A 144179-nucleotide genomic window follows, 5' to 3' on the forward strand; every position below is an offset into this window, starting at 1 on the left:
CTACCTGCGCCGGGCGGCCGGGCCCGGTCCCCCCTCCCCGGCCGGCGGCAGCCGCCGCTTCCCTCCCATTGCATTCCCAGATTTCCTCTGCGGCAGCGGCATTGCTCCCGCCGAGCTTCCTTCCTTCTCGCTAAAAATAATAATAATTATTAATAATAATGTTAAAAGCGCTCCCTTCCCTTTCCAGTGTGGGAAAATCACGGGGGTGCGCTGCCTGCTCCCCTTCCACCGGCGCCGCTCCGGGGTGAGGGGAGGGAGCGCTCCCGCCGGGCCGGGCCGGCCCCGCTCCCGGGACAGCCTGTCTGCGCTGAGGCTCCCGATCACCTCCAGCGGGGGTTTCTCCCCGAAAAAGTAAGGGGGGGTGGGGGTGTGTGTCCTCCCTCCTGCCCGCCGATCCCCGGGGATGGCCCCGCACCCTCTGCCCGTGCCTTCATTGCATCCGATTTTCTGCTGCTCGGAGCAGGTTTTCTGGCAGTGTAAAATGCTGCGAGAGGTTTGCGGCAAAGAGTGCCTCTTTAAAAGAGGCGCCCTCCTGCAAATTACCCCTTCTTCTTGAGTTAAAAGCAACTTTAGTGCTCTTCAGCGCTGCTGCGGGTTGGTCTTTGCACATCTCACCGTAGATAGCAAAAATGAGGCAGGCAACCATCCCGCAAAAAATATACCACGGGCTGAATTTTATTACCCTGCTTACAGGGCCAGGGCTGGAGTTCCTGTTCGCTTCCAGTCAATTCAGTTGTCTTTTTTTTTTTTCTCGTGTGTGTGTGCCAGCGCATGTTGAAGTGTTTGCTATAAACAATGCAACTGAATGAGTGCGCAAACATTATTTAAAAAAAAAAAAAAGGCAGTTTTTAAGAATTAATACTGCTGCTGGGAGCTGCAGGAGTGATGGGCACTGCATGCCCGCAGAGCAGCTGGATGGATGAGGGATGTGGCCAAGCCTGCGAGCATGGGGCTGTGCTGCCCTGGGACGGCTCAGGGCGGGGGGGGTTTACCCAAAAAAGAGCCATAACCGGTGCTTCCTGGTCACTCAGGAGGCTCTCGGTGGGTGTTGGCCCATCTCTGCCAGACCCAGGATCCCCTCCCACAGCTGTGGCCCAAAGGCTTAATAGACCTAATTGGATATTCAATGTGGCTAAAACTGTTAGGATTTTATCATGTCTTTAATTAGCTTGCTTTCTTTCCCTCTCTTTTAAATTACTCATGCAGCCTTCCTAGGAATGACTCTTACCACGATGCCTTTCCCTCAGATGAGCCATGGCCACCATGTTCTTCTCCCCACGATGGGGCTGATGGGGAGAAGATGGCACCCATGGGGCCCCACAGCCAAGATGGCCGCTGGCGCGTGAGGCGGCCGGGCGGGACGGCGAGGCAGGGTGCAGAAAGGATGCAAAATAAAAGTCATGGGGGCACACGGGTGCCTGGCGGGTGGTTGTGCCGGAGCAGCAGCTCCCAGGTGGGAGAGCAGGCTGCCGCTGAGGGATGGGGGGAGAGCGGCCTTTCTGAGCCACATCTTGAACCCGACGCAACCAGAACTTGGAGATGAGACTTTTGGGATGGGGCTTGGGACAGAGATGCTTGGTGCTGGGGCCTGCAGAGCATGAGGCTGAAAATGTCGCCCGGGCTTGGTGGGCAGGTTGTGACATCCAGTGGCGATGGCGTCACTGGGAATCAGGAAATGCACACTTGGGCATCGTCAGCCTTCTCGGCTGATTTTGGTGTAGCAGAGGCCAGTTTGGCCAAGGCTGCATCTGATGGACCCTTGCAGGCATGGAGGAGGGAGGAAACACTTCCACAAGGGCTGCTCCTGGGAGCTGTGGCGAGGCACCGGTGGGGTTGCGCGACGTACGGGTTTCATGCAAGTGTGGGCGTGTGTGTGTTCGGGGAGATGGTAGATCAAATAGTGCTGTGGTACTTCTCGCTGGATTTGCTAGAAAACATTTAGAGCTTGATCGGGATGTTCTGGTCAGGATCTGTGAATGGGGTAAGGGAAGAACAATGCTGCGTTTGGAAGCCAAGTGTTTTCAGTGACATTCCCGTGCCCTGTGCTTGATCATTGAAGCATGCTAAGTATTGTGGTTTCAGTCAAAAGAGCTCCATGCTGAAAAGCCAGATGAGACTTGTATGGAAAGGAGTTTCTTGGCAGCCCTGAGCTCAGGGGTTGGTAGGAGTTGGTTGCCTCTGCCCAGTACAGTGGAGCTGTGGGGATTTCCCAGAACTGGATCAAGGGCTTCCAGCAGTGTAACCCAATTGAACTCAGCCTCCCTGGGGATAAGGGGCTGGTTTGAACTGTGTCCTGCCATGGGAAGAGGGGAAACACAGCCGGGGAAGGAATCCAGCCCGCTGCTTCCGCCACCACCAGAGGCAAGTGGGGAGCAGGGATGGCAACTGTTGCTTTTGGGCAACCGCCACCATTCTTCACTGCGTTCTGCAGCAGAAGCCATCGTTCCTTATCCCCTAATGAATGTGAGCATCACGCAGCAGCAGGAGCTGCCTGCCTGGCTTTCCAGGTGTCAGACCTACGCACAGTAGTGTGTGAGGATGTGGCCACTGTCACCGTGTGTCCTCACCTCGCATTTGCCCACCAGCAGTGGTGATGCCTGCAGGGCAGATGACTGCCTCTTCTCCTGAAGTCTGGTGCCATGTGTCCTTAGATGGTTTATTAATGGACTGTGAGCAGGTGGGGTGGGGTTAGAAAAAGCTGATTCTGTTCCAAGTTCCTTAACAAGGGCTGGATCATACCTGTGGCATCAAGCTGGATAGGTTCACACATCACATCTCAGTGACTTCACCTGTTGACAAACTTGTTTGAGGATGTTACACCTTGACACCTTGGGATGGAGAAGGGGAGTATATTCCCTAATGCACAGTGGAAGGTTAGAGTATATGCAAATATTGAGATTGCTTTAAGTGTACAGGTAGTTGCCTGCCTCCTGGGGTCGTGGGGTTGACAGCTCACTGCTAATGGGTGCTGTCTCTGGTTGGCTTCAGATAGTTGGCTTCCTTGCTGATGATTGCCATTTTCTCAGTTGTTGCTTTTTTGCCAGAGAGAAAACTCATTTTTTCCCATATTCGGTAGCCCAGTTAACTAAAGGGGGCTTATAAGAGCGGGAAGCCCACAGCTCCTCATGCATTTCACTTCTCAGCTATAACGTGTAGACAAGGCTTTGAGTGAAAGCCCTGAATCTGTGTGGCGATTGCTGAACGAGACAGAGAGGAAAGAGGGTGCCTTCAGACATATGGGGCAGTTACAGGATGTTAAATACATTTAGTTAAATTCACTCAGATTGAGTCTGCCCCAGAAACTGGTTGGAGTGAGGTGGGATATGCACCCAAAACAAGTGATGGTGTCTGGTAAGGGCTTGAAGTACTGTCACTGACATCCCCTTCAGCGTCTGGGTTTTTCCCATGGATGGTGCCTCAGAACGGTGAGCTGGCAACGAGAGGTCTTGATCAGTGGCCTAAAACCTGGGGATGGAAGAGGAAGGATTTTTGTCCTGAGAGGGCCAGGAAGAGGTTAGGACAATGTGGCTGGTTGTCTATTTGGAGGCTGCGGAGACCAGGAAGGTTTGCAAAGTTTCATTCCCTGCTAGCCTGGAGCTTCTCTACTCCTTCCCCTCTAAAGTCCTTCTGGCCAGTGCCTCTATTACCCATGGCTCGCACCACATCCTCCTCTTTCTAACTCCATGCAGTAACAAAAGACCAATCCGTCCATTCCTTAAATCAATACCGAGTGTAAGAACAAGTCTGCAGAGGAAGCAGCCTGGACCTTCAACCTTGTGTTACCAAAGCTTGTCTGCCAGTGTGCAGCATTTGGCATCCAGTCATCGTGCTGGCTCATCTTCTGGGAGTCCCGGCATTGTGGTCCCCGATTCCCAAGACCGTCACTCTTTGTTCAGGGTGGTGGCACCAAATACACTTAGCTCTCTTCCCGCTTCCTCACGTGCTTTGGCGAATCCTGTGCAGTTTGGTTTGGATGTCCTTTTGCACTGATGTATAAATAATTGATTCTGACCCTTTGAAATGCCGACTGTGATTTATAGCAGGATCACCTGAACCCACCCAGTACGCTTGCACAGTGATATCTGATTTTGCTTGTTCTGTCCGGCTGCCTTCGCAGTGAGTCAGACATCTCTGAGCAACTCCATCTGCCTCCTGGCTTTCACTCCCAGGAAGTGAGAGACCAAAGGAGGCTCCCCCCTGGCCCACACCAAGGCGTGGAGTGTGAAGTTAGCCTGAGGGGATGTCTGCTCTCATCTCCTTTCTTCTCCCCCATGTAATGCTCTGATGGAAGGGATGACCTTGCTTATTTGGACAAGAATAAGCCTTCTTGCAAAAACGCCGAGGGTTTTTTTTCAGTTTAAACAATGCAATGTTTAATGGTCCAAGTGTCAGTGTAGCTGCAGTGTTGGCTTTATAGATACCAACTGAATCAACTTGGCTGCCTCTCCCAAGAATTTGGTGGCCTTTTTTCTTCTCCTCCATCCCCTTTCCCTGTGTCCTGCTAATGAGAACTTCTGGGTGGACACTGAAAACTATATATAAATGCGTCTGTGCCACTAACCAAGTATTTCTCGACCTAATTTAGCAGAGCTTCCTTTGGCAAAAGCCCAGCTGGCAGTGGCGTGCCACTTTTGTGATAGTTTTCATAAACAGCTGTAATAAAACCAGCTGCATTTCTTTGATGCTCCATGTGAGGGCCTTGTAGGATCCTGCATGCTCGTTACAGAGAGCCTCAGAACTGGATTTCAGGGGCTGGTGCATCAAAATCTACGGAGGGGTTTCCCATTAGCCTCCGTGGGGTTTGGCTGAAGTTACATGGATGTTGCCCACAAGAAAAGACTGACTCGCTCTCTCTTAATTAGGTCTTTTGCTGTAATACTGGCTGGTGCTTTCACTGTTCAACAATTTTGGCCCACCAGTCTCAGGGCTTGTGGACTAGGCAGGTATTTCTCAAAGCACTCACCTGAGTAACTACTGCTTTTTTTGGGTTTTTTCCTTGCCCAGGGAAAGACTCTCCTGCATTTCTGTGATTCACTTACCCATGTGGTTAACTCAGGACAACTCACTTGCAGTGGCTAACACTGGTTTGCAGTGCGTGATCCCTCAACCCCTGTGACCCTAAATAATTTGAGCACAGAATGGGGTTTGCCCTGGCATGAAAATGAGCACGGAGAGAAGGGTATCACAATTCCCAGGGACAGGGAATACAGACAGGCGGCTGCTGCTGCTGGGAGCTTCGGAGAAAAGGGAAGAAGCATAGGGAGGACAGAGTCCTCCTATTTCCACGGCACCCCCTGCTTGGTACCTACTGACTTTCTGACAGCCAGCCTGGCTCTTCCAGGGGGGATTTCCATCGATCCTGTGGTCCCACAAGGGACAGGAGCTTTCTTCAGTGCATTCTCTGGGGAAATGCTGAGACCGAGACTCGCAGGTTGGATGCCTGAGCTGCAAACCCTCTGACCATGGACAAGAAGTTGGACCCTTCATAGCTGCCTGCCATCCTGCAAAACAGGCGCTGTGATACTTAGCGCCTTTTTAGTGCCTCAATGACTGCCGTGAGAATAAAAATATGTATAGTTTTAATCCTACAGCTGGCTCTGGCAATGCCACAGAGACCCATTATTTGCCTGGGAGAGGTGGGGACTCCAGGTCAAATGAGGTATAATCTCTTATCAAAGGAGTCCTGTATTTTCTCTGTGTATTCTCTTTGCTGTCCTGGTTTGTGATAGAGGCTCCTGGATGCTCGAATAAAAGTTCTCCTTGTGGGATGTGGTGCCTGTTTCTCTCTGACCGTACCAAATATACAATGTTCTCTTGAAGTTAGCTATCAGTTTTTGCATAAACCAGTGCTGTACTGCTGGTTAAAAAGTTCCAAACAAAGGAGAAAACTACAGAGTTTTAACCGAAATATAGAAGTATTCAGTCCACATGAAACCGGTTAACTGTATGCTTCAACACTGTCACTTTTAAACAGCCAAGTGACTTGGGTTTAGGTGTTTCTACTACATGGAGAATTTGAGTAAGCACGTATAGCTCCAGGAATTCTGCCAAAGCAGGTTTAATACTCCTACGTATGCAAAAAAGCTGTAGCTTTTTTTCTGTAGCTGTAGCAGAGCAGTCATGAGAGCAGGGTTAGGCTGCATCAGAGGTGTTAGTTCAATTTCAGTAACTGCCGGTTAAAACAGGTATTTGCAACATGGTGAAAAATACTGTTGTTTCTTTTTTCTTTTTATCAAGCTGATGTGATCTGGACCCCTGACTCGCTGAGGGTCTCTGAGGAATGCTGCTCTTGGGCCAACTTCAGGTTTTATCGTTTACTCTTGCTACCAATCGTGACTATGCCGTGAATTTGATATGATATAACATACAGGTTTTCTTCCTGATTAACCGAAAGGATGCATCTTGCTGTAATTATCATCCTTCATTTAGCATTTCGAGGCCATTTACCCATTTCCGCAGATGTTGGCTGTCTCGGGGCTGTGTGCAGTCACTCCACTGCCCTATCCCTCCAGGCAGTACAAGTGTCTCTCAGCCCTTGCTGTCATAGCGTTGATTCACCCATTGATGCCGCACCCATCCTGTCTCATCCTGGACCTTCTCACGCTTTCGTTAGTAGAACGCCTTTGCCCAGCTCCTGTTGTCATCCCACCTGGGAGTGGGGTTGGTGTAGCCCCTACCCCAGGTAGGTTTGTGATCCTGTGCCACAGGGATGGAGCTGGTGCAAGGCTGGAGCAGAGACCAAGCTGTGCTTGAGCTGTCTGCCCGTCAGCACGTGTTACGGGTGATTAACCACCACCATGGGAACATCTGCCCAGGTGGGAGGCAGGGTGCACGGCCAGAGGGAGGACAGCAGGGGGGCACAGGAGGGGACATACCTGGGTGAGGAACTGGAAGGAGGGGAGCAAGGCCTGTAACCCCAGTTGGGCTGTGGGGTGGGTTTCTGCAGTGCTGACCTACATGTCTATGGGGAAGAGAGAGCTGGGGTTTTACCTTGGGTTTAAGCTTTGTGTGGCATGTGTGCATGCTGCCTGCCGCACTCTGAGCAGCGCTAACTCTGCCATAGTGAACACAGACATTTTAATTGCTTAAGTTTTTCCGCTTTTTTGTTTCCTTTTTGAAGTTTGATTTCTTTTTAGGTGATTGCGAAATTAGCTATACTTTACAGGGAGGCCTGGAATGAAGGTTTTGCTGTGCATAATGGTGTCTTTTTATTATTATTATTATTTTTTAAAGATACCATTGGGTTCCCAAGGTGCTCCTTCTCCCTTCCCCCTCCCCTTCTCCCAGTATTTATAATCGAAAGAGTCATTATGGTTGTTTATTACATGGTGGTTACAGCAGCTTTGAGCGTGTGTGTGTGGATGTGTATGCTTTGTTTCTCCATGCCTCATCCCATTCTATTCTGCAATATGAAGCTGTTCTCACTCCCAAGCCCAACAAACCCTTTGAGCCTATTCCTGCCTTCTATTCCCTCCCTCCCCCTTTTAACCACTCATTTATAAAAAGTTGCTTATCTGTTTCTGCTGCCTTCTAGGTGAAGAGACCCATTGTCTATATGAAGGTGTCCAGTGCCATCATAGATGCCCTTCTGGAGTAGAAGGTAGAGGCTAGGCTGAGGCAAGCTCCTAGGGGGATGTTCATCTGCCCTGTCCAGGTGTCTTGGATGCTCAAGGATCTCTCAAGTGGCACCAGATACCTAAATAGGCAACAGGATCTGTTCCCAGCGTATGTGTCTGCATGAAAGTGTCTACACCTAAATAGAAGTGGTTTTAAACTGGGATGGTGTCTCCCCCATAGTCTTGCTGATGGAGTGTAGCTGCATGACTCTTGTGGGAGTATCCCTTCTTGAAGTGGATAGCGGGAGCTGTGCAGCACTTCACAGAAGTGGAGAGTGGGTGACCTTTAATGCCCTGATCAGATCTCTGGGCTTTTGGTTCCCCACACGTGGTGGGGGTGGCACACGGAGTAGGGCTGGATGAGACCCTTTCCCAGCAGGATGCGAGCTCGTATGACTCCCAAACTGGGAGTAATAATCAAACCCTTGGTTCCCGTGAGACACATGACATTTCAAGGAAATAGGAGACATCATGTGAATTTTGGAGTACTTAAGATAGTCAGTTTTCACACAAAAAGGCTTTTTAAGAGCCAAATGGCCCAGTTGAATGAGATCAGCATATAGCCTGGAGTTCTGACAGGGCTGAACTCTGCTCCATTCATCCCATCCCTCCATGGAGGGGGTTGGAATTGATTCTGTGGCTTGCATTGAGTTTGTCCCTCCTCAGCTTTTCAGCCCAGCTTCAGCCCTCTGTAATTCTTGCTTAACGAGTGATTGCTCTGATTGTTTTACCAGCCTCTGGAAGCCAGTTTATATACAAAGGTGTGGAGCAGGAAACAGCACTGAGGCAGACCCACCAGACCTGAGCCCAATGGGGAAGCAACTGGGCTGAATCTTTCCCCAAGATCCTAGCCTGTATGAGCAGATGGTCTTCTGAAACCTCTCCTCCTGGACTGATCCCGGGGCGGGGCAAGTTGCAAATACTTTCTGATGCTGTATTTCAGCTCTCTTAGAGAAAGGGAGATCAGGATTATATAGGGGAGGAAAGGGAGGTCTTCATTCCCACCAGGGAACCCCTACCTTCTGGTTCTCCCGAGGTAGACAAGGAATAGAGTGCCTGTATTTGCACTTGTGGGAGAAGAGAATATAGCTGTGAACGTGCTTTCTGTCATCGTCTCCCTTGTTGGCCAGGCCGGCTGGTGCTTTCTGCCACCACCTTCCCGTGTGTTGCCCTTGCCATAACACTCCCCCTTCTTGCAGTTTCCATTGGCCCTCAGGAAGCAGTTGTATATATTTGGGGATCTTACTATATTTTGAGACCTACTTTAAGTGACACCTGAAATGGCTGTGCTTCCGTAACACTGAAAAGCCCTTTGACAGGAGCAGACTGTGCTCTTGCAGCTTGAGATGGCACAGCAAACTTGACATGTAAGGAGGGGGACCTGAGCAGGCTTGGCCAATTCCTCACCAGTCCCCACTGGTGACACTCCTCTGCAGTGGTCGAGTACCACGGCACCTCCCTGCTGCTGTGGATACGATCTCTAGCCCGCAACCCAAGTGAGCGTTTGTGCAACCGTAGTGTGTGAACCTGCCTTGTGATCAGCAAGCAAGCAGGCTGCGTTCCCTAAACAGCCTCCACCACCTGAGCACTGTTGTGCCGGGGAAGATTTGTCTCTCTCCCTGCCCCCCTTAGGCTTGGCTGGGAAAAGATCTGGCAGCCGAGCTGGGGAAGGGCTGCGGTGCTGTGCGGCTGCCAGGAAATCTGAACCCTCCAGGTAGGTCTTAAGCTCAAACGAAGCTCATAAGGGCTGCTCAGCTCAGCTTAGGAAGGGGTTTCTCCCTGTCCTATGGTCTAGTACACCAGCTGTGTCACCTGCAATGTGCCCCTGACTCTTGTTTGCAGATCTAGATACTCTAGGGCTGGGTAGGTACTGTGCAAGCAGAGGAAGAGGCAGAAGGCGTCTTGTGCCCAGAGTACTAATGCTGGTGAGAGGGTGAACATTTTATTCCTATGTTTGTTCTTACTAATGAAATGAAGAACGTGTTTAGAATAGGTCTTCCTACATTTCAGCTGCTATATAAAAAGCCTCTGGAGTGTTTCCAATTTGTTAATGATGGGGGAATGCTGCTCCCAAGATATATTTTGCATTAAGTGAGTCTGGGAGAATCGAGGTGGAGACAAGGATCTCAAGAGCAGAACCTGCCCACTCCCACCTGCGTGCTTTAGGAGTCATGCTCCATCTTGTGCTGTTTGTGATGCAACGAACGGTTCAAGCCGTGCTAAAAGCCCAGCCCAAATTCAGGAGTAGAAAGTGAACCCGCCTAGCTCCTTGTGGTTAGGACATACTCCTGTGAAGTCAGGGAGGTGGGCTCAAAACCCTGAGGCTGATAAAGGAAACTAATTCCAGCATCTCATTTGCTAGGTGAGTTCCCTAACCACAGAGCTAGCATGCAAAAGGAGCAGGCTCCGTCCAAAGGGCTGATGGAGGAAACACTCCTGCACCACCTCACTGAGGAACACCAGCAGTTCAGTTAAACCCATAAGCTTGGTCTTCCCTACTAGCTCTCTGCCCCCGATGCAAGGTGGTAGCTTCCTGATAGCCTCTACGTTCTGAACCTTAATACGTACCACTGGGTTTTGGTTCACTCGCTTGGATGAAGCAGTTGCCTCCTTTCCTTAACACGGGCACTGCACTAGCAGGGAAAAGCCCATGTACCCTATCGGCTCTGGAGCGCTATCAACACTCGGCGGACATCCTTTCCGTGTGGGAGGAGGTGACCTATGACTGGTCTTTCCATGATAATAGTGCTGGTTTCTAACCCTTCTGATGATGGAGTGGGGGAGGCCGGAGCTGCTCTGCCACACCGGAGTGCTGACACCCCAGGCTCATTCTGCAGCATACTCAAATAGTCTCTTCCTCGTGGCAGGATCTACATTTGTGAAGTTCTCCCAAACCTCTCTAGCCCAATTCTGCACACTAGCCCTTGAAGAACCAAGCAGAGCCCTGAGAAGGATAGGCTATCCCTGACAGGAACCAAGTTTCTTCATCCCCAAGCGAAGAGGTGCTTGCATCAGCAATCTTTGGGCACAGATAGTGCCTGTGGGTGTTTCTGACGTTGTTTACAATCACAGGAAATACCTCAGATTGAAACTCTTGAGGCAGCGTAAAGCATTGCCTGTAACACACCCTCATCGAACATCAGTGTTGCCCATAGACTAATGAGACCTTGGGATCACAAGTGCTACCAGTAGCTTGGTACGATGTGAACCGTTGTGTTAAACTGACAGACGCTCCTACCCTGTTGTGGGCTGGGGACCAGGGCTGGGACAGCTGAGATCAGATACAGCATGTGGTTTTTCCCTTTCCTTCTTCAAGCAGCAACACAGAACTACGTCATCACTGCACAAAGCTACAAAACGATCTGCCACTTTCAGGATACACAATGACCAGCCACCACTCTCTGTATGAAACTCAGCATTAGAGCACTGCGGCTGACCTGACTGCAACCATTCAGTAGCAAATTGCTTTCTGTAGTTAGCACTGGGTTTTCTCCCCAGGCACATGCCTTAGATGCAATCTGCCATTTTAATGACCAGTCACTAGATCTTAAAATGCTTTTGCAATTGTTGTCTCAGCTTTACTTCCCTGAATGACATGGTGGGAGTTGTTGTCACCTCACTGTTTACCCATTTTCCTAGTTACTAATATGCTGAACATCAAACATTCTCATGAAACAAAACTGATTGACAGATCAACCTAATTACCATGCCACTACACAGTGAGTCATGAGCTTCTCTTCAAATGCCTGTTCCTTAGAGCAGAGGGAAGTGACTAAATCGGTTTCTGAATCTCCATCAGCACTCTAAAACATCTAGACATTATGACCCAGGAAACCTTAGTCTTCCCCATACTCTGATGAAAAAGTATCAGTGGGTCTAGCAGTCAGCAACGGAGGTAATAGTATTACGGTTGTTCTGTCCATAAGGGGCTGCTTAGGCGAGTTATTTTAACACCAAAAAGCAGGCTCACTTCCCCTGCAGTTAGCTGTCACTTCCCCTGCAGTTAGCTAGACCATTTCGCTCCACACCTTAAGCTAAAAACGGTCCTTTGAAAAAATTCTGGGCAGTAACAGAAACAAATGTGGATCCAATGATGCCACAGATGGCTAACAATCTTAGCCCTCTCAAATGCTCAAGAACTCGTCCTGCACGCACTGGTGTATGAAGCAACTGTCGTCAGGCTGTAGCCTTAACTATACGTCGGTAAAGATTTTTTGTAAGACAAGATGAAGATTTAGCTGCGCAGAACTGGCCTCTGGAAACTTCATGACCTGATACAGGGTTCTTCAATAATTGACTGATTCCCATCAGATCACTAGAAATGATTACCTTTTCAAAGCTGAGCTCCACAGAGAGCAGACAAGTCATGTAACTGCGAATATAAAGAATGGCTGGTTTCCTACAGGAAAAACACAAGACCAGATGTATTTCACACAGTGTTATTCACACATTTTCATTTTGATTTTTACAGTATATACATGTGAACATTACATTATTCAATATGAGCCACCTGGAGTCAAACCTAATCAAACTGGTCCATAAACAATCTATATCAAAAAGCAATACTTGAGCAAAAAGTCTAGTGGTTCTACCCAAAGCCTATAATACTTAAAACAGTTGAAAAACCAGTGATTTTCATGTTCCTGGATAGAATTTGTGCAAAATGATTTTAGGAGAGCAAGTGGAAGATTATGTTCAAGATACTGAAAGCACTGAGAATGATAGTTACAGGACTGTTTAAATTCAACCATGGCATGAGTGCTACAGGGACAAAGTACTGGGACATAATCAGCTTCTGCCTGGACATCCCTGAAAGCCTTAAATTACTGCCTCACATGTTGAAGAGAACATCGGCTCTGTGGATTATAACACACAGCATTTGTACACAGGGTAAAGATAGTCACTGAGGAGAATTAACGCGTCCAAGGAAATGGCTCAAAAGTCATCCTTTGTGTGACTATGGGAAAGCTCTGGCTCCAATGACAGGGCTTGTACCTCTCGAGAGGAATTTTGTGAACTGCCATGCAAAAACTACTTGGCAATTAGAATTGTGCTTACTAAAAATAATTAGGCCTACTACATCACTTAATGCACGCACTAAATGACAGATTCAGAAACTGGAAGTAGGCCAGAACAAAGTTTCCCATTTGCCTATTAATGAGTTAACGCTACCATTAAAAAAAGTAGCGCCTCAGATATATGCTTTAATAAGATTTATGTAAACCTGATATAAACAGTAATACGACAGAATTCCTCATACAAGTTTATACCACTACTATTTTCTTTCCTCATGATCAGACCCCTACCATAACAGCCTTTTATTTGATCAATGCTCAAGACGTTGTTTTCAAACTGTCTTGTTGATCAAAACTTTAAGCCATCCAAATGAATGTTTTACACAAAATACTTACTTCAACAACATACAAAGCACTTTCTTTATCTTTCAGAAACTGAATATACAAAGTAAGCTTTTTCCAAAATATTTCCATAGGCAAAGGATTAAAAAGGATTTTAATTATACATATATGGTCACAATTCTGCCTTAAAAAGATCATTGGGAAATGTACATAAGGCCGCTTGTAAATGTACATCATCTTTATGTTACTGTTACAATGTCATATGTCCAGAGAAAAAAATTGACAGTATCATACATATTTGCTTTATGCTGGGAGAAGGCTATTCAAAAATACAGTACTCTTCTGTACAAAAAAATCATGCCACATTTATTAAGATGGAAGAAGCATTGGTTTCTGTGATAACCAAATATTTCAGTCCATTTCTTACTATGCTTATTATCCCGACTTAAAATTTGAACAGACTGATTTCCCAAAGTGTCCATATTAACAGGATCAACAGCTATGTTATAAACAAAACATAATGTTTCTCACAATAGATAAAAAGAAAGCCAGTTCATATTTCTGAAACCATATAAAGATAGAATTTAAAAAAATCACTCTTGATTTGCTGAAATAAATTTACATTATACAACACTATATGCCAGGGGAAGAAAAGGGAGTGGGGATATGAATATACACTAAAATGCAAATTTCTGTCCCAAAAAGGGGTAAAACAAATTACATTTACAGCATGAAGGTTTACAAATGTACATCTGTACAACCAAGGTAAGCATCACTACTAAATTAGCAAGGCTTGTAATAAACATCGAAACGAGAGATTTGTTTTCAAACTGTAAACTTACATCTATTAACTACACGTATACAATGCATATATTTATAGGAAGCAAAAAAGCTATCTGAATATTTAATCAATCATGCTTAAATGTTGAGCTATCAAGTTTCCTTTTCAGTGGCCCCTTTTCTCTTCATCAATACCTATTTTTTGCATCTACAGTGAGAAAGCAAAATAAATGCTCAACACTTTCAATTGCTCAACCTTACAATTCTATATGCAAAATAAAAAAATACAAATCTCTACTCTTCCTGTGTTGTAAAACTGACTGTAAAGTTAATACAGGGTTCACTCCTTTTCCAACAGTGTACTTTACTGAGTGGAAGTACCACCATCATTTTAATCCCTCTACCTTGTACAACAATTAAATATATAAGTATATACAGCACTTTTATTTTTAATACATCGCTAGAGAAAACCTTAGGGCACCATTTTAAAAAAACTGTATCCACAGCAAGTGATGAAAGCTAGTCTTTTAAAGTTTCCATTGTTTTCTTATTCCCTACTTTAATTTGCTGTGCCCTGTTTATTATTTGGATAGTATGTTGTGAACCACCAAAATACAACTTAACTTTTCAACATATTAAATAATGTTTATGCAGCTGATCAATTTTAATCTGGTATAAAAGACTTCACACAAAAGGGAAAAATAAGGATTAATTCTATATACAACTCTATAAACCTGTTGTGCTATGATGCTGGGTAGACCTACCAGATTGCAAGCCAGTGTATTAAAAGAATACTGTACTTTTTCCCTTTAAAAACTATTTCAGTGACTTTACAAGGTAAAAATTTACAAAATATGTGACAGCTATTTTGATACAATTACATCATATACAGGCATTCTGTGCTTTGCCAGCCATCCAATCTGATAGGTCTCCGGATCAGGGCTGGAGATATTTTTTTCTTTTTTTTTTTTAATAATTCACTCCCCAAAAATATACACAAGAATAAAAATTTTACAAATGGATGAACAAAGTCAATAAATAGATTTAAAAAAATCAGAACATTTATAGTTAAGTTGTATGTTTTGATCATTCACAATTCAATTTTTCTTCTATTTCTTTTTGTCTTTTACAGCATCCCATTTGGTGGTCCACCAATTGGCCCCAGATCAGCACTGTTCTTCAGGTAATACTTTTCCAACTTGGCCAGAATGTGTTTGCCATAGGTATATTTACGCAGAGTTGTGATGTGGGGTCGAATCTGTAAGAAGAAACACGTTATTTTTTTTCTCTCCTCAAAAATTTTAAGTAGAGGTTACTACACTTTAAGAATATTATGTAAAAAAAAAGTCAGAAGCCTTTAGTTCAAAATTTTGGAAGTTTCTGGAAAGATGTAAAATTGGTGATTTTGACTCGCCAAACAACTGACATACCTGTCACAGGAAAAGGGAGGTAGGTGGGAGTGCCCTGTTGGTGACTGGGGGAAGCAGAGCTCCTCCAGGAATATATTGGGCCCTGCGCTAAATAGCCTAGGGCAATTATGGCAATAGCACTTTTGTCCATGTCTGGATATTCTCAAGTAGAAAATGTGCTCGTATGTTAGGAAGTGTGGGAATCTCTTTTGGGAGAACTGCAGAACAGATTTACACCAGCAACCAGCAAATAAAAAGAGAAACCTGTATTTCTTCTGTTATATTAATAAAGATGACAGATAGTACATATTCATATTAAAAGTATTTTCACAGAAAACCTGGCACAAAGAAAGGATATGAAATCCAACTTTTGAAACTTTTCTGTAGATTTAAATTTTTAGCTCAGTGCTCAGAGACCTGAATATATTCTGCTTTATCAAGCTCCACTGAATTTAATGCTTATACATCAAGTTCTAGATTACAGAACTTGTGAGTTTTACATCTAGAGGGATAGGTATTCTAGCAGAAAAATTAGTATAGATATTTTCTGAACCAATAAAAGTATATACAACTATACCTTGTGCATTATTATCTTCCGCTGAGCAGGTTCAGCCATATCAATCATCTTCTGAACAACATAGTTGGCATATTGGTCCTTCATCATGGTGTATAAGGCACTGTGAGGACCATCATTCTGGCAACAGACCTCATCAATAAGTAAAGCTCGCTCAGCACGAGAAGCATGAGTTACACATTTTTCTACCACATTGCTGAAAAGTAAGACAAATGCATCCTGTGACTTAAGATGTAACACTCTCAAGTAGCAATTTTAAATTTATCTGAATAGTTCAAGTGTCTTAATGCCACTAAAGAGTGCACTGTAAATGCATCAAGTCCTGATTTCCAAATCTTTAGTCTGTAATGATCGAGGAAGTTAAAGGATTATACATGCCTACTCATGTAAAAAAAGTAATTTTCTGATACTTACTATCTTGTAGGAGAGATTTTTCCACTGGACCTACAGTAGATATACTGGACCTCGTGTTGCAGATGTATTCTAGTACATCTATATTGGTTCTGGGCCCTTTTAACACACAACAGAGAAAGCCAGATACGAGGCTTCCTGCTTTTTGAATAAAGGCACTTTTCAGGAGCATGCCTAGATCAGAGATACTGTCAAATATTTCTTTTTGTAGAGGAAGTCTCTGACCTTCCAGATATCTCAGAAGCTGGAAAGGCCATCAATGCTTATAAGACAGCAAAGTGATTCTGGTCCTAAGTTTGTGCTTTAGAAATTAAGCAAGTTGCAAGGAGAGGATTATGAACAGCTCTATTTAGGCAAAAAAAATAAAATCCAGATAAACTTGCTAGTTTGCATACAATCAATTTTTAAAACAAATGTCCCCATAATGTCACAGTGCATTTCTACTTAATGTTGATGACAAGGTTAGTCTCACTAAATCATCCAGGATGTATTCCAAGGTGTGTTTTCCTTAGCAAAAGGCACATGATCTATATTTCAGCAAAAAGCACTGAAGAATGAGTTTTAGGTTCTAATTTTAGAGTAGTTCAGGACTCCTACAATAGTCTTTGAGACTTTGTAATGCATAAAATCCTTGTCAGGCTGAACCGCCACTTTTTAAGGCTGGCCTTTTTATACTTGTAAATCGCTTTGCTGGACTGACAGACAGTCGGGAAGTCCCAGCTTATCATCATCAGCGTATCAAGCAAGTTCTAGGAGAGCTTTTCACCTGGCTCTGGAGATCCTCACATGGAGACTTCGAACCCCTTCCTGCACTTGTACAAGGTGAACAAAAACTATCCCATAAACCCATGGAATCTTTGTTTTGCTACAGAACAGCATTTCTCCTTTCCCCTCCCCAAATCTAGTATAAAAATACCACTACCATTCATCTCTATAAAAATATGAAATTTCAGGAGGCAAGTTACACAACAGAAAAAACCCATCCTATCCTTTTTGTAACACAATAAATCCAATACTACAAGTTTAAAAGGTTAGTGAATCTTGAATATATGAAGGCTGTGCAATACCTGGCAAATTTGTGCTGACTCAGAGCTAGAACTTTTCCTCTTATTTCTGAAACTATTTTACTCTTGTCTTCAGGACGACCATGCTCCAGTACATGTTGAATAACGTAATTTCCGTATTGATCCTGAAAATAAGATTACTTCAATTTTCTTTTGTGTTCATACCAAGTAATCCATACAGCTTTTGTATATTTGCATAAACTTTCAAATTACTATTTGCACAGATATAAGAAAAAATGCAATAATGTCAACATTATAGAAACAAAGTGATGCAAGAAATATTGCATCAAGAATTATTTAATGGACCACAAAATTTACATGCAAAATGTAAATAATCTGTAAAACCAGCATTTTGCTAGAGTACCTTTTATCCTCTTAAAGAAAGAAGTCCTCAAAATTAAGATCATCATTCTTTAACAGCCACAATATCTCCCTGAACTTCGGTTCCCCAAGACAGTTATGTTTTAACTAGAGACTTGTATATACAAGAAACCACTAAGAAATAAACTAGACTGTGAATATATAGCAAAAGGCAATTCTTGCCTTTTTATGTGTGGAAATTCCTACTGAACACCAAGTCCCTTCCAGTATTTTAAACTGATTCAATTTCAAAGCCATCTGTAGCACTCATTTTGTTCGCCTGAGACCAAGACAGGAAATCATGTTGTATAAGGTCCTTTGCCTTCTTTTAGAAAAGATGCCCTTTTCGTGTAAGAATACGCAACATTTATATTTTTGACAATGTATTTGTGTTTAGACCTTATTAGAAGTTATCTGAAGGACACCTGAGTAAATCAAGATAAACTACAAAAAGGCAATCTTTGCAATAAAAAAATATACTAATTCTGTGCATTTACAATGTATATTCGAAGCTACAGCCAAAAGTGTAAGAAAAAGGCTTTTTATATCTTCTTTGCCTCCCAACTTCCAAATTCATTTTCATTAAAACTATGGAAGGAAAGAAAAACAAAAAATCAATGTCTACAAAACTAAAAAGAGGCAAATGCATTTAAACTATTTCTTAAAATAAGAAATAGGAATAAACTATGACAACAAAAAAAAGCTTTAAAATGCATTAAAAAAATGAATATACACACTAACCTGCACTAGCTGTTCTGTGTGTTGATGCAGTTCTTCTAAGATTGGCAAAGTCTGCTCAGCAGTACAGTGTTCCAGAATACGCTGAATTACTCTACAACCATATGGATGAGTTGAAAGCACAAATACCTTAAAATAGGATTGCAAACTGAAGTTAAACCAACCGAAGTTTACAGATATAGTAATATTACCATGTTCGAAATGGAATTGAACATGCCAACTACTTATATTAAAAAAAAGTTTTGCCTGCCAATATCAGAATTCCATCTCCAGCAGAAGTCAGGAAAAGATGAAAATGCAGTTTTTTGTGTGCGAAGGACTCCAGTAATTACACAGCTAAGAACCCAAGTTTTCATTACAATGTTTCTAGCCTACTTAGCTGCAAAGGAAAGCCTGGAAGTATGACCCTTAGTTAAGCACTGTTCACCTTTCAAGCTTTCCTTTTAATTTTGTACTTAATTTTCAAATTTTAAGATTTTGATATTTATAAAAAGGAGTTAAATTATTGTGGCTGATTTTCACTAATTTCACATTCCAGCATATACAACAGGCTCCTTGTTACAGATACAAAGTTTGTAAATAAGTATTCAAAACATACAGTCAAAATCTTGCTTATTCCTTTTGCTTGCTTCTCGGGAAGCCAGGTTTGTGTTTCGGGGATTAATTCAGAAGATTTAAGAGTCAGTGTTGGTCAGAACTGAACACAGAATCTTGTCTGATTAGACATCGATCCAAATGATGCAGGCAGGTGAAAAAGATACGTATTGTTACATGGCATGACTGAAGTGTGGTATTTTTCATTTGCCACTTCAGATTAGCTAATATTTTTTATATATAATTACTTGGAGCTGAGGATGGATGTCCAGTAAATAAACAGTCACGTTTTAGTCAAGGGGCTCTATTTACAGTTTAGAAACTGCATCTCATCTACCCCATACACACTTTTTGATGTAAAAAGACCCGACCCTAGAAACCTTGGTATGCCATTTACTACTACGTACAACAATAATTCAGGTATTGCTGTTGTGTAAAATGTGAGAAGGATATTGTAGATTTTGTTAAGAAATACATTTGGCCATCGATTAAAGTAAAGTTTAGTAACACAGCCAAGTTAGTAAGATTTTTACAATTCTTCTCAAGACTATAAAAATACACATTTGTTTCAGAGTATTAAAATCTTATTTAGCTGCAGCATATTCTCTAGCCTGCAGCACAATATCAATCTTATAACTTTTTTTGAAACAAAACAAAACCCCCAACCTTAAACAAACAAATACCACCCCCCTTCACTGAACACTAGCCCATATGCAGGGAACAGATTAGTGTATTTCTTTAAAGTATTTCCTTAATGATAGACATTAATTGGGAAACACTGACAGACAGACTTGCAACATAAGCAACAGAAGAAGAAAATGGAAATTTTAATGAAAAATATATACTAGAGAGCGGATACTTTATTATTACATCAAAAATGGCAATGTTAAAAGTTATAAAGGAAATTTTGAAATGGCATATCACAAAACTCAAACAGAAAGCCTGGCCTTAAGCCAAATACCTCTATTGGTATTTATAATACATCCAAACAGGTCTTTCTAGAGCCTCATCTCCAACAGATTCATCTTTTTACAGCACGTTAACTGTCTCTTCAACAGCTTTTCCACTTTATCATCCCTTTTTTATCCTACTTAAAACAAGCTGACTGCAATGTGTCAAACACTATCTCATATATGCAAATGATGGAAAAAGATCTGCAAATCAAAGCAACCCTACAGAAGGAATGAACTGTTGACACTACCTGTCCTTTGAATGCGTCAATGATGAACTGGAGCGACTGGGGCTGAACACACTCAATACATTTTTGTACAACATGATTTCCATTTTGATCTTTCACACACTTCAGAACATGACCATCCAACTCCTTCACCATTTCATTCTGGAAAAAAAGATTATCCTTGTCTTTACAATGATATTTTCCGCCCCCGCCCCCCCCCCCCCCCCCCCCCCCCCCAAGGAATATTCCATTTCATCCTAACTGTCCAATCTTTGTATTCAGTGGTGGTTTACTTGTGTACCTTGGCAATTTAATTTAAACAACTATTTTAGTCCCTAGGGCATTTCATAATGAAAGGAGCGATCAACAATTTAAGCAAGTAAAAAGATGGATGCAATAAAAAGAAATAAAATAAAAAAGAAGTATTGCTCTAACTTACAATTACCTGCTGGTCAGGTGAGATTGACTCAAGTGCTTTCTGAATAACACGACAACCATACATCTGTAGGGCTAACGGCAGAACATGACCACGTATGCGTGTTGCTAGGGCTAACTTTTGATCCAGGCTTCCAAACTAAAAGAAAACAAACATACTGTTAACAAATGAAGACATATTGCAGCACGCTGGAATTTACATGAGAGGAAGTACTTTCATAATGTATTACAGGTTTACTGAATGCCTTGAGTGATTCTTCCCTTTGTATTTTGGTGGATATATTTACCAGAAGCTTTTATACTCTAGATGCAACATTTTGTAATATTTCACAATTCAGTCACATACCTGCTATCAAATGCATGACCTTAAAAGACAACAGAAGAGATCAAAGTAGTTTATACTTGACTGTCTGTAGGAGTATGTAAGTGCAATAACTGACTTATTTAGACAAATTATACCAGGCAAATTAATTACAGATTACTGTAATGTATTAATTCAAATCAGATTTTCTCCGATATCTCAAATTCATACAGGTCAGTGTATCTTACATCTTGTATACAGTAAGCAAGCTGTAACAGGAGGGAGTGAGCGGGAAAGATTTCAACCCCTGAAGTAGCTCCTTGGTAACTTCACGTGACTTCAACGATCATTCCTACCATGGGCACTTTGGGAAATCTAGAAATACTTGGGCTTTGCAGAGCAAAATCAAAATGGTTTTGTACACTGGCAGTATTAGAGTGTAAGTCAACAAACATTTTTCAGCAGTAGCTAATTCCTGCCCATATTCTCTCCACGGTGCTACTACAACCTTCTGTGCTGCTTCATGTTGAACAGAGTAGAGGCCAGTCAAGCTTCATAATAATACACATAACCCTGTTCCCAGATCCCCACACAAGCTCCCGAGTTGGCACAGTACAAGAGACCACACAGAAGTGATCACCTGGACAATCAGCTGCGTGATACCAGCAATATTCATGCAGCACTGCTGAGAACTGTCAAACCCCATACCTGTAGTCACCTAAGGCTCTGAAAAAAGCTCAGACAACTTCGCCTTCCCACTTAAATAATGAACTATGTCCCTTACTACACCTAAGGCCTAGTGCACTTTTTTCTTGAGAACTCTTCTGCAGAATTAAGATGAAAACACACTCAATTGACAATGATTATCTATGTATCCATCCAACCTAACATTATGGAAAAAACCAGCAATTGATGACCCTTGAGCAAGATCAAGATCTTACATATGTCAGCCACGCTTTTCAGAAGATATTTTGATTTGTAAAAAAGAATATAAAGTAAAAAAAAAGTGAGCACATTGTTTCGTAGATTACTCATTAAAAACTATATTCCTGTTTACAGCAACCATCTTATTTCTTATTGGACATTTTCCAGCTTCACCTTCTATCCACCCAGATACTTTGATATGGACCTTGATTTAAAGTACACTATGCTAGATACCTTTCCTACATATAACTTTTTCCAGGACACAGGTATTGCTTTTTCTTCTGTCTGTAAGTCACAATCTTGTAACTCTTTGATAAAGCTTTTTTTTTTTTACCCCATAGCTTTTAACAAAAACCAAAGCTGTTTTAAATACTTGTTTTAGTAATATTGGATGTATCTTATGACATCCCTTCCTCAAAATTCTTCTGCCTCCATACATTTTATGTGAGTTTCTTCTTATACAGCACTGGATGAAGTTCACACAGCTGTTTATTTGGGTGCAAGAGCATTTTCCAGAGCCACTCTTTATCAAGATGCAGTAACCAATAAAAAGTGTTCTTCAAATCTTTGTTCCCCATCATCTGCTGAAAGTCTCTGTAAATTACACTAAAAGGCTTGCAAAGCCTGAGTGCGCAGCCTGTACATTCACCAATACTCACTAACATATGCACCACCAGTGTAAAGAGAAACTGGGCCTGTTATGAAAAGAAGCAGGGAATACAGAACAGAAAATGTATGCACTGTTATACGCTTGGGTTCTGTGGTAAAAGTGCAGTAGAATTCTGCTATGATGTTAAGAAAAAAGTTAAATTTATCAGATTTTACAGCATTTCATTTGCATTTCTGTTCATACGCTTAGTGTTATGCTTACCTCAAAGAACTTCTGTATTACATAGTTTCCAAACACATCAGTCATCAATTGATATGCTGCTTGCAGGATCTCATTAAATACCATCTGGCGCTCAGCTGGAGTAGCTCGTTCCAGCTTTTGCTGTATAAATCTAAGTGCAAAAAAAGGTACATTATGCTTTACATAAACAACAGGAAAACCTCACAAACACTGTTTCAATGAGACACCTCAAAATTCTAAAGCAAGTATTCAACGCTTATAAAACTTATTAAAACGAAAGTAGTGCCTTTGCATATAAAAGGATACATTTTAGTAAAAATATACTTAAAAACTTTCATTTGAAAGGGATTAAAGATGAAAAGAATAACAATAACTAAGTACCCGATGATGTATTGCTGAAAAATGGTTTTACATTCCAGATGCCAGATATTTTGTTTTCTTAATCAACGTCTTTTTGATACCTAAATACTAGAGTTTGCAAGTCTAGTTATGAGACTATTTCTACACTGAGAACTTCTACAAGCAGCTAAATTTATACTACTTTTATAACAAAATTTCCTAGAGAAGAAAAAGGTCAGTGTAAGAGCATGTGCTCCAATTAATGTCATGTTTTGTATTAAGATGACTAGCAGCTCATTCAAATGTTTCACGTTAATATAACAATATCAAAGCAGTAAAATATTATTAAGTTATTAACTTTACTATAATAATTACCTAGAACCATGCTGGTCTTGGGAAAATTCAACAATATGTCCAACAAGGTCTCTTAGTTGAAGATTAGGGAAACGATTGTTCCTGAAATCTTCCAGCAATCGACTACGTCCAGAAGGCATAATATCAGACCTACTGTAACGAAGGCGTGAAGGAGGGAAGAGCTGACTGGTGGAGCTAAAAAGACTGGAGGTACTTGCCGCACTGCGATACTTTGCTTCGGCTCCAGGTGCTGCAGAAATATAGCGACCACTACCATTTGTCAGTCCTCCTACAAGGAAGCAGTTCTGTCAGTAAAAGCCGTAAGGAAAATAAGCAACAGCAAAACAGTAAGTGTACTAGAACTATGGATACACCCTGGAGCCAAAGAAAACAACAGTGTGGTCTTGTATTTACCTCATTATGCTTGGAGGAGTTAGATAGCTTTATCTTCCAATAAATAAAACCATTCTCCTCCTCATTTTTACTTTATGTGAAGGGCACCAGGAAAAGAAATGTCATTAGAAGAATATAACAAAGCAGGTAAAGTGAGCACCCACTCAGACTTACAGAAACTTTAGAATTAGGTGGGCCTTAGCTTAGTGGGCAGATTTCCACTTCACAAGTAATACTGACTTATACCCTTGTTAGTAGTCTCAAAGTTAGCCAATTGTTTCAAAATAGACCATGAAATCTGAACTACCCTTCAGTCCCTACTGAGGTACCTTTCCAACTTACAGTGTGAAAGGGCGTTTTTGGGGAGGCACACATGCTGCCTCTTCTCATGCTGTACCTGTTCTGCAGGATACTTGATGACTTCAGATTCCCAGGCTTTCAATCTGGTACCTCTTCTAAGCACTAAGTATGTCAAATTTCAAACCAGGTAACTAAGAATGCTCTACTTAATTCTAAAACAACCAAAGATATATCAAATTGAAGTTCCTTTTAGAAACATGAAGTCCTTTTCCTGCAGCAAAAACATTCATCACTCTCACTACACTTTATCTTTCCTTACTTTCTAAGAACTGAATTGCCTTCCTATGTTTAGGTCCTACTCCTTTTTTGCCAGTAATTCCACCTACAGCTATCATCATCTCACAGTCCTGTGAATTTCTCCTCACATACGGCTCTCTAATCAGCTTATGTCACTCTGAACTCCTCCAGTAGGCCTCTCTCCCCTCCGCTTTACAACAGGCAGCAATTATCATAAGCAGCATGCAAACAAAGCACCTTTCCCAACTACAGCATGATTTTAAAAGGGATACTGCTACTATACTACAAGCAGAAATATCCAAAGACAATTCCCACCTAGAAATCTCAACTCTACTACTTAAAAAAACCTCAAACCTAAAATTATTGAGTATGAATTGGAAAAGGAAGGCATTTTCAGTTTCCCTATCTAGAAAGTGACACAGTAACTGAAAGCCCTTTCAAAGTCAACAGAAGAAATATCTACATTTGAATTTAAAACAAATTGCAGTATGTGCTGTTTGAATGGTGCTCTATTACAAAATTAATTAAAAAAAAAAAAAAAAAAAGAAATCAGCTGACAGTGCCCCAGCCAAGCCTTCTTTTGGTTCCAAGTATTTATAAGGCCAGGCAACAACAGTGTTACAGTGGGCTGGTAATGTATTAATGGTAAAGTATCTTTTTCCAAAAAGGTCAAACTGCAATACCAGAATCTGAGATGTTAGTGCTCTGCAAGACATATCAAGCATCACATTTATTGCACTGCATAGGATTATGCCCTAAAATAGAAATAATTAGTATTTATTTTACAATTAGTTTTCAAAATTCAGTGGTAAGAATCAGTAAAGGATCAGTAAATACTTTATGTCCCACAATACCTTTTAAAAACCACTAGGTTTTCTTTTAAATTAAAGCCTCTTAATTCTTTACAGCCAGAAAAATCAAGGTTTTTTTAACTATCATTTTTAGTTTCCATTGACAATCACTATTTCCAGAAAAGAGCCGACAGTGACATGATACTAACAGACAAAAAGAAACCCAACATTCTGCAGGTGAAGCAGTATGCAGAGTGATGTGCTACAGTCATTTCTCTTCTAGGAATGGCATTCTAAAGAACAAAAAGTTATGCACCTGAAATAATGGTATTTCTCATCTAGATTATTTAAATATATGAATGAAATCCTAGCTTCCCTGTAAATGCTGTGCAGTAACATTATTTAATGCCACGAGAGGGCAGCAAAGCCCGTTTAAAAGGAAGTCTTAAAGGCTACTTTCCTGTTCTAGCTTCTCTATTGCTCCACTGATCACATGTTCAATTCTGTGCCAGAAACTAGAAGGGTAGTTTTGACTATATGCTCACAAATTGCATGGCTCTAATTAGCATACACACTCATGGAATTGCAAATGTGAATCAGCAATTGTATCAGCCTTTTTTTTTTTTTTTAAACTGAGCCTTTATGTGAGAATAAATTGTGACAATTTATCCAGCAATTAAAACAGAAATTAAGAAACTTAGTAGCTTTTAACAAATATGCTATGTATGTGTAGTAGAACTGCACGTATACAATACGTTTCACACTTAGGATTATCAAGCCTTTCTTCAGTCTAATTTGGGAACTATCCCTTTTTAAGACTTGTAAGACGACGATGCTGCAACTGGGAGACTCCTGTCTAGCCTGTGAAACTACTTCAATCATGTTAAGCAGGACCGTAATACACGAAGGCTGAAAACATATCCATTGTGCCTAGAAGAACCTGTCATACTTCAAAAGCACACAGAAAGCTTAACCTTGTAAAACCCTGGACACTACTATAAAATCCAGTAATTTAATAGGTAATTAGCTTTTCTTCTTACGTAACCTTCTATTACAGCAGCAGTGTTATAGCTCAGTGGCAACTTTGCAGATTTGAAAAATAGTAAAATCCCCCAAATAAAAGCATATTATCATAGGTACTTTTTATATGCAGATGTACTCTTGTATACAATGGACTATTTTCTTAAATATTGTACTCATTACTTTCTCAGTCCAAAACCACCAAAGCATTAGTGTGGACATTAAGGACACCTGGTCTCCTTCCTGAAAACTTTGAGTGTGAACAGGTTAGAAATGGAAAACTGAAATCTGAATTCTAGTAACCCAAATCCTCCTGGTTAGCCTACTGCATCCCCATGCTCTTCAAGAACTCAGGACGCTTGTTTTACAGATTCTGATTCCAAACTAGAACGGTAACAGCCTAGGTCTTATAAATTATTTGGGGAACATACCCTACTCAATAAAGCACCTAGCCTAAACTGAAGTTTCAGTGCAAACACCAAAGTTTCAAAAGACTGTTATCAAGCATCAGTATAGCCACACAATTACAAACCATTGGGGAATAGTGTGCAGTCCATTCTTCAGATAATCACTTAGCTATCATTTCTGATCTCGTAAAACAAAGATCTCTGATGCAATGAATAATATTAAGTCGTTTTACAGTTTAATTGAACCTAAATCCCTGTGGGTAGTCCATAGGAAAGAAGAGGCACAGAGGTATAAAGGGGATATAGACCATCTAAAACAGAGCCTTACTAAGCTTCAAGGACAAAAAGCATGTTAAATTACTAACTCCTTAACATGGACAGCATATTTAATGTAAAGGAGAACATGAAAAAATATTAGAAACTGTATCTAGGCACATTTATTTTGATAGCATTAGTCTGTTAGTACTTATTACCAAAGTATTTCTTCAATCGTTTCTAACCAAGACATAAAACAGATCTACTGCACAGTAACTGTTGCTTAAATCAGTCAGCAGTATTTTCTAGTAAAATACAAGTATATAAACACTTTAAACACGATTTCTACAAAGTATTTGTTCATCTGTAAAAAAGTAGCTTCATCTCACCGTCAGCTAAAAATTTCATCTTCATATGGAAAACAGAATTACACATACTTAAGTACACATACATACATATATATATATGTGTATTTTATGAATCTATGCAAGTGCTTATTATGCCTGGTTTACCGAAGCCCTACAGAGTAGGTAAACAGCAGAGGCAATGCGAAGGTTCCCCATACTGTCTTGCCAAGGGGCCTTTACTCTTACCCAGAATGACCACTTTTGAAAATAAAACATCAGTCTAAACTACTAACAAGCTTGGCTTGCAACGCATAGAAAATAATTACCTCCAAAAGCCTAGATTTTAAAAATCCTACTCTACACCAAACCCTTAACATGCTACAATGCACCAGAGTAAGCACTACCAATCTAAAAGGATTTTTTTGTAACACAGGAAAAATACTTCCTCTTGCAGTTTTTTTGTCCCTGGGAGTGAAAGGGTAGTTCAAATTCATGACCTTACTGCTCCAACTGATTACAGTAAAGAAGCAGTTACAGACAACTGACAAATCCCTTCAAATACAGGAAAACTGACACTAGAACAAAGTAATTAGCACATTCCTATTTTAGGATGTTGGATAAGAGTTGGTGAGAAGAGAGAAAAACAGTAAAATACCACAAATTTCTTGTAAAAGGGAAATTGGTCTTTTAAGCCACAAATTGCAGCAGTGTCTGACAAAGGGGTTATAAAACCATGCACCCTTTCCCCAGTATTGTGCTCTAGTATTCTGGTGGCTGAAACAGGAGCAACCGAGTTTGATGCCCATTTTAAAATACGAGTTAAACTTAGCTGAACCTGTTGATATAAGCAGGCAGGACAAGTTTTGAAGGTGGAGGGAGAGCTGCATTTGACAGGCATTATCAGAATACCAATGGAAACTACATGCAGACATGAACTTACAATGTTGTTCTACTCTGAAAAGTGACTACATGGTAATCATACCCTTCTTAAAATATACTCCCTGTTTGATTTCAGGTATAACTTCTCATGTGGTGAGAAAGCTTTGCCTTTTTATTTTTTGTATGTGAGAACAAAACAAATGCTTCCAAGAGCGGCTGATGAACACACCAGAATAAATTTAACAGGACAGACAATTAACTGCAGAAATAGTCTTCAGTTTTTTGCAATGGTGCACCTTGGATGTAACTGCACAAAGATATGACACAGGGCAGAGTGCAGGAAATGCTAAAAAAAATTACTGCATTTTTGTGAAAGCAAAAATCCAAAAGACCTCAATTTCCAAATTTCAGATTGATTTGATAAGGTCGCAAAAAGTTTACCCATAATCAAGGTCCACTTCATTTGGAAGATGAAGAAGCAGTACACATGGAAGCCAACAAGGTTGTGTCAATTTTCAGAGTACAACTGTACATTCTGGCCTTTACACACTGATCTAGTACATGATTTTAACAAACTATTATGCTTAGTTCACACTGCCAAACAGTCTGAAATGGATTAAAATCAGTATTTAACAATTTCTGCTGATAGAGGTAATCCTCTATACTGATTGCAGCTTATTTTCTCAGAACTGAAAAAGTCTTTTAACATTTATCAAATGTGAAACAACACAAAACTTTAAATGTTTTGAATTTTAGATAATGCCTTCCAAAATTTGGTTTAAATATAGTTTTCAGTTACATGAAAACTATTGTGAGAGTACTTTGAAAAGAAAGAAAGACAAAGATTTCCATGATAACCCCATTGTCAGATGTTCAGAACTTTCTCAAAAGCCTCCATTTGGGCTGAAACTTTCCATGCTTGGTCTCAGCCCAAAGGTGCACTTTGTAGACCTGAAAAAGGAAAAAAGGTAAGTAAAAAAAAATAAAACGTGCTGAAACATCCCCTTGCCCAGTTTTACTTCGGGTATTCAGCACTTAACCGTGAAGGGGATACTGAACTGTAAATGTAATATATTTAAATTACTTTTAACCTTGTTATACAAATCACTCACACATTTCTCACTTAAAGTGTATTTTGGTAGGCACTTTTAAATTTTTTCCTGTTTTATTTGCATTAACAGAAGTACAGGGGATTAGGTTGCCTATTGCATGCAAAATTGTGCACTGAATAGTTACTGGAGCAACAGGCAACTCAATCTTGAAATTACATCCAGTTTCATTGTATGATTTTAGCATCCAAATTAAATGACCACAAATATTTGCAGTGAAAAAAGGGAAAAGTTTATCAAGTAACCTCAGGTTACAGGCATTATCTTCTAAATATACTGTAGGCTGTGGTGGGGTTTCTTCATCTTTTTAAATTTTATTTTATTTTTAATTTTTTTAAAAAGAGGTTGAGCTCCCATGTCATCTAACTAGCTCAAAAATTTTCTAAAAGATTACTATCATTGTTCATTAAAAAAATACATCTGATAACAGAGAGCCACCACTGACAAAGCCTTTGCTACTTCTTTCACAAGTGCATTTTCTTTTTTTCCACCAGCCTGGTGATAAACTACTGTCTTCCTGGCAAAGCATCTGGGCCATGAGGTAGTAGGCTCAGATTCAAAAAATCACCTTTCAATACATTTTACATTGAGAGCTTTGCTCACTTTTCCACTTTATCATAGTAAGGGGCAGTAGTGAAAGTCACTTAACTGTTAAACACAATATCTTAAAATGTCCTTAAAGTGACAATACACTGAAGTAGAAACAAAAGTAATGCACCTTTGCTTGTCATACTGTAGAAACATAATACAAAAAGGACCAGTAAGTCTTACTGGGCTCTCTATCGGGCTTCTGCAAGGGAAGAAAAATAAGTTGTTGACCCGATACTGCAAAAAGCTGAGTGCCCTCCACTGTCAAATCAATGAGCATTTGAGCATGCTCTTCACCTTTCAGGAATGGCCCCTCTTCATTACAAAACTGTTTAACAGCAAAGGTAATGTGACATCTCTTATGCAACATATATTTTACACATAGAAATACATACACACATACAAACAAAAAGTGGTTTTTTGGTTTTTTGTTTTTGTTTTTTTTACCTAAATGCAAACTGGATGAGGATCCATGTGATGAAAGTGATGGCGGTGGCGTAAGTGAATGTCCTGGCGTTTGGCTTGGCAGAGGCATGCCTATTGGACTTGGAGAGGAGGAAAATCCCAGACTATTGTAAAATGGCTGCCCTATGGGTGCTAGGCTGCTACTAGATCTTTTGTACAAGTCAGAGCTAGTAGATAGAGAATCTCTCCTTGTGGCACTACTACTTGCAGAACTGCCAACTGAAGAAGAAATAAAAAGACCCTAATTACACAGTGTCAACTGAATAAAACCTATCCCCAACTACAGCTGGGCAATAACAGATGCGATCACAATAATTACAGCAATCGTTATGACAAAGACAATTACTGTGATAACCACACATACTTTTAAGTAAATCTAAGTGGGTATAAATATACCACTGATAAGTAATTTCACCAATGCCCATGTCTTTCAACATTTCATTCTAGACTTCTCACAGTAATATTGCAGTACTCTGTTTTAACTGCCTGGCTTCAGGCTTTGGGACAAATACGGAATTTATGAGATTAGATTACACTGTCACTTTATAGAATAAATGATTCTAAAAATATTTCCACTAAACTCTTTGATAAAATCCTTTCCACTATAAATTATTAGTCAGACAGTGATACCTGATTTCAGGAAAAAGGCTAGAGACAATTGGTTGTTACTATTTAAGGGTTCAGAAAATAATCTATGTTGCTGTTCAGCTGTTTCTGAACTTCCTCTTGTTTGTGAACCCCTCACCTGTAGGAAAAAAAATGACTACTTAAAATTCCCTACAAGAATTATGGTTCTCAAAAGAAGTGTTTTGAAAAGATATTATGAAGAGGGAACAGGCTAAGATGAGAAGCAGAGCAGAGAGAGGAAAATTAAGGTGAGAATCTAAAAATGTAATTTTACTGCTACCAGTATTTCTGAAAGTCAAATTAGACTAGAAGCTTTGGATAACAGTGTATTAGTGAAGGACTGGTTATCCTGCACAGCATCATTCAGCAGGGCGATGAACAGTCTAGGATAAATTAGGAGAACAATAAAAAGTTTTTAGAAATGTTAAATTCTAGTATCTGTTGCATACTAGTGAAATAGTAAACTAGAGTGCCTGTTTTAAACACTGGAACATTATTATACTCATGAACAAAACCAAGATTATTAATATTTTGATAAAGATGCTTCTTAAGCTGAATTTGGAAAACTGATTTCTTCTTCAACTTAAAAAGGAAAAGGTCGGAATTTATACTTCCATAATCTTTATCCTTGTCAGGTACCTTCCTACTAAAGCCGGCAGCATGGCCCAATATAAAGGTCACCTGATACTTCCCATTTTAACATACTATTTGTTTTCTCATAACATTAGCAACTTGGCTAATACTTGTCATGGCAGGTACCTGCTTGGACCAAATTTTTCAAAGAAGTTCTGCCCAAACAACACTGCCATTTCAGAAAAACAGGCAAGGAAAGATGCTTTATCCTTAGCAAAATAATCCAGCTACCTATTATTTGAGAAGTTAATGCTTTCACGTACTCAGACCAATATGCTAGCAACAGGAGACCTTTATTTTCATGCTCTCTTTGATTGAGCTAAAAATCTTCGCAAAATCACAGTTTATACAAGTTCAGCACAGATCTGCTACAGACTCATAGCTGATAACTTAAAACTCCTGTCCATACATTGCACATCTGAGATGGCTGATAAAGGTTTTCCCTGCAGTTGAACTTCTAGGCTTCTGTGTGCCATACCAAAAAGGGACTCTGAAACTGCTGTCCAAGATCCCACCTTGTGTTCAGAAGGCCCATCAGGCAGTGTGGAAAGGAAGTTTTCTACTTCAAATGCAGAGGAGACAAAAGCCAAACACAAGAAATAGACCAGGGAAAAGAGGGGAAGGCGGGGGGGGGGGGGGAGAAACCAGAACCAGGAGGAGAGAAAGGACAGACAAAGGAGCAAAGAAGGACTGCAAGAAAAACTGGCAAGCACTTTCAAAAACAGTGGGACTGAGGATGAAAAGAAAGCAGATCTGAAGAAAAGTTAGGCTGTAGAAGGTATGTGTGACAGTGGGGCAAAAAGACTGGAATACTAAGCTGATGATGGGAACACCACAGTACAAGTAGAAACAGAAACATATTTGGGAGGGAGAGGGGAAGCAGGAGATAAATGTTGCCTGGAAACTGGGAAGGAAGAAGCCAGAAGGAAAAAGATACTGGACTAACTAGGCAAGGAGATTGAGAATAAGAAATCAGAAGAGCAAATTAAGGCAACAGTTGAAAGAAATCTCAAGATTTGAGACTAGCTCTACAGGTTCTGGCTCAGCTAGTGAACCATGTGAACGTTAATACAATGCTACATGATGGATTGTTATTTTTCCAACTATGAAAAAAGCTAAGCAAACTTTAGCTTTCTTTCAGGGTTTCTTACTCAGCTAAATTACTGCAGCTTAACAAGTCACCGTGAACCAGCTGAGCTGCATTTTTCACACACACACACACACACACACACACACGCAAGCTCACAAAACCCAGAAGATAATTTGAATTAGCTTACCCCTCTTCACCACTGTCTAAGCTAATGCAATTACTTTACACTTGTCATAAGCCAGAAGTAGGCATCTGGAAAGCTGCTGTAGCTGATCTAATTCTTAGCTACCTGTTAAGCTGCAGTAACTTATCATGTACCGAAACCTTTAAAATGGAGTATGAATATAATAAAAGAGCAGAGACTGTGAAGTACATACAGCCATTTATATGGTATGCCTACCTCTTCCTGTTTTTACTTTGTTGTTCAGTCATTCAGCTAGAACATGCTCACCTCTGTATTTTTTGCAGAGCTACTTTTTTTTTTTCCCCTTCAACAACTGAAAACGTAAGGGCAAGATCTGTATTGCCATCTGTCAGTCTTCATGGCTATATTTTAACTGAAATTCAATCTTTACAACACACTGAGGTGAGTCACAAAGAAGCTGAAACTTTGGCAGATAAAAAAATTAAACTTGTTTTTAATTTGCCTTAACACACGTTAACACCATTTGTATAAGTACTCATCTGTGTAATTCAATTCATATATACATACAGCTCAGGAACTCTTAAAAATAATCAATCAGGAAGCATTTTTTAAATGGCTATTACAGCAAGTACAATTTATACTTGGCAGAAGGGCACTTTCAATATACTTTTATTCCAATAATACTACTAAAAATATTTCAGGTTTAGGTAGCACCTTTCATCAGCACTTCTCAAACTGCAAAAGCATAGGCTTCCTGCTTCCCTGTGGAAACTACCAGGCTAATTAAATCACCTAGGACATCGCTGCAAGATTTCAGCATATGCTGTCTATGCTGAAGGCTTTGGACAAAGCTCTGGAACTGACCCTTGCTACAAGAAAAAGGCTTACTCTCCTGTGCCAGAAAGAACTATGCTGATTCTTCTTAAGTAGATACAAAACTAAAATTTGTATTCTATGGAGGTCCTTGTGATAATGCTGGATAAAGACTTTTATGAGTTAAAACTATTCTATCTAGAGACTTAAAATGGGTGCACTGCATTAAAGATGCAGATATACTTATCATCACTATCTATCAATGAAATGAAACTGTACCTAGAACAAAACACAGCTGATCAGGATTCACTGAAATCCTACAAGTAGCTCAGGACAAGTTATATTACAAAATACAGCACCTGGACAGCACAACTTTGCAAATAAGATTTACCTGCTGTGGTATTATGGAAAATTAAGAAACTCTGCATGACTGAGTAGCCTCTATCTTTTTTTTTTTTTTTTTTTAATTATTTTTTTAAAATTAAAGATGGTATGTTTAGAGTCTCCTACTCCACTCTTTAAAATCAGATATTAGAGAGGATCAGTGTAAAACTTGATTCTGGATTTCCTAGCATTAGTTTTGTTGAAGTAAATAACTTTTCAGATTATTTTATGAAAAACAACACTGAGAAAATCTCTGTGTTGGTACGCAGTATATTTGATGTCACTATTCACCTCCACTTAGTTACCAAATAACAGGTATCATGTTTTAACACTGAAGGGCATGTTTTTCCTTCTGTTTTTCCATATATTAAGCTATCTTGTAATAATCTTCACTTTTTACATTTCTTTCAACATTTAATTTTTTTTTAAAATTATTTCCCTTAGGGCATTTAATTTTGAAAAGAATACTGTTAGAGTACATAAATTTCCCCCAGTTTCTACCCATCTGCAAGATATGTAAGATTATAAACATGCTCCACTGATTTCATTAAAATAATAATAAAAATAGTAAAAAATAAGCAATTCAGTGCTGTAACTTAGAGATTAATAGCCAAAGGAAATATTCTTTAGAAAAGATATTTCACTTGCCTTACTAATACTGAATGTGAAACATAAGAAAACCTACCTTACATGTTTAAAAACTGTGCAAATAAGAAATTTCTGCTATAGAACAGAAACATGATGGCAACATTGATTTTTTAATTTTTTTTTTTTTTTTAAATACAAACAGGTTGATAATATTTAGGAGCATATGTTGAAATAATTTAAGGCCCCAAACTTGCATAGAACTATTTAGGCTTAACTGTATCTAAGATTAAACCTACTAGAGTTAACAAGGACTGTTCTTGGGTATTAAGTTTTTCTGTTTTATAAATTCTATAAAAAATGTTATGGAAACACAACAATTCAATATTAGATCAAATTTAGAAAGTCATATGCTATTTAATTTTTTAAAAAATTAGGAATTTTCCCTGACATGAAAATTACAACAAAAGAATGCATATCTCAAGTGTCATCAATTGTTATTTTAAGCACAGAATGAAGACTTCCTTGCAAATATAAAAAAGCTTACTAAAACCAAAAACTTCTAGGGCAGAGTACGGTGCTCAATATAGAAAAGTATTCTGGAGAGATCTACGACTACAGGATATTCTTCAAAAGTGCATCTTGTATACAGAACCCAAGTGAATTAAAAAAACCCTTTTTCTTCCCCTATGATTTGTTTTCAACTTGAATAACCTATTTTTGCATTCTTTTTAGAAATGTATGTGTATATAATATGTCTGGATACAGATACATTTTTTTGCTTAACACAAAAGTCTCACAGAATTTCCTCACTATATTAACAACCTACCTGATGAGCCAAATCCACCAAGTGCAGAGCCGATAGCTGCTCCTAAAGAGCTGCTACTTCCAAAGCCAAGAGATGTGCTTCCTGGTTGGCCAGGACCATGTGAAAAAAGGGAACTGCTCTGGGAGTTATTGGTCAAAGAGTTACTGCCATAAAATGAATTGGATTGTAGGCTACTATTTGTTTGCTGTTGCTGTTGCTGTGGCTGGGCACCAAGTGGCCGAAATAGACCGTTCGTGGCTCCCGCGAGATTGTTTGCTGTTCCTCCAGCTGAAGCAGCTGCAGCTGTAAAACACATGTTTTCAATCATAATTACTCTCTCAAACATTTCTGACTGAAAATGGTCTATTCAGATCTAAATCGTATTTTCTTGAAGCCCTCTTAAACAAGCAGAAATTCACATATTAAAAGACTAAAAGAGACTTTATAGTATTACACAGTCTTAATTACTCAGGGAAAAAAATGAAGACAGCATATGTTGTAGGCTAATCAAGGCTGTAGAATTGTTAATGTAATTGAGGGAATTTTCAGTGTAAACATGTAAGACATTACTGTTTACTGAACTGTACTTTTATATCCAAAGTCGCACTAGCAGAGTTGCAGCTACGAGTCAAAGACATCTTCAGCTACTAATGTCAGAAGCGAGCTCTGCATAGAGAAAGAAGCTTACAGATTAACTTAAAAATCTAATTTTCTGAACAGATTAATTTAATTAATCTGGTGTTAGTATTCTGGATTTTAACAAATGCAATAAATACAATGCTTCAGTAAAGTAGTACCAGACCTTATCACTGATAAAAAGAGAAAAAGAAAACTAGAGACTTTTGATGTAACTAATTCTCCTCTTCTGCTGTCCATTCTATAGTGTTTTTCCTCGCCACACTTTTCAGGAGAAAATACTTTCAGGAGAAAAGCATAGCAAGGCCCCAGAGCACTCCATCATCTTCTGCCAGGCCGAAGCAATGAAATGATGCTTCCTAAAGGACACCATTTAGGGGACTGATGAGAAGTGCATGTTATATGCATGGGGAAAGGAGAGGGGAAAGTGTTCCTACCTGACAAGCAACAACATTTGCAGAAACATGCCTGTATATGTATGGGGAGAGGACTGTAAATTTGAATTAAAAAATGAAAACTATATCTCTGAGAAACAGCAGTCTCTCTCAGAGAAAGGGAGGTGACAGAATAAGAAAGAGAGCATGTATGGTATTAACCTTCACAACTAGGAAACTTCACAGATGCATACAAAACACATATACAATATCAAATACTAATGAACCAGCATTACTGTTAAGATTCAGTACAAAAGTGGAAGAAACCTCCACGCAGGATCAAATACTTACCTGCTTGTGCTGCTGCAGAACTGATTATAACAGGAGTTGAGGCCACCAATCTGACTGGTGCTCCAAGGCCAGTTCTCGCTCCAGGGCCTACTACTAAGGCACCAGTCTGATCATAATAGGCAGTGGGAGCTAGTACTTGATAGCCTACACAACACACAATACAAGAATTAGTAGTACAGATAGTCTCATATAGTCAGCATTTCTTCTCTCCTTGACATATTCTGACAACAAACTACAAGGGGGAAAACAGCATTTCTGCCATATTGCCTTAGAACGTCAACTGGACATCAAAAGAAAAAACAGTCACCACTGTAAAACAGTGTGACAATCTTATTTAGGAATGCTATATGTAATTTTTTAAAACTAGAATAACAGCTAAATTTAGTAGTCTAAACTTGAATTTTATTTTCAAGGTTAACAAAGTAAGCTTCTAATACCATGGTGAAAAGGCACAGGAACAACACAACTGGCCATATTTGGATCATTATCGAATCAACTTCTTTCAGCAATTTAAAATATTTTACATTCCTCTTGTACTCCTTTGTACATGGAAAAGGTATTGAAATCTGTACAATTAAAGGACTGAACTAAATGGAAGTTTGGCAATTCCATACATTACCTAGCCACACTTAGAAGTCCATCTACAAAAACACATTAGGAAAGGAATGCTGTATGTGCAGGAATATCTTGGACCAGTCAGTTTTACAGAAAAAAAAAAAAAAAGACTGTAATCCAAGTATAATTTCATTCAGTTGACAATTAAGAGTTGGAACTGGGGGAGAAAAAGGAGGAGGAATTGAAAAAGGAGAAAAGCAAGTAGTAGGAAGGAAAACAGGACACAAGATATGAATGAAGGAAAGCAAAAGAGACAAAAAAAAGAGCAAAACAAAAAACCTTTATTTAGGACAAAAGCAAGAGAACTAATTTTAAAGCTCTGACACTTTATAATGAAGTAGAAGAATTGGAATAAGAATCCCTAAAAAATGGAAGAGCTAGGATAATCTAAGAAAGGGTGCTGACAACAAAAAGGTAACAGTAATTTTTAGGCTGACTATTCTTATAAAGCAATAAAACAAAACCCAAGAAAATGTCAATATTCCTCCCATGTTCAAATATATACTAATGCTATCAAGAAAAAAGTTAAGATTGCAAAAATCACACATCTATTTTTGTATGTGTAAGAACCAAGACTTTGCATACTATTAAGTCAGTTTCCATGTATGTTCAGAACTAGGTCTAGCAAAGTTCTCTCTGAAATACATATGGACCTGAACATAAAGACCTGGGCCTCCAATTCCAGGTGAGTACCTCAATCATCAGGCTTCCAAGTCTTATTTTCTCCTCCTCAATTTCTAAAACATCTGTGTAATCTCTTCTGCCTAGATGCCTTGCTCCAAAAACAGCTGGAAACACCATCTGCCTACTGGCCTGGTGGTTACAGTACTCTGCAGGGAAGCTGGAGACACAGGTCCAAATTCTCTCACACTAAGAAAATCTGAAGATATGAAGGAGACTCAGTAACTGAACAGGAGAGGAGTGATGAAAATCCAGATCTTTAGGTTCAATTCACAGTTCTGGAGATGAATGCACTATACTGGTTATGAAAACTTGTCATTACTATCATTCTAAACCTGTTTGTTCTCGCTGCTCACTACTTGTTTTGCATTCCAGGTGCATCTACCTTCTCTTTCCCAGCAACAGCAAAGGAAGACAGTTGTCCTCCACAGAGTTTGTCTGAAAGTTTGGCTAGTTAAAAACAACCAAAACAGGTTCTTACAATTGAATTGGTTAGGAAACCTTCGCTATAGGTGCCATTGCCTCTTCCACCTACAAAACTGTGCTGTGCTGCTCTACCACCTTCACCACTAAGAAAGGTTGCTACATTCCCAGGGTAGGGAAAGGTGAGAGTGACTGCTGTCTGTTTTACTGTAGTTCTGTAGAGAACACAGCATAGAATATTAGAAGATTAGTGACACAGTAGGAAAGCTCTTTGTAATACCACATATGTTCCTGCATACATTAGCAAAGTTTAATTACTGGTACCTACATCATTTCTACTTTTACTCATAGCATGTTCAATTGATAATACTATGTCGGTCCTGCCATTTGTTACTGCTGTATCATACAAAACCACTTTTTCAGAGCTCAGAATTGGCTAATACTTACCAGTATTTACTCTGACCACCTACCCTCTTCAAATGTTCAAAGATAAGATGGTGACTTGCCAGATCTCCTCTCTAATTCCCTCTCTCCTCCTGTTCCAGTTTTTATTACCTCTCCATCACATCATCATCTCCCTGCGGCTGTGCAATTTCCCCTCCAAATTAACAACTATCAAAGCTCATTTCAGTGCCTTCACATTCAAGCTTACTGTGGTCTTCCACTGCAACCAAAAAACTAAAACATACTCTTTGCTTCCTAATCACACCTTTTATTTTAGAATTCAACTGCTCTATCTACACTCACTGTCTGCAGATCAGCAGGGAATATGAAAGTAAACAACCTGGTTTACTAGTACTGTGCTTTGCTGAAATGATTTCTAAATGTCTCCAAAACCACAGATTCTGAAAACTTTCTGGATTCTTTTCACATAAACCTTAAATGTGCTTAAAGAATGAGAGAATGAGAGGAAATCTGTTCTCTTGGCTCATGCAGCCCATTCTTAGTGTTGCTCTTATCCATCCAATAATTTCTTCAGTGTCTTTCCCTGGATACTTCACACTCTCTTCTCACATTTTTGTATGTAATACCACAAAGCTCTGCCCAGATCTCCTACTCTCTTCCCTCTATGCAACTTCCCTCGCTGATGACACCCAAACGTATGTCAGAGTTTGTCACTTCTCTCTACTCAGTTTAAGTTAACAGATGTGACACTTCTTACTGCCAACTCAATTGTCTGCCCCTTTTAACACTACCATCCTGACACCCCTCTCTCCCCCCACTCAGGAGCATAACCTGCAAGTCACTGTACAGTCCTCTCTCCCTATGTAGAAAATTTACAGCTTCTCCCTTCTCAACATTCCCAAGATCCAATTATTTTCCTCTGCATACAGATTTGAAAATTTATTCAGCTCTTAATCTTTACTTAAACACTGCAGTCTTCACTTCAGTCTCCCAAGTTCACCAAAACCTGAACCACTGTAACCTTTCATTTGTTCTGACAAAAATATGCACAGCCTTATCTCTGCACTTGTCCTCTCACAAATCAAATTCAGAACTTACTATCCTACCAGTGATTTATACTTTGTATAACCATTGTAACTTTGCCAATACTGTAACTCCCTGTATGTCTGCCACAATTAAATTTGACTTCTATTTCATACTACCTGGAGGCACAGAATGCATGACCCACTGCAATGTGACACTTCAAATTCCTCTAGGTAATAAAAAATGCAATGCCAATAGACAGAATTGTTGATTTTAATGTTTTATACGTGTTTTTCAGACAACTCAATTTACGTGCCCACCTGCAGGCTAGATGCACCACTACAGTCAGTGCTAACAGATTCACTTGCGTGAGTTCAATAAAACTAAGTTGCATCTGATCTAGCCAATGCAGTCAATGAAGCCTCCTGGGGGATTCAGTTGACCCGCTGCTAGACATCTATTTTAGGGTAAGCTGAGCAGCTTTGCAGCCTCTGTGCAGCAACTGCACTAGGGAGATCTCCATTGAGCACAATGGCTCCTTAGACAACTGAGGTCACATGCAGATTCCTGAATTTGGATGACTAAGCCAAGTCCAACCGTTGCCTGTGACGAGGATTGGTTTTACTTGCAGAAAAGAATGTATACTGATCATATTATGATGAAATTGGGAGTACCCTCTGACTTTGTCTTGCACGTTTATTCCATCAGAAACTGTTTGGTTTTTAAGAATCCTTGTTACTGAAAGACTTGCTAAATTAGGACAGGAAGAATTTAAAATGCAATTACACAACTCCAATGCAAAATGTATTTCGCTTTTGATGGTTTTAAAAGATAACCTGAATTTTTCTGAAAAGAGACTTAACAAAAACATTACGCAAAAAGTAACCTGGATTTCAGACACTTTCTCTTCGCACTTAGGATGAGATATGTGCCTTAAGTGCTACACAAATACACCTCCCTGAATAATTAATGCAGAAATACTTGAAATACCAAGAAAAATAAAACAATCTCATAGTTGGGATAGCTCATTAATTTCATCCAACGTGAAGGCTGTGGCATGGAGAAAGCAGTATGGACAAGCTGAGTAATATACTCTCATTTATTAGCTCACAGTGGTAGCCAAACTACAAATATTCTCTCTGTAAAGAATATTCAAAAGCTTGAAACTCAATTTGGACCTACACTTTCTTGTAAAACACTTAAGTCCATTGAAACAAGAATTCCACACATTTTCTGCTTGTTTATTACGTTATTATGTGTTGTTCAGTGGTTACTACCTGGGATTCACTTGATCACATTTTGGTATCTAGATGTAATTTAGTGATCTTGACTCAATTTTATAGTAAGTGAATAGAAAAAGGCACCTCTAGAGCAAAACCCACTTTATCCTAAATCAGGTAACTAAAAAACCATCCTTTTTGTTTATATTTTGAGCCCCATTCCCTGTAAGAATGTGGTCAGTAAGGCTGAAAGCCAGTTGCACACAATTCCTATTATAGAACAGTCTGAAATACGTGCACATTAATGAAGTTTTTCTCTGGCCATCCAGGCATGCAGCAGATGGGACAAAGAAGCAACCCACAATGGAAACTGAATAAAAAGGTTCCTGCCCTCACAGAAAACCCCTTGGGGCTTGTGGAGGAAGAAAAAAAGTCTTCAATCTTCACAGGACAGGCTCTTGCATTACTGAATTTATGTATGAGACCACTCAATATTACTTTCAATCATCCGTTTGGAGAGGGGGCCTTTTTGTGGGTTTTAAGAACTACCCTTGAATTAAGATAGATATTTTTCTTTTTGAAAATAATGCTCTTTTTACGTCTTCCTATAATGAAGTCACAAATTTGGGCTGGGTCAAGGTCTTGGATATTGATCTGATTCAAGCTAAATGTCACAGGCTTTTTACAAGACATGGACCACTCCACAGTCAGAGCTCCACATCCAAAGCAAGAACTAGTAAGTAACTATAAACAAACACATACACCCCAAAACACACACAAAAAAGGTATAGCTAAGCCTTTGAGGCTTTTGCAAAGACGCTTATAGCATCTCTGATATGCCTCACTGTTTGCAGGCCTTCTCCACTGCTTTGGTGAGGCGCAGAGATACCACTTGACAGGTGCTGTGACAGCACACTTTGCTGATTCCTCATTTTAGGTGAAAGAGAAAGATGCTAAAAGCTGAAGATAGTACTGCATGAGAAGAAATAAAAATGGCATTTATAAAACAAAACAGACAAGAAAAACACAAGAGCCAGTCTGTTCTGCAGCTAGAGGTGTAAAATCTGATCGTGTGAGGCAAAGTGCACAATGCAGTCCCAGAGCATCCAGCAACAAACTAATTCTGACTTCTATAGGTTGTGAGGCATTTCACAGTAGTGCTGACAGAGGAGAGAACCTGTACAAGTCAAGTGCATTTGCAGCTACCATCAACGTTGTCTAACTTAACTATGTAAAATCTTAACTTTCATACTGAAGAATGGCCAAGTATACTTAAATTGTTCTTGCTCAGGTAATTGTACCAAACACTTAAAAGTGATGCTGAACTTCAAGATAACACGTTGTGCATTTATGACACATGTACTGAGACTCAGAATAACCATTCCCCGGCAAGTCAGAAGCCATGTACGCTAAAAGGATCTGAAGCTCCAAGTTTTGGAGTGCTTCCACTTCAAGCATGTTGTGATCTTCAGAGATGAAAGTAGTAATTTTCTTTTAAATTTCCTAATTTTGGATTCTGAATTTTAGGTTTTATTATTATTATTATATGCCACAAGTAAAAAATTACTTCAGAAAGACAAATTAATACTTCCTCTTGCAGAATAACCAGACAACTCATGACCTTTTAAAGACAGCATGTAGTTGCTTCATTATATACGAAATTATCCTGCAAAAATCTACAATACTCCTTGTGCATACATTTGTAACAACAAATACAGAGAAAATGCTCCAAATAAAAAATGCTAGAGGAATTTCTTGTGCTCTAAGAATCCCATGCCAGTATTTTAATCCAACTGAACAACATAAAACTATGTAAAACTCAATTCTAAGCAGCTTATCATAAACATAACAGGACTTTGATAATTGATCTGTTATCTAACACCACCAATATTTTAACTGTCAGTGATTCTCTTAATCCACTGATAACATACATACCTGGCATGCCTGTAGCAAGACCCTGACCAAAAGCCAAAGCTGGATTTGCTGCTGCAGCTGCTGCAAGTGACTCTGCCTGCTGCCCTTGCTGACCCTGATTGGGAGTAAGTGGGCGCTGAGTTGCTCCAGCACGCAGAACCTGGAAAAGACCAATATGACACCCTTACCTTAAAAGGTAAGAAAGCAAGCCCATTATACACTAAAAAAGGTCTAGAACAGTTGCTTTGCACATTTGATGCCACTTAGCTCTGAATTTCATTTTGGGAATACTCCACCTTATTGGTTTCGAGGATATATACATACAAAGAATAAAAGGCATAAACTATTTTGCTGACAAATGTGACGACAAAATATCTGCCCTGCTCTGGACAGCAGAACTCGTGTACGTTGCATCAATGGTAATAAGTATAAAGCAAGGAAGAAAATCTGTAAGAGTGATACATTTATGATCTGCATTATTTATTAACTGAACGCCTGTCCTTCCCTGATAAATGCATTTGTTAACATTATTTTCAGGCAATTGAATGATGCAAGTCTGAATACTTCAGAGCTTGTAGTAACTCTTCTAAATAATTAACACTACACTGCCAACAGTGCTGTAAAAAATGCACCCACCAAGTTTTAAGAATTCACATAACACTCCATCACAGGCTTATTTTATTATGTTCTGACAGCATATCTCTGGGAATCTGATTGAAAAGCAATCTAAATTCTTGCAACTACTCTGCTTCTCTTGGTTAAAATAATCTTTTCCAGGTCCAAATTAAGAGAGAAATACAATTTACAGTATATCCCCACAAAATATCTTACATGTGATTTGCATAAATTGGATATTAATTTTATAAAGAAAGCAAAAAAACACTGGAGAGATGATATACATTCAGTTATCAATGCAGTTCACTGATGATAACAATCAGTAGAGGAAAGATCCACCTGAATATTAAAACAGTGATTAAGCTACTCTGGAACTTCATGGTAATTCAAAGTCACTTCTCATATTAAATTTATAAGAATGGCATTGAAATTAACCATATTGCTAGTAAAAAAAAAATATTTACATTCATTCAAGCATAACATCATTTTAAGATTTGGGTTTTTCCTTTGTGGAAAAAGGCCCTTTGTTTATACTGAAAGATCGTATAATGGTTTTAAAAATGCATCCAGAGTAACGACAGAAAACTAGCATTTTTTTTTAAAGTTACTTAAAGAAATAGAAATTTCAACGAGTTCTTGTAACAATTGCTTACTCTTGATTTACCAAGGCAAAAATAACATATGGCACATGTTGACATTTGTATTAAAATTATTCTGTCACAGAAAAATATGCAGGGCAATCCTCCTTCCCCATGAAGCAACAAAACTACTGATAACACCTTTATTTCCCTACTTTTTAAAGAGACAAAGAAAAATGTGTAACACTCCATTTTCCAGCTAATTAATAAAAACGCAGATCATTTTTTTCCCAAGCTTAAAAGAAAAAATATCCTCCTAAAATTACTAAAATATCTCTTCATCTCCTTATGTTAGTTTTCTAGATTAGTTTTAAACTTTACATTAATTTTTTAATAACTGTACAGGCAGCATTATCTAGACATAAACATAACAGCATATTAACCTGGATTAAAGGAACTATTTTTAATTTTTTTTTATTTTAAAAATTTGGACTGCAAAATAAGCTGAATATTTAGTATGCAGTAAGTGAATTTTTAAAGACAATGACAATCAGTAACATAAGGAAACTGAGAATTTTTAATATTTATTATATAATATTTATTATTTGATACAACACAACATCTGAATTATGTAAAATTTTCTAGAAGCTGATCCTTATATACTGAAAATGTTAAGGTAAGGCTTTAAATGCGCATCTCCTTTTTACGAAGAACATACCGGTTGCTGTCCCTGTTGTGCCTGTGAAGCTGCTTGCTGATTTGCTGTGGTATTTGCTGCTGCAGCTTGCTGCTGAAATAAATTGGCTGGATACACCCCCCATGGAACACCATAATACTGAGGTGGAACCACAGCAGGACCTAAAACCAGAAAATATGATTATTCCATCTATTGCAGCTAGTTAAAATAATTGTTTATATTGTTTGTAGGATCGCTCATTGATCTATCTTCTAAATGTCAAAACAGAAATCAGTACTAAAAAGAAATGAATTCCCATATTAGCCAACATAATACATGAATACAAATGGGTTAAAGGATTCACATCAAACCATACCTTCTCTATGAAAAAATAAACACCCTTGTGAGACTCAGGTGACAAAGAAAAAACTTAAAGTAATCAAAGCCTGTATACCAAAGAACACTCAGAATCAGTTTCCATGGTTGGAAAAAAGATCGTTTCAGAACATCACAGAATGAACCAAATTCATCCTCCTGATAGTGATATACTGAGACTTTGATCATCTATTATTCTTCCTTTCTGTATGCTTCCTTTTCTTATAAACACAACTATTGCCTCTGCCTCCCCTGCCTACTACGTCACACTCTGAAGAGTGGGCACACTGACCTCTTCCAGTCCATTGATAAAAGAACCCATAGAAGAATGAGCTCCCTGTATCACTGTATTGTACATATAATGCATTATTTATACATATATTTTAGTTCTTTCTACTGCCTTTCCTGTGAAACCACCAACTGGAGATACAGGGTTTTTTTTCCAAAATGTTATGCTCAGGTCTGAGCACTAGCTGGGACTTAAATACTCAGTAGTGTTGTTTCACAGTGATATCTATTAACTTTTTAAGAGATTTTCCTGGGCTTGGGGTTTATGTGTTGTCTGGGCCTTTTAGCACGCTGGAGTTCATCTTTATTCTCATGCCCACTGGGAATGAGAAAACCTGGAATTAGAAAATTAATGCACTGAGTAAAAACATACAAGGAAAGGCTAGCTGTCTCATCTTTTGAAAATAATACATACTACTAATGTCAGATGAAACCTTATTAAGGATAAACATTTTTACAACAGAAGAAACCCAATTGTTGCATAAAAAAGTCCAGTGGAAATACTCAGAATCCATATATAACAGAAACCGAATCCCTTCACATTTTAGTGAAAATTTTCAAACCAGCAATATTAATTTTGCTACAAGTCCCTCCTTCCTAGAAATACATTTATAATGAATAAACAGGATGGATTTCAGCTTTTTTCCTAATTTCATTCCGTAAAATTATCAAGACAGACACTAGAAAGTGTTCAGTTACCTGCTAGGGTAGCTGCTGCAGCCAATCCAGCTGCAGTGTATGGGTCAGTACCTGGAGGAGCAGCACTGATAATGTATGGGTTTGGCACAAAAGCAGCTGGAGCCAAGCCTGCTGAGAATACGCCTGCTACAGTAATAAACAGAGTTTAATTATAGCTAACATACTTAGCAAGCATCATCATATTCAAACCAATCAAATCACGAAGCATATCTGTTAAAATCAGAACTGCTTGTACTTTGGCAGTTTCTACGAGCAGGTACACCATTACAGAAATCAACACTTCTGTGTCTTCTCACCAGTCCTTTCTTACTAATCCCAAGGCCTAACAACGTTGTTTTGCTGGATCTACAGACTCCAAGGAAATTTATCTGATATGTATCTACCCACCCTTATATAGAAGGGACTATTCTAAGTCAAATTTACCTTGCCCAACTTTAACTACCTAAAAGTTACACTAGTCTTACAACTAAACCTGTATCAGACAAATCATCTAGTGTCTGAACTGAATCAGCCAGATGGAATGAATCACCTGCTAGAGATACAAATCTCTTTTCATTGACAACAGGGAAAAATCTAACCAGACAGTTTAAATCAGATACCTGGCTTTTAAACAGCCAGTTATGAGATGCTAATCTTACTTTCAAGAATCCAAATTTGATACAAGGATTGTAATGGAAGGAGACAACTGAAGAAACTCAGCCAAACAAAGCATCGCTACCCCGAGTTTCCCCTGTAAGTCAGGTTCACATACTTTCTCCAACACTGAAGCAGCAACTAGTCCAGCAAGCACAGCACATCAAACTATGCTGCTCCTTCCAAATAGGAGGCTTCTTGCTAAATTTCTATTAATATGCACATCAGAAGAGGCTACATTTCAAAGGGGCAAGATACAGCTGACTGTTCAGTCAGCTCTTTATACAAAGTAGGGGCTTCTCTGCAGTTTAGAAGTTAAAGACAGGCAGGAGACAGGACTGGTGGACTCATACAAACTTCTCAATCTGCCACACTCCCAGCTCTAAGACTGTATTAGTCAGCTACATAACACTATAGAGCTGCCACTTTAAAACCCCAGCTACAGGCTGCTGATCCTTGTCTGAACAGACCTCACAATCTAGCTAAACAAGCCAGTGGGAAAACTTAACCGTCACCATATTGCAGGAAAACATGGACACATCCCTTTGGAGATGCTGCTTCCTATTTCTGTCTGGCCTTCTGATCCTGAGAACTCTTTTTCCCTTGCAGACGAAGGAGATACGTGCACACACCTCAACAGCCTAGTGGTGGAGAGTAGGAAGGGCAGGAATCTTTAAACCTGCCCTACAGCGTCAGAATTTGAGGAGCTCCCTTCCTTAAATAAGGAATTGCTTCCATGTGCATTCCAGCCTCCTTCACCCTAAACACACAGCTTCCCCACAGCGGCAGATAAAACTGCTGTCACTGAAATACAGCCTCCTTATTGAGTTGCCAGCACACCAAGAATTTTATGCATTTAATTAATTCACTGAATTACTTCAAAGGGACAGAAAACAATGCTTGCTAAAGAATTAATTCCGTCACAAAGAAAGGTACCCGCAAGAATAAAGACCTATCTGTTTAAAAGGTGCCATTAACATGGAAGAATGAATTAATCAACATAAGTTTCATTTCAAAATCCTAGTATACAATGGTTTTTAACTGGATTATAAAAGATACTAAACTGCAATAGAATAATAGAATTGCATATTTTTATTTTAGTTAAGCTAGTGTTTCTATCACTATGTATAGCAGAAAAGCTTTTTTAGTTTTTCCTCCCATCAAAATTCAACTATTGTGCTACACAAGCAAAAATAATTTTATTTCTTTGTATATAACAGTTCAAAGTAGGCAAAAATTTACACAACAAAAAACTTTCTCTAAGGACAGGACAGTCTTATGCAGTCATTCTGAGCAGTTTTCAGGAGAACCACTAAAATGGGCCAATTGATCAGTATCTATTTGAATTAGAATATTGGGGGTAAAACTGAAAGGATTATACCAAAGCAACACACCCACTTTTGTCAGGGATACCTGCTGTACTTTACAAAAACCTCACCTATGTGTGGCTGCTGAGCTGCAGCCAGTGCGTATTGCTGCTGCTGGGCTGCTGTTAACTGTTGAACGGTCAGAGCGTTAGTCCTCTGGAAAAGCTATTGGAAAAGAAAAAAAGATGCATTTCAGTTTTCAAAAGTCAGGGCTACAGTATACGGAGATTTACTTACAAAAGATTTTAAACTAAGCTTCTATCCTAATAAGTTACTGAACTAGAAAGTTATGCACCAATATTCTTCTAGATTAAATATACATTTATTTGCCTTTCACCAAGTCACAGACAAAAGAAAATTAAATGCATTATATGCTTAAATGTCTTATTATCAGAGAATAATGCACAGCTTAAACAATCAATCTGGCATGTTTTCAAGCCCAGTACTAACCTGCTGCTGAGAACTGTAGTCAAAAAGTCCTACAGTAGCTCCTGAAGAGTCCATTTGTACCTGATTGCCAGTATAGTCAAACTGCAGAGAATCAAGACCAACTTGTTCCATGGCATCTAGATTCTGATTTTCTGGATTTGAAAATTCTTCTACCAGAGGCTTGTGGGCTGCAGGATTGGGAAGTGGACCTAATCCTTCTGTGGTGCTGGGATTGGGGCCCAAGCGTTCAGCTACTTCTGTTGGGGAGGCTTGTCGACTTCCAGGGGTACGACTGTTTGAAAGAAATTCAAGATAGACTCTTCAGTCTTAAATAAAGCTGTCCAGCGACAGAGTACAGCATTTCTATTTTAAAAGGATCTCTGAACTCAAGAGACTTTACAAACGGAAGTGACAGACTGACTTTAACAATTTTAACCAGTATGCATTGATGGCTCAAGATAAAGGACACATTTCATTTCAAAGCATGATTTTATTTATTTTTTTAAACTTTAAGACTATACAGCTCTTCAAATCACTGTGAGAAAAACAAACTAATCTTTGAGGCTGTTTTGAATAAAATGGAGTGAACTGTGGTCACCTGTAACTTTTGGGATGGTTCTTTATTGCATTTTGGGAGTGACAGGAATTATTAGAAAATGTATTGAAGAGAACTTTAAAAAAAAAAAAAAGGAAATGGTTAAGTGCATCCCATGCCAAAGAAGAGAAAGAGACAATAAAAATTCAACTGGAGAAAGACAAACATACAATATAGCAAGTATATTTCACATCTCAAAAGCAAACAATACATTTTTTACCTTAAGTAAAATGGAATAGTAACTGCCTCATTTAACATTTGACTAAAACATTTCATTTCCTACACAACTCATTTAATAGACTACACTACACCAGACGATTGGTCAGGGGGAAAAAAGTGTTCCTAATATAATCCCATTGATTCCATCTCAGTTTTCCTAGGAATAAATATAGCCTGTTATTCCAGAAGAAAATCTTCAGGATGGAGCAAAACGTAGGTGTTTTTTCTGTTGACAGGTAAGACAGAGACATGGAGCTGGAAATCGTTTACTATGCCAAACCCCTGAAAGTTCAGTTTCCAAATATGAAGGGCTGGTGGCGATTGAGATGTAGATAGCTACACTTACACATCTCTAGGTGCACTAGTGTTTAAATTCCCATCAGAGGGGATGAAAATCTAGTCAATACCATTGACAGAGCCTAGACAGCAACTCAACTGACCGATCACTAGGTGTTTACTTTAGGGTAAAAGCTGAATTGTTCTCTCATCTCCACCAGCTGTATTGACTACATCCCCACTGACTACAGGGGAATTTCTGTGCACCTATAAACACCTACAGGGAAACACCTGAAGTGAGATGTCAACAGATTCACATTCTAAACAGACTCCCAACCCTATATATGGTTAGATTTAGGGTACCTTAATGTGGAGTGGTACCTCACCTTCTGTGTCAGGCCACATTGTTTAGACTACCAATTTTTACTGGCAAAAATCTAAGTCAGCTACTAGGAAGGAGTTGTGTGAGAGAATCTATGATCCCTTAAGAGCATTACTGTGTTGGCAGAACTCAATAATCATACATTGTTTCTCAGGAAACATACAACTCCCAGTTAAGTTTGCTTTATTTGTGAAAACTGGGCTCAAATACAAAATGCCATCTTGCAGGATGAAAGTATATTTATTCCAGCAGTACACTGCCAGATCAGTATGGTATACTGCTAATTCTAAGACACAGACACAGCCTTAGTACCACCTGTTCTCCTCCCTCTTCAGGGTTCCAAAGTTTAAGTATCTGTCCCTCACTGAAGCACAAGATTAATTCAAAGAAATCTGCTAGTACTTATGTATTTGCTGATACCAACTCTAAAGACTATAGCTAGAAAGCAGTCTTTTAGTGAGTTTATTCAACAATACTGTATGATCTATTACTTTGGACAAAATACTTCAAAGATAAAGGAGTTACACTAGATTTTTTTTTTAATGTAACAACCAACCTCATGACGATTGTCTGTAACATACTGGCTACCATCTAAGTACCCTAGCTAGCAACCATGTCTTGCTCAACGTACAAAACTTGAGTTTGAAGCCATTTAATATTCCTTATTCTTCCCAAGTGACATACGGTATCAATAAAGTGAAGAACAAAAGGAAAAAAGGCGGTTATTTCAGAACATGTTTTAGTTTAAAAAAAGCTGTAAGTACAATAAAAATACGAGGAGGACAGGACAAAGGTTTTTTGTTAATACTTATGTTTACCTAATACAGGTTGCTCCTTATATTGGTGCTGTTCTGTTGCTATAGTTAAAGTTGTGTCAATACTTCAATTACAAACCTCTGTTTGGAGGGCTTTATACCACCACTTTATATGGCCCATTTAAATTAGACGGCCTTTTTTTTTTTTTGACAGAGAGGTTTACTGGCTTTGGATGCTTTTTTGCACTTGTGTATTTTTTAATAATTTCTCTCTTTAAATAATACAAAAGGTACTTTGCAAGCCACTATTTCAAAATTGAAATAGATACTGGTAAAGAAAAGCAGGACAAAATTTATTCTGCCTTTTCTACATATAATATTGAAGGTAACTTTGTTTATTATGCGTATTGCAGCACGCATCCGAAAGGAGCTAATTTGAGCTCTCTAATATGCTTGGTATTATATTCTTTTCAATAATATGTCTGAAAAATAGACTTGAAGAATCCCTCCTTAGCCTCAGGTAAATATCTTTTTTTTTTTAAAGGGTAGGAAATACTTACGTATGGGATTCAAACATGCATTTTAATATACCTGTTCAGTTATGAAACTAATGAAACCACAACTATTCGGTCACGTTCATCACATTAATATAAATTTATGAGCAGCACTCTAGTTTTCTGATATTGTTAACTCTTCTGTATGACAGTTACAAATGCATCACAGTCATTTAAAAACAAAGATTAGTCCTTTAAAAATACCCAATTTAAAATGTAGTTTAGTATTAGGAAAAAACAAGCTGGCGGTGCTGTCATATAGTTCACAGTTCAAAAGCTTGAGCTTGGTCCACTTTTTTTTTTCCCCTAAGAAAACAACCAAACCAGAACACCATTCTATACTAGGAATAGGTGACATTTAACTATGTGAATAGGGAAATACATTGTTTCTCCTTAGTCAAATAAATGGTTTCTATAAAGACTTTTGTGGGGAACTAATTGTGTTAGGCTGTGGTATCCACTAGCAAAATTAGAAGGAAAATTAAAATTCTGTAGGATTTACTCTCTACAACAACAATCAGACGCAAAAGTTAGAGTGCTAAAAAGAAGCAGAGAAAGGAATTTAGTTTGAAATTAAAAGGGTTAAAGTTTTCATCCCTCTTTAATTCACCACATTTTTTAAGTTACCCATTTACTTTGAATAACTACTATATTAAGATGAATTTGTCTAATGAGAAGTGACACACACATTAATGACACCCTAAGAAACATGTGGCACAGTGGGAAAGGGAGGATGTGAGGTAGGAAGAATCAGTCTGCAGCTGGGTAATGTTTAAAGCTGACACACAAACCAGAACTGTAATAATGCCCTTAAGAGACATGCTCATCTTCTTGAGAAACAGTTAAAAGCTTACTTAAAATCTTTGCAATCGGCATCCATTCCATTTGGCAAACCTCTGCCATTTATTTTAGTAACATCCTCATCATCTCCTTGTTTAAGATCTCTGTTTTTGTCCTCCTCAAATGGAGAAGCTTTGCCTTTCTGATCTCCTTTCTCAGGTCCATCTGTTTCAGCATCTCTAGTGCCCTGAGGAAAAAGAATCTGTTTGATTCTGAATATTGAACAGAACACAATAGGAGCACCACAAGGTGACCTAATTCTACACTACAGTGCACGTAAACAACACAAACAGTTTGTTTTCAATGAAATTGCATTTGGTGGGTAACTTGGTCATCAAGTTTCAACCACATGCAATTACTAACTGCCAAAATGTGAAAAGGAATGCCAAGATTTATAATGGAAGAGCTAACTCAACCTTAACTATAGCGGTGCTGTTAAAGCAGTAACACTTTGAATTCGATAAAGTTTATTTTATACAGTTAAAACATCTAATACAAAACAAACCCGTACGGAAACACAGAATAGGAAGATCTAGAACAAAGCCCATCACGCATTTTAAATTAAGCTATTTGCAATCTTTTTCCTATCTTTATTTAAAAGTGTTAGGAAAGTACTTTTTTTAAGACAGCTATTTAGTCAAGATTCCTAAACCACTTTCCTCTTCTGCCCCCTCCAACCAAGGAAGACAGACAGATAGCAACTACACACTTCCTTCTGAAGTGAAGAGTTTAAAAAGGAAAATGGACAAATACAGTAGAAGATATAACCATATAAGACGTAAGACCATAGTAGGCAACTACGCAAGCTTAACACACCGCATTACTTACAAAAGCTCCTTTCCTAAACCGGGAATCCAATTTATCAGCTGGAGAGGAACTTAACACATATTCTACCATGCTCACTCCAAGGCCACCACTTTCTGATCGTGGAGACAATACAGCATTTACTTCACTGTTTCCATGAAAACCCTGTCCAGGCTTTCTCTGTACCATAATAGGCTGGGACATAGAATGGTCTGTTAAAAACAAACAAATAAATAAAACTATTGTATTTTTTAAAAATACTGCTTGTAATGTTTTTGCATTTCACTACAGAGGCAATATTAAACAAGATGAAAATTAAATTAAATAAAAAATTCAAAACCCCAGTTTAAAAAAGCATTATTGGCATACAACCACCAGTGCAGTACACATTCTCATAATTAAAGGAAAATCAAATTTAATACACAATTAAAATTTATAATACTAATTTACTTTGAAATAACATTTAGTAAACATGACTGATTTTTCAATACATATACGTCAGTCACTTACGAGGAGTTCCCCATGCAGTCTCTCTCCACTCATCACCAAGGAATATTCCTTTTTGTCCATCTTTTGCTGAATCATCAGGTTCCCAAAACTTTTTGGCAGGTAAAAGCTGTTCCAAAAGAGAAAATGGTTTTATTTAAAATATGCTTATAAATGGGCAAAAAATAGCAATACTCTTAAGAGGATATGCAAGTAATTAATTTTAGATACCAAAGTCAGCTTTACATAAGGAAGCACGTGTTGCCAAGGAATAATTATAAACACTTAGAAGTTACGTTCTGTTACTGAAGCTGATGCTGTATAAAGAAATTCCTCAAATGACCCCAACAAGACTGAGATTCTGAAGTTATGAGGGACAGATACAGAATATAGAAGCATTGTGAAAAAAGCCAACCAAATTAATCCCTGTGTTAAACCAAGTCAATCCTCTCCGAAACTTTAACACTGCTTTCATTCCATGTTGGCTCAAAAGCCTGGCCTTTAACTAATACTATCATGATAACCAGAAACAGCAGCAGTTCATCGTAAAGTTCTGTTCACTTAGAAATGCATCATGTTCCAAATTTTTGAAAGTGACTAACAGACATGGTGGCAAGTCAGCTCCTTTAGATCATAGGGATCTGCTGGTTACAAATCTGTGACATTCAAATTTGAAGTTCCACATACCAACGATTTCATTTAGCTGTATGATTTCTTTTTTCATTACTACTTCTAAAGCAGACGGTTTCAAGTTAGATCAGTATCACTTTTTGTACTGTCTTCAATGACAGAAAACTTAGCGCAACATGACAGAAGCACCTCACAAACAGAAACACCTCAAATGCCAGCATTCTTTTTACTTTTATTTTACTCCTCTAACTTTTCACATCAGTAGCAGTACAACAGCCAAACTCTGCATATCGCATTTTCTCTTGAACGTGTGCTTAAAAACCTGTATTCTCAGACTATATATTACATACTTTACAAGGTCCATCAACTGAAACTACAATGAAAACAACTTGCAAAAAAAATAGGGAAGAGCTCTGAAGACAGCATTGTAAGCCATCAAGTTTTGCAAAATGTAATGTTCAATTTAGAATTTTAATTTTTGTGAATTTAAAAAAACCCAAATGTAATCTGATAAATCTTTGTTTGCAATAAACGAATACATTCTGGAGCTTTGATTCTCTTGTTACTTAAGTGAGTAAAAAACCCTTCCGAATGTCACATCTGCTTAGTATGAGCTTTGACAAAACTACTAACAAGAGTATTTTTTTAGGTATTTCTCAATGTGGCATTGAAAGAGCTCGTGAAAACAGCTTAAAGAGGAGGATAAGATTACCATTAACAGGCCACAGTAACACTGAAACAGGTGACAAGAGCTCCTGTGGACTAACTTACGGAAAGAAAGTATTTTGGCTAGCTAACTGACTGAAATCCCTGGGTTCCTTACATAAATTCATTACCGCAGAAGGACTCAGGGTGGAGGATGATAAACAGCTAAAGCTCAATAAAACTATAGGAGAGTATTATGCTTGCAAGAGCATTAAAACTGTTATGACCTGCCCTGACAGAGGCGCCCACTTTCTCAATGCATGAGATAATCATCACGAGGTGTCAACCAAACATACTTTGGAAGCACCAGGATACTAAGTTTACCCCAAATTTAAGGGATGAAGTTAGCCATCAGAGGACAGAGAAACAGATTAATGGAATCTTACAACTGCGGTTCAATTGAAAACAAAAGATCATATATTTCAGATCAGCCTATGCAATCTACTCATCCTTTTTAGCTTTATATTGTAAGAAGTTTGCAATGCTACTTATTTTTCATTTTGTAGGATAGTGGTAGAACAGAAAGCAAGCATTTCATGGTATCTATGAAGCCTTGGTTTTGAGAAAGAGAATCACATTTTATTTTAAATGCAGTTTAAGACAAATTCAAATATGCGTCCAGCTGAGATGAGAGCTATGAGAAATACAGAACTGAAGGTGTCACAACCTAACACAACCTTGTCAGAATAAAACAAATCAAGTAATATCTTAGGTGTCATAAAATGATGATTAAAGTATGCTTACCCCGAAATTAGTAAATTCCACTATCAGACAGGTGTTCAGACAACACAATGGTAAGAACAACATGGAAAGTTAGAGCAGAACACACTGCAATACTGGTTTTGATTTCAAACTCATTTGTAGGATTTCTATCAGAGGAAAAAAAAACTGTCCACTGATAGAAAGCAGCAGTAATCCTCACTGCAACAGTAGAGGTTGTTTTGGGGGGATTTTGTTGTTGTTTGCAGGGGTTTTTGTTGTTGTTTGTGGGTTTTTGTTAGGTTTGCTTTGGTTTGTTGTTTTTTTTTTTTAAACTACATACTCTCAAATTCCAAACAGATATATTCAACTGCTTGTGGTCTTCATGTACTCTCGTACAAAAAGAATACAGAATATCTTTAACACAAAACATAATGCATCATCTATACCTCAAGAGGCTAAATTTAAACTGTATCCTATTGAAGATCAGACAGATTTACAGAAAAAAATTTCTTTAAAATTTCTACACAACAAAGAATTCCCTCAAATATTTAAATAAATGGAGTTTTTAAAAGTTTACAATTTTGCACCTCCCTGACGGCCACTGATTTAGATTATTTACTTATTTTTGACAGATGATGGATATGACATACACTATGCTCTTTTTAAAGGGATATTCTAGCTATTGGATTGCCATATAAATAAGCAGCCCTAGCAGCTGTTAACTATTTCACCGTGGAACTCAAAAAAAAAAAGTACTCTTCAGAAAAACAAAACACATGTGTTCCTCTTTAATAGACAAGGAAAAAAACAACCCAGTTGATTGGTTCTACTGAAAAAGACTTAATCAAGAAGTCATCACAAATTAATACAAGTAGCTAAAATCATCACGCTTTACCCTTTGATAACATGCATTTTGCTCAATCTTTCCTGCATTTAATCCAATGAAAAACAAACTTTACAAAGATACATCCAATCCTAATTCAAAATAATGGAAAAGATTGCTGTATTTCTTACTAAGCTCTTCCAACAGTATGCTTAAAAAGTGTCTTTTTCAGTATCAGCACGATCCCTATTATGTCTTTGCCAGATGAACAAAGCCCTTTTCTATGCATAGATAATAACCATTTATGCTAAAGCTGCCTCTTAACCAGCTCTCTGATAATTAACTGCACAGTCTCGATTACTGGCTCTTGAATTAAGGATTTTTTTTTTTTTTTTACTTATTTTTAAGATCAGAAGTTATTCCTACAATTTCTCTGAATGAAGTTTTGACCCCAGAAATGGATACGTTGTCCCTAAAATGAAATTTGTGTGTGCTTTGACCTTGCAAGTTTCTAGAAGAATAGACATTATCAAAAGATTTAGTTTTATATTCTGTTTGGCAATTCATTTTATGTATGCCTGTATTAGGTCACACTAAAGGTCCTGAAGCCCACTATGCTGGCCCTGAAATAGCAAACAACAGATGCCTATAGAAGAGAAACAGCACCATGTGTCAGTATTTCTTCAGAATATTATCACGACCTCAAGGGTCATGATAGCTTTTGGGAGCTGGAGCCAGAAGCATCATCTGTGTTGAACCAATCTAACAGCTAAAGTTTTAGGAGACATTTAGAGAAAGATGCCTGCAATACAGCAGATCTCTTGCTAATAAAACTTTAGTCTGTTTCTTTACAGAATAAATTAACAAAGAATTGCAAGACAGAAACAGATCAAGGAAACCGTACATCTGGCTCATGTTACGCTGTCGTATTCCCGATACTGATTGATACCAGGCTCCATCTGAATGCAGCTCAGATGGATACCTTAACAGAAGGATTTCCACTATGTATTATTTCCAAAATGTGTTATGGTACAATGAAAACAGATTTCATACTATATTCCTTTACATTAGCACATGGAAAAGATACTTGCTTGAGGATTCACAGACAGTCTTGACTTCAGTAATGATGTGAAAAGTAAGACTTAACAGCCTCCTAATGCCAAGTATTGATTCCCAGTCAAAAAAAAAGACCAAGAAGGATTAGAATTATGAACAAGAAATTAATTTCAGTTCAGAGAAAAATCTATCCAGACAGAGAAAATGAGGAAGAGAACAACTTCCCAATAGCTAGAAGCAGATCATTTGACATGACCTCCCTTTCACACCTTTCAAAAGTAGAAAGGGCAGCACGTAAGAATGTACAAATACCAATTCTAGCTTACAAGGATATTTATGAGGACATTTCCTTTAATATTTTGGAAGGTTATAATCAAAAAGAAGGTTAAAACAGCCAAGGAGTCTATTCCAGAACTACCTTATGTTGTGCAACACATTAACAAAATTACTGAGTAAGTCAACCTAGCTATATGAACCTGTATTACCTCAAGATACCTGGAAGACACCGTTGAAATGAAAGACATAATAACCTAATAAGTGCAGGGTCACAATATAGTATCAATTTCTGATGCTATATTACTGTACCAGAACTCTGGCTTGGGGGGGGGGGGGGGGGGGGTGTTTGTTGTGCCTTTTTTTTTTAAAAACATCTTTACAGATCCACAGAATACCATGAACACAAACAAACAAAATCATAATCATGCAGAAATATCTCCCTCAATCTGCGATAACCTAAAACGAAGATCTGTATGAGCAGTCATATATATCTCAATTTAATTCCCAGGCATTTGTGCCATCCTTCACTTTCACTGCTTTCAGTCTTTCAGAGTACTTCATGGGTGGCAAAAGAACAAACACCAATATGAATTTTACCCATCCACTCTATCACACTGCTGGTACTATCACAGATACCTTACTAACACCTTTACCTTTCAAAAGGAGTTTTAAGAGCTGGGGGGTGAGGGGGCAGGCGGAAGCAAGCATATCCAATGTGGCTACTCAGCTTTCTAAACAACAGGGCTTCATCTATTATTGCTTTTTCAAATGGGAGATGGTTCAAGAAAGTCAACATGGAACCCTGGATGAAGCAAAAATTGCTGAAAAGCCAACTGATTGGTTAAATGCTTCATTAAAGTAAAAAAATCAAGTAAGAATAGCCATGTGTCAGCCCAGAAATGTTCAGCAACTAGAACATGGCATTTGGTTTTCATCAATAAGTTATGGTTTCCATAGAGATCACAGTCCTATCATCATTTTAAGAAAGTTAAGCTGAAATACTGTCACTGGTTCAATTATCAACTGAATTAGGTAAATATCCAGCAAGACAAAAGGATCAGTATTTGAAATCTTAGTTCAACGTGAATTTATTTCATTACCATGTCCTATCAGGGCAAGTAACCCTAATGCACATTGATTAATTTCTGAACACTTCAGGAAACTGCTTTTGAAGGAGCTAAGTCATCCTCCATGATCTTACTCCCCCCCCACCCCAAAGTACACCGACTTAAACCCAAACAAACAAAACCAATCAAAAAAGTAGTACGTCCCTCTAAATTATATAAAGCACTCTTCACCCTGGTTAAAATCTTCTTTTAAGGAGTAATTACCACACATTTCTGCTAGGGTACGCCAGTTTCACTTTTTCTGGAGCCAAACCTTTTTCAGATCCTAGTCTCCTTGGCTTCTCAGAGGTAGTAAGCAATTGTTTCACTAGCTTAGATACAGTGACACTGAAAACATGCCGCACTTCATAGAGCTGCACAAACTTTCAAACAAATTACCCAGTCACTTCCCCAAGAGTATCAGTCATCTAATAAGACTGACATAATAACACAGTAGATCCAGTCAACAACCATCCCAGTGTTCTTGCAAAGTACTTAGTTTATCTTCATCTTAGAACAGAAATCTTCAGTTGCCTGAAAAATCAATTTGGTGTTAAGAGAAGCTCTTTGTTTCATGTCGTATTATTTAAGACTTCTTAAATTGTATCAACATTCCCAAACCAACTGGGTTTTCAGCCCTCAATAATTACCTCTCCCATTCCCCGAGATTCTAGGGCAAGAGCTTGAAACTCATGATTCATCTCATCCACAGATCGAACCTGTAGTGGGAAAACACAAAAGAGCAATCCATTAGTTAAATATATATTCAAAAGTTGAGTTTGTAATACTCCACAAGATTTTTGACAATTGAAAGCATACACAAAATTTGCTACTCAGTCTAGGCTGAACATGAGTTTAGATTTCATGAACAGATACAGTTAGTAACCAATTTAATGAACCATGCTAATATAATAACATGTAAGAAATTCCGAGAGACTTAGAAATTTTAATCTTCATATAGCCAGATGATTTTCACAAACTATGGAAACAATGACCAATATTACATTTGCAACAAATGCAAAACAAATGAAATTAAAGATTTGGACATACAATATCCTTTGGAAAGGAGATGAGCCGTTGCACACAATGTTACTGAGTACACTTAGCAGAAAACACAGAAAAGCTCACGACAGGTCACAAAGCTACTAGCAATGCATTGCTTTTAAAATCTAGTAACTGACTGCATTATCACAATTTCTCATGCTTTCTTCCAGGAAATGGCACTCTTCCTGCTCTGTGTGTTGTCTTTTTTTGTTTGTTGTAAATATGAAAGGTATATTACTAAAGCAAGAGCTGCTGCTGCAACAAACCACCTCCTTTTCCATGGCATGCAGACATAATGCACTGGTTGCATTCGTTCCTGAGAAAATGGTTTCCACAAGGAATTTTCAAAGCCATGACAAGCTTAGAAAAACAAATAAAAAAGGGAAATTGTTGTTTCTCCTCTTCCCTTCTTTCTCAACAGTGAGATGCAGCAGGGTAAAATGGTAAAGTTATTCAAGTTCAAAGTAAAATTAAAGCTTCCCTCCCAATACCAGTCTCTCCTGAGGAGTTAATTTCACCTAGTAAATCCATCTGTTTACACTAACAAATAAAACAAAATGAAGTTACTCCATACAGCTGACAACACATTAAGATCACTTTTCAAAAAAAGACTCAAATACTAGGCAAAGAAACAATCTTGTGCTTTTAATATTCTGGCGCAAACAACTTTTCCAATTCTTTCTTAGCATTGGTAAAGCGTTAATTACCTGTCAATAGATGCTCTATTCTCAAAATTCTACTCCCAAGATATTGTTATTGCCCCATAATCATTATAAGCCATTAACTTCTGAGGTTGAGTGTGTCTGTTCTTTTGAGGAAGAAATTTCACAGCTGAAAGAAATATTCCCTCAGAAAGAACAATATTTTAGTTAAGATGGATTCTCAAACCAATTCCCAACAATTTCAGTGAGCTACTGAAGAGCAAATTTAGTTTTACAGTGAATTATTGGGGGTGGTGGTGTGTGTGAAATCAGCACCTTGACCTTTTTTCCAGCGATGCTGACATTTAAGTCAATTAGGTTGATTTTATTCTTTCAAAAACTGAAAGCAGATTTTCATGGATTCTTAAAAAAGCGAAAGACATTTTTTCAAATGAATTAAAAAACAGATTGTTTATAATTTATGTGAAAGAAGCTCTTTTTTTATTAGCTCCAAGGGATAATCAAATCTTTTTGCATGCACATAGAAAAATCAACTGTAAAAGAGGAATTATTTAGAAAGAAAAATCAGAAATTCAAATTTTGAAGACTTCTGAATTTGGATATTACAGTTTCTGAAAACAGAATTTCTTCTATAGATGGTTGAGAGAGTTGATTATCTTACCATAAGCCACTCCTGATGCTGAAGTCATGCACTTCAGTTTCAATTACAGTCTAATAGTAAATTAGGTATTTCTGTCTCAAAAGGTGGTTTTGGTCTAACAGTATCTCTAAACAGAATTTGTAGCTAATGCTTGCCAAACTATATTTACCATAAACACTACCCAAATCACTATTAGATAAAAAACAACCAAGCTTGAAAGATGTTTAAGTTTTTTGGTTGTGGTTTTTAATTTTTGGTGGTGGTGGTTTTGTGTGGAGTTTTTTTTGGCTGCAAGACCTAATACAAAACGCTTATTTTTCACAATTCAGCAAAGTTCAAAAACATGGCCACACACACTTCCTAGTCTCTAAGAAAAGACAATCCAAGAATCAGAGTAATAGCACAGCTAACTCCTTTTTTTTTCCCTGAGCAGTTCAGAGTCAACTTTAAGAAACTGAAGTTTTCTGAAACTGTAAATAAACTTTAGCACACTGAACATTGATTTTGCTCACTGGCCTCTTTCTTACAAACATGAAATTTAAGTTAGTGTTATCTATTGCTATCAGCAGCAAGAGAAACAATACAGTCCTTCTACTGTAGCAAAGAGGGTCTCCATTTCTGTTTTCATCAAAAACAGCAGCCCACAAAATCCTGTCACATACCATGAATACATGTTTCACAGATCAGTTTACAGATTTGAGAAAATACAGGCAGCACTAATATCTTCTGAAGATCTGTTTTCTTCAATGCTAGCCCTATCACTACAACAAGAGAAGAAAACATCTAGAATAATGGCAATCAAACTAGATCTACTACATATAAAGACATGCCCTCTCCCCGAAGGAGAAACTTTGGTTAGGATCATCTGTATTACCAGGAAGTTTTATTTTCTCCAATTCAGTGCCAACACTCACCTAATTCATATACTCTAGAAACAAAAATTTTTAATATATACTTTTTCTACCTCAAATTCAGAACATTCAAAAAATAATTTCTCTATTTTTATACATTCCCTGTCATCTGGAATAATTCATAAATCAAAAAGGAGGCCTACAAAACATACTGCTCAACATTCACAATTTTTTCCTGGTTTTGGTTGATTACATCTTTTTTCCTGTTTTTCTTCCTCCCCCCACAATCTGAAGACTCCTCTTTCTCCATTTACCACCTACCTGCTTTTGGGATTAGTTGCTAGGTCTAATCTTAGTTTTCAGGAGTTGAAAGCTAATAAGCCTTTCCAACCACGAGAAGCTGGCAATGGTTCCACACTTCTGATACACATCAGATCATTCCACAGGGCCCCCAAATTATGCACAAATGGGTACTACACACCAAAGCAGTCTTTAGGTGTAACAATCCCTCACACACTGCTGTTAAATAGATAGAACAGTTTAAGCATATCCATGAACTTTTCCCCTTTGACATACCGATAGAAAATTCTGATCTTTCTCCCCTTCCACAGAAACTGGATACAACACACCAGCATGTATTAGTCCATCTTTCATCACAGCATCAGGAATGAGATTTTAACACAATTAACTAATGTAATTAACAAATTGTATTTTTTTTAGTAGACTCTTTCTTCCTAAAGTTTACACTCTTTCTCTCTCTCCCTGAAACTCACAAAATAATTTATTTTAAATCTGGAGTCCTACACAAAAACCTTCCTTCACACTGTCAAAACTCCTAGTAAGAGTAGTTATCTTGTTTCTTTCTGTATTTCACTATCTCACACTATGCCCACAAGACAATCCTCAATACTGAATGCTGCAACACTCAACTAATAAATTGAGTTCATGACAGAGCTGAGCACATCTAGCCAGCTACTGACGAATGGGACAGTCCTTCCATCCTTCCCCCAACAGCTTTTACCACTCCCCTTGCAATGAACTTGGTAATCATCAAGCAAAAGGTTTGATTCAGAAGGGTTTTTTCCTTCTTTTTCCATGCATGAGACTTTCACCAGATCAGAATCACAGAATCATTGAATGGTTTGGGTTGGAAGGGACCTTAAAGATCATCTAGTTCCAACCCCTCTGCCATGGGCAGGGACACCTTCCACCTGGCTAAAACACCACCACTGCAAGACCACTAGATTCGACATGGGGAAAGAAACAAGGAGAAACTGGTCTGGAGCAAGGTGGAGTAGGAGTATCTGCTTAGTGGCAGGTAGATGATAAACCAGTAACATGAAACCATGTCCTGACATAACCCAGGACAGAATTCAGGAGGCAGACTGTTGACTGGATAGTCATCTAGGATTACAACAAGAAACACTGCTTTAAATAATATTCATTTCTGGAATCCAGGCACCTAGATCCAGATCTATGGAGAAGTACTCTCTCCAATAACCCTGCATCCTGCCAGAAACAAGCTTCTAACCATTCTCTTGCAAAAGCAAAGATCAGCCCCTTCTCTGAAAAAAAGTGTCAGAGAAAAAAAATAGACCACCACCACCACCACAAAACAAAAAGAGACAGGAAGACTTCATTTTATAAATCAAAAATGGTTAAACCAGCTAACCAGAAAGTAGTAAAGACACTTTTCCTGCATGAAGAAATTCCAAATCTCATCCCACCCCTCCCAGGTGAATACTCTAACCACCCTGGCAAAGAAAAGAACGACGCATTTTGAAGTTACAGTACGAGGCCATAAATTCAACACAAAACACCTGGCAATTACAGTACTGTGACCGGAAAGAAAAGGAAGCTTCTGTTTGCACTGCAAATGCTTGAGCCTTTTATTTTGCTGAATACTTTAATGCAAAATACCTTTTTAGTAGTTTTCTACAGGAGTGGCTCTTCTGCAACATTTATCTTCTTATGTATGATATGCTTATGGCAGAGACTTAGAATTATTAGCAAGTTTAAAACTAATTTAAGAACACTAAAATGTCTATATTTTAAAATACAATACATAGTTAAACACTGTCTTGTAAAGCCATGCCAGACACTTGGCTACATATACAAAAAGCTCATTTAACATTTCAGATGGGTAGCCACCAAGAAAGTACTAGATAAAAATAATATTTTAATACAAATTAAAATGTTAGACACAAATCTAGTAGAGATTTGTAACAAAGGACAATGAGGGAAAACTATGCAACAAGCCTAAACTGCCAATCTTCACACCTCTATCATCAAATATTGTAGTTCAGTGCTGTATATTGAAATATAGAGATTTCTCCTCTAGAATATTTTACCAAATTATCTAAATTTTCCTTATTTTGGTTTAGAAGATGGTGCACCCAGATAAAAAAAGCTGCTCAGCAGCTGAACAGACAACTACTAGAGTCACAACTGAACTATGTTCTGTACACAAGTTAGTTACAAAATACTAAATATTTTGTGTAACATTTTAAGAAAACAAGGCATTTGGTTTGATTAAAACTGCCTTTAGCTAGATGCATCTTCCCATATCTCTTTGAGGCATCAAGGAACTAAAGGTTCGCTTACTGCCAAACTGGTTAATAAAAGTTGCTGCTCCTGAGTAATTCAAAGTCAACATGTATGTTGTGTTTTGAAAAGAGGTAACATTTTTTGAGTACCATATGTAACAGTAATGCAACTGCAGACTTAACTAAATACTCCAAAATGGAGCAGTCTAAGCTCCTTAAGCAGTCCAAATAAACAAGATGTTAGGCATTTCTGACAAAAACACTGAAGCAATCAATTTTAAGTCCTAACACACATTTCCATGGTTATAATCTCAAAAGCGTAACATCTTCCCTCAATAAGTATTTAACAATTTTCATTGCATTAAAATATAGTGTTCTAAAACCAACTCAAACTTTTTGCAGGCAAGTGAATAATTCTTCAATCCCTGTATTTTAGGCTTCTTAACTCATATTCTGAGATGGAGCTATAGTTTTGCACTATATGACCCTTAATACATTCAAATGCTCTAACAAAAACAAATTTAGTTTGTCAATTTAGTTGGCCTGGCTCAGCCAATCACTCTGGATCTTAATGCTCTTCTGTTTTATTTCCTTGTGAACTTTATACTGCAAGTTTGAGAAGCAATCCTACCAGTACTGAGGACACCAACAATGAAAAAAAAAAAAAAGAAACTAGGAGATTTCAAGGTAGGGTTTCTACAGCATGCAGCAAGGGAGGAGCGGGGGAATAAATATACCCAGCAAAAGCACTGTCCAGTCTGCTGAAAAAGCTAAGTCACAAAGGGGCAAGGTGATCTTAAGAACTGACACTTGCATACACAAGACTGACCAAATGTTTTGCTTGCTTTCTTTTCAACAGGAATATCAGTAATCTGGAAGCATGCACACAGGAGAAAGGAATTTCCTAGGTTTTTATCAACAGCATATATATGAAAATATATATCAAATTATGCTGGATAGCATCTCACAAGTCACTGCCAAGTTTGGAAATTACAGATCTACTTGCAACAGACCATACAGAGCAAGCATAACAGGACACCACCTCCCTCAAAGAAAAGCACACGAAAATGAAGCATATCTTGCCACCTGTTTCAGAGCTACATGATGGTTCATTGGCCTAACAAGAAACAAGAACTTTGGGTTCCGTTCCCAGCTATAGAATGAAACATGCTCTAAGAAACAGGTAATTGCACTCATTCCCCACATAAGAAACTTACCTCTTCCTTGCACAGGCTTTCATGCCTGTCTTCCCACCCAACAAGTTCAAGCTTTGCCCTGAGAGTGGCAGAACTGTTACCACAAGTTTTTCTAAACTACTGTCAGGTGTCCTCAAGCTCAGGATTTTAATCCCTACAGTCAAATACTGGCAGAACTACCAGCCTCACATAAATTAATAATAATGTGTCTGTACTGAAACCAGATTTTATAACTATTTATAACAGTTACACTGTTTGCTCCATTTGAAGAGCTAAAGTGATACATTCCAACATAAGTAGGGCACAAAGTTTATACTAAATAACTTAGCAGGTTTCTCAAAGTCTTTTAATCATGTAAGAAATTATCCACTCAAAAGTTTCTAAGAAATGTATAGAAGAGGAAGTCAGGGTGACAGATGCTGCAGAAGTTTGTAAAATAAAAGTGTAGAGAAGAGACAGGTGATAAAAATTTTATATACAATTTTACAAAATAGAAGAAAAATCCCATAAAAACTTGTCCAATGAGTGTTTTTATAAACAGGAAATCATTTTTAAAAATGTAATTAAAACAATGATTAAAATAATATTTATCCGTACATTTTTTAGCTTATTATTTAAATGAGCTACAAGAAAAGGTAATTCTTCAAAAAAGGGGCTGACTGGTCCTTTACTGCTTGTAAATCAAACAGAAGAACTGTCTTTCATACAAGAAAATGTACAGGTTTAATCTTCAATGTGAAATAGTTTAGGTGTAATCCCACCTAGTTCGGTGAGACTCTTAACCTTCCCCCTACTGCACTCTCAGACATGTGTACATTATTCTGCATCTCTCACTCCAATGTTCCTGCATAAATATACCACAAACAAAAAAGGAAGACACTAAATATATTCAGAATTTTGGAAACAAATCTGTGAAATGAAATTTGAATTGCAGTTCTTGTCTAAACATGCTTATTATTTAATTGGTGTCGATTACTTAATATATGTACATGACAAATCTCTCTTTTCTAATTTTAAAAATCTACACCGTTCTTGTTAAGCTAGTCAGTTAGCATCACCTTCCTTTAACAGAGTAATAAGTGCTACCGGTGGTGTAACAGAAGTTTAGAGGAATTCACGAGACAAATTTCTAACCATTATTGTTCCATTCTACACTGAAAGGCTTTGTCAGTGAGCAATAACACTATACAGCTACTTCTATAAGGAAGCATGACATTAATTTGCTGCATTGCTGTTTTGAGACATCAACCTTCGTTACTTCATCATTAGCTCTTATTCAAAAACTTTATTTAGTAAGTTAAAAAACTTAAAAAACTTTAGTGCTCTCTAGGCAATATGCTATAAAAAAAGGCTTAAAACTTTGCCTTTTCTGAAGATGAAAACTGTATAAACCCAAAATTTATCTACACACAAGCAGGAACTAGGGACAATTTATCTCAATATATATTGTAATGATCAATGAAACATGCAACTTTCATTCTAATAGAGAGTCAACAAGCTTTTCTTAAATGTCTTAACAAGAATTGGAACAATTAGAATGTACAGGCCTAGAATCAAGTAAAAATTTCCATAAATTAACTTTCTACATTGCAATTAAGACTTTTTTTGCTGATGTGTTTTCTTTAGATATCTAAATTGTTTTCACTTTTCTATTTGCTACCAGAGAATCTGAAACAGAACACCCCCCCCAAAGTAAAAAACAAGCTTTAAATTTGTTTCAAAAACTATGTAATTTTTAATACCACCTTAAAAAGAATGTGATTTTAAGGAATCTCACGGAAAATAACTGATCTATAAACCATATAACTTATACCAAGAAAAAGATTTTTGTACCTACGTATACACCCCCCCCACCCCACCCCCCCCCATTAAAAGTGGGGCTGAGGAAATGACAAAAGTCCCTCGGACAGAATTTCCAGGAAACAGTTTTATTTTGTGTTATTGTGGCACTGATATCAGAAAAGTTCCTCCCACCCCCAGCAATTCTGGATATATAGTAATCCCCTTCTTCAGAGCATTTACTTTCATTTTCTTTACTCCTGAATATGGCAGATGTGTTTACCATAAGATTCATTTTTCAAGGATACAGTTTTCAAGAACACTAGCTGCAAAAACTGAAGTTCCGCCAGTAATTCTCCTGCCCAGAAGTTTCTAGCATCATGACTTCTTCTCCCTCGCAGTCCAGTACCCTTTGAACAAGCTCTGTTGGGTTTTTAACTCCAGCAGGCAAGAGGAAACTAGGGAATACCAACACAGTCTGATCTTCTCAAAGTGGGTGCTAAAACCAGAGATGAAGAAATGGAACTACCTAGTCTTTAGGCAATGAATTGAACCGCAGGTAGTACAAAAAAGAAATTCAGAATTTTTAGACTTCTCACTCCACTATGAATAAATAGTTGTTCTGAAGAAAGCTGCTGATAAAACACACAACTTCTCTGTATCACCAGCATAAAATGCCAGTAAAAAACCCAAAAGTTTCAAATATATGTCAGTCTGCTTCAAAATCTACCTTGATTCTTCGAGCCTGTAAACTCTGCATCACCTCAAGGACAGTCAGAGAACAGTAAAGCATGTTTCTTTTAACATATTTTAAAAGAATTACTATAGGGAAGCATATGTGTTTTCTACTTTATCTGTCCACAGCAGGGGAATGGACACTTAAAGAAATTGCTGTTATCAATTTTTTTCAGCTGTTTTTTAAGGATGTTCTCTTTGGACAATATGCATATTTAAACTAAACATAGATTTCTACAATTGCCTAAGAGCTGAAAAAAACAGCCAACTGTAAAAAAAACCCTAAAGACACTACTTCTAATTCAATAAGCCTCATTTCTAATTCAGTAAGAGCAGCAGCTTAGCCTTAGACATTAATATCTCATTAAATGTTGGCCAGCATAGTCCTTCAAAGAAGCAAAAAAAAGTCTAAAATAACACCAAAGACTTTATACTGATGACAATTAAGCTACTGGAAATAAAGTACGCTATTTACAACTCAAATTGAAGTAATAAAAGCTTTGTAACAAAAATTAGTTCAAAGACTGGCATTAATACATCTGTGTTACGATGGATTTAAAGCCAAATTTTTCAACCTTTTCACTTAAGAAGCCAAAAATTTAAGAGCACTTACATGTAAAAGCAGCTATCAGCACATAAACAGCAGAACTTAGGGTAGGCAGAAGCAGTAACTGTGGACAAAAGAACCCCACGTTTGAATTACCGTCTAACAAAATATAAGGAGGTGATCTTACAAGCAAAATTTCTGATTAGATGTGTAAATTCCAGGTTATTCTTTCTCATCCAAAATAAAGTATTCCCTCAAATCATTTACCCGACTATGCCTTGCCCCCCTGTCTCCCTTCAGGTATTTACCCACCACTTTGCTTTGTTCCCTGTGCATTCCAACCTCCATTGTCTTCACTAAAGAGAAAAAAGCTTTCACGTAACCCTTCCATTACCTTCACAAAGATACACAAGGTCCCTCATCACCCTGACTTTAATGTTAACTGTACCAAACCAAGGTAGTTCAGAAAACTAAATGTAGCTCCTCCACACAATAAAGCAGTGTCATACTTTCATAAGCCTCAGTTTTAATCACATGAAAAAAAGAAAGCAAACTACATTCTAAACCTGCAGATAAGAACTCAGATTAAGCAAAATAAATAACACTAACCCAAATTTAAAATATTTTTATTTTCTTAACACCTTGAATAATAGAAGAAAATGAATAAGAAAATACGAAGAAACATACTGCAAATGCAAAATGCTGGATATATAGCTTTTTCCTGAGCTTACTGGCTCCCATCACCTTATCCTGGATGTCTATGCAAAACTCTCCTAGAATGCCTAAAACAAGTTTTAGCTTTGGGACAAAACTCCACAACCACATAATAATCACGTCTGGAATGAGGCCTCACTCATAATCCCACCTAGAACCTGGAGCACATGGGAATAAAATGCAAAGAAACTTCAACTGGCTCCGTAAGCAGCCAGCTCAGGCCTCTGGTTCCCATTACATCAGGCTCCAAGGTGCACGAATGTGCATCGGCTGCTTCCAGCCCACGTTACCTCCAGAAGCAGCGCTACCATTCAGATTTATGCTACTGGCAATAATTCCTCGCGACCTGAACCGATTCTGCACAGAGCTACTGCTGTACAAGTATACAGGATAAATAATCTATATGTAAATCAAAGATAATGCGCAGTTGACCACATGCTATTTGTTTCACTGTAGTATCAAACCAGAGTCTCTCTATGCTAATTACTGAATAAGCATGAAGGACTCCGCTTCAAAGAGCTCTCAGTCTAAGCGAAGACAAATTACAAAGATTGATACAAGAAGAAACTGAATTGGTAAAGTAAGACTAAAGTAGTCATTCACATTAAGACACTCAACAATGCATAAGTGCCAGGTATTTGGAGACATCAAAGCAGGTGAAAATGCAAAGACTAACTCAAGGAGTATGTCAGAAAGGGGGAAAATGTAAAGACTAACTTAAGTAGTATGTCAGAAAGCACAAAAAAGCTGAAGAAAGCACAAGCACACTTGTAAATACACTTAATAAAGACACAACTAATACTACAATCCACAAAGAGGAGGTAGCAGTTCACAGCTTGATAGCATATGAGACAATATGCAGTGGGTGGGAACTGGTCAAGTATCTCATGAGCTAAAACTACCAGCTGCAGTTCGAAATGTTGGTGAAAAGGTCAGAAACTATGCAGATGCATCAAAATGGCAAATGTGATTGGAAGGGGTGATTAAGGAAAAGAGTCTCTGAAGAACAAAAGTTACATGGAATAAACTTGTTTGCTCAAGTCAGGTGACTGCAATTACTCTCCTTGTCCTGACAACAGTTACCATTAAGATGTCTATTCCATGCACTACAGGCTTGAAACTAATAAAAATACAAATCAAGTATCTGCAAAATTCAACGCTGTAATTTTCTTCTTTCTAGCTAGGGAAGTGATTTAAAGTACATCACAGAAAATGGTTCAATGCTTTTCTTTCAGTTGAATTACATGAAAACACCCTGCAGTATGTCACAAAATATTCCTTTTTAGCTATTTCAAATCAGAGAGGGGAAAGACAGACAAGTTACCTCTTTCCAGCTATGTCTGCTGCCAGAACTGTGAGAGTCACAAGCAGGTAATAAGGTGATGTCTCAAGTATGCAGGTTCCAAGACATTTAGATTTTTTAAACACATAAAAAGCCACAACCTTAAAATTCACCTGAAAAAACTTATGATACTTGCTCCAAATTATACAGCACTAGTATGATGGAAAAACCTCACCAAGCACTTAAACAAGGCTGTTTTAACAGGGCATACAACATTTTCCAAAACAGAAATCAAATGCCCTCCTCCCAGCTCTCCCCTAACCACAATGGAAAATCCTTCCAGTCTAAGATTTCTTTTCTTAGTTTGTGAGGCTTGAAAAGTTTTACTAATTTGCAAGTTTGAGAAGCTGCTTAAATCACACATTTGACATTCATAATCTGGGTTTCTAGTTAAGTGGAGCTAAAAGCTACTGTAATTAATTGAAGAAAATAGCAAAATAAATTAAAACCACTGCAAACTTAAACACAGAAAGACAACACTTACAACAAAGTTGTTATAGAACCTGTTGATTGCAGAACAGAAATAAATGATCTTCAGAACAGCTTCAGATGGACATTAACTTTACAGGGAGAAGGAGCCACCTATCAGCTAAGATAAAACTTGAGCTTTTACTATGACAGACTAGCAATAAAAGGATAGTACTTATGTACTGCATAGTTGCTCAGCACTTGAAAAAGTCTTGAAGTATCTGTTTATGAAAGTTATTTTGAAAGCACTTTAAAATAGTTACATTTCACAATTATTACTTAAATTTAAAAATAAAGTTGCAAATAAAGTTAGGAAATAAAAAAAATGGACCACAAGCTCACTTAAGATTTCTAGAGTCAGTTTTAAGTAGCATCTATAAAAGGAAGAACTAATGATTCAGGAAATGCAACTCCCACTGTAAGGTCAGGAAACAGATTATGTTGTTCCCAATTTGAATGCTGAGATTATGTTCATTGTTCCAAGGGATGGCTACATGACTGTGAGGTCTCATATGGGAAAATTATTTCCCAATTTCCATTCCACAAACATATTAGCATATCTTATTTGAACAAACAAAACAATCTTATTGTTTAAAATCAAGACAAAATTTTCGCTAGAAATTGTCCATTTTATCCTGGAGGCAATGTTAAACATTTGCACATTTTAATAGTTTAATAACATCCACGCATTTTCTCATGGCTATATTAATTCTAATAGATCCCCATGGAAGTCATGCTGAATACTTGCGAAAAACTAATATACAGAGCTTCTCCTCCATACCACAGAAGTGTTAAAAAGCTCTTGAACTCAGTAAGACTCTTTCCTTTGTTCTCTTCATCCCCCCAAAAAAGGATTCTTCTTTGTTACAGCAGCTATTCACAAAACTTCTGGACAAGTTTGTAAATTCTAACACAAATGAGTTACAGCAACTGCAGCTCAACTAAAGCTTTGTGCAAAGACACAATTTATATTCTTTTGTTTACAGCACCACTATCCTTTGGATGCTTTGAAAAGGCTGCTACAATCATAGCATTTCTCTGGTATTCTTTTGCTTATCAACTCTTGCTTCTTCAGGATTTGACAAAGGCTCTGGTAGACCTAGCTGTAGGACTCTAATGTTTTCACCATCAGTTCCTATGTTTTTCCCCTCCACTGAAGGCAGAGAGAGCAGAAGCAGCAAACAACATGTTAAAATTCATAACTCAATGTGTTTAGCTTAAACTGCTGAAGTGCTTAAATACCTTTGCCATGAGGGAGGGAAGCAGATAGGGCAGGTAGGGGAAAAGAGAGGACAAATAGCTTGGGCAATATCACACTGCTGTAGCTCTTCACTTCAGCACGTGGGAAGAACTTTTGCAAGTACTCTGACATCCAAGAAAATATATCCTGAGCTTCCCAAAAACCTCATCTCCATAACTCCAAATATTACGGACTGACTATCACTAAGCCTTTGTATCCTAGACAATTCTTCATTACCGAAGTGATGTCAATGACAAACAGATCACTAACCTATCTGCAGCCCCATGGGGATGTTAACAAAAGGATGATGCCACAGTGGACAGTGGTCTTCCTCAGATGCTGTCCTATCAAAGAGCCTGAAGTGCTTTTTTGGTCTTGAGGGAAAGAAAAAACGTGTCAAAAACCCAAGCGAGGTAGTTTTTATACTTAGTTCATTATCTTTTATATCTCTTTTCAATATTAAATATTTTAAAGGAAGATCAATGAGACCCAGGGATGGTTATTTCTAGATTAAAAAGTTTAATCCTGTCAGTCAGTGACTAGATGCTCACTACTGTTTTAATACGAAAGGTGACAATGGCGGTCTCCTGACTGAAATTAACACTTCTGGCTTTGACATCTTGTATTGAGGAGTTGCACATGCATTACCTTTCAGCTGAGTGTCCAAAGATTTTTGGATACCACCTCCCATGCAAATGAGTGCTCCTCTAGCCTCTCTCCTCCCTTATGCTGCCACTTACTTTGTATAGCCTCTCCTTCTGCCAGCATAGTTCAACTTTCCAAAATTTTTGCCATATGAGTAACTGTTGTCCATCACGTCAATTTTCTGCTGCTACAGCTGAAGCAACCATAGAAGAACACAGACAGAATGTGAATGTTAACAATATTACACATTTCCGTGCCTCTTATTCTGAAACGTTCTATGAGCCACTGATATTAGTTTTGAGTCAGAGTGGCTAGTTAATTTAAATACCATGTCAAGTGTATACTTATCAAAAAGATTTTTCCATCTCAACCAAGTGTTGAATTCCATTCAACTGTGGTGTGAACTTCCTGCTCTTCTCTTATATGTGTGTGGCACCTGAAATTTTTCGATTGCAGTCTTGGTAATTTCCAAATCAGCCTCAGTACTACCATGGAACTCCAGGATAACCCACTTGATCTTTCCCTGTGCTATCAATGGCCTCTAATGCTACTGTGTATTAATATAGAATAGAGTATTTCAGTTGGAAGGGACTTCCAGTCCAACTGCTTGATCACTTCAGGGCTGACCAAAAGTTAAAGCATGTTATTAACAGCATGAACTGCCTTTCAACTACTGACTCTTCACTGATAATTCCCATAGTTCATTTCTCAATAATCCCTTATGAGAGACACTGACAAGCAATTCTTCAGTCTTTTAACTAGAGTAAAAATTAAATACCTTACTAGACAAATAATACTAAAGATGCTGTCTTGCCTTATGCTTAATAAGATGTTCAGTTCTTTTGAAGACATTTCAGATGGCTTTCAGAAGACCAAGATAATGTTTCCCTAGTCTTCCCAGGAATTTGTTTCTTGGAATTAATAAAGTATATTTATTAGCTTCTTATTCTGACTGTTACTCAACTTCTTTAGCACTTCAGCTAATTTGAGGATTCTTCAAAATCCATCAGTGATTCCAGCCAAGTTGATCTGTTCCTCTTAAAACCAAATTGCTCACAACAACTCCTCTTTCAACTCACTTCTATGTACCAGAGTCAGTCAAAAGTATCACGTATCTTCTGGTACAGAAGTGAATACAAGTTTTTCCACGTTCTGTATGTACTTGAATCCACCTGTTAAGGCCTCAGGCTTATGTAAGTTTCTTGCCAGAAGACTACTAGGGTTTCCCAAGATAATTTAAGCAATCCTTATTTTCAATATATGAAATTTTCTTACTTTTTGTGATTATCTTTGCTTGAAAAATCCCCGCTGAATTTACAATTTTCCATTTTTGTATTTCACTTTCTATATATTTTAAGTTCCTACTGAATCAGTGGGGCTAGAGCTCCACTGTCTTCACAAAAAAAAAAATGGTTCAGTCTTGCTATATTTATCTAAAATGCTTTATTACTTTGGCATTGTCTTACATTCTTTGACTGTACTATGACATACTAAAATTTATGTAAAATTCACAGTTTTAAGATATGCTTAGATAATGTACGTTGAATGAAAGATTACAGTATCTTAATTTCTACTTCTTTTATACGTAACTATATAACAATCTGGGCAACTGGCTCTAGGTGGTCCTTCTTGAGCAGGGGGGGCTGGACCAGATGACCTCCATAGGGCCCTTCCAACCTCAACCATTCTGAGATATTTATCTACTATATTTGCTTTTATTAATTTTCTTTCCGATTTTTCTCTAAACGCATAAAAAAATTCTTTCATATATTAATCTACACAGAGATTGTCTACCCAGTACTCACAGAACACAATCACAACTAAACTCCTTCCACAGTTTGCATGAATTTAGATTTTAGAAAACTCATTTCTTTAGTACTTCTAATTCAAGAGTTGCCCGTTCTTTAAAAAAACCAAAACAGTAACTTTTGTCTTAACAAAATCCCCCAAAACACTGGTACACTGAGAACACTCAAATCAAAGAACAGAAATGGAGAAGTCTCCTGGTCTGTACTTGATTTCTGTTAGTCCATACCGCTAAGGAAGAATGGGAGCAGTGAAAAATGGCAGAACATAAAGGCAGTACGGATTACAGTACACTGGAAAACACTATTTTCACACGGGTAACAATGCACAGCAAAGTAAAAGTAGTTTCCCCTTCACTAAATCTTCATAACGTGTAAAACCATTGAAGCACTTTAAAAAACAAAGAGTAGTTCCCCTGCATCCCCTATTCAAGTTACCAGAAAACACACATGAGGTTCATGACATTTACCTGCTGGAGGAATGCAGAAATATTTTGATGGACCTAACTGATTATTAAACAAAGCTGCTGATTAAGACATGGCTCTGATTCCCACTGGGGATGGAAAGCAGGTGGCAGAAGAGAAATGCAACTGTTACTCAGCATTTACTTATCTGTGAATAATTTTATCTACACAACTTATCAGCCTTGGGAAATGCTAGTGAAAATTGGCACTGTTGCCTGTATAACAGACTGAATACTGGCAAGGAAAAAATCCAGTGTTTTCATACTTAGGAAGTGTGTCCAAGCGGACAAGTAGAATATTGCAGAATTTTATATTTACAGAACTGCTTTACAGTTTCTGTATAAGTGTAATACAGGATGTGATACAGCATGAAGCAAGATGTCAGGGGAAAAGATTTTTTTATTTTGCTATGTAGATCAATTTAAGAGGAAGAAAAAAAGTAGCAGAGTAAAACCAGAAAAAAATGCCAAAAGAAATTAAAGTTCCTCATGGACTTAAGTGTGGCACATTACAAGAGTCCTGGGGAAAAAAGCTATTCCTATTTGGAATTCAGAATGAAGTTTTTGAAGAAAAATTAGGAAGCTGTATCAATTAAACGTTTGGGGGTAAAAGCTTAAAACTGGATTTTTTTCTTCTAGGTTACTATCTGCAAAAGTAGAAAGTTAAGTTTTGATCTACACTTAATTCTACTACTTCTATTTTACCTGAACAAATTTTTTTTACCTGCAAGTGTAACAAGTAAGACTGTGTGCTAAATCCGTATTACTTCTCATAAAGCCTACCAGAAGCTAGTCCATTTTCAAACTAAACCAATTGTTTTGCATAAATTCAAACCTAATGATTTGATGATATTCTGATAAAAAATAAGTACTCACAGAAATATGAAATGCTTATATAAGTTAAATGAATGGTTCAAACTGAACATTTCAAAATTATTTTATGCAGTTTCATTTATAACTGCTTTAACAAAATTATCTGGAAGTTTGGGTTGCTACATGCTTTGAAAAACTAGCTTAGGTCACACATATCTTTCTTAAAGATGTAGATTGAACAAAAAACACAGGAACTGTTTCAATGAAAAACAAATAAACTACCTACCAAACAATCTATATGAACGCTATCTCCTGTGGGCCAGCAACGTTTGCTGGAGTAGCCACTCAACTGCCCTCCAGCCTGCCTCTGGAAGAAATACCCAACTGTGGCATCATCCTGAGAACGTCCACTGAGGGGTACCTGGACATCAGAAGCACCTGACTGCAGTTGCAGGGATGGTGTGAGAAGTGTTTCCACCTGAATTGGGCCCTGACGTTGCTCCAACTACTGTTCCAGCTGAGGCAACCCCTACTCCAACCCCACTGGCTTCCTGACCAATGTTCACATGCATCATTCCTCTGGTCTCCTGCCAGGCCACTTCATTCATGCCTAGGACACATGGAATGCTCATTCCACATAGAAATCTAAAAAGAAAAAGTCTTGATAACATAAAAGGCTTTCCCACATATCTTTAAATATGCAGCTCTTAATTCATTAGGATTTTAAAAAAGTCCAAGCTATATAAGAACAATATTCATTGTCAAAATGTTTATTGATTTAAACTTTAAATTTTAAATACCATTACCAAACTACTCCTCTAAGAGAAACAAATAAAGTACCACAGATTTTTTTACAAGACAATATATTAATGTATGTTAGAGTTCCATATATTATAAATGCTTGCCCACATATTTCCTTGCTAAAAACAATCAAAATACGATTTTCAATCATAATGGCAGCAGTTTCTTTTACATTATTACTCAGCATGATGTGTAAAACCACTAATTCCATCATACTGCTATGTCTGATTTTAGACATTTGTAGACTATGTAACGAAGTAGCACAGAAAACTAACTTATCTACATCTCATTCTTACACCCCAACCTCAGTTTTTCTTCCAAATGTGTTAAGCTACGTAAGATTCTAACACAGCAATTGACATTAAACTTCTCTAACCCACATGGTAGTACATTTTGGGGTTTTCACAAAATAAAGATTGTAGGCTCAGATTAAAATGAAGTTTGCCAACTCATTTTTGAAGCATTTAAGTCTTGGCTTGAAACAAGTACAAATGACAACAGGAGAAATATCTCTCTCTCTGGTATTGACAAAATCCTCTGCAGGAAAAAATACCTGCCCCCGAACACATACGCTTAATGATCTCCACACATTCTTAATTTAGCATAACTGATGTATTATCAATCTTTTAGTATGTAAATGGACATATATAAAACCCAAAATACCCCCTACAACCTCAACTAAGTATTTTTTGAGAGGAAATTAAAAAAATTTAATTTTCAAGTCCAAGAAACATCTCACTTTTCATGCTAAACAAGAGTGTTAAGTCCAAACAATAAAACCTGACATATATGGAAAGATATTTAATCAGAATGGAACACTTAGGTGTGAAGATGTAGACAAAAAACCCCAGTCCTCTACCCAATTCTACCTTTTTCATCTAGCCTTACCGACTACTGAATGTCCAATCTTTAGGGAGATATGTAGAGACAGATATATGGTAGGAGGATTTTTTTTAATGATCTTGAACAATCTTGGTTTTGTGAGTAACACATAAGATCTAAAGCTACTTTGTCTTAACAGTACTGTTACAGTAGATATTTGCTTATTGTCAAAATACCCTACTAATATCAGTTCTGCAACTTCTTCAGACTACGTGACTAACTCCTCATTGTAGTATGCCCAGAACTAAAGTTTAAGCAATATATATCGTAATGGAGATAAACAGCAAACAGACAGACTGGTTATTCTTAGCTCAACTACACAAAGTCATCTCCAGCGAGTCTAGCTTTGTATTTAATCAATACGCACGTGTAAAGACTTACGGAACTAAACACACCAACCCAGCTTTTAAAAATTCACTTTTCCTTTGAAGAGATTTGTGAACAAATTCTATATGAAACTTCAGACCAGCCACACAAACAAAGAAAAAATGTATACAACTAGTTCAATACATCACTCAAAATTCTTCCTTGAAATAACATGGATGAAATCTAAGAGCAAAGTTATGAACATAGGTCTGACACAACCCTTGTTTCCATTAGGACTTACATGCCGAGAGCTTTATATGGAAAGACAGACAACCAGACCTATTACCTGTAACTGAGAGTTTTGCCAACACCTCAATAGCACTAATGAAGCAAGAGGTAACCTATCTTAGAATTGTATGAAAAATTAAAATTGGAAATAATCAAAATTACAAAATCTACACCAGATTACTTAGTCCAACATACACAAATATATGTTGTAAAAATCTGCCTGTTAGAAAGGCTGCAGATGTGATATTTAGCACAGCCAGCAGAGGACAGAGGATCATATCACCACTCTAAAGTTTAGTGGAAATAGATGCATATATAGCAAAAAAGTAATATGTGGATTATTACATAGATACTTTTGCTACATTTCAGAGTTTTACGTTTCTTTCTCAACTCCTAAGATGGTCGTCATAATCTCTTCAGACATATTTCTTCTACATGTCTACAACTGTTCTTAAATGGCCATGTTTAGGGAAAAAAAAAAAATCTGTTAACCAGTGATGAAATATAATCTTTAAAGATATTGCTAGAGATGACATCTGGTCTTTATTTGTAAGCTAAACATTTCAGATACCAGCTTGAAAAGTTCTTGCCTACTATTCTTAAAGCCACAGCAGGTATTCTGAGTGGGATTCAAACTAAATCTTGCCATAAAGTTTCAGTATGCAAGCCGTTACTATAAAACAAATTTTATACAACTTGTTTGAAATTATACCCAAGCAGCTAGAACTGAATAGGTTTACACGTTCTGATGTAGTTTAAAACTCTTTTCCACTATATGACTGTGAAGTGCCTCCAACTTCATTATTAGAAGCACTACATAACTGGTATTTGTTGTTATAGAAGGAGAAAACGAGCTTTTAAACGAAAGACTCCTTGTCCCATTTCTGAGACAAGAGCCTGGGCACTGGCTTTGTGACAACAGTGGAATGATTGCATTGTGTGGAATAATCAAGAAAACAGCTATGTTATGGGTGGGGAAAATTCACATTAAATGAGGTAAGCATTTTCAACTAAATTTATTGAAGAGAAAGAAGATTGATAACTCTCTCACATACCTATACATATAATACACACAATGAGAAGTACTTATAAAGCATGTCTACTCTACATTTTATGTTGTTTCCTTTGTAGAGTTTCCATTAGAAACTTTTTTAAAGAAAATGCAATGTATTAATGCTTGTTTCACAGGAGATTCCCAACACAGAAAGCATTTAACATTCAAGAGAATTTAGGTTTCTTTTTACTGCAATGGACAGTGAATTTTTTATATAATTCCACATTCAGAAAGAAGCATGAAGACATACAAGCAGGAATTCAAACCATCTACTGGATTACTTGCCTCCGTGTATAAAAACTTGGTCTAATCATTTTGGGGTTTTAGAAACCACTGTACAAAAAAAAAAAAAGAGATGAAGTTATCAAGGAGAATGCTTTTAGAAAATTCTACATATGCTGATTATTCAATGCACACTCACATATCATTAAATCAAGGGGGGGAAAAAAATATCTAAAAGTGAACTAGAAAGTGCTGTTGAACATCAGATCTAGTTCACAGTATTCAACAAGCTGATGTCCTGTCAACATACTTGCCCCAAACTCTGTAATATCTGGCCCAATGTGAATGCTGCAAAGAAATACTTGAGAGCAAATCTTGATGAAAACATGTACATAAAGCTTTCAATGTGCACTACAATCCTACATAAGATTTAATATATACTGTCATAATAAGAGGTATCTTCATATCAAAAGACAGGTGAGTCCAACTTTTTCAGCCAACTGCTTCTTGCACTATTAGCTCAATCATGATACCAGATACAATTATGCTTGCCTCAGCACTGTGCCAATATCCCTAACACAGAAGAAAAACATTAAGTACTACAGAGCGATACTATAGAAAAAAAGTACCACTCCCTACTAATGCAGAAAAAATACTATTCAAATAACATGGACTTTTCTACATGCAATATCCACATAATAAACTGCAGAATCTGCATTATCAAGCAGTTTCTCACATGCATTTGCCTACTAACCATTCTGCTGGGACAAATTCCAAATTTTCAACTCTCTGAGCACTTCAGAAAACTGTCAGGTGATTTAGTGTCATTTCTACACATTTAACCCAAAATACACCACCACTAAATTATCATTTCCCTTTTTATTCAAGTTTCCCTCTCCCACTTACCTAACATATTTATATTCGCATTGACACAAATTGAGTTGTAGACCAGAGAAAGGCAGACAATAATTCTCTCAGCTTCTCAACAAAACTGCGACTGTTGTTAACATTTGGTTTTAAACCTAGACATGACTAAATATAGCAAAATACTATGTTTTCTATGTAGAAATGGTAACATGGGGTAGTAATTATATTTCAAATGCATTCATATCCCACATACCTGAAGAGCAATACCATCAACTCATGGTAACTAAAAAGGCCTGATCTCTCAGTTGAGATACAACAAAGACTTCCGTAAAAGAGAAACTAAAATAAATCTGAAAGTACTTTGTTAACATGTAGCATATAAGTGACAAACAATTAGGCGATACAAGAAGTTTTACCGATTCTCATTTGCAATGACCTATATAGCTCATACACGCCTACATTACTCAGAAAAAAGCATCCCAAAATCAGCTGATATAATCTCTTTATCACATCACATATAAAACATGCTACACATTTTTGCGTTAAGCCATCTTGCTTCAAACAGTAAGCCAGAAGAACATAAAGCATCCCGAGTATATTAATCTTCTCTCAAGGAATTAGAGTCCGAGGTTATGAAATACATGAAAGAGAACAATGCCAAAAAAAAAAAAAAAAAAAATCTTTGCACAACGACTGCCAAGGAGATTAAAAACCAAACTGCTAGTTGTAAGCACGATCCACTCAGGGCAGCTGGCATTTTTCTCAACTTTTTGTTATTGTAGTCTGCGCAGACACGTTTGAAGAAAAATTAAAACCTAACACTTCATTGTGTGGTATCAACTACCAAAAGCATTGGGCCTTCTCGCTCCACCCTCAGAAAGCAATCATTATCCTTAAGACCACTAAAAAAAAAAAAATAATACAAGTTTTCACGCTTTCGGTACATTTAAACAAAGCCCATTTTATCCAAATTCCGCACGCAATTGTCCGTGGGGTTGCCGAAACGACGCCCCCACGTCCGCCGGCTCCCTCAGCGCCCCACAGCACTTCGTACCGAAGCCTATTATAACACCGGGCGCTGCGTGCCTGCCCCCCGCGGCCTGCCCCGAACTCCCGTCACCCTCACGCGTGTACGCGCCCCGCTACGTCTCCCCACCTGAACCCCGACCGCCTCCCCGCCTCCCCCCCCCCCCCCCCGACTTCTCTCAGGCAACAACTTCGACCCCCAAACCCCGCTGGGATGGAAACTGTTCCCCAAGTCCCCGTTCCCCGCGGCTCGCCGAGAGCACAATGCCGGCTCCCCCCCCCCCAGCATCGCCGCCGCCCGCCCCCCTCACACCGACGGCGCCGCCGCCGCCTCCCTTCACGGCGCTCCCTCCCCACCTCGGCGCCGCTCCCCGGCGCGCCGGGAGGACACAAAGGCGGCGAGGCGCGGGCGGCCGCCGAGCAGGCCCCGCGCCGCCCGGTGACCTGCCACAACATGGCCCCCTCCCGCCCTCCTTCTCCCCTCCCTCTCCCTTCCCCTCCCTCGGCGCGCAGCCGAGGCCGGAGACAAAAGGGGGCTGGAGGAAGGGGGGCCCGCCTGCCCGCTCCGCCCGCCCGCGGCCTAGCCAGCGCGGCCCCGGCCCCCGAGGATACTCACGGGCTGGCTGGCGGCGCTGCTCGCTGCGACGGAGCCGGAGCGGGCCCTGGGACACCCCTGCCCGCCCGCCGGCCCACCGCCCCCCTCCTCCTCCTCCTCCTCCCTCTCGGCGCCTCTCCTTCCTGCCTCCCCTCCCCCCCTTCGGCCGCGAGGGGCTCACAGCAACATGGCGGGAGGGCGAGCCCGGCGCGCACGGAGGGAGAGGGACAGCGAGAGCGCGGCAAACCTCCCCCCTCCGCCGCCGCCGCCGCCGCCGCCGCCGCTCGCCCCTGCCGCCGCCACAGCGCATGCGCGCCCCAGCCCGGGAGGGAGGCAGCGAGGGAGAGGGAGGCGGTGGCCCCCAGCCCCTTCCGCCGCGCACTGCGCATGCGCCGCCGGCCGGCTGGCGCGCGCCTTCCCTCCCTCCGCCCCTCCGCGCGGCCGCGCCGGGCGGGCACCGAGGCCGGGGCTGTCCCCTGCCCTCCCGCCAAACAAACCGGTCAAAACAGGGCTTTTGTGGTTGGGTTTTTTTTTTTCTCATTTTCGTTTTTCGCCTTCGGGGAGGGGTGGCGGCGGGAGGCGGTGCCCACCCGAAGGCCTGGGGTTACGAGACAAAGGGGAAGGCGAGGCCCGTTTTTAGGGGTACCCGGTGGCTCCTGAGGGCCTGGCTCTCAGCGCTGCCCGCAGGGGAGATTACCTTGTTTTTAGAATAAACAGAAACGCATCACCATAGTTATTAATTAACTACTGTGCCGATAGTTGCTGCGTGATGATTTTGGGAAAAGAATCAATTATTTCCTTCCCTCGAGTGAGTGAAATACGGGATCTCTGATACAGCTGGGTGGTTGCCGTTGGTAAATACGGTACTGGATGCTAGTAAACACTGCTAGTGATGGTTTTTAATAGCCTCACCCAATACGAGCATAAATTCTGCTTACTTAGCAGCCCCTGAAAAAAGAGAGGGAGCTCTGCCTCTCAGTGACATTTTAAAATAATGGATTTCACAGGAAAATCCACTGTTTTGCCTTTTTTACCAGTTCTTAAAGGAGTCTGGTTAGTGAGTACTCCATTTCAGGAAACGGCATGCAGATGCCATCCACAGATGAAACCTTCAGACGAAACACGGTTATCAGTCCTGCGGCAGCTGCTCAAAACACTGCTACCGGCCGTTTTTTCTGTAGGCAGAAAGGAGGCAGGCTCTGCCAGTCCCAGGGACTTGTTCTGGGTACAGCAGGGCGAGAGCAGGCGAGTTCGGGTGCAGGAATACCACGTGTACTGGTGCTACTGCTGGCGGCGGCAGCAGTTGTGGGGATGAGATGTCTGTGACTACCAACTGCGTTCTTAAAAATAGAGATGTCTCAAAGGAAGAAACCCTTACTGTTTTCAGTATTTATAGGCATGGTTAAAAACATGAAAGTTCCCAGCTCCTGATAAAGATAGAAACATTTTCCCAAGAAATGAAAATGATTTCTTTGGCTTAATACTAGTCAGCTAAGTACCCAGATGTCTGCAGTCTGCTGCTGCTCGCGTGGCTAATCCCTGTGATCCCCAGTGTCCTGTCCCACTGCCACCTTTGGGCTGTCTCCAGGGAGGCTGCAGGGCTGAAAAGCCAATTCCTGTGCTTACTTGAGGAGAGAAGGCCTCTAAGTCACAGCCTCCAAGTCAGCCCTTCCCTTCACGCAGACTGGCTGGGACTGAAGAAAACCTTGTTACGCTCTTGGCATCCCGAACACTTAGAGCAGCTGGTCTACATTACACCAGCTCTCCAGCTCAGATCCTTTTGGGGACCCTATTTGTCCTGGATAGTTCTGATCAGTGTTTGTATAAAACATTAAATGCTCAGGAAGAACTCAACATGCATTTGATAAGCATAAGCTTGAACGACTTCTACATTGGTCTGCTTCTCAGTACTGAAAAACCCAACCTGATCACAAAACAAAAAAATGTTTAAGCACAATCAGTTTGGGATTTGATCTGAGAAATACAATTACTTAGATATTTTCTGAAGTATTTTTCTAAAAAAAGACAAACCAAAAAAATTCCACCACCACACACCTCACAATTTAATAATGGCACTAAAGTTTTTGGCTCATGCTAAACTAGTTCAAGAAAAGTCATTCTCTCCTACCTTTGTTCTGAGTGGAAACTTTAAAAGTACTTAATGCTTTAGATAGTTTAACTTGGTATCACTCCATTACAAAATGCTTTTCCTAGCTATTCCTGTTTTTAAGGAGGTGTTAACAGCGGACTGGGCTCTGCTTACACTCCAAACGTTTCAGCTAAACTCCATTAACACAGTTATGCTTTGTTTTTTCTGTGAATAAGCATCCTCAATGAAAAATACTAAACAAATACACAGTCTACAGTTTAGAAAAGTAGCCAAGGATATGGAAAGCCTGGATGCTGTTGTCTTCCTCCACAGTCTTCCTATGAGACCTTGGGCAAGGTACTTAATTGAAGAGCACTCACAGAAATTGAAAGCTGCAGTCCTAACCACCCCCACTCAGCTAGTGGCTAATCCTGAAGATGTCTACATTTTCTAAAGCCACAAACTTCAGGACCTAAAACTCTGTACACGAACAAAATTTGTCCTGCTGTGCCACAACGTCCACGTCCCCCAGCAGTTTTGACAGACAGTGCTGTTAGATCTAGCAGGGTAGCAAATAATTAACCTGTATTAATTAAAACCAAGGTATTCCTCCATGAAAATGAAACAACTAGATGTGGTAGAACTTCTCAAACCATCTCCAGAAAAGACGCAGGTCCCTACAAAAGCTTGCATTCTTTTAAAACAAAAAGTGTGCAACACCCTTCACTCCCAGGACTGGGGAGCACCCAGATTTGATTCCTTTGCTCAAGATTCACAGGTCTGACTTCCTTAGAGAGAGTCCCAAAAATCAGCAGACTACTTTGGCTGCCCTCTGCTGCAGCTGGGCTGTTCTGCAGGGAAGAATTCAAGATCTTCATCTCAGATCTTCTACTTAATGGCCTTGCTGGCCTTACAGTCATAGAATCATAGAATGGGTTGCATTGGAAGGGACCTTTAACGATCCTCTAGTCCAACCCCCAAGTCTAACTACCATCTCACTGCATAAGAGGAGCAGTCATAAATGGGTGAGCCTCAGTCGGTTCTCTGAAATAACAGCTGCAGTTAACTACCTACCGCCTTCACAGAAGGACAGCACTGCAGCTTGGAAGCGATTAGAACTATCTGTCCATGTTGCAGAGTAGGGCCCTGGAATGGTGGTTTATATCCTTAGCACGTCCCTTTTTAGCTACGTCTCTGTAAGATATGCTGATCTGGATGTATGTTTTGTGCATTTACAGGAGCAGATCCCATTCTGAAGTTATTAATTTTCCCACATACTGCGTAACAAGTCTAGACACCCAATGCACAATTCTGGATTCCACTTTGTCAACAGACATACAATTAATTAATTAAAAAATCAATGAGTCTGAAATCGTACATTCACAAGACTTGCTGCTAAATGCATTGCTATAGGAATCTGTCGGTATTTCATGTTTTAGGCCAGCAGTGACCATAATATGTAGGAGGGTTTATTGAGATAAGAACTCTGGCCCAGTGGGCCAAGCATCCCCTTTGGCTAGCCTCTCCCCAGGGCCTCAGAGAAATATGCTTATGAGCCACAGACTCTTCATACAGAGTGACTTTCCCATCCACGCGTCCTTTTGCCCCACCATTGCTTCACAAACACAGCCTTTCCCTGCCATAACCATTCACCATGCTAACTCAGGGTTGACTCTTCTGTTCTATTGCTTTTGACCATGTAACCTGTTCATTAACTCAGCTCCTGCTGCATCTCATTGTTCTGATACTGTTGCCTTAATTCCTACAAGCTTCACAGCCTATTCCTGTCTCAACCCTCTCTCTTCTGATACAGAAACATTTGGCCCACTATATGCAACTGAATCCATTTTCCAATTTTAATGTTTGAAACCACACATCTTTAAGCTTTTTTCCCATGTGTGGAAAGAACTCTTCTGAGTTACCTTAGCATCCTTCAAATTTCCCATTTAACACAAAAAGTGGTACAAAAAGGCCTTCCTTTAGTATGATTCCTGTAAACCCATTTGACAACAGCCAGGATCTCAGTGCACTGAAAAGCCCAGTCTGCTCTATTGCTCAAAATTGTGGTAGTATTTCCATTTGTTTCCCCTACCTATCTGTGCAACTAAGTTTCTTCAAGGAAGACCATCTATTCTGGTTTTGTTTTGGACTAGCTAGCAACTGGCATAACATACTGAGCTAGTGCAAATAAGAACACTTCAATTTAGGACCAACAGAAAATTCACAGCTGAATTATAAAAAATTTTGTCGCTAATCCCATTTTTGATCTTACTCATTACTATACTACTGTTCTAAAATGCGGAGATACTGACTTGCCATTCAGTTACATGATCATTGCTCCTGTAGACACGATCAGCTTGCAGAAGCTGTTCTGCAAGAGGTTTAAAGGAAATGCATGAGAGGAGGTGTCAGCGAATGGAATGCACAGCCCTGCAGCACAGATCTTCATGAGCTTGTCCCAAGAAAGAAGTGTCTCTCATGGAATTGCTTTGCTAAGTAAGTTTTATGCTAGAATGGCCAAGAAGGTGTCAGCTGAAGACTCCTTTCACAGGCAAGACAGCTTTTGTCCCTGAGTCATTCACCCCCTCATAATTGGCTGAGGTATAAACAAGCTTCATAAACATACCTCAGAGTCACAACCACAAGAGACAGTCATTGTAACACAACAAGAGTAACTAATGGCATCACTTCATGTACATGAATGTGAATAGCTTTGGAGTGGCAAAGCCAGAGATAACGCCAGCTGTTTCTTAGATTCACATTCACTTTGTTCACAACAGAGTGGCTATCAATGCTTATCTTAAGAAAAAAGCCTGCATGTCTCAATAGAAGTATGTTTTTCTTTCCAGTGGAGAATTAAGTTCCAGCAACTCTTCACACTGAATGCAGGCTGTGGCTCTTAGAACTGAAGATCGCATATTATACTCAGTACAAAGAATGAAACCTCGAAGATGAGCATCAAATTGATTCTCATTCATTTCATATATTAAGTAGTAATGAGTAAACACTCTAATTTCTAAAAAGGGAAAAAAGTTCAAAGAAATATCTCAGGCAATGGAAGCAATCACAAGAGCTCTGAATAAGAAGCAGTATTTTTTTTGCACACTTAGAATAAGATAGTTCAGCCATATCAGAACAAGGAAGAGTGGGAAGAATGCAGGGTTTTTTTTTCTCTCCTAAGGAAAAACATTCTAAGAATGCTAAAAGCATATCCATAAGTTTTAATTTTGTTGCATAAAGTCTCACCAACTTAACTCACATGAACTAGAAATTCTCTAGATCTTCAAAATGAGAAGCCATAGTACAGAGGATAAACTGGAAGAAAGATCTGCAACAGTACTTTGGCTTATATAATTTCTCTTGTCTACCTATTGCCGTATCAAATACCGATCCTCCCAACTGCAGTAGATTCTTCTGACAGGGCTCTAAACAAGCAGCCCAACACCAAGTGGACTTTTCTTAGGGTAACATTGGACATCTGTGGTCATCTCTGCTCTTGTGGTGTAATCACTAGACTGTTTTTCTTCTATATTAAGCATACCTGAAGCTCCCCAGAATTTCCTGTTCTTACACAGTGTCAAGGGGGCTGACCACAAGCAACAAGATATTACACATGACTGGACACATCATTCGAATACCAAAATGCAGCACAGCCATATTAGCTCAGAGCTAGTTAAGACCCCCATTCTGACTCACCATTATAGCATGAAGACATACCCAGTGGCCCCCATTTCCACACAGAGAACCCAAACCTTATTCTGTGCCAAACACGCCTTCAGAGCAACAAGACGTAGCGCAGTGAATATACAATGCCAGAGATATATTCAGGAAGGGAAATCCTAGCTTGCTTCCTGAGCATAAACAAAATGGTTGAGCACTGTAATACTGAAAAGTAGGTGTCAATGTTATGCATGTATTGCATAAAGTATTACATAAATAGCGACAGTGTATTCATACATATGTGGGCTTACCTTTAATTATATCTGCAGGTTTTACAGACTTCTAAAGTACCTCTTCTGCTTCCAGTACATCCCTCTTCCTAGGCAGTTAGTCAAACACAGAACAAAACAAAAAATTAATCGAGCTGAAATAATGTATTTCTTAATATTGCAAAATTCAAGTTCTTTTTCTGAGTCAGCTCTCCTTCTCTTGCTGTACAGGACCCCTGTCTTCAGCTAATCTCCTATCAGGGCCCAACAGCCGTTTGTGCATCCGCACCCTGCAGTGCTGGAGTGGGGGCCCAAGGGTGAGCCTGTGTCTGTAGCAGAAAATGGAGAAGGCAGGGCAAGAAGGAAGAGCAGCACTTTGTTTTTCTGCAGGAGCTGCTGGGGGAGGAACCCGCCACCCACCCAGCTATACCTTTGCTGTTCCTGTAACACTGGGAGCAAAGAGCTTTGCAAGTGGGAAGCAGAGATTAGCTGTTCAAATGGGAATAATCAATTCCCATTTCCCTGGCACAGGAAAAGTAGGCACCAGACCACACCCCGCAGCCTGTGGCTTGCTTTGCCTGCTGGCTTGAGCTGGTTCCAGACGGAAATCCAGTTCAGCTGGAAAACTTCTTCCCTCCTGATATATCCTGTTAGTGGACTGCAAAACAGGAAGTTTATATGTGTAAATACGAGTGCCTTTCCACTCATTTTGGCTAAGGGCTAAGAATTAGAAGACAACATCTGTAGATTCATCCAGTTTGCATTCAAGAGAACAATACTACTTCAGAGTGATTCTTGGACATCCTCATTACGTCATGAATTTATCAGCTGACTGCATCACTGACAAGGGCAATTAGGAAGCTATGATCTGGGACCAGAAAGAGTCCTCCACGCCTTTAAGCACAATTCTAGCACAATTCTTTTCTTCATACAATCTCAAATGAAAATTTACCAAATGGAATTAAAACCTGGTCCACATCTCCCACACATACTTCCCCTGGAAGGCCAGGAAAAGATGTGTAATCCATTTCATCCTTCCTTTTATTCATATCTATTTCATACTTTAACCAAAGCATACAGATAGGAATAATTACAATCTCAACACATCACTAGCTTCTCGAGAGCGTTAGTTTTTCTATAGGTAAAATTGTGCAAGATGAAGCATTAGCTGCAGAATACGTTTGTTACAACTTCATAAAGCACCAGCCAGAGATAAAAAGTGTCATAACCTATGTGACTTTTCCAGGCAAACTTTTTTTTCCTTGATATTTGGCAGAGTCAAAGTGAGGTTATAATTAAACAGAGCGTTAAAATTAATCCCTTGTCCTAGCTTTTTGAGAAGCTAGGCAGTAACTGGCACGGAGACAGGCTGAGCCTCCTTTGTCCCTGACTAAGCTTATCCCAGGAGATCAGCTTCACAATGCTCTAAGTATGGCCCAGAGACCATATCGTATAGCCTATACCTACTCCACAAACGAAATGTTCAGGCACGCAGGGGCAAAGCCTGACCTCACGCTGGCCCTGACTGCGTGCTGAAGCACATCCCACCCCAGCTTGGGGGAAAAGCAGTGGAAGAGTGATCTGCCCCACACGTGTTGACAGCAGTCAGTGTGATGCGGGGATAAGCCTACCCAGCTCCACCCTGCACTTCATACTGTGACCCAGAGGAAGCAAACAGGCAGAGGCAGCCCACAAAGCTTTCATGAGCTGCTGCGAGCAATGTTACCCTATTTTTCTTCCTGGCTGTTGTTCTCTGAGTGCTTTTCCTAGTCCCCTAGTAGCAGAGCAGGTCCTCTGCTCTGCTACACTACCAAAGCTGGATTCTCCCTCTCTTTTGCGGTGAAGAGGAGGCAGGTGGGCAAACGGCCCTTCGGTCTTTTGGGTTACTGGGAAGGAAGATGCTGTTGTGGCAGCAGTGGGGCAGGCTGGGGAAGGGAGCTGCCTTCTGTGGGCCTTAAATGTCACTTCTGGTCCAGGGTTTCATTAAAAAATAGGTATCAGTTTTGGTGAAATCTTTAAGGCATTGAGTTTACCTTCAGTTACTATGTCCCCTTTTCACCTAAGAAAGACTGGAATGATTTGAGCCAGTATTATGATGTTTTTGACAAGAATCATACAGAGGACACTATTTTGTTATGGAACGATACCTAACACAGTGAATGTAAAGTTATAGGTTAAGCTCTAAGCATGTGTTGTAGAAGTTTGTTTTAAAAATAATAAAACCATTTAGTGTTAGTGAAAGTATTACTATACATCTCATAAATGTAGGAATGCATTTCACTGATTAAACAGAATTTTGGAGCTGAAAATATAGCCATGTTTTAATTCTATTTTTAATCTTGCTTGGTAGAAAGTTTTAATGAAAATGTTTATTTGTATTCTGGTATTTAAAATGACAGCACTTATTTGATAATGATTCTGCAAAACAGACTTCATATAGGACAAGATAATCTAATCTTGAATTAAACTTAATAAATAAATGAAAAATTAATTCAAAAATTTAAAAGGAGTTCTTAAGTGTACAAACAAATGCAAAGAAATTATTGAAGCTAATTTAAAGTACTGCTAGGAAAAGAAAAAGAAAACAGGACAGGTTTGGAATGCTGTGTATATGTATAGCTATAAAATCAGGAAATACGGATGTAAACAGGAATGAAGTAAGAAATTTGTATAATTTCACCCTCGGTGGGTGAAAGAAAATGTAGCAATGGCACTTGGTACAGTAACTGCCTGCAGTGCCAAAATGTAGAATCCTGGAGCCAGCATCAGTTTAAGACTGTTGATTTTTTGTAGGTTTGGGGTTTTTTTTAATGAAGTCAGTGCTCCAGCAGCCTGGGGAATGAACCCTTACACAGATACTCTGCTGTTGCTCTCAATGGGTCACTTAGGATCTTCTTTGGTTGTATTGGTTTCTAATGTTTGCAGTGTCTAGTGGTAAAAATGCAATCCTTATTTGCTTGTTTAGCTTCAGAATGCTATTCTAATCATATCAGAAGCAGCATTATCTTTTCTAGTTTTATTATAAACCTTTCTAATAATTATTTTATATTTCTAATACAAATAGAATGTTTGTAAACTGAACTTTAAGTCACAACTCTTGACCTTTGCAAGCAGCGGTGGGATCAGTACTCATGAAAGTTGTAATTATTTTCTTTTCAGCTGTGGTTCTTATTTTGTGTTATTCCATCACTATCTTCTGTAACAGTTCTTTTATTTAAGAGTACACCCATGCAACATATAAGAGTGGAACTGTTACTGCCCTGTGCCCAGCTTAATAGGGCAGCCCAGAGGACATGCAGTACAACACTAGTAGCTTCCTCCTGAATACAATAAGATAACTAAACAAAATATTCAGTGTCTGATTGGCAACATGTGGGATACCAAATATATTTTCATGCAGAATATCTGTAAAACAAAAGCAAATCTTTCAAAGTTTAATAGTTGCAGAACCAGAATATGCTGAGCCCTTACTGAGCAAGAGCAGGGAGCCTCGAGCTCACCTTTCTGCGGCCCCGCTGCAGGCTGTCTGCAGACCCAGACAGGAAGCACTAACTCAGTTTACGGTAAGTTCTTGTTTTCTAGATTCCCTCTTAATCCCCTGGGCTCGGATCTGCTATTGTAACATGACAGGGAAAGGCAGTTACCGTCCAAACTTAAACAAGCTCCGTTTTAGTGATTATTCTTGTTGTGAAGCCTAGGACTGTCATGCATCCTCAGAAATGCCTTTTTTTCCCCCTCATCCTACTCCCAGTAGCCCAAGCTGGGTTTGTTGCTAGCTGCAGCTCACACTGGCGTTTTACAATCCCAGCCAGAGCTTCTTTGCTGCAAGGCATGCCAGGACCCTGGTCCCTTGGGGGATAACCAAGCACTGCTGGCCCCTGGGTGCACAGGGGCTGACAGCACCAGGAATGGAGCTGGTGGGTCCAGGTCATCTCCAGCAGGGTGGAGGCCCAAAGCTGCGCTGTTTCAGGGCTCAGATGTAAGAAGAGCCAGGATGCTCTGGGGAGGTAGAGGCTTAGAGTCAAACACTGTAGGGCACCCCTTCCCCAGGCAGATACCTCTAAATGAGTCCTCTTTCCTTCTCCCGTTTTCACATGGGGCACCTGGGGTGTATTTTCTCTCTACCCCAATTTTTCCTCTGGGCTCAACACCTATTTCAGAGCTCCACTTTCCTAGCCTTTATTTTCTCCCTCTTTTCAAGCAGGCGTCTCTACTTATATCGCAAGTGCAGGCCTCAAGGTCTGCCTGCAACTGCAGTTCAAAGCCTGCATTTTGGAGGTGAGGGTATTCAACTTGGATTTGTGGGTTTCCATATTCTCAAGTAGGGAACGCCATCAAACACACATCTTATGTCCTGGATGAGTTCTCTAACCTTTAGTACCTCTCATACTACTTGGTGTGGTTTTTCTTTTATTTAAAAAAAGAAAATCTTGATCCCTGCACAATTTTGTAAGTATAATATTGGTGTCTACCTCCAGTATAAATTATGGGCAATGGCTTTGGCCACTCCATCCTCAGATTGTGGGTTATTTTTAATCCCCATTCTGAGATTTGTAACTCTTTCCCAAGTGTGGGGCAGGGAAGCCAAGCCCATAACTGTGTTCCAAATACCACTCCTGGGACCTAAAATTAAATATTGCAAAATATTTGCCCATATGTTTTGTCTAGTTCTTACCACTGACATTGGCCTTTACCTTAAATTAGCTTTCTCTAGTCCTTGTAGCTATTGCTGGGATAAAAATAGCCCTAAGGACATTAAGGAGAATTTTTATTCATGACTCGAGTATACTCTATTTGTGTTACCTTAATATTGAAGAACTGATACTTATTGTAGGGTTTCTTTTTAATCAGTAATGCAAAATATTAAAACCAAATGTCGACTGAGCCACGTTTCACTGGACAAAGCTGCCTTATTGTTTAGAGACCAGTAGATGGCAACCACCCATTGCAATGTCAAAGGTAAATGAAAAGTGAGAGTTGTTTAGCTAGTGGATTTATTATGTGACAGCTTGAGCAACAAAGCTCTGCTACTCCACATAAGGAGAAAGCAGTACTTTTATTTTTAATCCTCTTTATACACATCTTTTGAAGGGGAGCAGTGAGATGCCCTTTTACGTAGCCAGTTTTGACAAATTATAATTGTGACAATCCATTTGACTAAAATATCTTATGGCTGCTCCTTACTGCTAATATCAGTCAAAAAAAGAACAAGTCAATAGAAAAAAAAAAACCCAAAGCAATCAGACTGTCTTAGCTTCCACAGGAATAGCCTCAAGTTCTTATCATGATTAATTAGATTCATTATTACTTTAGGTAGAAGCAGTTAGAACTGAGTAACAATGATCCTGGGATTGGAAATAGGAACTGACTGAGGCTATTGACATACCAGTTAATTAATCCTGGTTACCTGAGTGGTCTTACAGAAATGTTATTGACATGATCAAGTTTGAAGAAATTCTGATTCTTTCTACAACATTAGATTAAAAGTTCTTCATTTCTAGGAGCAAGAACTGTAAAGATTTGAAAAGATCCTTTCAGACCCTCCAAGAACCTTGCGTTTACACTTCAGAAAAGAAGCTCCTTCATTAAAACAGGAGAACAGTTATGGAAATATATCTGTACCTTACTGGAAGGATACTTAACTACCTGTAGTCATATTAAGTTTTCCTTTAGCATTGATTTAACCATATTTTGTGAATATGTTTTCAATTAGGATTGGTATACATAATACATGTATGGATGCACACAGAAGTGGAGTGTCTATAGTGCAGAAAAAACCAGACCTTTAGACCTCTGAAGGATTCCAGCATCACCTAACACTGTGCTTAGCAATTTTAAAAAGAATACACTACAAATAGCTAAACCAGCTAACAAGAAGAGCACTGTCACTTAGTAGAAGTAAAACAAAATACATTACTGGGATGCCTCCCTTCAAGTTCTCAAGCACTTTGCAAACCATTAACTTGAAATGCATTAACTTGCACCCTTGCAGTACAAGGTGCGTTATGTTTATTCTCAGAACTCACATCTTTGCTAGGAAGGCTTAAGAAACCTAGTTCATACAGCTAAAGTAACCTTTCACTTTTGTTAAAGCTACAGCTTGATCAGCTGTGAATTTTATAAGCGAAATGAGGAGAAATCCAGCTGGGATCCATTTCCTTGTGAATACTGGTGAGTTAGTATCAGGAATAGCTTCTAATATCCCTTACAAAACTCCCCAAACATTTATCATTATTTCCTTCATCTCATAATAAGATTTATACTGTAAAAAAACCCTGCTCTTTAGTGACATTTGAGTTCTTTTTTGCTTCTTTGAAGAAATTAAAGGCGTCCAACCCGATGCTAAAATTTGTGCAACTTTATTTGCTTTAGCATGAGAAATTATGTGACTTGTATATGTTGTTTTTCTTATGGGCCCATGAATTTTGCTAAGAGCCCAAGAGTTATCTTGGATTTTTCTTGCAGAAAATTGCAAAGCTAGTGAGATGATTCAAAAAAAAAAGGCAAAGAAAGAGAAATCTAAATGATTTAGAAGAGAAGGAATTTTTAGACAAACAATAAAAAGACTTCTCTGTTTATATTCATGCTTTTTTTAGCTCAAATGGTTGAGGAGGACAGATAGTTTTAAAGATTCAAGGTCTGCTGTTTCCATGAAGGGCTGAGGAAGGTCTCACTCCTGTTTTCCGGTACTTATCACCACAGAAGTCTGCAAGAGATCACCAAGGACAGTAACTCTCCTTCTTTACAGTTGCAGTCAGTAAAGTTTAGTTTAAGTTCAAAGGACTCCATATGGAAATTTCCTTCTGCTCAATACTTCGTACATATCACAGATCACAAACTACACCCTCATGCACTGTAACAATATTCAGATTTATAGCAGAACCCTCCCCAGAGTCTGAAATTTTACGTTCGATATCTAAGTAGGGGTCAGTGGCATTGCCAAAAGCTTGTGCTACGTTTCTCTTTGGTGTGCACTGAAACATGTATATGATAAGCAGTGACAAAGTCCTCTGAACATTATGGCCTGGTAAGAATGTACATACCTCATACATTGGCAAAAAGTGCCCATAAAAATGTAATTATAGCCTTTTCACTGTTCTCCTCCTGCACTTTCTAAAATTTGAAAAAAACAGAATTGCCCCCTACTATTGTGCAGAAAAACAGTCTCTGGACTGTTTTTAGCAGAAAATTTCTCTGTCTTTGGTTAAGACACTGGAAATGTTCCTCGTTGCGCAAAGCCATAGCATGTTGGGTGACAGGCTTGTTTGTTTAATCACTTTATAGTGGGGAATGTAAATATGATTGAGCACTAAAGCAGGTGCTTGAGCATTGACTTTTAACCAAAGAATAAAGTATATATTTGCATCGGGATTTTGCTTACCTGATCCTTATTTCAGATGCCATTTGAAGCATAATTTAAAGGAGAGGTAATCAGGGACACAGTCCAGTAAGGTGCTGAGTGATTCTGAGGTGGTGCTGAATGCTATCCATTACCATTGCTTGCAATGAGATTCAAAGTAATCAATCCTGGCAGGATCTGAACCATGATAAATTATCCAGATAAGATGGGTAATGAAAGAATGCAAAACACGGAAGGTAAGTTTGTATTTCTTGGCAGTGTTCAGCATGACTTTTGTAATTATTAACTTAACCCTACAAGCCTGAGATAGTCCTTATTCAAATGCCTCAGTCTTATTCCATATTGTCTCCTAACAACAACATCTCCTAACATTTCCACAATGAGGAAAAGGAAGACAACAGATTCACCTCATTCATCCACAGATCTGAGTGAAGGGAAGGAGAAATTAAGACTGAAGCAAGAGGTTGGCCTGATTAGCGGAGTGTCATTAATTGCAGGCACCATGATAGGCTCAGGGATCTTTATGTCCCCTGAGTGGGTACTACATCATATGGGGAGCCCTGCCAGCAGCCTGCTGATCTGGGCAGCATGTGGTCTCCTGGCCATGTTTGGAGCCTTGTCGTATGCTGAGCTTGGAACTATAATTAAAGAGTCTGGAGGAGAATATATTTACATCTTGAGGATTTTTGGTTCTTTTCCTGCTTTCCTTTTTGCCTACACTTCTGTTATCCTAGTGAGACCAGCTGGTTTGGCAGCTGTCTGTCTGAGCTTTGCTGAATATGCCGTTGCGCCGTTCTACCCAGGATGCTCATCTCCACAGGTTGTCATCAAATGTACAGCTGCTGCCTGCATCCTGCTTTTAACTATCATCAACTGTCTCAATGTGAGGCTGGCGACGTCTATTATGAACATTTTTACAGCTGCCAAACTCTTGGCTTTGTTGGTGATCGTGGTGGGCGGATTGGTGCTGCTTGCCAAGGGACAAACTCAGAGTTTTCAAAATGCTTTTCAAAACACGACTGCAGGTATCGGGGCAGTTGGAGTGGCATTTTACCAGGGACTCTGGTCCTACGATGGGTGGAACAACCTGAACTATGTAACTGAGGAACTGAAGAAGCCTGAAGTGAGTGAGTAAGCTGGGTTTTACTTACTTAATCCTGCTGCTAATATGTTTGATTCTATCTATGATTGTGTTAAGAGGGGTAATCAAGGGGTTAGAGCATCGAGGAAAGACTACTGAGCTTTCCTCCTGGTTTGTTCTGTCTTCTGGGGCAGGACAGCTATGGATGTGTCCAGAAAGGATAAAAATGAGTCTCTAAGCAAAATAACAGCCTACCTACAAGAAAGCGCTAAAATACCCCACTGACTGGAAAAAAGCTATTAGGCAGCACTTGGATGCTTTGGGGATGAAGTTTTGTCTTAGTGTTTAGAGGATCTCACCGTAGACACCTAGATTTATGCAGAAAAGCACTCACTGCTATAATCCATAAAGGTTTCTTAACACCACATATTCCCTAAAAGACTTGATCCATAATGTATGCATCAAAAACCCACTTATCTCTCCTCATTGCATGGAGGGAGAGCTTCAGAGCAAGCCAAGCCTCACTGGAGAGGGAATCTAACTCTCTGAATGACCCTTGTCTTTAAATGTCTGCTTTTTTGGCATTGTTCTGTCCATGCTGTAGGCACTAAAGTAGCTTACTTGCATCTCACATCAGCCCTCTCTGTGCCATATTACCTCTTTTCACAGATCAGACACTACAGCAGTGAACAACCCTTTTTTAGAAAGAGCTGTGTGAGTGCAGAGTGTATAGAGTGTTCTATCAGTGCAGCACACAAGATTTTACAGATTAAATAAAAATACACAGTTAAATATTAACCTAAATGGCAGCAAAGATCCTAGGGTTACGTGGCGCTCTCTCCCACAGGACAATGAGCACTGATACTTAGACCCTCGCAGAGTGGAGGCAACAAGATAAGGAATTGCTATATCTTGTCCTACGGTGAGAATGGGGAATGCAAAAATCAGTATTTCGGGTTTTTAGATGTATACAGTTGCTTTATGATCACCCTACTGGTTGCTTTTCCCAGTGTTTTCAGCTGCATAAGGTAGTGGTTGTTGATTTTATTGAGCCTTAAAATTATCTGTGGTGTTCCAAGATAGCATCCTGTCACTAGAAAAAAAAAAAAATTCCTTCCTAGAGCAAATCTCCTTTGTGCTGCCCTGCTTTGATTTAGCCTGTAGAGAAGTTAAATGTGATGCAACACACACTGATACTTCATCTATGTCAGTGGGATGTTCATGGGAAGATGCAGCACACCAGGAGACATAACACACTAGTAACAAATAAATCAATACTAAAGTAATCAAGAAGTATGCAACAGACATCTTGGGCAGCTATGAACTAAAATCTTTTTGAATAAGATTTGGGGTTTTTTTTGGTTTTGTTTTTTTTTTTTTAAAGACTAGCTTTTGAAATGTACAACCTTACTGTTTGCCTGACATCTTTGGGAGACTGGTGTAAAAACTGCCATGTGAATCTGGATCTAAGTCTTGCTGTGTGGAAAAGTTTAGTGAGCAAAGGAGTTTGAATGAGAGACGTGGGTGGTGGCAAAGACAAAACAAACAAAAAAAGCCCAGTGCAGGCATAAATGTGCTGCACCTAACACTCTTGTCATCCCTTTTCCAGGTGACCCTTCCCAGAGCTGTGATGATTGCCATTCCTTTGGTTACATGCCTGTATTTGCTGGTAAACGTGAGCTACTTAGCAGCCATGACTCCATCTGAACTGCTGACTTCAGGAGCTGTGGCCGTCACTTGGGGGTGAGCTCTGCATGTGGCAACACAGACAATGCAGTCCAGTGACATACGGGTTCTCTCCTGAGTTTCAGGAGATTTAGGTGCTATTCCCAGTGGGAATGGCAGCACTGCATTGGTCAGGCCAGGAAGACCTGTCAGGCCATGTTACGGGGAAGCATGCTGCCTGTTCCTGCTCTGTCACCTTCAGAGCAGTGTATAGCCTTCCCCCACCAAAGGCCAAGGCTGACCACCCCGTCTGGCCCACGGTCTCCAAGGTGCACCTAGGCTGCCAAGATGGGGTGCTCTGCAGCCCACCCCTTACTCCCCATTCCCATTCATTCCCACTGGGAACCTGTGGCTCCCCTCCAGCTCATGTTTTTCCACATGGAAAGTGGCCATAAAGAGGAGGTGAAGTGCACACCAGGAGCATCTCCCCACAGATGCAGCGAGGGTGCATATCCAGACCTGGGGACTGGGAGATGCCCCACATGTTAGATATTTCCAGAAAAGTGGAGAGGACAATGTGCTGCCCCACTAATGCAGAGGCAGTGGTTTGGGAGTGAGGAGCCAACTGGGTGAATTCTGTCTGCTCGGCACCTGGAAATTAGACCAAACCAAAGTCTTTTGGTTGAGTTTCTCCATCTGTGGGGAAATGGAAAATGACACTGATCTCTACAACTCCTTTGAGAAGGAGAAGTGTTATACACGGATTGGGTAGCCTTTCGTAATTGTATCTTTAAGTTGACTTGTGCTTTTCCAGAGTTGCACAGAAACTATTTGTACCTTCCACCAACCTGAAGTGTTTGGTGATATTAAACAGGCTTTGTGCAAGAGAAAGATTTTAGGAAGAGAAGGAAGGGACCGTCATGAGAGATGTAGGCACCATCGACTTCGAACCAGATGATCTTCCACCAGAACATCCAGCCTTAGTCTAAATATTTCCAAAGACACAGAATCCATGATAGCCCTAAATGAGTTGTCTGGCAGAAACGATGACACAGTATATCCAGAGATTATGCTGCTGCTCATCCTCTTCCTAAAAAGTCAGCAGCGGCTTTGCTTCTGTGTGCATTTCACAAGATCTCCAGTTTGAAGATCTGACTGAGCTCTTGCTAGATGTGTTCTCTAATAGCCTTTCATGTCATTAGAAGCAGGAGCTTTTAAAGGTCTAGTGCTTTGTTTGAACAGGTTACAAAGCCTCACTAAGCTGCAGTTTCATGAACTTTCTCTGCACTTCCTTTCCCATCATTCCTGATTAACAAGTTATTTGTGAGCTTTCTCCTTTTTAACACATCTCCTTTTCCTGCCCGATTAACCTTTTCACCCCGAGAATGCAATTCAGGAAGAAACATTGAACTAGCAACCAGAAAGCCGGGCACTCAAAAGCCTGGAGGACAGGTAGATAGCCACAGGCTGAGGTGTAATGGCTGTGGGTCACGAGCAAAAGATGCAGCAATTCAGGCCATTAAGAAAGGATGGGAGGAGTACAAAGAAGCCAGAGGAGGACATATCACATTTAAATGCATTTATTCGCCATATGAGAATTAAGCTGCCAGAGAGAAATATTGTTAAGTGGTGAGAGGTGCAGCCACAAAAGGAGCTCATGAAACTCTCCCCAGCATTTCTTTGATGCCAGTGATTTAACAGCAACTGCAGATCTCAGTTTGCTTGTAAGAAGTTATTCGCAGTAGCCCCTGTAGTTCATTTTCAGGGTCCAAACAGCAAAGCACCAATCTCATAAATGCAAAATACACAATTGCTAAAGATTTTATTATTAATTTTGAGGTATATGTTGTTTTTCCTTGAGATCTTGTGGTCATGGAGTCGCATGATCATAGGAGATGCTCAGATTCCATCATTTTGAAAAAGGGAAAGGTTTTAGTTCTGGTTATTGCAAGTAGCTTCATAACTTGAAGCCTGAAGGACCATAACCCAGATATTAAGCTTCTAAACTACATTCTTGAAATTATTGTGTTAGATAAGCTCCTGCCATGATTTTGGAAAATCCGACTCTTGATTTTGGAACGTTTGGGATAGGTGATACTAAAAAAGAGTACATACGGCTTAAAGACATATAATTCAGATGGAAATATAAAGTGTTCTAAAAAACTTTTGAATTTTGGATTTTTGCCAATTAGATGAACAGTGTGTTTGTTTGTGTATGTGTGTGTACATGTATGTGATAATTACCCCAAACACCAGCATTTATTACTCAATTAATATTCCTCATGCTGCTTCATTCCAGAAGACAAGCTTCACTTTTAGGTGAGAAGATTATCACATCTTCCAAATATTTACCTCAAACTCTATTTGTAACCCTGCTACTTCTTCTGTTATGGAGAAAGCAAACCATAAATGTCTGAACATGTTTTAGAACCAAACTTCTGGAATTCAAACAATTGCTTTGGCTTAAGCCTGATTCACAGAGTAGCAGAAATACGTGCATGTGGGATTAAAGGGTTAAATTCTTATGCATATTGGGGAAGAGGTTATAATGCAGGATATTTGTTCAGGTCTGGTGGGAACAGTTTTTCTGCGATTTCCAAGCTAATATTGTTGGCTGTAATAGGAGTATCTCCAGGATTCGCACCACAGCATCTGTACACAAAAAAAGGGGCTTTTGCCTGTTGTGACAGCTTTGTACACCGTTGCAATGTACACGGATGTAGACATATATACACCAGGCAGGAAGAAAAGCTGCCTTTTCTGGACAAGACAAAGTTACTAGTGAGTAAATATTATGGGAACTTGAAGAAGGCTTTAAATCATTAGAAAGGCTTTGGAAAAAATTTCACTGAGAATAATGGAGGGAAGAAACCTGTCTGGTTCTAGGATGAGTAACTGATATATTTACAAGCTGGATGTTGTGCTGTGAACTCTTTCCCACCTCAGGGACAAAGTCCTGGGCAGTTGGGCGTGGCTCATCTCCCTGTCCGTGGCACTGTCTACCTTTGGTTCATCCAACGGCACCTTCTTTAGCGGAGGCCGCATGTGCTACATTGCTGCAAGGGAAGGCCATATGGTAAGTACAAAAAAAAAGAGGTCTGGCTTGCTTTGAGCAACTTTACCTTCTTGTGACACTAAAGCACAGAGGAAAATACTGTGTATGTTCAACTGGTAGAGTGATAGCTCTTCAGTGGTTTGTTTCTTGCTCAAAGACTTTCTTCCCCATCTTTTTCAAATGTATGTGTTGTCTCCTGACTTTCTCCTTCAGCCATGTAATTTCAGAAAGATACATAATTGCATCTAGCCTGAATTTTAAGAACAGCTTTGAAATGAACAACTGAAATACGGCTGTATTGGAGCACATGGCACAGGCTCTGGGGTGACCTAGCCAATATACCTGCCAGGGAGGGGAAACCTGGCCACGCTTGCGTGTTGTAAGGCACCCTTGCTCTCACTGGGAAGGTAGCCCAGCGCTGACAAGCTGCATTTGCATGCAATACTGACTATGCAAGCTGGTCTCAGGGGCTTTCCAGCCTTCCCATGGGGTAGTCCAGTTCAGATACAGCGTAGGATATCTCTGCTCTTCAAGTTTCATAGCAATTACAAGGTGACACCGAGCCTTACATCTCCCCTAGCTGGGGTTTTTAATTGGTTTTGTTAGGTGGGGCCAAATCTGGTAGCCCAGCAGAGGTCATGCTGCTGCAGCTCCATGCTCCCTGGTCCAACCGGTAAGTTCAGCATGTATTCCCAATAGGCACACACACACAAACACAAGTATACAACATATTTACACACCTACATATGTATATATATGTATATATATGTCCTGGTTTCAGCTGGGATAGAATTAATTTTCTTCTTAGTAGCTGGTACAGTGCTGTGGTTTGGATTTAGTGTGAGAATAATGTTGATGATAACACACTGATGTTTTAGTTGTTGCTAAGTAGCGCTTAAGCCGAGGACTTTTCAGTCTCCCATGCTCTGCCAGCAAGCAGGTGTGCAAGAAGCTGGGAGGGAGCATGGCCAGGACAGCTGACCCAAACTAGCCAAAGGGATATTCCATACCATAGAACATCATGCCCAGTATATAAACTGGGGGGAGTTGTCCGGAAGGGGCGGATCGTGGCTCTGGCATCGGTCAGTGGGTGGTGAGCAATTGCACTGTGCATCACTTGTCTTTTCTTGGGCTTTATTTATCTTTTTTTTCTTATTTTCATTACAAGTATTACTATTGTATTATTATTATTATTATTATTATGTTAGCATTATATTTTATTTTACTTTAGTTATTAAACTGTTCTTATGTCAATCCATGAGTTTTACTTTTTTTTCCCAATCCTCCTCCCCACTGGGATGGGGGAGGGGTGAGCAGCTGCGTGGTGCTTAGATGCTCGCTGGGGTCAAACCACAACAATATACATATACAGACAGCAGGCCACACAAATCTACATGTACAGACACGCTCAGCGCTCACACAAACACTAGCACAAACAGCACCAAGGGCCTCATCATGTTCCCCTCTCCGGCTGATCAGAGATCTGTTAGCAGGAAATATATGTATAAACATAGGTACAACGTGGGTCCCTCCAGCAGCTGGGCTCAGACATTCAGTCTGCCCAGTAGCTGCCCCTGGATCCCAGTCCCCCCAGTTGCTGGTACCTGGGCATACAAGCCCCCGAGGCTGCTGTCCCACTCCAGCTGCTGGTATGGACCCCTCACTCACAGGCACACACCCCCACACCTAACCACACTTCTTCTCCCTCTCGGTGCTTGGGCTGAGCTGGATTTGTCCTCTTCTGTTTTGAGCAGGCATGTTGTGTTCCTCCTGGACCTTTCTGCTTCTTTGGTCCTTCCTCCCCACACCGTCTGGCATTTCTGCTCTCAGGTGCAAAGGATACCACTCTGGACCAGCACCACTCCTTGTACATAGGAGGGAAGCTTTTATGTATATGAATGACTAGGTTGGTGGAGACGACTGGGTCGGTAGTTACTGGTTTTGGTGGTTACTGGTTCCACAGCTTGTCTTACTGATGACAGTGTCTGCTGTATCGTGGCAAGCTCTGTGCTAAGCCGTTCACAGATGGTCTGAATTTGACCATACCGGACTAAGAGCTGAACGCTTATGCCGTTTCTCAGACACTCAGCTCTAGCAGAAGTCCTTGCATGATATTTTTGTTGGAAATAAAAAAAAAAAAAGAAGCCTTTCTCATTAAACTTTCCCAATGAACCAAGCAATAAAGAGACTAATAATTCTCTCCATGTTCTGAAACAAATCCTGGTTTGCTTTGTGGTTAGTTGCATAAATATTTCAGGAGTAGTCCTTGTCTGATTTTCCAGTCAGCCCAAGAGAAGCCAAGTCCCAGAGAGACGTGACAGAGGGCAGAAGAGTGGCACCATGCACAAGGTCCTGATGATGATCAGGAAAGCTCTGATTTGACTCAGCCTCAGTCTGTCACACTAATAGTTTGAAAACCTCATCTTGCCTGCCTACACTGAGCATATTTGATATGAAATCAGTGAGACACAACAAAAATATCCTTGAGGGAGGTTTCCATGTTTACACTCCTTGGCGTTGAACTACTTTTATATTATGCTTATTTGATGATGAGGAGTGGCTCTGGCTGCAGGCAGAGCTCCCACCAGCAGCTGAGGGGGATAAGTAAGGATCTCCGAGTACGTGATATGATGGTATATTGTTTTGCTTTGGCTTTCAGCCAGACATTCTGTCTATGGCTCATGTGCGATGCCTCACGCCCTCCCCTGCTCTGCTGTTTACATCTGGTATGTCTTTAATAATGATAATATCAGGAAGCTTCACCAGTATCGTGAACTTTTTCAGGTATGTATGTGTAGCGTGCCTGTTTGCATCCCTTGTGCTCCTGGTTTTTGACATTGTTTTAGAAGTATTTTCTTTTAATATTTTTTTGAGCCTGGGCTATTGCTTTCTAACCAATATTGTGGCGGGGACGGGGGGAAGAAAGAAAAGAAAGAACGAGCTTAGGAACCAGCATCTTTGCAACACATGAATACTTCTGTCACTATATACTTAACTGGATGTGATTCATCCTCATATTGAAATGAATCTATAATATTCAGATCATTCTAAAGTTCTCATTGTTTGTGCTGGAAAGGAAATGAGTGGAAGAACTACTAAATTTATAGCAATATTCTCCTTTTTAACTGGAGATATGAACATCTGGGACCTGCAAGGCAGGCCTGACATTCCTGGATGATCTCACCCTAAATGTAATGCTGTCTTTTTTTCTTTTTTTTTTCCTTTTTCTTCCAGTTTTGTGGCATGGCTTTTCTATGGCATGACTATTTCTGGTCTCCTGTATTTAAAAATCAAGAAACCAGAACTGCCAAGATCTTACAAGGTGAAGCAATAACATAAACCCCTTAAACCCTTTTCCTATATTGCCCAAATTACTAAGAGAGCATTATGAGGAAAGAAGGAGCACTGGGGCTGGTTGCTTATAGATTTAGTGTGGTTGTCCTTCCTTTTTTAATTTCACGTTTTGTCTCAACAAAGTCAACAAGGGGCAAGACAGTGTGAATATACAGGCATAAGTCAAGGTTGAATTCTCTGTCTTGATAAGCTAATAATGCACTGCCCCCTCACTGTGGAAAATATATCTAGCATATCCTCTTTTTTCCTAAGAGATTTAAGAGGAAAATGAAGGATGATTCTGATCAACAATGCAATCACCTGTTTATGTTCTCAGAGCTTGGTCACACTCCTCAGAGGGTAGCCCAGGTGTAAGAACCTTGCAGAGGACAAAAAATTCAGCCAGAATGCCCCAAGTCCTTTGAGATGGCCAGGGGACAGGTTTGTTCCCCACAAAACAGCTAAGTGGAAGAAAATCAGGATTTACCTGTTCTTCCTCCTGGTGCCATGAGCGAGTTGAGCTGCAGCACTTCCTCAGTGACTGAGGGAAATATTTTTACAGAAAAGATCCCAGGAACAGGGGACCCATGAGACTATGAATGCAGGACAGTGACTTTTCCCTGAGACAAGCTGAATGAACATCCTGGTTTTCATGGGGTTCCTCCAGGAGACAGATGACAGGCTGACACTGCCAGGCTGTGCGAAGCAATATTGAGTGTCCTATGGGGCTTAGCATGAAGAAGAGCAGTGCTCTATTAAGTCTTCCAGTCATTGGCTTCTGTGGCTCTGTCCTGAAATTAGGATGCTGGATGAGGACGTTCATCCAACTTGTTGGCTGAATGGGCTTTAAGGAAAAGAAGTTCTGTTTCTGCAATAGTGTTTCATACGCTGTATAAAAGTACCACAGTCCTCCAGGCCAGTCCTGTGAGGATGTCAGCCTGCTGCAGCATTTGGCTTGATGGCCTAACTCTTTCCTTAACTAGAAGCTCATGTCTGAAGGTTCCAGGTCAACTGACAATGTATGGCTGATGTCCTGCAGAATCTGTATGCATGTTGCAGGTTTATATTTAAGGGAAAGATTTCCCTTGGTTTGAAAACAATCATTTTTACTAGCATTTTGCCAAAAGTGTTAGAACACAGTGGGGAGGGAGCAGAGTAGAGCATCCCACTAAGGTAGATGAAGCCAACGGCAGATCTTCTCTATGCTCTCACAGGTAACCATGAACAACATTTCCTTTGGTCTATATCAGTGCCCTTGTGCTGGATAAAAGGCACAAAAGTAAAAAATGGAAAATCTCAGCTTGAATGCTCAGTTTTTGTTGTGAAATTGTTTTGTCTTGTGCATTCACTAGCCTTTGAGGGAGGATGGCTTCAAATTTAAATTTAAATGCTTTCTGACCAAACTTACAGAAATAGCCTCTGAAATTGCCTGTCTACCTATCTGTCAACACATGAATAAATCTTTTTGCCCAAGGGTGCTAAGGTTCAGTTATGTGATTTGTACATGTTTCTGTGTGTTTTGTCTACAGCTCAGCTTTTGGATGCAAGGTAGTAGGGAGAGCAAGAACAGACCTGGCACTAAAAACAGTAGTTTGCATCTTCAGCTCTAGGAGGGCAGGGAAGACCAGGGGTTAGGGTGTGTGGTGATGGTGTAGCTCTTGCAGGGATGTTCAACCTTGGAGTTGGGGTGGGCTGGGAAACAGGATGTCTGGATTAATTGGGATTTCTAGGTAATACCTCAGGTTGCAGCAGGGTTTAATCTAAAAAGCCTTCTGCAGAAGTTTCAGGGTTGTCCAGACCCACAGTGGCCCAGGATTACATGAGTCTTTACGCTGATGTTTTGCTTTCACAGGTCCCAATTATCATCCCCATAATTGTGCTGATGGCAGCTGTGTACCTGGTGTTAGCTCCCATTGTTGATCAACCCCAAATTGAGATCCTCTACATTGTCGTGTTCATTTTCAGTGGCATCATTCTTTATTTCCCACTGGTTCGCTTCAAGTGCCACCCTCTCTTTTTACAGAGAGTCACTTTACATCTCCAGTTGTTCCTGGAAGTTGCTCCTACCACCAGGGATGCAAACTGAGATAACGTCCTCCTGGCGTATGGCTGCCTGCCCCTCATGGTTTATCCCAGCACCTTGGCTTTCAAGGCTCGGAAAATATTCTTCTGTAAGGGACAATGAGTAGAATGAAAGTGTCACTAAAATGTCTAGCTGAGAGGGATTAAAGCCATGACTCCTCACGTTTCCTTAAAATTTTGGGGACATGTTTTTCTCGTTTTCAGCTCTGCCTTGGCAGATTACATACAGATTCCAAAAGAATATGTGCTTTTGAATTTTCCAATCCAAGAAGAACTGTTCGTCAAAATCTTAGCTCTATGATGATATATATACTATAGATGATGAGAAGATGAAAGGATTAAGTGGCTTGCTCAAAGTCACACAGGAAATGTGTGGAAAATGTGACTGTTTCTCCCAAGGTCCAGCCAAGCATCTTATCACGTAGCCCATCCTTTCTCTCTGTGCACCTGTGACATATGAACAATAATAATGAACACAAAAAGACTTAACACTTTGGATAAGTAGCCCTTATATATTATTGGTTTGTGTATGGATATAGGGGAGCTGAAAAGCTGCAAGTATCATATTTTGCACCAATCTCATTTTCTATAGATATTATTGTAACAAGATGTTCTTTTTATTTATGTTGCCTAGGGTTTGCAAGCACAGGTGTTTATAATGCCAAAACAAGATGCTGAAAGCTCAGAGAATGCCAAGATAATTACAATAAAATGGACATTAAAATGAAGTGAGTTGACGTGGTTGTTTCTGTTTTTCATCCAAGAAAAACAATTCCATAGAAATTTTACTGCATGAACACAAACAATCAGCATCAGGCTCATCTCTCCTTGGATGGAAGGTTTAACTACAGGCGTGAGTGCTTATATGTGCGTACACTCATTTTTCAAAATGATTGCTTATCTATTTCAACCCCAGCATATGCAAATCAGAATCTCTCTTTTCTTCATCAGACATTTGCAATAGAAGTGTCAGGAAGAGGCAGTGTGTCCTTACCGTTCATTACCACAGCATAGTAACAAACGTGATGCTGGGCAGAGCTCTATAGCTGCCGTTGTGTGTACAGGTCATACTGTAAGATCATGTTGGTCCTATCTGTCTCTGAAGCTCCAGATCCCTGTGGCCTGTGCTTAGCCCCTTCCTTCATGGACTCTGAGGAAAACTGGACTATCAGCATTGCCCTCAAGGTAATCATAAGATTTATACTTCACCTCAAGACCCTGAGTATAACTGAATCCCATGCTTCAGCTGGCAACCTGCAACCACCGGTCGCGAGTTTTACCTTGGTGCACAAAACTGAATGTATTCTGGGTCTTTTCCTGACTTCCTCAGAGGCACCAGAGATGGGCTACACCTGGGGACAGTGTGTGAGAGGGTACAGAAAGTCCTCCTTTGGTGATTTTCTGATAAGCCTTGCTCATATGTCCAAGTTGAAGTGATTGTCATTGTTTATGGTTGAGGAGAAATTTCCCGTTGGGTAAGACAGAACAGAATCCATAAGGATTTTAATTTTCCTCTGTTGCAGAAACACAGTTCACCTGCTTGGATTGGCTGGGTTTATCTTATCAGTTCACTGCCAGTGCAGAGGGTTTTGTGTTCAGTCTCTCCTGCTCTTTCCTGGGACATAGGGAGTAATCAAGGCCCCACTGGAGCCTCTCAGCAGTGCTAACTTGCTCTCCAGGTCATCACGCTGAGGGAATTGTAGAGCTTCTGTTTTCAGAGATGAAATAAATACAGCCAACTCTGGGAATCATAGACCATTAAAGTGTGGGTTGGAACTGACCTCTGGAGGTGTCTAGTCCAACTCCCTGCTTGGAGCAGGACTATTCCCCACACTAGATTAGGTCACCTGTGACTCTGTCTCACCACATCTTGGAAAACACCAAGGATGGAGAGCCCACCATCTCTCTGCACTGCCCTCCTGATAAAGAAATTTTCCCGAAGTCCAGTCTGAACCTCTCAAGCCACAGCTTATGGCTGTTGCCCTTCACTGTATCATCTGCTACTGCTGAAGAGGTTGGCTCCATCATTTTTGTAACTCTCCTTCATGGAGTTGTAGTTTGCTATTAGATTACCTCTTATCCTTCTTTTTGCCGGACTCAACAAGCCCAACTCCCTCAGCTTCTTCATGTAGGTGACGTGCTCTAGGCCTCTAACTATCTTGGGAGCTCTCTGCTGGACCCTCCCCAGTTCCTCTGCTTCCCTTTTGAGCTTGAGAGGGGTCAGAAAATTGGATGCAACGTTCCAAGTGTGCCCTCACAGGTGTCAAGTCTACAGGGACACTGATGTCCCTTGATCTGCTGACCGTACTTCTCCTAATGTAGGCCACTATGTGTAACCCCAGCTCCTTTCAGCCAGTCAGTTCCCAGCCTGTACTGACGCATGGTGTTATTCCACCCCAGATGTAGGACTCATGCTTCTCATTGCTGAACTGCAGGATGCATCTGCTGGCCTAATCCTCAAGTTTCTCCAGGTGCCTCTGGATCAAAGCTCCACCATTTGGCATGTCAGCCACTCCCCCTAATTTAGTACCACCTGCAAATCTGCTGAGAGCACATTTTGTCACATCATCCAAGTTGCCCATGAAGATACTGAACAACATTGGCCCCAGGTTCAACTCTTGTGGTACTTATTACCAGCTGCTGACCAGATGTCAAGTCACTGATGTAGCCTTAGCTTGCTATGTAAGGTACATGATTCTAAAAGCTTCAGCTGACTCAGTGGAAGGCAATGGCAAACCCCTATTTTATACAGTTGGTGCTAGTATTATAAACTTGGGATAGGCTGTGACAAATCTACCCATCAGGATGACTCAGTCTAGCAGTTTAGAGGGATCTATATCTTGCACTTTATCATTTATTGACTAGTTAGTTGAATATCGTCAGGGTCTTTGTGCATGTGACTCATTCCTCATGAAGAAAGGATTTTTGCTAAAAAAGGATGCAGACCCAGGGTCATACAATAAAAGGGTGGTCCTAGGTTCATGAACTAGCAGTGAGACTAACAGGTAGTGAAATAGCCCATTTGTTTTTAGAATTGAGCTACCATGTCAGATTTGTCGTTGGAGGCGGTGAACGCTATGGCTTCAGTGTCTGGCAGATAAATGATCATCTCTTTCTTCTATAGATTGGTCATTAATTCTTATTGTTTAATTTTATGGACCATGACCTGGTTTTCATGCAGTGAGACGACAGGCAACAGGGGAGCTGAGAAAAGGGAAAATGAGAAGTAGATTGAAGGAGAATTCCTGTACGTGCAAGTCTTGGCTTGCGTGTCTGAATTACCTATGTAAAATCCAGCCATGGACAACACCTAAGCAGCAAAAACACATGCCCAGAAGTTCAGAAATGCCAGAATAAAAGTTGTTTGTTCAGCAGTGATTCCTTTCCTTTCTGTTTTGTATGTTCTGGGCCTGTCTTTTAGTGCGTAATCTATTTTTTCCACGACACGTCTCTGTCATTAACAGACAAAGTAGAGCAACAGTTCAGTATTTTGCCTTTTCCCGTTGCTCAGTCTGTGGTTGCCATACTTCATCAACAGGTGACGATTCCTCTGAAGAGACAGCTCCAGAATGAACACAGATTTTCAGCAGAAGGTATGAGCCCTGGGACAAGGGGCATCATCACAGCCCCATTGCTCCCTGTTCCTGAATTAGGGATTCAGAGCTGTCTCAGGGATCTCTCAGAGTATTGGTCCTGCTGTCCCCCTCCCTTTGCTGTGGCCTTACTCCAGGGGTCTGCATGCTCAGCTTTCCACTCACATCCCACCCTGTTTAAAAGGAGGCTAATGAGACTTAAGCCTTGCTGAGCTGTTGTGAAGCTTAGTTCATTCATGATTGTAAATAAAAGGAAATCATCTTACCAAAGAGGAAGGAGGACGGTCAAATGATGCCAATAGTCTTCTTTCTCCCTAGGCCAAGCAGCTCCTTTTACCTATAATCTATATTAAGTGTGTAAAGCCTGCAGAAAATACGCAGGGTTTCATTCTGGCTGAAGGGCCACTTCTGTAAGTCATACCAGCTGAGCCACCACTTTGGTGTCCTTGGATGGATGCCAGTCCCTCAGGGCCATGTGGGCACCTTGCAGGCAGGAGCCATGCCTCACGCACAGCGAGAAAGTGCAGAGAAGGCTGGATGTGCAGCATGCATTTGAACATGCCCAGGTAATGCTGCAAAATATCCCAAGGATCGGGGTCCCTGGGATCCCCGAGACCTGCAGAGAAGCAGAGAGCTGTGCCCCTTGGAGTGAGCTGAAAAGTTTGGGCCGGATCCTGCTGGGGGTTCGTATCAGGCTCCCCACGTACCAGGCACAAGCATGACTGTGGGTGAAGAAGCATATGGTGACTTTTCATCCCCTCAGTGCTGCCTGGACTCCAAGCTACCATGGGGTCAGAAATGGTCCTTAAAAATCCCCCGCAGCCCTCACCAACTTCCCAATGGGTTGTCTCACCCCGATCTCCCCCAGCACCAAGCCTTCCTGCTCCTCCTGCCCCGAGGGCTGTGCTGCCAACCTGCCCAGCAACCCCCTGCCTGTTTTTCCACTCTCATTTAGTTTACTTTGTACAAAAAATACCATTCCTCAGATTTGCAATGCAAAAGACCCCCCAGGCAACACCAAAATACTTTTCTCAGGAGACTTGAACGTGGGCTAAGGGCAGGGATCGGGTGGTTGGGAATACTCACGGTACAGGTGAGGCTGACAGGGAGGGAGGCGGGCAGGGTGGGCATGGCACAGCTTTGGGCTGAAACCTCAGCTAACACCTCGGCTTCGTTAGCTCAGGCACGTGGGTGTGCACGTCCCCACCGTGCCCCGTGCTGTTGTCCCCAAGGCGTGGGTGAGCATCCCACTGCCCACGGGCAGCTGTCGGAGCTGAGGGTGTCAGTCTGGGAGCTCCAGGCCGTGGAGATGATTTTGCAGAGGAAATAGGTGCCGGCAGATGGCAGTGGCAGCCATCCGATGAAGAGCTCGGTAGCATCAGCCTCTCCCCCCGCGCCTGCGGCAGGCAGCGAAGCAGGACAAACAGCAAAGCTGCACTCGGGTGTGCGGAAGAGGCCGAGGAAGGGATTCGCTCTCATGCCAAGGGAGTTGTTTCGTGGTGCAGCCGTAGGCAGCCGGCGTGCAACCCCCTGCTTACCCAGAGCCTGCTCTGTGCTACCACGGTATGGTTCGATTCACTGAAATAGCAGAAAAGCTCACTTTGGGGGCAGGTAAATGAGATCAATCAGCTTTGCTCATGGTCAGACAAATGCCAGCTCTGGTGCGAGGGAGAAGGGGGATCCTGTGGCTGGAGGTGAGATGGGGAGAGGGAGCAAGTCCTGCCCTCCTCAGCAGTGGCCTCCTGGTCCCTGTGCCCGTCTGCCCCTGCAGCTGTACCCCAGGCACCCACAATCAAGCACTCACCAGAGCTGCCTGGTGAACAGCATTGGGGAGACTTCTCTTGGGCTGCAACTATTGCCCTGCAGCAACCTCTCCCTGCCCCAGGACAGGGGATTCTCCTAAGGGCCATTGCTATTTTGCTTAAAGCAGTAGTGGTTGGAAACAAAGACAGCTTATCAGGCCTAAATCAGCACGAGTCCTTATGAAGTCAGGCAAATTCATGAAAACTGAATTATTCATGGCTGTATTCGAAACATAACCATTCCCCTGCCATGTTGGAAATCCAGATGAAATGCTTTCGTGCAGCAGCTGGATACCCCCAGAGGTACTTTTGTAGCGCACTTTAAAAACCCAGCTCTTTGTCTTGTCTTGAGATCAAAGCTGTTTGGGAAGCAGGAGCCGCCTTCCAGAGCGTGCAGGACCTTGCCCAGCCAAGCTCAGGGCTTGCTGGAAACCCACAGGGTAAAACTCAAGACTCAAGTTGTGTAACTGAGCAAAAAGTGAATCTGACTTTTTCATTTCACTGTCCAAGGTGAGTGCAAACAGATAAACACATGGGATAGTGGCAAAGGGTCAATTAGATGTAATTTTTCCGTAGCTCGGTGCTTTGGTAGAAGAAAGTTAGCATTTATTGATGATGGGTTGGTCCGTAACACAGAGAAGCTGTAGCTGTGAATTAGGACCTGCATTTTGCTAGGTGCTGTACATATGCAAAAGCCCCCTCAAAAATGAAACCTTTTGCTAGATACCATCTCAGCATAACTGCACCATACAATGCCTGAACTGTGCAGAAGAAACACGCTTGTGTTTTCAGTGGATGCAGTTTATGTCCTGGAGCCCCAATTACTGTGCAATTCAACGCGCTTTGGATCACACATGCAAAGCATGACCCATGGAAATGCTTTGTAGGACAGTGTTTCCTCCAGGAGTGTTTTCTTAGAAGAGGTGGGACTGGCAAACGAACTCAGTTTTCCCTTTCCAGCATTCCCTCAGGTAGGACAGCAGGGGAGCGCATTCCTCGCGGGGCAGAAGAAAAACAGAATTATCAGTCCACCAGCTCAGCTTGTCCACAAGGATGTATCTCCCTCCTCTGCCTCTCCTGTAGGGAATACCTGGGTCCATGCTCATGACATGTCAGCAGCCACAGAGATGTCTTGTATTGGTACAGCTTCAAGCAGAAATGGAGATATGTAACCTGTATCATAAAGCTTGCAAAGCAAAGAATACATGTAAAAACAATATACCCCCTTTCTTTTGTAAGAAGACATAGAAAAGAAAGCGCAGAAAGGGGAAAAGCTTTGTCTGTCTGCTCTGAAAATGTCCCAGGCAGATGTAGTCAGCCAGTCATGAAAGGCATTAACTATAGCTAATTAATTTGCTAATAGCACTTTGAATATTAGTAGGTTACTTCGATCTGGTAATGACGCTGTTTCTTTGTTACTGCTCCAAGTAGTGAATTCTCCAGGGTTACGATGCTTTATCTGGCTTTTCTCAAGCCACTGCCCTGGGACCCATGTTGCCCCTGGGATGCTGAGCATCCTTTCCATGGGAGGATCTGCACTGTCCAGGACACTATCCCAGCATTTTGTGTGGGCGGCTTTGGCTTAGACTTGGGTTCTGTCTTGAGGTTTGTTGAAAAAACCACAGGGATTTTGCCTGGTGGTGAATGCATGGCCCAAAGAAACAGTCAGGAGAAGAAGGGAGAAATGAGAACAGAGCAGGGGGTGAACCTGGATGGCTTTTTGGAGTCACTGGGAGAGACAGACCAAGAGATGGAAGAGCCAGAAGTTTGTCGGAGCAGGGACAACTCTACAGCCTACAATGCCATTGGCTGGGGAGGGCTCAGTTTTGGAGCTACCAAATAGAAGGAGGAAAAGTATTTGGTGGAAACCAAGGTGAAGGAGTGGAGGGAAGGGGGAAGATTAACTCAGTGTGCAAATGAGATGTAGTCTTTTGCATCTTCATATTATGAACCAAAGAAAACAGACATTTTCCCACCCAGCATTGCGGTATTTAGTATCATTTCTTACGTGCTTGGCGAGCAGTAGCTAGAGATGGTACTTGAGGCTGGAGCCCCTGTGTGAAGTCAGGCACCATGATGGGAGTTGTGCCCCAAAGTGCCTGCAGTCCCCAAAGCACATGAGACAGAGAGCAGATTGTCCTGGACCAACGCTGGAGTGATCTGCTGCTTCAGGGGTGGAAATCTCACTTCTCTCCACCATGACACTGAAGAGGTCCCCTGGGGAGGTCCAGGTGGACCTCCTGGCCCCTCTTCTCCTCCCAACCCTATAGCCCTGTTTTTTGCTACTGACCTCCCCAGGTGGATGGTGGAGGCTGCCAGGGATGGGCACTGAGAGTGGGGGTGTGCTTAGGTTACCTGAGCTGCTCTGTCATTTCTCAGTGGGAGGATGTCACTGTCCCTCGAGTGCTCCCTGTGCACCTGCTGAGCCACACAGAGCCTGTGCTTGACACTGCAACGGGCCCCGCGTATGCTGTTAGTGCTTCTCCGCTGAGCAGCGGGAACGCCGCACGTGCCTTGGTTTCCTGCAGGAGTCTGACCTCAAGGTTTGTGTTGTCCTCTCTGCCACCTGGTCTGGTTCCCCTAGTGCAGCCATGCACTGTGTTATCCCTGGCTGGGGTGTGTAGGGGAGGAACAGGCACAACCACCAGTAATGCAAGAAAATCAAACCTGGTATAAAACCTGCATCATTTTAATCACAAAGCCTTAAAACCACCCCTCTGTTGCAGCAGTGCCATTTTGGGGGCAGACGTGGCCAAACTGCCCCTCACTTACTGCTGAGCTTCTCCTGAAGGCAGGTCCCTCTGAGGGACACACAGGTCTCTCTGAACTTCTTCCCCCAAGTGAGTTTCAGCCCCTGGTCCCATCCCAGACTTTCGTCTATGAAAACACAGCCAGATACAGCTCCCTGTCTCTCACAGGCTGGGTGGGTTGCGGGGAGCTTTCAGTCTGATGCATCACCAGAGACGACGGAGAGCAAATGGGATCCAGATGTGTCCTCCAGCATGAGGCTTTTCTTTTGGAAGGAATTTTCCCAGATCTTTCCCCAGATTTTGCTGTCTGGTTTCTCTCTATGACGTACAGCTGCCTGGCTTCCCTCCAGCTCCCGGCCATCAGCGTCGGCTTCCCAGGGGCAGAAGGTATGGCCAAAATACTGCCTGCTCCCCTCCATTGCTGCAGCCTGCTGCCTGTCCGTCCGCCACGGCCAGGGAGCAGAAGGCTGATCCTCTCGGGCACCCTGAGCTGCCCCGGACCCCTGCCAGCCCCTCACCCCGCTTCAGAAACCCAACCATATCCTGGGCTGCATCAAAAGAAGCATGGCCAGCAGGTCGAGGGAGGTGATTCTGCCCCTCTACTCTGCTCTCGTGAGACCCCACCTGGAGTACTGCATCCAGCTCTGGAGTCCTCAGCACAGGAAAGACATGGAACTGTTGGAGCGAGTCCAGAGGAGGGCCACAAAAACGATCAGAGGGATGGAACACCTCTCCTATGAGGAAAGGCTGAGAGAGTTGGGGTTGTTCAGCCCGCAGAAGAGAAGGCTCCGGGGAGACCTTATTGTGGCCTTTCAATACTTAAAGGGGGCTTATAAGAAAGATGGGGACAGACTTTTTAGCAGGGCCTGTTGCGATAGGACAAGGGGTAATGGTTTTTAACTAAAAGAGGGTAGATTCAGACTAGATATAAGGAAGAAATTTTTTATGATGAGGGTGGTGAAACACTGGAACAGGTTGCCCAGAGAGGTGGTAGATGCCCCATTCCTCGAAATATTCAAGGTCAGGTTGGACGGGGCTCTGAGCAACCTGATCTAGTTGAAGATGTCCCTGCTCATTGCAGGGGAGCTGGACTAGATGACCTTTAAAGGTCCCTTCCAACCCAAACTATTCTACGATTCTATGATTCTTCCTTGGGAGTCCCCAGCACGCAGCCTGCCTGTCGTGAAGACAACAGGGCACTGAAGTCCTGCTGTATTAACCTGAAATGATGCTTCAAAGCACATAGAGAGTGGAGAGCGGAGCCAAGAACTGAGCCTGGGCTCCTTACAGTCTCCCTGCCCTGCGCCAGAAATGATGATGAAACATTTATTGATTGCAATGAAGTATTGCTGCACTGAGAGAGCTAAGGCAGGAGTCCACGTGGCTCAGCATTTCAAATCCTTTGCCTCAATATTTTTCCAACTACCAAAATGTATTTTTTTTTCTCCCAGGCAGACATTTGGCAGCAGAGTTAAATGAACCCTACGGGCTGTTATAACTTAGGCCCATCTTTGGGAGCCCAGTGATGCATGAGAAAGAGCTCTGTCTTTACAAATTCCTAAAAGCACATATGACTACTGCATCCTGCTTTTCCATTGAGACTTCCAGACATCTTCCAGCAGGATCACTGGGTGGGTTGCGGGCAACCTAATATCAGCGCTCTGTCATCTTGTCTGTTTATTTGGTGAATTCAGATTTTCATACATTAGTGCAATAGAGAAATTCAGCAGAGAATTCACTTGGGCGAAAAAAAATATGCCGGGGACTCCAAGGTTGAGGAATTTAAATCAAACTCTCTTTCAATAAATGCAACCCATTAAGAGCCTCTTGATTGTCTATTTGAATATTTCAATTTAAAATCCTACTTAGAAATAGTAAATAAAATATCCTTCAGTTCTGCAAATTAAATTTATCCTCAGTTAAAGTCCATTGAGAGATACCCCTAGGGTGAATTTGCCCTACATCTAATTTCTGCCCTGGGGTGTTTTCATAGCAGTCTGAGTCATCCAAAGCTCCCAAGCTGAATTAATTTCTGAATCTCATAGTTGACATCCCACAGACAAAGCCACGTCTGTGATTCAGAAAAGCGCTGATTAATACCGAGCGGGAGGAAGCCAGGCACTGCTGTTTGCTCCTGCCCGTTTCCCCCCAGCTCACTGGAGTCAGCCTGGCTTTCTGCAGGTCCCACAACATGCTGGCTGGCGCTGGAGAAGGCAAAGACCTGGCAGATGGGATGGGGAAGCTGTGTGCATTGGCAATGAGGGTCCTTTCCCCATCCCAGCAGCCGGCAGCAGCTGCTCTCGAACACATCTCCAGAGGCAGCAGCCAGGACTTCTGCTGCAGCTATGCTCCCTGTAAGCCTGGCCAGCGCTCCTTTGCTCATGCTACCGCGTGTCACCAGTTTCATCCCTCCCTGGGGTTCAGCTCCAGCCTCTCCAGCCCGTCCTGGCCCTGCAGGGAAGGTCCTCCCACACCTTATTGCTTTTATCTGCCGGAGAAGCACTGAGCTCCATTAAGAGGGAGGAGACCCTGCCTCACAGGGCAGCTGTGGATGCCTCATACCAGAGCCTCATATGGCAATAAGCAATGGTCCACGGCCAGCAAGTTCTGCCGCAGGATTTCTCACATCCTCTGCATGCTGGTGAGGTGTTGAGGAGCTGCACGCGTCAGCAGCGATGCCTCAGGCAGCTGGATTTTTTCAGCATTTTTGACTTCTCTTTTCCTCTGAGCATTCAGCCCCTTTTTGGGGACCAGGCAGAGGCACTGCCCCTGTCCATGGAGAAGAAATCCTGGTAGGGACACGGCAGAGTCCCTGGCGAGCTCTGAACTCACAGTCCCCTCATCCTCCTGCAACTTCAGCTGGGCTTGGAAGCATTTCAGCTGCAGTGAGCGGTGCAAGCCCGGCTGTACCGGGGCTTTGCAGCCATTGAGCAGGTCCCTGCACAGCTGCCCATGGCAGGGCCCTCTAATGGGTGGTGAGGTGGTTCTCCTGCTGTACTTTGGCACATAGGCAGATGGTGCCATCAAGATGATTAGCAGCACTGAACCCAGTTTGCCAAGAGTTTATTGATTTTCCAGAAGGGTAACAAATTTTCTCCTTATGTACCAGCACCAAGCCTGAAGTAATCTGCTATATAGCAGGAGGAAAATCAGCTTTCAGCGTGATTTAGGGAGGGCTGTGTTGCATCCAGACACATACCAATATGATCTTTCTTGAGTGCTGTTGCATACTGCCTTAATAATTAATTAGAGATAAATAACATTTATGTTTAACACTAATTTGTAGCTGAGTTAGGGCAGCAGACTGAGTGCCAGGATCGGGTCCTGCACTGGGTGGATGGCTTCCCAGTGAGTCACAGTGAGTAAGGATTGACCCTGGGCTCTTCCTCTCCCCGGGGGTCTTTGAGATTGGCTGTATGACCGCATAGAGAAGTGACTGTGGTGCTGGCACTGTTAACCTCTTTTCTTGACAGATTGAGAATCTGGGAAGATCTCTGGTTAGCAGAGTTTACCAGACGTGATGGTTTGCTCTTGTCTTAAAGCATTTGGGTTGTGGCCAGGCAGCAGCAAGGGACCTCATGAGACCCTGCCACCGCTGGGAGCTCCTCCCTTTCCTCTGGGGTGGTCCAGCCCCTTGTGTTAGGCACTGTACAAACACATTACAAAAAGATGGTTCTGAGATTGCAATCTCATCTCTTGATCCATATGGCTATCATCACAGAAGGGTGTCAAAAAAGCCTGATAGGTGTTACCATGAGACTTTTCCGTATCCATCTAATTATAAAGCCAAGTCTGTCTTGTAATGGGAATCCAGCTGTCTGGGTAGTAGCAGAGGAAAATAATAAGTTTGGTTTCAAGATGCTGGATGCTGCTCATTCCCAAGCCCTCAGCTTTCCCTCTATGGCTCCTGCTTGAGGCTGAAGCATTGGCTCAGCAAAGGGGACCATGGCGATGCTCTAACAACCGTGGCAGGGGCTGACCAAGTCCTGTAGGCCTTGAGCTCCAGTTGTTGCGGAAGAAGCCAGTGTGCCCTTTCCAATGAGACTGGGATGGAGAGAAGCAAAAGTCTGAGCTGCCTCTATCGTATTTCAGAGCACCATCATCTGTTGGCAACTTACTACTAATGCAGCATATACCATGTTTACAGCAGGTCACTGGAAATGTACCTGGACCCATTCATCGTTTTTAATAGCAAAGCAGTGCTTTAGTGCAACATTAATTTAAATTTACTTTCCTGCAGAAAACTGGTGGGCAGGGAGCCTTCCAAAAGATGCATTTTTATTAGCTCTCTCTTCTACGTTTGGCTGCTGATAAATATTTATTTAGACTTACCCTGCCAAAGGCTTTAAACACAGCCACATTTCACTTCCTTCCAGGGGTAAGTGGTAGCAAACAGCGGTCAGCGATGGGCAGAGCCTGCGGGCCAGGCAGCAGCGGGCAAACCCTACAGTGTCTTCCCATGGTGGCTGGGGAGTGTGACTAAAGCCTCACCACACAAACACAAAGGAGGTCAGAGGCAGGGTGGGGGGAGGAACCCCAACAACCCGGTGGGGGCATGAGCCCCCAATGCGGCCCCTCCCAGGGCTGTCCCAGGGGAGCCTCAGCCCTGGGTCCAGGGGGACACCCAGCACCCTGAGCTAAAGGGAAAGGCTCTTACGGATCGAGGGGGGTAAGTTATTGCCCCAGGGGTACGGGACACATTATGGGATGCAGAAGAGTTGCATCTTGGGATTGCACAGGACTTACTATGAGATGTTTAGGGGAGTGTTGTGGTTTAAGCCCAGTCAGCAACTAAGCACCATGCAGCCAAGGGTGGGGAAAGGGAGGGATCTGCGTGGTTTGGGAAGGAACAAGTGTGGGAAAACAGAGCGATAAGGCGATAAAAGGGGCCAGTGGCATGTAAAGAGTTGGCTTGTTGGTATGTCTGTCTGGCCATGCCCTGCACCTGGTCAGCAGTGACTGTCTTCTCATTGAACTCTGTTTCAGATGCTTTTCCTGGGTGAGAGACTCTCTACTCTGTGTGCACATGTGTGTTTGGGGGTCTAGGTGAATCACTGGTGAATGTCAAGCCGGACTAGCTGGTGAGTAGGATAAGAGGCTTTGGGAGCCAGGTATCGAAGCAACCGTAAGCCTGGGCTGGATGCTGGAGGCACCAGCGGTCTGTGCATTGGCTACTGGAGGGACCAGGAGGTCCTGGCCAGCTACTGGGGAGATCGTGGGGTCTGGAAGTCAACTGAGAGACCTGTTTGTGTGTGTTTGTGCAAAAGCCAACTGGAGATGAGAGGATCCAGGGGCCAGCTGCTGTGTAGGCTGAGTGTCTTGGGCCAGTGGCTAGAGGGCTCCACGTTGTATATATGTCTGTGTAACTATATATACATTCTATTAATGGACTTTCATCCTGATCAGCCAGAGAGCAGAACAGGATGAGGCCCTTGGTGCTGTTTGTGTTTGTGTGTGTTGAGCATTTCTGTGTTGCTGGCCATGTATATACATAGATATGTGTTGAATGTGCATGTTTGTTCTCATGTGCCTACTGGGAATACATGCTTAGCCCCGCTGCCAGCTGGACCTGGGGGCAGGGAGCTGTGGCAGCCTTGCCTCTGCCAGGCCACTGGATTTGGCAGCCTGTGACAATGACCTGTTCACTTGGGCTAGCAGTTGGGTTTGAGCCAAGGATAGCCTCTGCAAAGACTATCCTGCTGCCTGAGCAAAATGATTGAAAGGGAGAATATTGCTCTTTTTAATGCCTTCAAGCTTGCAAACTCCCTCTCAACCAAAGTTGGATGATGACAGGCAGCTAAATCTCCCGCTCCCAGCACCTAGGCACATCCACCTTGTGACACTGCTTAGTTCAGACACACCTGAGTTCACAAAGTCGCTCCCAACGGCATAGGACTGCTCAGAAGCCAGTCACTGGTGTGATTCATGAATCAGATGTTCCTCTACCAGTCTGTCTCCTCAATGGGCACAGCCCAAGGGATGTGCTGAGACAAGTCCCCCCCCAAAGCCATCTTACCCTGACACAGGAGGTAGCTGGCATAAAGCATGTGTTCAGGAACTGAGCAGATTGAAATGTGAACACATCAACAGTGTGGAGGTACTTTCAATGATGGACAAGTCCACTAGCAGAGATGAAGCTGAACAAAGAGGCTTTCAAGGCCTTAGGGACAGCTAAAATGTAGTTTTGGCAAATAAAGTTGCAGTCCTTCTGCCTTTTCATATGCTACTCTGAGCTGCTGTGGAGGAATACCATGATCCAGCCCTGTATTTCCATCAAAACGTAATAACAAATTACAGGCTCTTGTATCAGTTTGTCATTCTCCGAGTGATTGCAGAGATACACCCTAAGCTGATGAATTATTTAAAACAGATGCAGTACATTTCAGAAAATGAATTTGATTAAGTGGCAAGATATTATGAAGAAAACTGAGACAAAAGCCTAAGAGAATCTATTTTCATAAAATATAGCATGCTTCCTGTCTGATGATAATTTTGAGTAAACAGACGAATTAGTAGGTAGACTGATAGATTGTCCACTAGGAAGATATATTTACACAAGAAACTAATACAAAATGGAGAATGGTCTTGCTAAGGAAGACATATTACCCTCTCTACACTCCACCCGTGAAACAGGCAATGAGAAGGAAATAATACGTGGGGCTTCTTTTAGTTTCAAACTTCTCTTCTTTCCAAAGCCCTGTACGGTGTGCCGGGCGGGTATGTTTTTGCTAAAGCACTACTGATATGTCACTTTGTAGATGTTACTGAAGCTTACAAGTTCTGCCTAAATCTCTGTACAAAACACATTCTAGATTGTTAGGGCTTTCGTAGCTTATCACAATATGTAGAGCTTTATGGGGAGAAGTCAGGTCCTTTATCAGATGAGATCTGGATGAGGTGTTTGAAGACATGAGCATCCAGGAGTGTCGTGGTTTAACCCCAGCCAGCAGCTAAGCACCACACAGCCGCTCCCTCACTCCCCCCACTGCTCCCAGTGGGATGGGGAGGAGGATCGGGAAAAAAGGTAAAACTCATGGGTTGAGATAAGAACAGTTTAATAACTAAAGTAAAATAATATATAATACTAAATAATAATAATAATAAAAATAATAATAATATAATAATAATAATAGTAATGAAAAGGAATATAACAAAGAAAAGAGAAATAAAACCCAAGAAAAGACAAGTGATGCACAATGCAATTGCTCACCACCCGCTGACCGATGCCAGAGCCACGATCCGCCCCTCCTGGCCAACTCCCCCCAGTTTATATACTGGGCATGACGTTCTATGGTATGGAATATCCCTTTGGCTAGTTCAGGTCAGCTGCCCTGGCTGTGCTCCCTCCCAGCTTCTTGCACACCTGCTTGCTGGCAGAGCATGGGAAACTGAAAAATCCTTGACTTAGATAAGCGCTACTTAGCAACAACTGAAACATCAGTGTGTTATCATCAACAGTATTCTCACACTAAATCCAAACCACAGCACTGTACCAGCTACTAAGAAGAAAATTAACTCTATCCCAGCCGAAACCAGAACAAGGAGCTTGTCTGTTTTTTTCCCAACAATGCTTGTCTACAAACTTGTCTTGATGACATTCTTAGGCATGCAGGCTACTACAACACTATTGCATGAAATACATAAACTATCTTTGCACTGAAAATGGAAAATTGGTCTCACATATTGTCTTATTATTTTTATGTACTGATTTTCTTTCTTTCTCTTTATTTCTATTGAAAGACATCAATATCATTTAATTGCATATTTGCTTCACTGAAATCGCAAAGAAGCTCTTATTTAATTGCAATGCATATCATCACATTCACCTAATATAGTATAAATTCTCCTGCTGTTTCAATTGAACATCTGTCTTAAACTGTTGTGGTGGGGAGTAAACAATGTATTTCATCTTAGAAATGGCCCTACTGAATGATACATGAATGTTCAGTTAATTTCCATCTTCTCTTCCCCAGTACTTCCTTCCTTTGCTTTTTATTTTCCTTAATAAAAAGTCATATTTAATATTTAAATTCACAAACGTAAAAAAAATGGTTAAAAAAACAGTTTGTGATTTTCCTTTCCTCTCCCTCTCCCTCTCCTTCTTCTTCTCCCCTCCCCTCCTCTCCCCTCCAACACTGGAAGAAAGACTTGCATTAGAGGATAGCAGTTCTGGCTCAAGTCTAGCCTGGATATTGACTGCTGGCAGTTTGCTTCTATATGGATTCATCACTATTGATTTTTGTTCCAAGTTTAAGATATGGGCACAGCGTCAGTCCCATACAGACTTTCTAGCTCTCCCAGGGCTAACATCCGAGCTCTTCACATGCATGAGTACAACCACCATCCCAGCAGGCCTGGGGGTAGGAAGCCTAACATCACCTAAAGGGTGCATGTGCGCTGCAGGCTGCAGAGGTTTCTGAAGATACAATCTGAAATGGGAAGGATGAACTAGCACCTGTCGAGCTCCATGCTGCTATGGGGGGACTGCTTCCTTCCAGCTACTTTGCAGTGCAGACGTGCACAGTCTCTTCTGTACCGTCATACAGACCGCAGCTTGTGGTGGAATAGAGAGGCAACCCCAGATACATATGTCTTAGGCTAATATCCTGACTACTGGGCTATATCCCCTTCTTTCTGCATTGCAGGCCAATGCTAAAATACAAAAAAGGAAACTATACAGTCTGTGGATTTCTCATGGGAGCCAGATGCCCTAAAATATGGCCAACTGTCCAACAGATTTCTTGAACAGCCATATAGTAACCTGCTCTTGCAAAAGTGCTCTGAGACAGATAAAGAGGAAGAGCATTTGGATTTTTTGACAAAAGTGGCAAAACAAGAATTTATACAGCTTTAGCAAAAGGATGATGAAAAACCTCCCACGGATTTCTCTTTCCCAGTTGCAGAGCAGTATACAGTGGAAAGAGATTGCCAACTTTTAATTGCACATAAAAACAATAAAAAGGTTACTGTTAAGAAATAGAAACTAAGATCAGTGTAACAACAGTTTAATTCAGAGATACGTACAGTGAATACTAGGAGTGAAACCAGTTACCCTTATCCTGAACAAAGCACTCTTCTGGAGGAAAATACTTGTTTATTAAGATTAAAAACAAACACCAGTCAATACACTGACCAGTGTCCTACCAAGCAACAGGCAGCGTAAGCTCAGGTTTGCCAAAGTGGTCTGAACTTTCCAAGTAGTGGGAGCAGTAAGTGCTTAGCATCTTTGCAAAACTGCCTCTCTCCAATACCCCACATCAGAGGCACCTGAGACACCTGTGTTCTTTAACTTATCTGCAGTCTAATCCTCCCCACCCACACATGCACATATAAAATGGAAATAGCAATTTAAACCTATCTACATAAATACAGCTCTTTGAAATGCACTAATGTATGTTACTCCCTGAATCAGGAGAGCACTTACGCACAGCACACACTCACATCTAAGTTGCATGGGGAGAAGAGTTCTAAGGTTTGGGTACAATATCAGATTGCATCAAGGGGATTATTATAGACAGAGAGGAGAGGAAACTGAAGTTAAGAATGGTCCAGGAGGCAAAAGGGAAAGGGCATGGAAAACAAGTCAAGAAAAAGAAAGCTCCAAGAAGTAGATGGTTCACAGTTACTATAGGCAGCAGTTTAAGTTTCTCGGTTTTGAAAATGGAAATAACACCTACTTACCACCAACAGGCGGGTTGGTAATTCATGTTGAAAAGTGCTCAAAGATTCTTGGAAGAAAGGTACTTTTGGAAATGTAAAGTGTCATCCTTGAAGCATTTGTTATTATGCCACAGTGTGATTGTGGACTTCAAAACCACTACTAAAAAGTGATGTAGGAGGAAAGCAGCAACCCATCCAATAATGAATACTTGGCCAACCCCAGTATTTCTACCTGTGATACCATCAATAGACAAATACTGGTGAGAAGAATGGGTAAGAAAAAAACCTTAAGTGTGTATTTTACTAGGTCTCTCACCTGGAAAAGCTAGTTTGCTAAGTGTACAACTCCAGGTGGCATAATCAGTTTAGAAATTTGTGTTTATTCTCATTTTGTTTCCCCCTGGGAAGCTGTAAGCAAGCTGCCAGAGTGATGAAACCAGCACCGAGGAAGTCAGCAAAAGAAAGTGATAGACTTCCATGTTCCCCTAGTTCATGAAAGTTATGCTCAATTAGTCCTGTACCTTTACTTCAGGATCAGAAGGGGTTTACCTTAAAACGTTTCTCTGTCCACTTACTGTGTTACAGCATGCGCCTTCAAATCCTGCAGGCACATTATTTGACCGCTTCCACACCTGTGCCTTTAACGTCAGTCCATAACTCAGTTCCTTGGGCTGCCAGCAATCGGTGCTTCACAGAAGGGAGGAGTATGGAGATGCACCCAGTGTCTTTCCATTTTGGTCCGTCTCTGTGCCTCTCTGAGATTTTCTGCTTAGGTTGACAGCATGTCTCAGTCTCTTTCCAGATTGTTAATGACTTGCAAAGCTGAGAGCGTGGTTGTTGGCATTCCCTTTACTTCATGTCTTCTGCCTGCAAGTGCTAAGGAAAGACAGAAAGATTTAAGATACATTCATACTAGAAGGACAAAGAGGATTAGAAAGTGAAGTCTGGCCTTTCTACTTCTCTAATTTTAAGGTAGGAATTCTATCAAGAACTGGATTTTCCTACCCCAGAGCCAGGCTGTTTTACCCCAGTTTATTTACCTGCACCTGAAGAAGACGTGGAGATAGCACTGCCTTCATTGTACCCTATGCTATACGTTGCATTCCTTGATGCATTTATGGAACCAAGCCGAGGCCAGCTCTACAAATGAATCCTAGAGAAAGTCAGACCTGTTCTGCCAGTCAGAAACTCACTGCTATTAGCACAGCAGACTATTGGATACGTATGTGTGTGTGTGTGTGTGTGTGGTGACACCCTTCCCTAAGGACATCCTTCAAGGAAGTGTATGGAAGTGAGTGCATGCTAGGAAACCTTGTCAGCACAGCTGCTTGCCACTAAGCCTTGCTACCAGGAAGCTGGGATTAGATTCACTGAACAACATGTTCTTGTCCTTGTCCCAATAGTGCTGTTTTAGGTTCCCGTTCTAGTCTGTGTGCATCTCCCTTGACCAAAAAACCTCTGTGGAGAACTGTAGCTTGGTCATTTCCATTTCTCAAAACCAGTACTCAGCTCAAATCTGGAGTTGTGCTCTTCAGCCTGTTTTGGAGGTGGAGAAGGAAACCAATCCAACTTTTCAAGTGTGACACTTTGCAGATATAAGGGATTTTTTTCTACTATAACATAAAAGCAGCCCTTATAGCACTGTCGTGGTTTAACCTCAGCCAGCAACTAAGCACCACACAGCCGCTTCCTCACTCCCCCCACCCAGTGGGATGGGGGAGAGAATCAAAAAAAAGTAAAACTCATGGGTTGAGATAAAGACAGTTTAATAGGACAGAAAGGAAGAAAATAATAATAATGATAATAATAATAAAATGACAATAACAATACTAAAAGAATTAGAATATACAAAACAAATGATGCACAATGCAATTGCTCACCACTCGGTGACTGATGCCCAGTTAGTTCCCGAGCAGTGATCCACCCCCCCCGGCCAACTCCCCCCAGTTTATATACTGGGCATGATGTCATATGGTATGGAATATTCCTTTGGCCAGTTTGGGCCAGCTGTCCTGGCTGTGTCCCCTCCCAGCTTCTTGTGCCCCTCCAGCCTTCTCGCTGGCTGGGCATGAGAAGCTGAAAAATCCTTGACTTAGTATAAACACTACTTAGCAACAACTGAAAACATCAGTGTGTTATCAACGTTATTTTCATACTAAATCCAAAACACAACACTACATCAGCTACTGGGAAGAAAATGAACTCTGTCCCAGCCGAAACCAGGACAGTATCCACCCCTTATTCTTGTCATGGTTTAACCCCAGTCAGCAGCTAAGCACCACGCAGTCACTTCTCCCTTCCCCCTCCCAGTGGGGTGAGGAGGAGGAAAGGAAAAAAAGTAAAACTCATGGGTTGAGATAAGAACAGTTTAATAACCAAAGTAAAATATAATACTTTGGCTAGTTCAGGTCAGCTGCCCCAGCTCTGCTCCCTCCCAGCTTCTTGCACACCTGCTTGCTGGCAGAGCATGGGAAACTGAAAAGTCCTTGGCTTAAGATAAGTGCTACTTAGCAACAACTAAAACATCAGCGTGTTATCAACATCATTCTCACACTAAATCCAAAACACAGCACTGTACCAGCTACTAAGAAGAAAATTAACTCCGTCCCAGCCGAAACCAGGACAATTCTATACCATCTACGTCATGTCCAGGTCCCACATTTTACGATACATTTTCAATTAATCACCACCACTTTTCCTGTCTTTTGATGCATACACACAGAGATATCATTCCCTTAATCTATAGGACTTTAAAATGTCTGTTTAAATGTCCCTTTAAAATGTTCATTGAGTTAATTTAGTCCATGACTTTGGGCTCCATCTGTCATAACAGTCTTTCTGGGCAGGAGGGATGGTGCAAAGTCCGCTCAGTCGGCAGAGCAGGATCGGGCTTCGGTGCAGTGAGGCAGGCGGGTGACATTGGGCGCAGCAGGAGGACGGTGTGTAGTGTTGGATTGTTGCATGCTGCAGTCAGTTCTGGTTCCATCACTACTGCACTTTGCTTGGTTTTACCAAAGTTCATTCTTCATTCATCGGGGTGATTCTTACTGTAATACCATTCATATAGCATATAACAACTATAGTAGTGATGACATACAGTGGCAGGGTTATACAGCAATTAAAATCATACAATTTAATTCATTGGCTATTCTCACCTAAAATCAAATCCCCTTGAGGCACACATCGGACTTCCCTGTCCTTCTGCATCACCCACCAAGTGCACCCAGGTCCTTGAGCAAAAGCAATCCCACAAATGGGTTTGCCTTTGCCTGAGGCAGGAGTAACCCAGACTGTTTTCCCTAGCATATTTTTTATGTGCACTATAGGGACTTTATCCCCTTCTACAGTACGTAAAAGTTTTGTTTGGGCAGGGCCAGCCTGACTGGCAGATCCTCTAGTGTTGACTAACCAGGTGGCCTTTGCTAAATGTGTATCCCAATGTTTGAAGGTCCGACCACCCATTGCTCTCAATGTAGTCTTTAACAGTCCATTGTATCGCTCGATTTTCCCGGAGGCTGGTGCATGACAGGGGATGTGATATACCCACTCAATGCCATGCTCTTTAGCCCAGGTGTCTATGAGGTTGTTTTGGAAATGAGTCCCATTGTCTGACTCAGTTCTTTCTGGGGTACCGTGTCGCCATAAGACTTGCTTCTCAAGGCCCAGGATAGTGTTCCGGGCGGTGGCATGGGGCATAGGATATGTTTCCAGCCAGCCGGTGGTTGCTTCCACCATTGTAAGCACATGGCGCTTGCCTTGGCAGGTTTGTGGGAGTGTGATATAATCAATCTGCCAGGCCTCCCCATATTTGTATTTCAGCCATTGTCCTCCATACCAAAGAGGCTTTAACTGCTTGGCTTGCTTGACTGCAGTGCGTGTTTCACATTCATGGATAACCTGTGTGATAGTGTCCATGGTCAAGTCCACCCCTCGATCATGAGCACATCTATGTGTTGCATCTCTTCCTTGATGGCCTGAGGTGTCATGGGCCCACCAAGCCATAAATAATTCACCCTTATGTTGCCAGTCCAGATCCACCTGAGCTACTTCAATCCTAGCAGCCTTGTCTACCTGTTGGTTGTTTTGATGTTCTTCAGCGGCCCGACTCTTGGGTACGTGGGCATCTACGTGCCATACTTTTACAACCAGATTCTCTAGCCGGGCAGCAGTATCTTGCCACAGTGTGGCAGCCCAGATGGGTTTGCCTCTGCTTTGCCAGGTACTCTGCTTCCATTGCTGTAACCACCCCCACAGGGCATTTGCCACCATCCATGAGTCAGTATAGAGAGCGAGCACTGGCCACTTTTCTCGTTCAGCAATGTCTAAAGCCAGCTGGATGGCTTTCACCTCTGCAAACTGACTCAATTCACCTTCTCCTTCAGCAGTTTCTGCAACTTGTCATATAGGACTCCATACAGCAGCCATCCACCTCTGATGTTTTCCCACAATACGATAGGACTCATCAGTAAACAGGGCAAACTGCTTCCCATTTTCTGGCAGTTTATTATACAGTGGGGCCTCTTCTGCATGTGTCACCTCCTCCTCTGGTGATATTCCAAAATCTTTGCCTTCTGGCCAGTCTGTGATCACTTCCAGAATTCCTGGGTGACTGGGGTTTCCTATTCGACTTCGTTGTGTGATCAGTGCAACCCACTTACTCCACGTGACCTCAGTTGCATGATGTGTAGAAGGGACCTTCCCTTTGAACATCCAGCCCAGCACCGGCAGTCGGGGTGCTAATAGGAGCTGTGTTTCAGTACCAACCACTTCTGAGGCAGCTCAAACTCCTTCATATGCTGCTAATATCTCCTTTTCAGTTGGAATATAGTGGGCCTCAGATCCTCAATATCCCTGACTTGAAAACCCTAGGGGTCGGCCTTGGGTCTCCCCTGGTGCTTTCTGCCAGAGCCTCCAGGTAGGGCCATTCTCCCCGGTTGCGGTATGGAGCACATTTTTAATATCTTGTCCTGCCCAGACTGGCCCAAGGGCTACTGCATGAACAATGTCCCGTTTAATTTGTTCAAAGGCTTGTTGTTGCTCAGGGCCCCATTTAAAACTGTTCTTCTTCTGGGTCACATGATAGAGAGGGCTTACAATCAGACTGTAATTTGGAATATGCATTCTCCAAAAACCCACAACGCCTAAGAAAGCTTGTGTTTCCTTTTTATTAGTCGGTGGAGACATAGCTGCTATTTTGTTGATCACATCCATTGGGATCTGACGACGTCCATCTTGCCATTTTATTCCTAAAAACTGGATCTCCTGTGCAGGTCCCTTAACCTCACTTTGTTTTAAAGCTGGCAAAACCGGCTTTCAGAAGGATTTGGATTATTTTCTCCCCTTTCTCAAAAACTTCTTCTGCTGTGTTGCCCCATATGATGATGTCATCAATGTATTGCAGGTGTTCTGGAGCTTCACCCTTTTCCACTGCAGTCTGGATTAGTCCATGGCAAATGGTGGGGCTGTGTTTCCACCCCTGGGGCAGTCGATTCCAGGTGTACTGGATGCCCCTCCAAGTGAAAGCAAACTGTGGCTGGCACTCTGCTGCCAAAGGGATTGAGAAAAATGCATTAGCAATATCAGTTGTGGCATACGACTTGGCTGCCTTTGACTCCAGTTCGTATTGAAGTTCTAGCATGTCTGGCACAGCCACACTCAGCGGCAGCGTGACTTCATTCAGGCCATGATAGTCTACTGTTAGTCTCCATTCTCCACTAGACTTTCGCACTGGCCATATGGGGCTGTTAAAGGGTGAGTGAGTCCTGATGATCACTCCTTGGCTCTCCAGTCGATGAATCAGCATATGGATGGGAATCAGGGAGTCTCGGTTGGTGTGATATTGCCGCCGGTGCACCGTTGTGGTAGCGATTGGCACCTGTTGTTCTTCGACCCTCAGCAACCCCACAACTGAAGGGTCCTCAAAGAGACCAGGCAAGGTAGACAGCTGTCTAATTTCCTCTGTCTCCAAGGCAGCTATACCAAAAGCTCACCGATACCCTTTTGGGTCCTTAAAATACCCTCTCCTGAGACAGTCTATGCCAAGAATGCATGGGGCCTCTGGGCCAGTCACAATGGGGTGTTTTTGCTACTCATTCCCAGTTAGGCTTACTTCAGCCTCCAATACAGTTAGCTGTTGGGATCCCCCTGTCACCCCAGAAATACAGATGGGTTCTGCCCCTTTATAGCTTGATAGCATTAGAGTACACTGTGCACCGTTGTCTACTAGAGCCTTATACTACTGTGGGTCTGATGTGCCAGGCCATCGGATCCACACAGTCCAATAAACCCGGTTGTCCCTTTCCTCCACCTGGCTGGAGGCAGGGCCCCTCTAATCCTGGTCAGAGTATTTGTTACTCCCTTCTTGTAGAAATGACTTAGAAGTCCCTTCAAGAGGGTCACAAGCCCTTCTACTCTGTCTGGGGAATTGCCTGCTGGAAGCTGGAGCAGCATTTTTCCTGGAAGAATCGCCTTTTGTGGTTGTTTTTCCTCGCAACTCACATACCTGTGCATCTAGGGTCAAGGTAGGTTTTCCATCCCACTTCCTCATGTCCTCTCCGTCATCATGCAGGTAAAACCACAGGGTACCCCGTGGTTTGTACCTTCTGTATTCTCTCTCTTGAGCAGAGGAATGCTCACTCCTAATAGCTGAGATACTGGTCCATACAGGTGAGGAGTAGGACTTTTCGATCAGTTCGATCAGTTTTTCGGACTTTTTGGACAGTTTTTCCACAGCTGAGATGCAGGCTCAGAGGGAGGAAGAGAGATTTTCTTCATATTGCTGGAGTTGGCGAGCCATTTCATCCACCATCGGTGCCTCTTCGTCTTTCCAGGTTAGTACTGCCAATGAGTTGGCATACGACGATGGTGTGCTCCGTACAAACTTCCGCCACATGGGTTATGTGCATTGGACTTCGTCTGGATCTCTGGGTAATTGTACATTCTCTGGGTCATAATAAATCATCTTGAGCATGGCTAATTCCCTCAGGTACTGGATACCTCTTTCCATGGTGGTCCACTTGCCTGGTTGACCTGCAGTGGGATGGGGGAGAGAAATGGGAAAAAAAAAAAACCAAAAACCTTGTGGGTTGAGATAAAGACAGTTTAATAGGACAGAAAGGAAGAAAAATAATAATAATGATAATAATAAAATGACAATAACAATACTAAAAGAATTAGAATATACAAAACAAGTGATGCACAATGTAATTGCTCACCACTCGCTGACTGATGCCCAGTTAGTTCCCGAGCAGTGATCCGCCCCCCTCGGCCAACTGCCCCCAGTTTATATACTGGGCATGACGTCATATGGTATGGAATATTCCTTTGGCCAGTTTGGGCCAGCTGTCCTGGCTGTGTCCCCTCCCAGCTTCTTGTGCCCCTCCAGCCTTCTCGCTGGCTGGGCATGAGAAGCTGAAAAATCCTTGACTTAGTATAAACACTACTTAGCAACAATTGAAAACATCAGTGTGTTATCAGCATTATTCTCCTACTAAATCCAAAACACTGCACTATATCAGCTACTAGGAAGAAAATGAACTCAATCGTAGCCGAAACCAGGACAAGCACCCACACAACAGCAACAAAGTAATCTACTTACCTTTCCACATGATGAAATCCAACAAAATAATATTCACTCCTCTTACAAAATTTGGCAGTGCCTGTAGTGCCTCTTTCTCCTCCTTTTCTGATTTAATGCACATTGGCTAATAATCTCCAGGGCTGTATCAACACCTTCTTTTGTCTTGGCAGAACACTCCAGGTAAGCATATGCCCCAATGCTGGCAGCTAAAGCTTTTCCTTCTGTAGTGTTAATTGGCTTGTTGCCTGGAGTAGTTGGTTTCTTCTTAATACCTTCATCATCCCTTAGTTCTATCTTGGTAGCCACCAGAATAATAGGTACTGTGGGGCAGAACACTTCGATTTCTGGAACCCAAAAATCAAGGATGTTTTGCTGTGAGTTAGGCCTGTCCACGGAGAAGCACATTAAAATAACGTCGGTGTCCTTGTAGAACACTGAGCGGAGATTTCGGTAACTGACTTCATTCTTCCCTGCCACATCGAAGAGAATTAGTTTCATCTCTTTCCCATCTACCTCTGTGTCAGTGGTGTAAGTGTCAAGCAGAGTTGGCTCGTAGGACTTGGGAAGCTGTTCGTGACACAGAGCGAAGAGGAGGCATGTCTTACCACAGCAGTCATCTCCAACTACAGTTAGCTTTCTCCTAAGAGCAGCCATTCCTTGAAAACCAAGATGAAGTACAAAATGGATTATTCCCATGCTGGGCTTTTTTTTTTTAGCTTTTGTGCAGGGCAGAAGGAGGAGAGGGGAGAAATCCCATTAGTTTGGAATTCTTCCCCTTATCTCCTTTTTTCTCTCCATAGTCCTGTCTTACCTTTGTTCCCTATTTTTTCCCCCTTTTAATTTCTCTGGTATCAGAATCTTCTGAAATTGTGAGTACCTTGCTCTTGACTATTATTATAGATCAAAAAATGAAGGCATAAACCAAGTCTGGATGTAACCAAGACTCCTGCAGTGCCCTATATTTCTGTTTTATCATCTCAGACATTGTTTATGGTTAGCGTTCAGTTCATAACAGATTTCATTTTCTAGATTGAATGACTTAATTTTGTGAGTGAGATGGAGTATAAAACACTGTACTGAACAACTATCCAAATAGGTTTTATTGACTACATTTTTCCTGCCATGGTCTGCTAGTGGAATTCTACCAATGGTGATAGCTATCCTGTGTAAGTCCATGCTGCTTTTGCTCATAGATCTGTTCTCATGTGGGAGTTAAGAAAGTGTTCTCCGTCTTCATATATTCACAGTTAATTTATATGAGATAGAAGTTTGTTAGACTTACAGGATAGAAATTGCCAGCATCAACCTTCTTCTCTTTCTTGATGTTCAGTATTAGATTGGTTTCTTCTAATATTGTTGCCTCCTCAGCTTCCTTAGGTCACTGGTTCCCCTGCAGAGAGAACTTAACCACCACTCTTCAAAGACTGTCACGATGACAACAGTATTTAAAGGAACAGGTTGATGTTTCTTAATATAGCCAACCAATCTACAAAGAGAACCTGATGACATCATTGTTTTTTAAAGCAGCTTACTTTACTGGCAACAAAGTGGAAGTTACACAATTCATTAATAACTCACAGCATGTTTACTTTAGAAATTTCCTTGTTCCTATTGCAAATGACTCATCCTGAGTCTGCATTTCAGTATTGAGTGTGCCAAACTACTTGTGTGTGTGAGGCTGACAGTACTAAAGTGTAAAACAGCAGTAGACCTGCCAGACAGACCCTCAAGATACCCCTTTCCAGATCTGCTGAGGCATCGTAGAGAAATGAATTGCAGAATCAAAGAACAGATGAGGTGGGAAGGGATCATCTAGTTCACCCTGCCCTGCTCAGAGCAGGATCAACTACAGCAGGCTGCTCAGGACTGTGTCCAGTTAGGTTTTGAATATCTCCAAGGATGGAGACTCCACAGCCTCTCTGGGCAGCCTTTTCCAGTGTTTGATCATCCTCAAAGTAGTGAAATGAAGTCCATCAACTGGAGAATCTAAAAAGAAAGAACTGTTCAGTGTTAAGGATACTGTCTTGAACTCCAGAGATGAAGACTGAATTCCCTGCTATCTTGTTGGCATTGGACAAGTTATTTCAAGTTCTTCAACTGAGATGAGTGTTTTTAGGTCTAAAAATTTTAGCCTAAGGATGAAGAACTTGTTTTTGTTTAATTTGAAGTCAGCTGGAGACCTGAGGCCACTTTAGTTTTCTGTGGTGGTCTAATTTTACTTTGCCAGACCATATTTCCTGAGTCCTATTCAAGTATGAATCTGATAGTCTTGCCATAGGAACTTGAGAAAATTAAAGTCATCAGCTTCTGACATGCCCCACTTACTCCCTGGAAGAGCAATGCCAGTGGGTCCATAGAGCTCTTTAGGATCATGAAGGCATTTCTTGTTTGGGATGATGTGCTTTCACGTGCCTAAAGCTCTGTATGAAAATACAGAGGTCTTTTTCACTTTCCTGTTTTGTGCTTTGGCATTCCAGTTTCTAGATAGATCAGTCTGGCTTCTCTGCTGAGAGCGCTGATCACAAGGGGATCTGAGAGTTAAATTCTGGTTCTCTTCAGGGACACTGGAAAGCAATGGACCCGCTGCGCCATGCAACAAGTGGTCTGGTTCCTATATATGCCAGAAACTCTTAGCAGCTTAGAGAGACAGATACTTACCACTTCTGCCTGTCCTCCCACATCTACTCAGAGCTTTTTCGCACTAGCCTGTAAACTGCTTATATTTAGCTAGTTCTTGCTTTCCTTACTTCACTGAGAAGCTTTGCCTGCATGAGGACTGCAGGATGCTTGTTGCTAGTGTTACAGTACAAGTCAGTGTGCAGGACTCAGTATGCCATTACTGGCACATACGGCTCCCTCAGCACGTTATGCCACAGCAGGCAATGTACTTACTTGCCTACTTATTGACAAAAAGGAGAAAGATTACCTTCCCCACTGAGCTTTCACGCTTTTGGTACAGATTTATGCTTGAACACAAATTATCTGAATTACAGACATGCCCTTTAGAAAATCTGTTCAGCAAAAAGAGCAGGGGGGGAATATAATCTGGAAACAATCTCCAGTAATTGAGTGGAATTGTCTTCTCAGCAACAAAAAATGCCAATTGGATTAAATCAAATAAAAAACAAAAGGCTGAGTTTTAATCTCAAAACCACCAGCACAAGCAATGAAAGCAAAGAAGTGGTGTCTTCTTTCTTCTACTTCATACTTACTTCATCAATCATACAGATGCATGTGGTGCAGCAGAACTAATGCTCTGCTTAGAGAGTGCACATTTAGGGATTACTGGAAGTGAAGTTTCAGCTTGCTTAAAGAAGTATAGTTTAGCATATCATGCAAATTTGATCAGAAAATATAAAAGTTACAACATAAAGTTCAAATTCAGCCCTAAAATATGTGAGCTGGCTACACTCCCTGGTGCCTTCCAGACCAGGACCATGCTTGAATACAGAATCGATCCTGTACAAAATCCCCAAGGAGAGGAAAAAGCCACCTCATCCCAGAGCTTCTTTTAATTATTTTCTTTCCAGGTTTTCCACCTCTGCTCTCAGGCACCACCCCAAGAAGGAAGCCTAAGCACTTCCACAGATCATTATCCACTGTGCTCATTTAGAGTACCGCACCCGTGCCTCTTTCTGCTGCACTTGCAGCACTGCTGTGCTGGTCAGATTCCCATTTTCCCTGATGCATCGATCCAAGCAGGAAGAGAAAAGGATTCCTATGTACAACTCTACCCCTGATTTCCACTGTTCTTGAAACTGGCTCACTTCATGCTTTCATGTATGGGCTGAAGAAAGAATGCTCCAGAGAGGAGAAGCAAATATATATAATTGAAAAGACAATATAAATTAAGGGCCTCCTCACTTCCCCTCAAGACAGCTCAGGGTAGGTACCACATAGTGCACTGATATTTATGGGCTAAATCCACTGCAGGAGAAAGGTGGCATGTAGCAAATTTACATTAAGTATGAAACCCAGGCCATGATCAAGTCCCAGGTATCACACATTTAAGTATAAATGTGTGATAACCATAGTGCCTTAGATGTTCCCTATAGAGTCCATTGCTGGAGTGTACCCTAGGACAGTGAAATGAGTGTGATCTCCGCCTGAGTCACAGGGCTGGGTCTCCCGATACAAAGCCTCTGAAAAAAAATACAAAGCATTTGAAACCCTAGGTCAAGGAATTACATAGACTTTGCTGCAGTCTTCCTTGCAAGGTGACAGATGAAACATCAGGCCCTTTGCCTTCAGCGTAACTGTGTGGAAGACTACAGATGCAAGACTTCACTAGAAAATTAAGCAGTCATGGCTCAGACCTTAACGGGGTGCTGGAACTATATCTGTGCTGTTCAATTACAAGAAGAGTCCCTGCTATGGGTTTGACTCGGGTTAGCTGGACCTTTGTAGAGTATTTCCTCAGCGTATTTTGGAAGTTGGGACCAGTAGACAGCTTGGATGAGGCTGCCCTGCTTTGAAGTCTAAGGGAGTTAAAGAGTATGAATGTGGGCCACTTGGTTTGCTTTCTCTACAGCAAGGCACACCCAGTGCTAGCAGCACTCTGGGTGAACAACAGAGCCGTGTGCTTTGAAATGAATAAGCTGCATATTTCCCTGCCTTTCATGGCACAGTGCAGATGAGATGATCAACATAATTGCTCATTCGGATGATTCTTTTTTCTATTTAATGAAGTGTTTTGCTCTTGAAAAGACAAAACCAAATATCCAGGCATGATTCTTCGTTCCACCCAAAAGTCAAATAAAAACGGATTCAAAAGCATATTTAAGCAGCACCTCTCACGATCTATGAAGCACTTGCAGCTTTTCCTGCTGCCACCCCAGAGGTGGAGCTTTCCAGCTTTGGAGCCCTAAGGAACGCGGGCACCCACGCCGGCAGGGTCGCCGCAAGGTGGCACTGAACTCCAGTGAAAAATCCACCATCAGTTTAATAGCGCTGAAGAGCTTCAAGAGACTTCGAACAGCAAATTGATTTAGAAGACTTACATTATACAGCAAAGTAACTCTATCTGCCTATCAGAATGGCTCTACATGCTTGCGATCATATTTATAGAGAAAATAGCTACAAGCCGCCAGTGCCTCAGCACCAGAAGGGCGTGCTGGCATGGGGAAGACTTCTACATAGGCAACTTTTTTTCGTTTCGTGAAGAATTTAAAACTGTGAGCAGTGACAACAAATGTAAAGGGACAATACAAATCAGAAATTTAGCCCGTTAAAAGGCCACAGGTACTGTAGAACACCGATGCCTATGACTACACTTTATTTCTGGGTTTTTTCAAACAGTTTGAATTTATTATGTTCACTTCACATAAAATATGCTGTACAAACTATATAAGATCAAGGTATAAATCCATCCACCACCATCCAGGGACATGCTCTTTTGACAGGGAGAAATGGGAATTAAAAAAATCTCACAGAAGATGAATTACATTTCAATGTCTAGGATTAAGTGAACCATAAGTGAACCATTCGTCCTATTGACACACACTTCTGTAACAGTCTGCTGCAAGTAACTTGTCAGGCAATTTGATATATTCAGTGATGCATTTGGTCTTCAAGTGGATATTTTTAAATACAATTTTTAATAACAACCATATTGTTCAAATCACTTATTTTTGTTCCATTCATTAATGCCAGTGCTGGCTAGCAAAAGAGGACACTTTGGATCCAACCCTGAGAGGCAGTAGCCACAGGACATGGTTTAGGTGAAAATGCTTGCAGGGAAAAAGCTTGAGACAACACCCAGTTAAACAGCAATAGCTGCAACAGGGACATAGTGAATCGCTACCAGTAATTTCACAGTGTGAGACTTCAAAACGCACAGCTTTATTAATGCACCCAGCGTGAGCCATCTGTTTATATTAAGGTACTTACACCCTATCCTCCAAGCAATCTGAAACTCCAGTCTTTTGCACTCATTTATTTTCCACATTCATTTTTTCATTACTGAGACTTCCGATCTCTCTGTAAATTGAGACCAAAAGGCCATTTTAGTTCAAGTCTTCTACTTCTCCCGGTTTATAATTCCTCCATTCCCTTTTGGCCAAAAGCTGGCAGGAGAGAGGCTCAAGCATGATGAATTTTTTCCTTTAAGGAAGGGAAGTGGTTGAGTCCTGCGTTTTTCCAGTAATAACCAGCGAAGGCTTTTGTTTTATTTAAGCGCCTGCAATAATCTCAGTACCACTTTGCTTGGGCTTTAAAGACTGCATCTGGCACGCAGCGATTTTCCCTCTGTTTTTCTCGGTTGCTCGCCCAGCCTCTTAAGACCAGTCATCCGAGCGGCGGGGCTGGTGGCGGCGCAGCCGGGGCCACGGCAGGGACCGGAGCGGAGCGGAGCTGCCCTGCCGCAACGCCGCCACCCTGGGGCCGGGAGAGCGGCACAAACCGGGGGGGGGGGGGGGGGGGCGGGAAGCTCCTCGCCGGCGGCACGGCGCGGCCGGGCGACCCGCCCCGGGCTCCTCCGGAGGTGCGGCACCGCTGCCCGCCGAGCGCCGTGAGCCCCCCGCGGAGCCCGCCTCACAGCCCCGCCCCACTCGCCTCACGGCCCTGCCCCGCCGCCCCCCAGCCCGGCCTGCTCGGCCCCGCCGCCCCTCCGGCCCGGCTCCAGCCACCCCACAACCACCGGCCCTGATGCCCCCCGCCCGGCCCGGCCCGGCCACCCCCGGCCACCGGCCACCCCCCGGCACGGCACGGCCCGGCCCGGCCCCGCCACCGCCACCGCCACCGCCGCGGGCCGGGCGCCGCTCGCGCCCCGCTCCCCGCTCCCCCCCCCCCCCTCCCCGCGCCCCGCCTGCAGTCCCCCCGCCAATCGCGGCGCTCTCCGCCGGGGATGACCTCACTCCCTGCCTTCCCATTGGCCGGCTATATTAAGAAAGTCGCGAGCGCCTTTAAATTGCGGCGCCGGCCCGCAGTTTGCGGCAACAGCAGCGCGGAGCGGCAGCGGCAGCGGCAGCGGCAGCGGCAGCGGCAGCGGCAGCGGCAGCGGCAGCGGCAGCGGCAGCGGCAGCGGCAGCGTTTCCTCCGCGAAGGGCCGAGCCAGGCGGGACCGGCGGCGCTCGTCCGCGGCCGTAGCGCTCCCCTGGGGCAGGGGACGGAGGCGCGGTGCCGGTGCGGGGAGAGAGGAAGGCGCGCCTGCCTGCCTGCCTGCGCGGGCCCGGCTCGCCACGGTGCCCTGTGAGAAGCGAGAGGAAGGGGGAGGCGGCGGCCGCGGGGAGGAGGGCGCTGCCATCGTCCTGCTGCACGGCAAGGCCAGCTTGGCGAGCCTGGCCATGGCCGCCATCCGCAAGAAGCTGGTGGTGGTGGGGGACGGTGCCTGTGGCAAGACTTGCCTCCTCATCGTCTTCAGCAAGGATGAGTTCCCTGAGGTCTACGTGCCCACCGTCTTCGAGAACTACGTGGCTGACATCGAGGTGGATGGCAAGCAGGTGGAGCTGGCCCTGTGGGACACGGCCGGCCAGGAGGACTATGACCGCCTGCGTCCCCTTTCCTACCCGGACACCGATGTGATCCTCATGTGCTTCTCCGTGGACAGCCCGGACTCGCTGGAGAACATCCCGGAGAAGTGGGTGCCCGAAGTCAAGCACTTCTGCCCCAACGTCCCCATCATCCTGGTGGCCAACAAGAAAGACCTGCGTAACGACGAGCATGTGCGCAACGAGCTGGCCCGCATGAAGCAGGAGCCGGTGCGCACCGAGGATGGCCGTGCCATGGCCATTCGCATCCAGGCCTACGACTACCTGGAGTGCTCAGCCAAGACCAAGGAGGGTGTCCGGGAGGTCTTCGAGACCGCCACCCGGGCAGCCTTGCAGAAGCGCTACGGCACCCAGAACGGCTGCATCAACTGCTGCAAGGTCCTATAGGGTGCGGCCGGAGTGCGGCGCTGGGCACAGTGCCTGGGTCACCTGTTGGCAGGCGGAGAGGAGCTGGGTTATGCACACACACGGCATCTGCCTGTGCCCTCCGCTGGGGGCTGGCAATGAATCGGGGTGGGGGCTAAGGGAGGGAGCACGCTCCCTTAGCCTTGGCCAAAAAGGGTTGTGCTGGCTCAGCCATGGGGACCGAGGGAGGGGGGGGATTGCATGCCCTGAGTCTTGGAAATAAAGTGCGGAGAAGCCTTCTCCTACCACCAGCCCCTGCGAGTTAATCACAGACTCTCAACAACAAAAAGCTGCTGAGGCTGGGCTGAGCAAACATTGTGCCCGGCTCTTCCCCTTTGCCCACCACCTGCTGCTCCCAGCTCCCAGACAGCCTCCTCTCTTTTGCAAGAGGAGAGCGGTGGAGCTGAGATGCTCGAAGGGACTTCTGCCTCCTGCCTGCACGTGCCTCCCCCCGAGGCGGGCTGGGGAAGGGGGCTGCATCTCCCAGGCTGCCTGCAGCATCCTCGCCTCTCCCACAGATGTTTCGGCCTGAGCCTGACCTGCTGTGGAAGTTAGTGCCCTGAAGACCGAGACTGGGAGGGGAGGGTTATCCCAAGCAAAGCCTGTATATATCTTACCTTTTCTGTCTTGTGCAAACTGGGGTAATGCAGGGGGTGCTTATTTAAAGTGAGGTGGGGAGGGGGTGCCCAGCTGGGACTTGTGTTGTGCAAAGGAACTTGCCCCGAGTGACTGATGCCTGCTGATAACGTGAGCCTTGAACTGACTCCAGCTGCAGAAGCCACCAGGCTGGAAAGTAAAGCTGAACTGCTCTGTCCTCCTTGCTGGACATCCTCCTCCTGACAGGCAATGCAGGATGAGCAAGGGGGAAGGGGATGATATTGCCATATTATGATCTTGGTGCCTGCGCCTTCCTTTAATGTTGTCTTCTGCAAGTATGTTGATTTGGGTTTATTTAAAAGTTTATTTTCAAAAGAAATTACTTTGCACAACTTGATGGATTTTTGTTTTTTTTAAATTAAACGCTCAATGCACTTGTCATCTGCATACAACACTGTAGCATTGGAAACATTCTTACTCAGTAACCTCATCTGGGTCTTGTTTTAAATTGATTTCAACACAAGACAAAATAAAACCACTGTATCTTTTTGCCTTGGAAAAAATGGGTGAAAGCACTGTTCCTTATGCAGTTAGTACGTCAGACTTTAGTACTAAAGGGCAGTTTAAAGAATCTACGTTTATTTAAAACTTATTTTCACAGGGTAGCCAACCGAGGTGAAAATAACTTGGGTTTCTCTGGTTCAGAGAACAAATGTATCCATTTATGTTTGTTTACTTTTCTCCCTCTTCCTTCAACAGTGGTACTGAGACTGTTTTTGTTTTTAATAAACTGACATGGCAAAAACCGAGATGTATATGATGTTTACATAAAATTATGAACTGTGTATGCAGTTTTTTATGTAAAATATTAAAAGATTCTATGCTGACACTTGTGAGAGCAGTGTTGTGATTTATGGAGACTGTCCTCAGCTTGCAACAGTACACCTGGATGGTGTTGAACTAGACCAGAGTTTGCCCCCTGCCTGCAAATGCTTCTATTTGTATTTTCTCCACTGGCCGAAATACCTGTCTGGCAGCTTTCAGAGGATGGTGGTTTTATTTTCCTTTGGGGGTGCTGCTTCCTTAATTTTTCTGTACAGATGGCATGCGGAAGTGTACTCAAAATTCAAGGTGGTGACTAATCCATCCTTGTTGCTGCTAAGCACTAGAAGCCTCCGTACCTTGTGTGTGGTGAGCTTGGGCTCAGGCTCCCGGTGCTCCTTCACCCTCTGCCCTTGCTGCATGTTGGTGGCTGGGGTGAGGTTTGGCCTTGTAGAGCAACAAAACAGGCAGAAAACTGAAAAGTAGCAGAGGCAATAGGGCTTATTTTTCAAGCGAAATATTTAGATAAAAGCAGTTTTTATTAGTGACCTCCCCTTTGCTTGGAGTGAATACCCCTGTTTGCTGCAGCAGGACATGTGGACAGGCTTTGCTCGCTGCTGAATCAGAAGCAGGAGGCTACGCTTGTGCTGCAGCACAGTGGTCTCCTAAGCTGTCTAGCTAGAATTCCTAATTGCTGGCCTCATTAATTCCCATAGCAATGTAAAAAGTCTAGGCTTCTCCATGTCGGGGATCCCCACCAGGGCATTGTGCCTGCATCTTCCCTCGCTGTCTCTGTGCTTTGAGGTGTGCTCCCTGCCATAGCTCAGCTGCCCGGGCAGGTACAGGCAGGAGCATGAGGCCCTGCGGGTGCTGCCTGCAGCAGTGGCTCCTGGCAGAAGAGGTGGCCTGGTGCAAAATGCATTACATGATTTTTGCTGAACAATAAGGCCTATGCCCAAAGTGCTGATGTCTCCCTTTTTTCCGCCCTTTTTCCTGAAAAGCTCCCTTAGGTACCTATAAGGGAAATCTCAGGACAGTTTTATATTTTTGTAAATCCTCTCGACTCCTTTTGCAGAGGTATGAGAAAGGAGTCGAGCCTTTTGTTTTTCTAGCCTATGAATATCTGCTAGGGTGCACTGGATTGTTCAGAGATGTTAACAAATACCAAGGCAAGCAAAACAGATTTAGTGGCTTTTGCTCATTCGTTCACAGAGGGCTCTGCCAGCTGCTGACTGAAAGCAATGGGGCTTTTTTGACAAACATAGAAATAGCGGGCTCCTTATTCGGCAACTGGAAAGTCAATCAGAAATAGTGTGGAAATACCTGGGTTTGCATTTTGAAGACTTCAAATGCTAGAGTATACGCTCAGTCCATGCCATGAGTTTATTGCGCTGTTTCCTATGATCCTTAATGAAAGATAGTGGCATTTTCACTTAGACAATTTAGCCAGGATTTCTTTAAAGGTACCTAAGTCCCAGGTTTTGGGTATCCGTCTCGAAGGATTTCAATTCTCCTGAGATTCAAAGGGTGAGTTTCTTATCTTCGAGAACCCTAAAATCACTTTTTGGTCCTAAAACATAATTTGAAAAAAAATCTCAGTTTTGGATGTTTAAAGGGCCACAGCTAAAGACCTCATTCTTGCAAAGGCACTCAAAGCCTGGTTCTGTGCAGCGTAACACAGTTCTGCGCAATATCAGCCAGTGATGTTAAAATCAGCATTGGAAAAATCAGGATTGCAATAGCTGCAAAACTTATAAATTCTGTTAGACTGCAGCAATAACTAATCTCAAAACCCCAAAGGAGAAAGTGCTAATATTTGTATTTTAAACACTGGGAAATGAGTTAGCATTGCATCCCTGTATAATTAACTATACCAATATTTTCCACTAAGGTGCTTACAAGGTAATTACATTCATTATTTCCAGTCGGACCTTTGCCCAAGTCAGGGCTACAGCATCTGGCCCAAGGGGGAAAAGCTGCAAGAAAACACATTTCAGTTTTAACTGAGCGTGACCTTTCTCTGCTACTTGTGAAGCTGTGAGTAAGCCGACAGAGTGAGATCACCATGTGGGAGTCCAGCCGTCGGGGTCAGATGGCGGGATCAGAGCCATAACTCGTTTTGCTCCGTGCCACATTGCTACGCTTGCTCATTAGCATCACCGCTTTGGCGCAGGGGGACAGGAGGTGCGGCTCGTCCCACCCTCCTTGACTCAGCCATGCTGACATGGCCAGGCTGACGCCCCAGGGCCACACTGGCTGCGGTGTGAGGATGTCGCACTGACCAACTCCACCCCACAGCTGCATCTGCCCAAGTTTAACACGGAGGGTCTGCCCACCGCCAGGGCCAGCCAGGCGCCCGAGCTCGGGGCAGGCCACCCCACGACCAACACCGTGCATTCAGACAAAGGACTGGTTCCATGCGGGCCTCCCCTTGCTTGTCTTCATCTGGTCCCCTAGCTCGTGTTCATCTGGACCCAGTCTGTCTTCTGTAACCTTTTGACTGGAGAAGTGGTGACAGGAAGCAAGTTAGTCAGAGCATCAAAGGAAGGTCAACAACCAACTCATCCACAGTCCTCGTGCACACTGCTGGGCACGCGGAGACTTTCCCGGCTGTGTCCACATGCCCGC

At 41.4% G+C, this 144179-nt stretch overlaps 4 protein-coding genes across 16 annotated transcripts; 2 read left to right on the forward strand and 2 right to left on the reverse strand.

Moving 5' to 3' along the window:
* Positions 1 to 12039: 12039 nt before the first annotated feature.
* PUM2 (pumilio RNA binding family member 2) lies at positions 12040 to 88377 on the reverse strand. Of its 10 annotated transcripts, none has more exons than XM_050893051.1 (21): positions 88323 to 88377; positions 59381 to 59449; positions 53457 to 53562; positions 52971 to 53158; positions 52157 to 52329; positions 48543 to 48813; positions 48164 to 48257; positions 46093 to 46218; positions 44773 to 44912; positions 42883 to 43021; positions 36581 to 36724; positions 35241 to 35522; positions 30117 to 30353; positions 23305 to 23572; positions 22612 to 22741; positions 20520 to 20654; positions 20105 to 20242; positions 18313 to 18438; positions 17215 to 17336; positions 15740 to 15932; positions 12040 to 15011 (listed from the first exon to the last, which is right to left on the reverse strand). In XM_050893051.1, the coding sequence occupies exons 2-21, from the start codon at positions 59429 to 59431 to the stop codon at positions 14880 to 14882; spliced, it is 3195 nt and encodes a 1064-aa protein (XP_050749008.1). In that variant the 5' UTR covers positions 59432 to 59449; positions 88323 to 88377; the 3' UTR covers positions 12040 to 14879. The 10 variants fall into 10 exon arrangements, with proteins under 10 accessions (XP_050749008.1, XP_050749009.1, XP_050749011.1 ...); XM_050893052.1 differs by lacking the exon at positions 88323 to 88377 and adding an exon at positions 82444 to 82499; XM_050893054.1 differs by lacking the exon at positions 88323 to 88377 and adding an exon at positions 82284 to 82297 and having other exon boundaries at positions 20526 to 20654.
* A 7636-nt stretch (positions 88378 to 96013) lies between these two features.
* LOC127014038 (b(0,+)-type amino acid transporter 1-like) lies at positions 96014 to 106860 on the forward strand. Its single transcript, XM_050893061.1, has 6 exons — positions 96014 to 96763; positions 98331 to 98464; positions 101333 to 101462; positions 104101 to 104225; positions 104676 to 104763; positions 106627 to 106860. Exons 1-6 carry the CDS (start codon positions 96020 to 96022, stop codon positions 106858 to 106860), a joined length of 1455 nt encoding a protein of 484 aa, XP_050749018.1. The 5' UTR covers positions 96014 to 96019.
* Positions 106861 to 131627: 24767 nt separating this feature from the next.
* Positions 131628 to 133596, reverse strand: LOC127014039 (ras-like GTP-binding protein RHO). Its single transcript, XM_050893063.1, has 3 exons — positions 133523 to 133596; positions 132259 to 132896; positions 131628 to 131690 (listed from the first exon to the last, which is right to left on the reverse strand). Exon 2 carries the CDS (start codon positions 132892 to 132894, stop codon positions 132301 to 132303), a length of 594 nt encoding a protein of 197 aa, XP_050749020.1. The 5' UTR covers positions 132895 to 132896; positions 133523 to 133596; the 3' UTR covers positions 131628 to 131690; positions 132259 to 132300.
* A 5604-nt stretch (positions 133597 to 139200) lies between these two features.
* Positions 139201 to 140806, forward strand: LOC127014040 (rho-related GTP-binding protein RhoB). 4 transcript variants are annotated; one of them, XM_050893066.1, is made up of 2 exons: positions 139201 to 140055; positions 140464 to 140806. In XM_050893066.1, the coding sequence occupies exons 1-2, from the start codon at positions 139524 to 139526 to the stop codon at positions 140685 to 140687; spliced, it is 756 nt and encodes a 251-aa protein (XP_050749023.1). In that variant the 5' UTR covers positions 139201 to 139523; the 3' UTR covers positions 140688 to 140806. The 4 variants fall into 4 exon arrangements, with proteins under 4 accessions (XP_050749023.1, XP_050749024.1, XP_050749022.1 ...); XM_050893067.1 differs by lacking the exon at positions 140464 to 140806 and having other exon boundaries at positions 139459 to 139679; positions 139932 to 140313; XM_050893065.1 differs by lacking the exon at positions 140464 to 140806 and having other exon boundaries at positions 139459 to 139652; positions 139713 to 140313.
* The last annotated feature ends 3373 nt before the right edge of the window (positions 140807 to 144179 follow it).

Source organism: Gymnogyps californianus, chromosome 3 (assembly GCF_018139145.2).
Source record: "Gymnogyps californianus isolate 813 chromosome 3, ASM1813914v2, whole genome shotgun sequence".
Lineage (NCBI taxonomy): Eukaryota > Metazoa > Chordata > Aves > Accipitriformes > Cathartidae > Gymnogyps > Gymnogyps californianus.

Excerpts from the sequence above, each read along its gene's own strand:
- PUM2 (XM_050893051.1), bottom strand. The coding sequence starts at position 59,431 with ATGAATCATGAGTTTCAAGCTCTTGCCCTAGAATCTCGGGGAATGGGA. Across the intron at positions 46,219-48,163 it reads AGCTCAGCAGCCACACATAG|CAGGCGTATTCTCAGCAGGC; the intron begins GTGAGGTTTTTG and ends TTATTACTGTAG. Across the intron at positions 23,573-30,116 it reads CTCATCCAGTTTGCATTTAG|GAGGACTGACAAATGGTAGT; the intron begins GTAAAAAAAACA and ends GCTTCCTTGTAG.
- LOC127014038 (XM_050893061.1), top strand. The coding sequence starts at position 96,020 with ATGAGGAAAAGGAAGACAACAGATTCACCTCATTCATCCACAGATCTG. Across the intron at positions 96,764-98,330 it reads AGGAACTGAAGAAGCCTGAA|GTGACCCTTCCCAGAGCTGT; the intron begins GTGAGTGAGTAA and ends TCCCTTTTCCAG. Across the intron at positions 104,226-104,675 it reads AGTATCGTGAACTTTTTCAG|TTTTGTGGCATGGCTTTTCT; the intron begins GTATGTATGTGT and ends TTTTTCTTCCAG.
- LOC127014039 (XM_050893063.1), bottom strand. The coding sequence starts at position 132,894 with ATGGCTGCTCTTAGGAGAAAGCTAACTGTAGTTGGAGATGACTGCTGT.
- LOC127014040 (XM_050893066.1), top strand. The coding sequence starts at position 139,524 with ATGGCCGCCATCCGCAAGAAGCTGGTGGTGGTGGGGGACGGTGCCTGT. Across the intron at positions 140,056-140,463 it reads CGAGACCGCCACCCGGGCAG|CCCTTTGCCCACCACCTGCT; the intron begins CCTTGCAGAAGC and ends GCCCGGCTCTTC.